The 128,895-nt window shown below is 37.8% G+C and overlaps 11 protein-coding genes, 2 long non-coding RNA genes and 2 pseudogenes across 26 annotated transcripts; 8 read left to right on the top strand and 7 right to left on the bottom strand.

The window, feature by feature from the left end:
* Window positions 1–13,176: 13,176 nt before the first annotated feature.
* Window positions 13,177–13,875, top strand: LOC112165882 (VQ motif-containing protein 10). Its single transcript, XM_024302578.2, has one exon. The coding sequence runs from the start codon at window positions 13,386–13,388 to the stop codon at window positions 13,761–13,763; it is 378 nt and encodes a 125-aa protein (XP_024158346.1). The 5' UTR covers window positions 13,177–13,385; the 3' UTR covers window positions 13,764–13,875.
* An 8,357-nt stretch (window positions 13,876–22,232) lies between these two features.
* On the top strand, window positions 22,233–28,632 carry LOC112164883 (E3 ubiquitin-protein ligase DA2L). 2 transcript variants are annotated; one of them, XM_024301227.2, is made up of 10 exons: window positions 22,233–22,764; window positions 23,562–23,619; window positions 23,708–23,989; window positions 24,184–24,235; window positions 24,317–24,362; window positions 24,453–24,534; window positions 24,645–24,786; window positions 24,854–24,965; window positions 25,976–26,042; window positions 27,461–28,632. In XM_024301227.2, the coding sequence occupies exons 3-10, from the start codon at window positions 23,798–23,800 to the stop codon at window positions 28,034–28,036; spliced, it is 1,269 nt and encodes a 422-aa protein (XP_024156995.1). In that variant the 5' UTR covers window positions 22,233–22,764; window positions 23,562–23,619; window positions 23,708–23,797; the 3' UTR covers window positions 28,037–28,632. The 2 variants fall into 2 exon arrangements, with proteins under 2 accessions (XP_024156995.1, XP_040362414.1); XM_040506480.1 differs by having other exon boundaries at window positions 22,238–22,764; window positions 24,866–24,965.
* Window positions 28,633–31,655: 3,023 nt separating this feature from the next.
* On the top strand, window positions 31,656–34,975 carry LOC112202227 (interactor of constitutive active ROPs 4). 3 transcript variants are annotated; one of them, XM_040505547.1, is made up of 4 exons: window positions 31,656–31,999; window positions 32,485–32,824; window positions 33,162–33,242; window positions 33,570–34,975. In XM_040505547.1, the coding sequence occupies exons 3-4, from the start codon at window positions 33,229–33,231 to the stop codon at window positions 34,693–34,695; spliced, it is 1,140 nt and encodes a 379-aa protein (XP_040361481.1). In that variant the 5' UTR covers window positions 31,656–31,999; window positions 32,485–32,824; window positions 33,162–33,228; the 3' UTR covers window positions 34,696–34,975. The 3 variants fall into 3 exon arrangements, with proteins under 3 accessions (XP_040361481.1, XP_040361480.1, XP_024198941.1); XM_040505546.1 differs by having other exon boundaries at window positions 32,485–33,022; XM_024343173.2 differs by lacking the exon at window positions 32,485–32,824.
* Window positions 34,976–36,152: 1,177 nt separating this feature from the next.
* Window positions 36,153–37,919, bottom strand: LOC112202226 (pentatricopeptide repeat-containing protein At1g12300, mitochondrial). Its single transcript, XM_024343172.2, has one exon. The coding sequence runs from the start codon at window positions 37,917–37,919 to the stop codon at window positions 36,153–36,155; it is 1,767 nt and encodes a 588-aa protein (XP_024198940.2).
* Window positions 37,920–44,276: 6,357 nt separating this feature from the next.
* Window positions 44,277–52,291, bottom strand: LOC112202228. 11 transcript variants are annotated; one of them, XR_005799257.1, is made up of 12 exons: window positions 52,167–52,291; window positions 51,613–51,807; window positions 51,088–51,190; window positions 50,791–50,933; window positions 50,206–50,349; window positions 49,594–49,664; window positions 49,477–49,514; window positions 48,699–48,764; window positions 48,488–48,611; window positions 48,314–48,409; window positions 47,842–48,205; window positions 44,277–44,287 (listed from the first exon to the last, which is right to left on the bottom strand). It is a non-coding gene; the product is annotated as an uncharacterized LOC112202228 (long non-coding RNA). The 11 variants fall into 11 exon arrangements; XR_002937179.2 differs by lacking the exon at window positions 44,277–44,287 and adding an exon at window positions 49,222–49,264 and having other exon boundaries at window positions 47,833–48,205; window positions 48,699–48,811; XR_002937184.2 differs by lacking the exon at window positions 44,277–44,287 and adding an exon at window positions 49,222–49,264 and having other exon boundaries at window positions 47,833–48,205.
* LOC121049074 lies at window positions 45,855–46,986 on the bottom strand. The gene is made up of 2 exons (XR_005799263.1): window positions 46,570–46,986; window positions 45,855–46,219 (listed from the first exon to the last, which is right to left on the bottom strand). It is a non-coding gene; the product is annotated as an uncharacterized LOC121049074 (long non-coding RNA).
* A 1,966-nt stretch (window positions 52,292–54,257) lies between the features above and the next one.
* On the bottom strand, window positions 54,258–55,460 carry LOC112203420 (pentatricopeptide repeat-containing protein At3g22470, mitochondrial). The gene has a single exon (XM_024344389.1). It carries the CDS (start codon window positions 55,458–55,460, stop codon window positions 54,258–54,260), a length of 1,203 nt encoding a protein of 400 aa, XP_024200157.1.
* A 9,093-nt stretch (window positions 55,461–64,553) lies between these two features.
* On the top strand, window positions 64,554–67,325 carry LOC112203419 (disease resistance protein RPM1). Its single transcript, XM_024344388.1, has one exon. It carries the CDS (start codon window positions 64,554–64,556, stop codon window positions 67,323–67,325), a length of 2,772 nt encoding a protein of 923 aa, XP_024200156.1.
* A 12,980-nt stretch (window positions 67,326–80,305) lies between these two features.
* LOC112165095 (splicing factor YJU2) lies at window positions 80,306–84,039 on the bottom strand. The gene is made up of 8 exons (XM_024301504.2): window positions 83,684–84,039; window positions 83,395–83,544; window positions 83,148–83,282; window positions 82,994–83,059; window positions 82,496–82,549; window positions 82,235–82,342; window positions 80,869–80,950; window positions 80,306–80,774 (listed from the first exon to the last, which is right to left on the bottom strand). The coding sequence occupies exons 1-8, from the start codon at window positions 83,879–83,881 to the stop codon at window positions 80,524–80,526; spliced, it is 1,044 nt and encodes a 347-aa protein (XP_024157272.1). The 5' UTR covers window positions 83,882–84,039; the 3' UTR covers window positions 80,306–80,523.
* Window positions 84,040–85,754: 1,715 nt separating this feature from the next.
* LOC112165094 (bystin) lies at window positions 85,755–89,572 on the bottom strand. Its single transcript, XM_024301503.2, has 11 exons — window positions 89,122–89,572; window positions 88,857–89,031; window positions 88,704–88,755; window positions 88,152–88,479; window positions 87,695–87,774; window positions 87,322–87,369; window positions 86,788–86,934; window positions 86,611–86,683; window positions 86,446–86,521; window positions 86,196–86,286; window positions 85,755–86,069 (listed from the first exon to the last, which is right to left on the bottom strand). Exons 1-10 carry the CDS (start codon window positions 89,476–89,478, stop codon window positions 86,207–86,209), a joined length of 1,416 nt encoding a protein of 471 aa, XP_024157271.1. The 5' UTR covers window positions 89,479–89,572; the 3' UTR covers window positions 85,755–86,069; window positions 86,196–86,206.
* Window positions 89,573–91,800: 2,228 nt separating this feature from the next.
* Window positions 91,801–101,368, top strand: LOC112203418 (annotated as a pseudogene).
* Window positions 101,369–101,611: 243 nt separating this feature from the next.
* On the top strand, window positions 101,612–106,662 carry LOC112201388 (annotated as a pseudogene).
* On the top strand, window positions 106,545–107,413 carry LOC112203416 (ribosomal protein S2, mitochondrial). The gene is made up of 2 exons (XM_024344386.2): window positions 106,545–107,234; window positions 107,313–107,413. Exons 1-2 carry the CDS (start codon window positions 106,738–106,740, stop codon window positions 107,317–107,319), a joined length of 504 nt encoding a protein of 167 aa, XP_024200154.2. The 5' UTR covers window positions 106,545–106,737; the 3' UTR covers window positions 107,320–107,413.
* Window positions 107,414–116,554: 9,141 nt separating this feature from the next.
* On the bottom strand, window positions 116,555–122,582 carry LOC112165329 (UDP-glycosyltransferase TURAN). Its single transcript, XM_024301824.2, has 17 exons — window positions 122,422–122,582; window positions 122,221–122,312; window positions 122,071–122,104; window positions 121,865–121,920; window positions 121,633–121,773; window positions 121,194–121,342; window positions 121,020–121,109; window positions 120,846–120,912; window positions 120,704–120,767; window positions 120,489–120,603; window positions 119,147–119,313; window positions 118,937–119,047; window positions 118,766–118,827; window positions 118,608–118,660; window positions 118,391–118,466; window positions 117,168–117,296; window positions 116,555–116,838 (listed from the first exon to the last, which is right to left on the bottom strand). Exons 1-17 carry the CDS (start codon window positions 122,432–122,434, stop codon window positions 116,815–116,817), a joined length of 1,443 nt encoding a protein of 480 aa, XP_024157592.1. The 5' UTR covers window positions 122,435–122,582; the 3' UTR covers window positions 116,555–116,814.
* Window positions 122,583–122,602: 20 nt separating this feature from the next.
* LOC112165330 (protein TRIGALACTOSYLDIACYLGLYCEROL 1, chloroplastic) lies at window positions 122,603–124,689 on the top strand. Its single transcript, XM_024301825.2, has 3 exons — window positions 122,603–122,749; window positions 123,225–123,476; window positions 123,556–124,689. Exons 2-3 carry the CDS (start codon window positions 123,430–123,432, stop codon window positions 124,565–124,567), a joined length of 1,059 nt encoding a protein of 352 aa, XP_024157593.1. The 5' UTR covers window positions 122,603–122,749; window positions 123,225–123,429; the 3' UTR covers window positions 124,568–124,689.
* The last annotated feature ends 4,206 nt before the right edge of the window (window positions 124,690–128,895 follow it).

Genomic DNA, 128,895 nt, shown 5'->3' with positions numbered 1-128,895 from the left:
TTGTTTGGATTAGTTCCCTTATAAATTATATTTTGCCTTAGAAATTCCTATGAGTGCCTAACTCTTAACAGTATAGTAGTATTGAACAATTTCATGTAATTGAATTATAAATTAGCTAAACAAAGCGAGCAATATGCTTAAAAAAAAATTAAAAAAATTGAATAATTAAAGAAGTACCTGGAGCTTGTTCAGTTGTATTACTAGGGCCAGTTTCCACCACCGGTCACTTTCTTTTATTTTAGTTATCATTCTAGGTAGATAAAAAATCTCCAATTTTTATGGGTCAAAAAAGACTAAACAGTAAATAGTACCCAAAAAAAAAATTTCTTCTCAAAAAAAGAAAAAAAAAAGCTAAATTGCTAAATCATTCCCATCCCCGGATGGCAAGACTTTTTTACTTTCTTTTTATGTTGTTGCTTGTACTGTTTTCCTTTTTCTCAACATTTGCCTCGAGTCCTCTACGTTTTTTTTTTTTTTTTGGTGCACAACAGATATTTTTATGGGAGACTCTAGATTTGATCTTTGGACCTCTATCTTTTTTTAATTATCAATAGATTTTGTCAACTCATATGAAAAGACAAATTAGGACAAAGAGAGAAAAGAGGAAGAAAAAACAAATACTCTTCTTACCTTTCCAATTAATATAACATTCAAATTTTTTTTTGAAATTCATTATATAACCTATATAACTTTATAATTTAACTAAAACAATTAAGCAAAGATAATTAATTTCTATACATGGCATCATCATTTAATACAAAAGTAAATTTAAAACAATCTAAATTTGAAATTTCCTTAAACTAAATTTATTGAATGTTTTGGTGTAGTTATTACTAATTAAGATTCAAGTTTTTAATTAGATTTAATCGATGTAAAAGGATCGAGCATGCACTAATTAGTTTTTAATTAGATTTAATCAATAGCTAATTGTTTAAGGGTGTTTTGGCTCCTTTAGTTTTTTAAGTATTCAAAAAAGTTAATTGGAGTTTTAATAAGTAGGAGATGTCCAAATATCAAATTTAGAGATCCAACTATAACCTCCCTATTTTTATATTAAAAAGAAGATATTTTTATGTTGGGGCAATGTTGGGCCTGGGTCCTCAGCCCAGAACTTGTTTATGAGCCCAACTTTTACTCTAGAAACCCAAGCCACTCTTTCATTTTTATCACCAGCCACGTACTTTTTCCCAAACCAATGGCCCAATGTATTCGACTGTCTCCTCGACCACTTCAGATTTCCCTTCTTCATTTTTATGAGCAATACTGAATTTGGCAGAAGTACTGAAGCTTTCCATATTCTAATTTTCATTCTGATTATTCAAAATCAGAAAGCCAGCGGTTCAGTCACCTATGTCAAAATTCATGGTAAGGTTGATGAAAGCTGAAGAAATCTAGAAGAAAAGCTATGGAGGCTATTGAGAATGAAGAAGAAGAAGAAGAAGAACGATAGAGTGAAAAGGGAAAAACTGATATTGATATTTTTCAAGGTAGTTTTACAAAGATGACTCACTCACATACAATAAAGCTTAAGTCCCTATTTATACTAACTTGATATTGACCATTTCTGTTGATTTTGACCCCATACTCTTAACAACCTACAGCAAGACACCTTCGAGAGAATCCGTATCCAAAAAAGTAAGATTGAGAAAATTCAAAGAGAAGCTAACCTTTGTTCAGAATTGGCATTGCTTGTTTTGTTTTTTCAATGTTACCTGCCATAAAAATTGAATTTGAACAGTTGTGATTCTCCTCTAGAACCCGTTGGAAGCCAAAGCCAATTATTCATTCAAAAAATCAGTGTACAAAGAACAGTATATGGTCAGTAGCCGAGAGAGAAAAAAGAAGTAGACATACTCTGGGATAAGGAATGAGAAAATTCAAAGAGAAGCTGACCTTATGCTCAGAATTGGCATTGCTTGTTTCGTTTTTTCAATATGGTGTATCTAAGGTTTGACAATGTTAAAGTTAACCTGCGTACAAAAAACTGGTCAGCTATGGAAATTTACGTATATTTCTATTTAATTGCTGAAGGTGTGCAACAAAGCCACAGGAGGCGTGCAACAAAGCCGCAAAAGGGTGTGCAACAAAGCCGCAAAAAGGGTGTGCAACACGTAAAAAAGAAGGGCTGGGCATTAGTGGAGAGATTACCAGAAGATGGAAGCTTCAAAATTGGCCTGGTCGTTTCCTTTGTGACTCACCTCCAAAATCAGTGAAGAATCTTTGTAAAAAGAACAATATAGTTAGTAGCAAAAACAAATAAATACGTGGTAGCTGCGGTGAAAAAGGTCTTCGTCGATGCTACCTTCAAATGGTTGTGTCTGCACAGCAGTGGCGGAGTAAAAAATTTAAGTGTACTGGGGCATAAAATGAAAATAATAATATCAAAATAACACTAATAAGCAACTTATATCCGACAATTTCTACAACATAATTTAATTTTAATTTTCTTTTCAAGTATTTTAACATCTCTGTTAAAAAAAAAAAAGGGTTTATAATTGAGAAAAGAATTGACTGATAATCGTCATTAATGTTAATAAAATAATTTTTTAATAATTTTTGTATTAAACTTGAAAATCTGTAAATAAAAAAAATTATAAATGATTAACTAAAATTAATTATATGATCCATGTCAAAAGAGTTCAGGAATCGAAGTTCAAAACTTGGGTGCAAGACAAAACTGCTCTGCCTTCTTTCTTTGGTTTTGCCCAATGCGGGAATCGAAATCACAAAAATGAAGTTGAGAGCCTTGTGATCTACCAACTGAAGTACTGAACAAAACCATCTTTCATTCACTCATCCCCTACTATATGATATATATATATATATATATAAATCTAAAAATCATAATTGGGGCACGTGACCCAGTGTGCCTTTACCTCCCTCCGCCCCTGCTGCAGAGAGGAGGAGTATGAACTTAATTGCTTAAGCAAATGTACTGTGGCAGGCAGTTAATTGTGGATATTTGCGGTCCATTTGTACTTGCAGTTGGAACTTGGACGTGGTCATCAAATGTGCATTTGATGTTTCAGTTTGTTTTTTTTGTTTGTGGGCATCCCTCGTTGATTTTCTTCCCCTGAGACTTATTCTATTCTAATAGAATAAACGTGGGCTTTGACCTATTCTGTAACATGTCTGATCTATTCGCTCAGTGCGTATTTTACTTGTATGCCCTTGAAACAATAATATTGAAAGTTTAAGTAGTTTAATACACGGAGGACAATTGCAGGGATTACGATAAATTTAACCATAAGCCTTATTGGCTTAAATATTACTGATAAAATTTCTAATTTATTTTTTTTTCGTTTTATTTTTTTATTGAGATGACAAATTTATCCTTACACATGACTTGCACATGCGAACGTTTTTGTCAAAATTAGCTTTTCGACCAACTTTGATCAATTTAGCAAATCACAAGGGTAAAATTAGACATTTTAAAATCACAAGATTAATATTGAGTATCACTCCAAATCACATGGAATATTGTGGATATTTGCGGTTCATTTGTACTTGCAGTTTTGTTTTTTTTATGACAAAAAAAGAAAGAAAGCAAACAACTACAAAACAAACCCACGATCTACGCCCCTTCCCAGCTAATCAAAATGGAATGTCGGGGACACTGAGAGGGGCAAGCAAAAAAACCAAACGGCAGGATTGGAGGATTGATGAGCTAATGCAGCAAGACGATTAGCCGAAATTGGCTTCGCGATATATATGTCTAAAGATGATGGACTGCAATTGTTAAACCAACAGCTTAATATCCTCCACTAGGGTTTGATTTTCCATGGCACTATAGATTTTCCACGAAGGCACTCAATTAATAACTTTGAATCGCCTTCAACTAAGATATGTTGATGCTGGTGTAGAAGAGCCGTATACAGACCTTCTCTGAGGGCAGTGGCTTCAGCTACAAGTACTCCAGTATGACCTAGCTTCTTATTTGCCCCAAACAATGGATTCCCATCAGAATTTTCTAAAATCCAATGGTGGCTGTACCATTCTGGACAGAACCATCAAAGTTCAATTTGACTTGGTTCAAATCCGGAGGTTGCCATTTAATGTGAAGAGACTTAAAAATGTGATGAGGTCTAAAGTGTGGGTTAGCTTTGCAGTAATTAGATCCCAAGATAGCAGGCCCAAACGCAGTTTTAATTAGGGAAGGATCTACCTGCTTAAAGACAACCCTATTCCGGGTAAACTGCAACTTGTAGTTGGAACTTGGACGTGGTCATCAAACGTGCATTTGCTGCTTCAGTTTGTTTTTTTTTTTTTTCTCGTGGGCATCCCTCGTTGATTTTCTCCCCCTGAGACTTATCTATGCTAAACGTGCGCCAAGCTTTGGCCTATTATGTAGCGTGTCTAATCTATTCGCTCAGCGCGTATTTTACTTGTATGTCGTTGAAACAATAGTATTGAAATAAGCAGTTTAATACACGGAGGACAATTGCAGGGATTACGATAAATTTAACCATAAGCCTTATTGGCTTAAATAATACTGATAAAATTTCTAATTTATTTTGTTTTTCGTTTTATTTTTTCATTAAGATGACAAACTTATCCTTACACAGTTACACTTAACTTGCACATGGGAAACTTTTTTGTCAAAATTAACTTTTGGACCAACTTTGATCAAATTAGCAAATCACATGGGTAAAATTAGACATTTTAAAATCACAAGGTTAGTATCACTCCAAATTACAGGGAGTATTTATAACTTCTACCCAAAAATTTATTGAAAATAAATTTCATTAAATGAATTGGTCAATCCATGAAATTGTGACCAACCAAGCTTAGCTGGCAAGTGAGCCGTCCCACAAACGGTACATGTACCTCATGCGTCATCAAATTTAAATACACTCGGAGAGTGACACATGTCGAGATATGAAAAGATTGGTCGAGTAGATGAAGTGGAGATTAGGCCTGGGCATTTTAGCCCGAAAACTCGGACTGGACCGATCCGGACCGTCAGGTTCGGGTCGGGCTTTGAGAAAAAAAATACACAAAAATATAAAGCCCGGACCGTTTTAGTTTTAACGGGCCGGTCCCGGGCCCTGATATTTATAAGCTTGAAAGCCCGAAAAGCCCGATTCATTAGTTTTCCTATTATTTTTTAATATATTTTTTCCGGTAGTACTACCCTAGACCTAAAGAAAAAAGTCAAACACCTCTTTATCACTCTCTCCCTTTTTTTTTATATTTCTCTTTCTTCTCTCCTCCTGCCTCGACTCTTTCTTTCTTCTTCTTTTCTCTCTTCTGCAACTCATGGCCGCCATATAATTATGGTAATTGATACTACTTCTTCTTCCCCATAAGTATATGGCTAATTGAAATAACTTCTCTTTGTCATCTTCTTCTTCTCTCTCTTTTTCTTCTTCTTTCTTCTTCTTCTCTTTCTGTAGCCTCTTCCTTTCCCTCTTCTGCAACTCATGGCCGCCTTAATTATATGATTAATGGACCCCATTTCTCATATATTCAATGGCTTCTGAGTTGGATTAGTGGAAGATTGAATTTTTTGTATAGTTTTTGGTAGATGATTTCGAAAGCAGTTGACAGTTGGTGACTTGGTGTGCTAAAGTCGTTCAGATCTACCATGTCGTCGGCATCTTGGCAGGTGAGTTGCTGAACCAAAGTCCTAAATTCGGAGGGGCTCGTTGTAACCTTCAACGGGTTTGATATGTGAAGTATTGTGAACCACCTTCATTGGCCACTTCTTCGATTTGCCGCCGAAGCTTCTCATCTTTGCTTTCTCTCTCTGGCTACCGAAAAGCCCGAAAAGCCTGAAGGACCGGCCCGTTTATTAACGGTCCGGGCCTTGTCGGTCCTTGAAAATGAAAAACATATTTTGAGCCCGACCCGAGAATTTCGGTCCCGGTCCCTGTCAAATCCATGCCGGGCTGGGACCGTGCCCAGGCACTGGAGATATCAATTTATTGCTAATTGATATTTATTCTTGATTATTATCTTGACGGGCAAATCAAATTACATAAGTTGATTTCAATTAAAATCAAACGTTAAATGCAAATATCAATCGAATCAAATTTGATTGATGTCAAGCATTCAATAAAATCATAACTAAGCGATATTTTTTTTTTTTTTTTGAAAGGAAAGCGATATTTCTTTAAACAAATATAATTAAATCAGTCAATTAAAACTGATTTTTTTTATTTTTTTTAATTCAAAGGGTGACTCATAAACTCTCGCAAGCGTATGAATCGTTGTCAAGTAAGGCAAGTATTAGAACCTTGATTATCTTATCTCGGGGATCAGGTGTTAGACCTAACCGAGTTAATTGGCACTAGAATAACTTAAAAGCACAAAATGAAATGAAAATAAAAATAAAAATAAAATATTCACAAGGCACCAAGCCTCGGCAATGCTCGGCTTAGCTCACACTAATCCTAATCAAAGCCACTAACTTGTAGCCCAAATGAGTTATGCACAGTGGAAGGTAGAATTTTGTTTGGGAGTTTTAAATTGGGAATTAAGTAAATTAAATGCAAACTAAAATAAAATCAAACAACTAATTATCAAGCAAGAAATTAAATGTGGATTTTCAAATTAATGGGAACATGGGAGTGTCGGGTGATTCACACTAACTATCTTGTAAACATCGATGTCAATTTCACACATGCATGCATTTCCTATATGTGTCAAGTCCCATATCTAGTACCGGTTAAGGCTACTAAACCAATTATCATTTCGGTGTATTGACTATGTCGGTTAATGCCACAATCAACTCTCTAATTTGGACATTACGCCTGTTAAGGCCGTAATATCCAAAATTAGAGGCCTAGAGAGCAAGATAATAGAGACCCAAGCAAGTTTAGCTACAATTAAGCTAGCTAATGGTTACCACACTTAAATCCTAGATGCCACAAGATTAATGAGTTGTCAATTTATCAATCTATTCATCACAATTGCCCACAACATAATTTCAAAGGGTGACAAAGCCTAGAAACATGTTTCTAAGGACCAATAAATTCGGATTTAAAGCATACACAATGGAAATTGCATTTATTAAAAGTAAATCATCAATATTTATACAAGATGAGTTATGGCTTCACAACCCTAACTCCCAATTTGAACTACTCACTACGCATTATCAAATACATCACCAAAAGTATAGAAAAATTATGAAAGAGATAATAAGGAAGAGAGAGGAGAGTAAGTTTGATCACTTCTAGCTATGGGTTAGACCTAATATGAACCAAGTAATTTCTTCACTCAACTACCCAAAAATAGATGTGTGCTCTTGATGATGATTTCCTTGAAGCCTTGAGTGTCCAATCCCAAAAGATTGAAATTAAAAATGAACAAGGGAAGAGGAGAGAATGTGAGGTGATGGGTGAGAGAAAATGATAAAAATGGAGGTGGGTGTGTGTTTCGGCTGTAGAGAAGAAGGAAGAGAGAAAATGGGTTCTAGCGGAGTGTGCAGCCGTTTTGGGGGTGAGGTGAGAGAGAACAGGGTTTGATGGGAGAATATTTGAATATATATATATATATATATATATATATATATATATATATGGAGTGCTAGCGGTGAGAAGGACAATTATGGGTGATAGGTCGTGAAGGAAGAGAGATGGAATGGGACAGGTGAATAGTAAGGTGAGGTGGCAATGTTTGTTTGTTTGTTTGTTTTTTTTTTTTTTTTTTTTTTTTTTTGAAATTGAAGTTGATTGCATTAGATCAACAACCATGAATAGGCTAGAGACTAACAACACTTAAAGGTAAACGATATTGGCGGGGAAACAACCAAACCTTCACCCAAGTATCGCAGCTCATTACAAACCATTCCGCTCGCTTAAAGTAAGCCTAGTACATGCTATAATAACCTCGCCTCCTAAGGAAAAATCAATCATCTACGCCTCGCTTGCCAGGCACGCAATTGTGGTACAAGCGACACATAGAAACATCTCAGAAAGCTCCTAGAAGCTACCATCTCATAAGCTAGACTTGAAAAAATTCAAAGAAAAACTTAAACTAGACCCAACTCCTTCCCCTTAGGGTCGGAGTCGCCAGCAGTTGCCAAGTCCCTATTTAAGTTCTTTCAGGCCTTGGCGCCTTTCTTCTTCTCACTACTTGCCTCGGAGTTTTTTTTTTCCTTACCAGCAGTACCATATGGCATCTTGTTAAGACTACCAGCAGATCGACCACGCTTCTTCTTGTTTGGCTTACTCATAGCATGTGCAATTAAACCCATAGTGGCAGCATCAATATTGTGCTTACCAATTGCCAAACGCAGCCTTGGCTTCTTCGGAGACACCGAAACATCACTTGTTCTTTTCCTCCTCTTCCCCGTAATTGGAGATGCATGCTCATTGTTTTCTTCAATTTTTCGGATGGTGACTTGACGTCGAGGCCTCTGAGGAAGGAAAGAGCATGCAGACATAGACAACAAGGTTTCAGCTATCCCAGAAGGATGTGCCTTGAAGACCAAAGTAGGTCCACTGGGGTTTGCCCTAACCTCTGATGCTCTAACCGCCAATGTTGTTGCAGCAGCACCACTACACTGCTCCACTGGACGAGGCCTGTCATGTCCAACCCCATCTTCCAGCACCGGGCCAAAGCACGGTAACCCCACATGGATTACAAACCCACAACTGTTGCATCTGCCAAATATTTTGTCAAAACGGAACCTCACCAGCACCTCCACTCGATCCTCCAACCGAAAGAGACGTTGAGTAAGTATGGGCTGTGAAAACTCGATCTCCACCCTGACCCGCAGTACACCTCGCCGGAAAGCCGGTCGGTCCCACTCCTTCAGATCACCAATGGTGCTACCAATCATGCGCATCACTCTTTCAGATCGGAACGCCGGCGACACATCCAACAACGTAACCCAATAGGAAGAATGTTGCAGCAGCACTTGTTCGACTGGTTTGATCCCATCATATTCTGCTAGTGCTACAGGGGCTCGGTTGAAACCCCACAGACCGCCACGCCACACACGAGTGCGGTCCACCGGATCCGAGAATGAGAAAAGAACTCGGTCCCCTGCTGCCGGTTCCACCCGCAGATCTCCACCAACATGCCATGCAGATCGAAACATCCCCAAAAAAGAACGTTTCCTATACTCCCTTGCCGTGAGTAACTTGCCAACCATATACACCTCCGGTTGGCGTAGACCCTTGCCCTTGGATGGCCTCAGATCCACTGCTCTTTTCCCCTCCGCCAGTGCCAAAGACGACGCCAGTCGGGCTGCGATAGCGTCAATGTCCTCCATGGTACGAAGACGCTTGAAATCTCGCTAAAACTCTCTCACACAAAGAAACCCTAACCCTAGAGCGTTGAAACCCTAGAGAAGTGAGAGAGAAGCGGCGCTAGTTTTTGTGGCAATGTTTGATTGGTGTGCTGAAGAAAGAAAGAAATATTGGCTGATGATGGATGGCTGATAATTAAACTTTAGTTTAATTAAATCAAAGTTTAATTAAGGGCTAAATACTAGTTAGCACCATGTGATTTAGGTTCAAATCAATTCAGTCCCTGGACTTCTAATTTCATCAAAAACACCTCTGCACTTTCAATTTTGATCTAATAGGTCAAATTTGTTAATATTATGTTATGGGTTCAACTTATAGTTGGATTATTTGTTGAAGAACTATTTATTTTTAATAGTAGGACTCACTCCTAAATTGACTATGCAGACCACCTCGACATCACATCCAAAAATATAGGCCCTATATGAGCCACATTAACAAGTTAAATATCTCAATTGTCGGAAAACTAACAAATTAGACCTAATAGATCAAAATTGAAAGTGCAGGGGTGTTTTTGATGAAATTAGAAGTTTTGGACCTAAACCACATGGTAGTAATTTGTATTTAGCCCTTTAATTAAACAAAGCTTAACTGCAACTTCTTTCTGCATCATTTTTTTTAATTATTTTGTTTTTCTTTCTTTCTTCATAATCTTCTTCCCATCAGGACATAATTGCATACACTATTTTTGGGTCATCGGGTTTCGCTTGCTCGTTGACGTTGACTAAGGTTGACCGTGTCGACAATTTTCATCCTTTTGTCGAAATCTCCTAATTGCTCCAATTTCGCTCCATTTTCTTTCGAAATCGACAACTCCATAAATTTCCTACAAAATGGATAAAAATAGATTAATTACATTATAATTAACTTGGGGATTCACTTATTTCTAGTGTTTTAGATACAATTACATGCATAGAAATGCGTGTAATCAAAGGGGATCAAAGAATTTCACTCCTACCCCATGGTGATTGATTTAGTTACACAATTAAGAAATATTTTGATTGACATCAACTATTAATTGTGATTTTATTTGATTGCACATTCCTTAGACAAATATAATTAAATCAATTAATCAAAACTGATTGATTTAATTACACAATTAAGGAATGCAATTAATATTGTGCTATCAACGCATTACAAATTGGGGGAGATGCTGACACTATAAAATCTCTTTCTCAAATCAACAAAAGACACGACAGACAGACAGAATGAATCTCTCCAAAAGCTTAGAGGTCTCTGAAGCTCATGAAGAACCATCAAGCTGCCAAATAACCTGTACTTTCACCTCACCGACTTCATAAAAACATGGGAAATCACCTACCAGCTCAGAAGTCGTCAAACTCGCTGAGAATCAACAAGCACCAAGCACACATGCCGATTCATCCACCATCAAAGTCGTACTCGCCACGTGACACCAATAGTGGCCCAAATCTGATCAAGATCAAGCATTTGCAACTCTTGATCAACCGTCGTCTTCAAGTCCTCAACAAAGTGAACCCTCTCGTGGAGAATCAACATGCACCAAAGACACATGTCGATTCATCTACCTTCAAAGCCGAAAAACACTCACCACGTGACACCACTACTCGTGGCCCAAATTTGATCAAGATCAAGTCTCTGCGACCCTTGATCAACTGTCGTCGTCAAGTCGTTAAAGAAAATCCTCCGCAAGGTTCTTCATTAAGCTCATGGAGATTTAACAAGCACCAAACATACATGCCGATTTCATCTGCTACAAAAGCCGAAGAACGCTCACCATGTGAAACCACTTGTGGCCAAATTAGATCGAGGTCAAGCCTTTACGGTTCTTGATCAACTGTCATCTTCAAATCTCCAACACGACAAGAAGTTCAAATTACAACATTCGATTCAAGATCAAGTGTTCACCACCCTTAGATCAAATCAACGTCGGAGATTAAATCAAAGGAAATTCTTTTGAAAGAATAACTACAGAGATTGTAACCCTTAAATTTAATAATAAGAATTATATTATTTTGTACACGTATCCTTCTTTCATTTGTTACAGGACTTTCGTGTTTACAATTGTGTGGTCCATATTTTTCTGCGATGTCTTATCATTTGAATGATCATATAATTGTGATAATTTTTTTTTTCATTTTATGTCTTCTTATAAAAATAAAAGTTTAATCTAATCTTTAAGTAATTTGATGCCATGTCATTTGTTCAGTCATCTTCTAATTTGTTGACATCATTCACAAAATTAATCTGAGCCACTCAATGTTTTTAATCTTAAGGGTTTAGAAGAAGTGTCAAAAATTGTGTAAAATTGTATGTCCCAAGATCCGGACGCTATAATTTGATGCCTGCCTAGTGATTGGTCATCTTGTTTGGTCTATTGGCTTGCATCATGTGTTACATGGGAACTCACTAATCTAATAATTAAATTAGACTTGAAATTATGAAACCATCAAACTACATACTCGATCGTTGATACTTGATAGCAATATAGGAAAATCAGGAAACGTTCAAGTCTGAACACATAGAATTTGATGTTACTTGGTCAATTGTTTTTACAAATATAACAGATATGGACTCAATTTCTCAGGTGTGCTTATTATTCCCAGTTTAAATATATAAACTATATAAAGCCTCAAACAGACCGTTATAGATGAAAATAGAAAGCAAAGGCTAGCTAATACAATGTCAATGCCCGAAGCTTACAAGAAGGTACTAGGTTGAAACCCAAAAGAACCTTTAGAATACTTGTAGCTAAATACAATATTTTTATCAAATATATATTCAAATATCAGTCCAACGACACATTGATATATGTGGTATTTTACATAGTAAGACAAGCCTAGACTTTTCATGACAGTTGGAGAATGATATAATCATATACGCACGTAATTTTTTCCTCATGTGAGTTTTCTAGCAGATAAAATTCCGATTGACATTGTGAACAACATTGAACCTTTGAACCTTAACCCTCACGCAAACTATCAAAGCAAACGTGTGTTTTGACCCCTGGTCCCCTTCATGTATGTGCATATAATTTCCACATACATGACAAAAATCACCACGCTCACTTGTCTACCCAATGGAAGTTATACACGATTGCATATAACTTGTGGCAAACCATTAAAGAATTCAAATAATTTTTAAGACTCTGAATATTGAAATTTAGGAAGTCAAAATTTACATACGGCTTCATGCTCACTATTCTCTCACTAGAACTAGGCCATCATTTAAGGTTTTTAAGTTCAAAGATTACTTCTTAGTCATCAGATTAACACAATGTCTTATGTTTAACAAAAATTGAGTTACATTATTGATTATTCAATGTTGATCGCATATAAGGTAAACTCAATTACTTTTTCATACGTTTTGAGAGTACCTCACCTTTTTGTTTTACAATTACCCTTTGTTTTTCGTTTATTACCCACTTTTATTGTGTTAGTGATTTTTTTTTATAAAACATTTTTATCGTATTAGCGTTCATTTTAATTAAAATGTACTTACGTGTCTATAAATTTTTACCAAAATGAACAATCCAATTAAGATTGTCAAACTCCATCATGCTAAACTTCATTTACAAACCAATCACTTTGACATTCTATTTCAGTTACGTTAACCTTTTTGATTGTCTTATTATTCCCGCAAAATTCAATCCATCTTTATCCTCTAGCCACTAGTTGGTAACTATTACCATGCTGGTCCATGCATGGCCCAACAATGAAAAATCACAGACATCACATCCTTCGCATCAAATGCATGACTCTTATGACTTTCCCAATTCCGTGGTTTGACCCAAATTACCCAGTCACACACTACGTCATGCACCCAGTCCTTCTAGACTGCTTCCGTTCCTCTCTTCCCTTCCCCGCTTCCTCTCAACACACAAACAACGGTCAACTTATGCATATCAAAACCCTACCCCGATCATTTATTTGCCGTACAAGAAGCATCCATGCACCACAATTTCCTTTCCAACCTACTTGCCTCCCTACCTAAGCTTATAAAACCTGCCCCAGCTCAGACTGAATCTCCCAACAAACCCAATCATCTCTTATCACTTTTCGCACACCGCACCAATAACCACTGCCGGTTTCTGCTCCGATCTAGCTTATTCTTCTTCGAATATATCAACGTGCGTGCATATCTTGTTTCATGTCGGGCCAGGGCAGAGGAGACCGGACTGTGAAGGTTGTGATCATCAACACCAAGTACGTGGAGACGGACGCCATGAGTTTCAAAGACGTGGTGCAGAAGCTGACCGGAAAAGACTCAAGGGTGGCGTATGAAGTGCAGGAGCCGCCGCCGCCGCCGCCGGTTACGAATAACAAGTGTACGTCCCAGTTCAGTAATTTCAGAGATCAACGACTGATCAATGGGATTAGGTCTTCGATGACGAACAGTAACTCAAATCCTGCTGGATTAATGCCTCGCAGTAATTCATCAGTTATGATGAGGAACATCTCCTTCAAAGAGTTTGATAGATTGTTCAGAGAGATGCCGCCGATGGAGGAGTACTTTTGGGCTGATTAATTAATTTTTTGTGTATAATTATTATTTGTTCAATATTAATATCTACGTTGCTTACCTGCTAGTAGCTCCTGTATGGACATAATTAATTAAGTTTTATTTTTTGATTTCTGGATTTCGGACTTCTGGACGTGGCTCTCTGTTTGCCAGGGAAATGTGTATGGCTGGTCCATCGTTATCCATTCCCATCATTGTCTGCAAGCTAGTTCAAGACTTCAAGTAAAGGAACCCAAAACCCAAGCTTGGGGCAACGGTTCGGAGCGCCATATGCTCATAAATATCCGACACTGACCATGGTCAAGAGTCTCAAAAACCCTAAGCCATGAACAAAATTTAGTCCCGACTGATAGACAGGGGCTGAGGTCCCAATTAATGCTCATCTGATTCGAACCGATGACTTACCCCTATTTCTTAGGGAGATTGATCGAGCTCAAACATTTGGATGATCTGATATATCCTAAGCTAGCATGGCCTCAGAAAGCAGCCACGAACCCATAGCCCCAATCTAACACCAAGCTTCACTTTGTGCTTCGAAACAAGTCCCTTAGTCTTGAATCTCTTGATACGTGGGATAGTTTATGCCTTACGGCTTCAACACTTGAGGTCTTGAACCTTAAAATACGCATGTGATACACAAAGTAACCATAAAAGCAGTACTTTCACTAAAAGTATCAATTCATGCAATGCTCTAAGAGTACTCGTAAATTGAATTATTACTAATACGAATAATATTTTGCATTCAATAAGGTATCAATTTTTGCTACAAATCAAGGTATCAACGCATTGCACAAAAAAAACAAATGCATTGTATCAAAATCTCAATGGCTATAGATTGCACTAAAAATACTCATTTTTTCTTTGTCGTAAAAAATATCCGGGATAGATTTTGACAGTGCTTCATGATCTTTAAAAATGTTGAATTACTTAGGTAATGACTCTTTTGACATTATGTATAATTTTGCTGATCAATGCAACAAGTTGACAATTCTCTCAAAAAAAAAAAAACCTAATTTTTTTTCTGTAGATTTAAGTATATATGTTTTACACCAATTACCAGGAACAACACATTGTTTCTGTATCAAATATTTTCTTAACTTTTCTAAGTCAAATTATTACATTTTGATATCAATATAAAGAAGAAGATCCAATTTGGAGTCTATAATAATGTCTACAAATGTGTTAGGCAATATTTGATTGAAGGATACATTTAGTATATATATATTCATCTCTCTCCCCTTAGAATAAGATTTTTTATTTATTTTTTGTTTCCTTGTTTCTTGTTTTTCTTAGACTTCAAGAACTCTCCGGTCCAAATTCAGCAAATCCCTTATGATTTTTTTTTTTTTTTGAGAAATAGATAACTTCATTAATTTATCCATGGCCAGAAGGAACATATATCACATGTTGTTTCATACCAACCGTACTAGATGGCATAAACCACCAAACAAATGACAAGTGACCCTTATTGTAAAATACGCACACTTATTAGAGTGCCTAACTAAATGAGAAAAAAACCCAAGACTATCTAAGCTCTTGCTTTAGCAACCCTACTCGCGTAAAGACCTCAATTGGTGTACGAGTAGAGAAGCTAACTTACATAGCATCAGACTCTAAATCAAAGGTAGGCACATAAACAGGAAACCTAGAGTTTCCCCTTGCCCTTAGCTTTAGGGCCAACCTCCTGAGCAGTAGTAGTAGAAGGATAGGTAAGACTCAAAGGAGTCAAACCAACCTTCTTTTGAGACCTGGGACCCTTGTTCTTGCTTCCCAGCGGTCTTCCCGACCTCTTCTTCAATGTCACCAGGGTGACATTATCCTCAACTTCAACCAAACCAAGAGCTTCCGCATGGAGAGTGAGAAGCTTACCACCTAAAATAGTTTTGAATTTCTTAGGGGAAGGGACAATTACCTCTTCTCACCTCTTTTCTTGTAAATCAAGGTTTGCTTCTGACCAGTTTGCATGGCAGAAGTAATAGCTAGATCTTGAGAACTCGGGTCAGAAGGTTCCACCAAGGACAACCCACTAACCTTGTTCGGCTCCGAAACCTCTTGAGCCATACCTTCCATCTCCGCCGTGATGTGCACGGTATCCTGAGAAGCAGTTTCAGAAGATGATCGCTCTAGCCTACGAATAACTGGCTTCTTCTTTTTCAGCAGTGAAGAAGAAGGCGTAGGTAGATCTCGAGTAGTTTGAGCAGAGAAAGAGAAGACGCCACCAAAGGTAAAGGGGCCACCACCAAACTTCAAAACCCTAGGAGCAGAAACAACCGTATTTGGCTCCTCACATTTAGCCCCATAATGTGTAATCAATCCACACTGAGGACATCTCCCTTTGAGATGTTCAAATTGGAACTGTTAAATAGGCTCAATACCAGGGGCCAAGAAAATCCTTCGCTCAAGAATAACCGGTTTAGAGATGTCATGGGAGAAGAGAATGCTAACAATACATTTTCGAAACTCTCTCTTATCGTAGTCCAGATAACCACTCAGCAAGTTTCCAATGAGGATGAAATTGTCGGGTTCCTCGTAGAGAGGAGGGATGTCAGAAACCCTAACCCACATCCGAAAATGCTTCATAGAGACTTCAGCGATGGGAAGAACACCATCATACTCCTCCAGACAGATGGGGGCTCTGTCAAAAACCACACACCACCTATGAGTACCTTGTTTCGATCTCGGACCGCATCAAAGGAGAAGAGAAACTGATTGTCAGTCTTCTCTTGAATCCTAAAATGCTTCTCTACCATCCATGTCCGGAAGAGATGTGATTTGAAGGCATTAGAGTCAATATGTTTACGGGTGAGAGGTTTCCCTAGAAGAAAAGAGTGAGAAGATCGACGAACAGGACCTCCTTCAATCTTCCCCAGATCCGGGGCGTGACCTCCCTTAGCGAGAGCCAGAGAGGCGGCAAAGCTAGCAGTGACAGCGTCGATTGAAGCCATTGGCATAGCAAGGACGTAGAGACAGCAAAGGATGCATGCCGACGGGAAAGCTAGGGTTTGGGGGAGCCGCTAGCTAGGGTTTGGGGGAAAGCTAGGGTTTGGGGGAGCCGGTAAATGATGTAAAGGAAATGTATTCAAATTGTTTGGTTTCTATGATTCGGAAAGCAGGAGAATACTATGACCCTAATAAAACTTAGCTGTGCTAGCCGAAAATAATCTCTATTTCAAATCCTTTATGATTCATGAGTACACATATCGTCTAGATATATAATTTTCCTCATGAAAACTTTCATTTTTTGTCTTTTAGGGAAACTTCCATTTGCAAATGGAAGTTTCCCTAAAAAAAAGATGATCTATTATTTTCCGACAATATTCAGTGTGGTCGGAAAAGTAATTAGCGAGTAATTAGCGGGAAGTTTTCCCGCCAAATAATAATTATTTCCAACCAAAATGTATACTTTTTTTCGAGAGATTGGTGATCGTTGGAAATAATGGCCATAAAAAAAGTGTATTTCCGACGGAGAATTTTTTGTTGTCGGAAAAAATGATATTTCCGACCAAAGTAGGATCCGTTGGAAAGACGTGGTCAGAAAAGACTGTTTCTCTTGTTCCTAGGAGTTCTTCCAAAGTTCGAACGACCGAATCCATTCATGACCGAATCCAGAAATAAAGGCCGGAAGTCTGCAAACAAAATAATCTTCAGCAGCTTTCAATAATGAAGTAGATGGCATGGACTGAGGTCAACTCGAATTTATATCTGCATCTTTTTCATTTGAAGAAAAATAGTGACTATATTACGAATAATGAAGTCATTCTTGTAATAGTGCAGATTTGCAACTATAGTTAGTTATCTTTTGGTCGTCAACTATGGTTAAGGTAGGTATGTAAGTTCATATTGGAAAAAGAGGACAAATTAAGAGTAGGACATAAATAGACACGTACAGTTGCACCCTCCATAACCAATTTGTAGATAAACCAACGCCACCCATCGAGTTTTTAAATGGATGAGACCAAAGTTTAAACCCAGAAAATAGAAATCTTGCGACTTTTTTGCAGGCATGGTTATTATTATTATTATCCATTTGTTGCATGTTAGATAGTACGTGTATGATTAAAATGCATTAGCTTAAGCCTCTATATGAGTTTTATTATTATCAAGATCCAACCTAGCTTGTATATGGATTTTTATGTTGAATGATACAAAGGTCGGCCAATATTTAACCAATCATCGTCTAAATCACAAAGATCTCGACAAAAAACAACCATTTCATGGGCCATATATATATATAACCTTTTCTATACAAATGTAAAAAGTAAAAGTAAGTGTAAGAACTATATCATGCAGCATTTGAATATTCAGACCAAGTTACGATCTTATACTCATACTTGAATGTATATATCTAGCTACTTTATTATATATATTTTCTTTTTTATTAATTATTTTTTAATCTTTAGATCTTATGTTTAACAAAGTCGGACCTTCATTAACAATTAATGACCAAATATTTATAGTCAGTAACTAAATCACCAAAACATACGTTGGAAAAGATTACCAAATGCGGAAGCATTCCAATTTCTAGCAAGTGCCTGGAAAGCATTGACCTTCGAAAGAAAATCCTCTGTAGCATTTCCCACAGGTTGAGACAGCCAAGCAGTTGCAACAATATTTGGGAAGTCTTGACTCGATCTTGATGGTGGAGCCACATAGCCTTTAATCTAAAGGCTCGACGTTTCTTAGTAATTGGGGGATGGAAGGACAACAAGATGGGACCATGATCGGATTCCACAACTGGCAAATTGTCGGGTGCCATATGAGGAAATAAAGACAAGCTAGGCTGAACCGTTCGCTAGGGCTCGATCTAACCTCTCACAAATACAGTCATCATCTTGTTGTTTATTAGTCCAAGTGAAAGCATTGCCCGTATAAGGAAGAGAAACTAACCTAGTTTTGTTAAGAAACTCTCTAAATTGTATCATGTATTTATTTGTTCTTCTAACTCCACCAGATTTTTCATTCAAGTTTAATATACAATTGAAATCTCCAAGAAGAATCCACGGATCATTGTCAGTAGGATGCAACAAAGACAATTCATTCTACAAACCTAGTTGTTTATGCTTCTGGGGATACATATAAACAAACGTGATATCACATTTGGTACTTGATGAAGAAAACGTGGGTGAGGAACCAACACATTGATATTATATACCGAACCATTCCAAAGCAAAAGCAAGCCACCAGATTGCCCTACAGTTTCATGATATTAAGGAGATTATTACACTACAGTTTCGTTCAATTATCTTTAGACATGAGTATTGAGAGGCTAATTTTGTTGCGGATCATCTAGCATCGGCAACGCATTCTTCTCATAATCCGTCTGTCTAGTTTTTTTGTTTGCCCCTTTATGTATTCCCAGCGTTCCAGTTGGATCAGTCGGGAGGGGGTGTGGCGCGTGGGTTTGTTTTCTAGTTTCTGTTTTCTTTTTCAATCATCAAAAAAAAAAAAAAAAAAGCGCTAATAGGTGGGATTAACATTCTTATATCCACTAGAAGTTGAGAGGTCACAACTAATCCGTTGGGAAACGTTGCGATTCTACATTAGTGGAATAGTGGTCATAGCTAGGTTGTGATTTTTTTGTTGTTGCAAGCAAAATGGAGAATACAAGTAGGAGTCACTAAATACCCTACTTGTAACATGACATCGGACCAGTGGGCATGAACCTAACTTTTTAAGTCCAAAAGAACGATATAGGAACTACACACCTTCTTGTACGTCATTGGGCTAGAAAAACAGTCAATCCAACTGCGGAGACTCTACATTCGACAAAGTGCCAACTCTGTGATTTTGAGGTCAAAACGAGGTCGACATAAAGACATGGCATGACGGCACATGCTTTAATTTTGGTACGTTAGGGTTAATCTTATTAGGCCCCGATTTTATATATACATTGATTGTGGGTTGGGAAGCATTGCCACTCTGCACCGGTGGTTCCGCTATATATAGATAATGGTTTTGAAGAAGAAACGTCATTGACATGGAAAATACTTGCATCCATACCAACAAGTGTGTCTAAACTCTCTTTTATTTACATACAATCGATAATCTAAATTCATGATTTAATTGGTTAAAAGTTATATCAATTATTAAAGATCATCTTTGCAAAAATTCAATGTAAACAAACATCGTTTACTCATTCAATGTAAACAACACTTTCTTTGACATCGGTGTATACATGATAATCCTTATTTGGCTCAAATTTTTCTATATAAGTTGTATTAGGACAAAAAAGAGGTTGTAGATCAATAGTACAACCATTGGAGCTAGATTGTATTGCATTACGGTAGTAAGTATATCAATTGTAAGGCAATTGGTCAGTGAGAAACTTGATACATTGTGTTTCAAGACTAATTCTTAGTTAAGATAATTCGATCCGAATTCATAAATTTAGACGCATGCGTTCAAACACTCCTTCATAAGTTCTATCATGTAATTCATATATTAATCCGTTCTTCAAAGATAGTGTATGTAAAAGTTCAATCAAAATAGACAGACCATTTAGTCACCCAATATCGTCAAAATCACAAAAAGTTTGTCACATGAAAGTCGACTTTATTCGAAATCATCACTCTGTTCAATGCAGCTGGAGACGTTAATGATCTCAGATTCAGTCAGTTTTTTTTTTTTTCAGAGATCCTCAATAAATAGAAAATCTGAAAATGTAGAAGTCCAATAATTATCCCACGATGCAGAATGCATGCACGCAAAAGTGAATTTGAACAGACGCGACAGAATTAATTACGCGGAAATAAAAGGAAGGGAAAATTTCACAAACAGTACACCAAGTAAATGCCACTAATAAAATTTTGGAAATTATTCTATGCACCGACGGTCTAAGTGACCCAACTCTTATAAAATAATCTCAACCCTTGATATTTATTATCAACTTTATTTTTAATAAACAAAAAGTGTAGTTAATGCAATCTAACCATTCATTTATGTTGGTGCAAGTGCACGGCGGTGCTCTGAATAATCTCTGATAAAATTTATACATGATTTTCTAAACCGATCATTTTGGTACACGAAATCTAAATCTCGACCCACTATCTATACATGACGTTAATGACGTCGTTAACTTTGTGTCATTTTTCATTTGTCAAGGGGTAGTTTAGTACTCTCTCACTCTGACTCTTCTTTTTGGTCAAAAAAAAAAAACAAAAAAAAAGGTTCTCTCTTTGACTCTCTCTCTCTCTCTCTCTCTCTCTCTCTTTCCACACACCAAAACCCAGAAAACTCTATGACTCCGGCGATCACTGCATCTCCTCCACCATCCAAATCCACACCCATCAAACTCAATCCCACTTCTAATTCCACCACAACCCTAATTCTAACTTTAACCACCTCGCAGTACACTCCCAATTTACTCTCACACAGTCAACACCACAACCAATTTATGATTTCTGCACTTTCATTTCTTAATTCACCATAGACACAACTCCACCCTAACAGCTCAATGCAATTAACCCAAACATCACCAGTCATCCATTTCAACAATTTAATCAATCTCCCAAGCCAAACAAACATGAACATTCCCATCAAAAATCTCGATAACAAGTCTTTAACTTCACCATACCGACCAAACTCAATTCCCCAGTTTTCGATCACTAACACAAGAACAAAATAGGACTCAAGTTCGAGATTATACCTTCAAATTCAGAAATAGACTTTGATCAACCCACTCTCAATTCCTAGAACAAGCTTGATAATCCAAACCCAGTTCCCTAGCTCCACTGCCGAAGATGAACTGGTACGCAGGTCTCACTTTTGTTTAGTTGAGCACTAAAGCACAGTCCTCAGATCCTCCGCGGCCAGCTTCAACCTCATATCCTGCACCCCTTCATTCTCCTTGTTTATGTAAAGCCACATCTCATCATCGGTCCCTTTCGTGCTGTCGCCGCCGACGAAGATGCGGTTCAAGTCGGCGTACTCGTTTAGCCATTGATCCGGCCTGGTTCAGTTCGTGTGGGTGGCGACCCATTGGAGAGAGGCCCTGGAGTCCTCGAAGCAAGCGGGGCCGGGTCAGGAAGAGGCCGTACTTGACGGAGACCGCAATGATGCCGACGGCAGAGCAGATGGTGGAGACGTAGTCGTGGTAGGTGGAGGAGAATGAGGACACGGTTAGATATGGGTGAGAGAGAGAGGGGTGGCCAGAGTAAGAGAGAAATAGATGGGTGGCCATATCAAGACAGAGAGAGACCAATTTACCCCTTAAATTATGCCAGGTGGCAGAGGTCTCCACGGCGTTAGTGACGATGTGTCTACAAAGTGGGTCGGGCTCGAGAGTCCGCGTACCAAAATGATTGGTTTGAAAAATTATGTATAAGTTTTATTAGTGGCCTTTACTTGGTGTACTGTTTGTGAAATTTTCCCTAAAAAGAAACACACCTTTTATCTTTTGCTTCCCTATAAAAGAAAACAAGCAGAGGCCATAGGATGGCAGAGTGAAAGACAAGGCGAGTGGGGAGGGGAAACTGAAGGCTGAAGCAATTGTGGACTCCTTCCAGCCTTTAATTTTTCACAGATTCTTTCCTCGTCGATCACTCCACCGTCGGGCGTCACTCTCTCTCTCTCTCTTTCATTTCATCAAACAGACAAAAAAAAGAGAGACACAAAACAATGCCTTCCTTGCTTTGCTTCTGCACTCTTCATTTCGTCTAAGAATTTCCGTCACAGACCGAAAGAAACAACCACTATAGCCTATAAAATAAATTAACAGTAAACAAATTGAAACAAGAAAAAAAGAAAAAAAGAAAAAAAGAAAAAAGAAATTAGAAACCCCCATTATTATAGAAAAGAAAAGAAAGAAAAACCCAAAAGAGGAAAAATTTCAGTCTTCTAAGAAAGAAAGTTTCTCATCGTGTTCCTCTTGTTGACGACAAATCACTTCCATAGAGATAGATAGAGATTCGTTCTCTCCAAACTCCTTCATCTGCTTTTACAGCAATTCGAGGTTGCTTTTGCTCTTCTGGGCTCTCTGCAATCTCTGAGCTCAACCTCAACCAAAAGAGTACGTTTTTTTGTTGTTGCTCTGTTAATTGTCTTGTTGTTGTTGTTGTTGGGTTTCTGTGTAATTTTTGTGGGGTTTGTAAAGTTGAAATCTTTATGTGGTAGCTGAATTCTGTGGTGAATTTGGGGTTTAGGGTCGATTTGCTGTGCTTGTGTTTGTTTGTGGTTTTGTAGTGGTGGTGAATTGTGTTTGATTGGTGCCAATTGAGGCTCGGGAGGTGTTGAAGTGGCTTAAATTAGGGTTCTTTAGGCTGTGTAATGAAGGAGGAGCTGTTTTTGAGTGGAATTGTGTTTTGTTTTGTTCATTTTTTCGCTGGTTTTGGTTTGCTTGGAATGAAATTTTGAACCTTTGTGTTAAGATTTTTTGGGTTTTGCTTTGGTGTTTTTATCATTATCGTTGTTTTCAAAGCGGATTGATGCTAAATCGAATCAAGCTCAGTGTATTGGAGTGAAGATGATAGGGCTGTGGTGCACTCTCTGTTTGTTGCGGTTTTAGGTTTAGTGTACGGGTTTGATTGAAGTGTGTGATAAAAAAAATTGTTTGCGTGTTTTTGCAAGATTTTGGTTGATTGTATTCGTGGCTTCTTTTGTTGGCTTAAAGGTCAATGCTTGATTTTTGGTTTTGTGTGCTCATTTGAATGTTATTGGGAAAGGATTATCACCCAATTGAGGTAAAATGATTGAATTATATGAGGTCTAATATGGTGAATCATTGTTGTACATAGAAGTAGAATTTTTCAGATATGTTGATTAAGGATTTAAATTGAATGTTGCTGCTTTTGTTTTGATCAATTGCAGGATTGCGAGGTTTTTTCTGTTTAGTTGGAAATGGTGGCTATTCAATTGGAAACATGTTGTGAGTGTTAGTAGTCATGTTAAAAAGAACAGTTTATGAGGATTCCTGAATAAATTTGGGTGTGTAACAATGCTTTTGTTGTTTATAGAAGTTGGTAACTGTGAGAAAGTGGTCTCGTGTTCTTGTTATTGTGGTTGATTTGTTTAAGAAAGTGAAGAGAAGAAGAGAACCATATTGGATGGGTAATAAACTCGGAAAAAGGAGACAGGTGATTGATGAGAAGTATACAAGGCCTCAGGGTCTATACCACCATAAAGATGTGGATCATAAGAAACTCAGGAAGCTCATACTTGAATCTAAGCTTGCTCCATGCTATCCTGGACTTGAAGACTGCATTCGGGATCTTGAAGAATGCCCAATTTGCTTTCTGGTTTGACTTTTGTTATGACTCCCTTTTAAGTTTTATTGATAATATTTATCTTCTGCTTTTGTTTTTTTCCTCTCAAAATGAATGGAGTGGGAGGGAAAAATAGGGGGAAGATTACACATTACCTTCTATAGTTCTATGTAATACTTCTAACTATGTTATTATATGTTTTTCTTTTTTCTTTTCTTTTGTTTCAGTTTTATCCAAGTCTCAACAGATCAAGATGTTGCATGAAAGGCATTTGTACAGGTGATTCTTCTGCAAACTTTTACACATGATGTTTTTCCTATAATATTTCCATGTGTTCTGATTGGTCTTCATTGCGCCCAGAGTGTTTTTTGCAGATGAAAGTGCCCAATTCAACTCGTCCTACGCAGTATCCTTTATTATTGATGTTATGCCTTACAATTTTAAAGTTTGTATTCAATTGATGTTTATCTGTGTTTGTATCACTTAACAAAATGAGGTGCCCTTTCTGCAAAACCACCAATTATGCTGTGGAGTTTCGGGGTGTAAAATCTAAGGAGGAGAAGGGCCAGGAACAAATTGTAAGAATCTTTTTATCATAAATCATATTAAGATTGATGTGATACTTTTATTGGAAATGTGGGATTGCAAGACATGCTTATACATTGTTTACATTTCTGAAATTATTCAGGAAGAACAACGAGTCATTGAAGCAAAAATTAGAATGCGACAGCAAGAACTTCAGGATGAAGAGGAAAGAATGCAAAATAGACAACTAAATTCTTCTAGCAGAAACATGGCACCAATCGGGGATGAATACAGCTCTGTAACTGGTATACTCTCAGTAAAATTGTGATTTCTAGTAGTGTACAAGTATCCATATATTTAAATATTGAAAAGAACTTCTGGCAGTTCCATCTTCCACTTATCCTGCGGAAGGAGAGGAAGTCATTTCTTCTCAGGATTCATGTGCTACAGTGTTTAGACCAACTCCACCTCCAGGAGCATACAGGTATACAATTTTCTTTTTGGCTCTAGTTATTATTAGTAGTTAGTTGGTGTATGTGTATGTGTAGTCTAATCCCGTAAAGTTACAATAACCATATAGTTGGGGCTTGACATATGCTGTGAAAATCATTTTTACTACCCCTTCCCCTAAAGGGTCTTGTTCCCTTTGTAATAGCTTTTAGCCAAGTAAGAATTGCAGAGCATTTTAAATGGAAATACAAATGAATTAGTAGACTAGTGATCTAGTAGATATATTTGAAGCAATTAGGAATTGTATTCTGGTCTTAGAATGATAGAACTTGGACACTCTTTCCTGGATATGCTTTGCAGCCTTCTCTAGAGATGTGCACTTGTGGCCTGTGTCTGGTAATAATATGTGAAGGCTACTACTCAAGTAGTAAAGAGTAGTTCATGCTTTTAATAAAACACTAAGTGTTGAGCCATGCGTTAAATATTCAATCTATTGGAATATATGTTTCCCTTACACTGAGTTGGGATTATTGAACGAGATATTGTTTAGAGCTGTCATCTTAACTAGTGGTGGATATTTCCAATTTGCCATGAACATAACAAAAAACTGATGGATTAGATGGACAATTATTTGGCATGAACCTGGAAATAATACAATCTATCAACACAAATAATAAACAGGCGGGGCTGCTGTTACATACCGGTAACTACTTGTTCTCATGAAAAGAAATTTTTTGACTGGTATTTTATGGGGAAAAAAAAACTGTTATTTATGTATATCGCATTGCATGATTCCTTCAGGATTAGAGGATTTGTTTTCCTTGGTCATGTAGGTTTGATTTATGAGTAATAGATTTTATTTTATTTGATTTTTTTATTTTTTTGAGATAAAACACATATAATGTTGAATTCTGTTGTATGAGATATCTGTCAATCTGAATATTACACGATAAATAAGTAGGTCAGGTGGGATCTAACAGGTTTAAATTGATAGACAGAACTTGATTGCCATGCTATTTGCTTATTTAAATTCTGAAACTGCAGGGAGGATGAACTTGATCTGGATCTTGACGATATAATGCTCATGGAAGCAATTTGGCTTTCTATTCAGGTAACATGCATACAATTGCTCCAGTCATGAATTGCATTTGATATAAAATCTGCTAGAAAACTTCTATCTATTTGAAGATTAAAGCACATTTGACTTGTAATAGATGATCTGTCTGCAAAGGGATTTTTAGAAAATATTTTCACATGAAATTTAAAAACCATGTGTAATAGCTGTTCAAAGTGAAACCATATATTCAATTGTGAGTCCTTTTCTTTTCTTAATTTTAGTGGCTAATAAACTATTGAAATTTTAGGCTTCCTGTAGATATCAACACCTACTGTTTCTTTGGGAATCTCCTCTACTTTACTTCCTGCTTACCAGGATTCACCCTAATTATACTTTTGAGGGTAAAAATTTATAATGATATGGTGCTCTACATAAGCATATTGGGTGAGTGTGGTTTGTTAACTACTTGGAAACTACCAAACCAATACTTAATCCAACATTTTTCTGCTCTTGTGTCGGAAAGTTCCTTCAGGATCACTGTTGTATGTTTCCTTCTATTAAGCCTTTTCGGTTCTAGGGGTTCATTTACTCTTTTTAAGCATGCGTTTTGAGGATTGTTTTGATAAGCTTTGCTTCAATGTGGAGGTATCATTTGGACTTGGCCCTTTTTGTATTAGATTTCCATTTCAGCTATTAAATTCTCACTGTATTAGTTTCTTGGAGGTTTTGGGTGGTGTGTGAGTTAAATGTTGAATATTGGTCAAGAAGAAAATTTGCTAGTGATGTGTAAGATGAATGAGCTTTGGATGTTATTTATCATGAGGAATATTTCATCTTTTGGGGAAGTGTGTTGGAAATTTCCGTTGGAGAGAGAATTTTTATGCTGTCTTTAATCAGAAGCAAGTATGGTTACGATTCGATTGATTTCAAACACTTCAGCCTTTTTTTCATTCTGTTTGATTGAAAGGCAGTTGTAGTCTAAGGTTACAGAAATAGTTACAGTGCTTTAGATGTAGCTTTTCGATAGAGTAAAGTTTTTCTCAGCTTTATGGGTATCTTTTTCAGTAGGTTTGAAAGACTACAGCCTTCCTTATATTCTGCTTGATGAGGAGGTAGCTGTAGTATAAGGTTATGACATAAATAGGGTGGTTAATCTGCAGCTAGCTAATAGCTGTTAATGTTGCGCTGGTTTTGCTGTGCTTTCTCTGAAGTGGACCTCTTGTCCAATTTTTTTGTATCATTAGTTGTGAACTTGAGATCAATAAAATTAGCTTCTTCTTTTTCTTTTTTTTCCCAAACAGTCATTATTTTTTTTTTACATGAAAAAAAAAAGGTCATCTTTTTGCAGGATTATTAACTCTTGTTATTTGTGGAATTTTGTAAATGAATCACTCTACTTACCTGTTGGAATTTTTTTATGTGAACCTAGTTGGTTATCAACTCTGCTCAATTGAGGAAGAATGTATTTGCAGGAGAATGGGAGACATAAGGCTCCAACTTATGTTGATGCTGCTCGATCTGAACAATTTGTCACAAGACAAAGCTATGACTCATCAGCCATTATACCTTCAGTTTCCGGGTCATCATCATCCCCATCTGGGGGTCTTGCTTGTGCAATAGCTGCCCTTGCGGAACGGCAACAAACGAGTGGGGAATCCTCCATTGATCCTGGTGGCAATAATGTATCAACTTTTAATATGGTTCCAGGCACTAGCAGGTTTTACAACAGGGTGGATGGAGAATCTGAGAATTATCAGCCTGCAGTTAGCCTTTCTGAATTGTCAATCGATCACGGGACATCATCGACTCAAGATGAGAGAGAATGGAATGGTGAGACAACGCGGTCAAGTTATGCAAGCTCTGACACAACCGAAGATGCTGGCACTACTTCTGCATTACCGACCTCGGATGAGATTGAGGGTGACCTTCAAAATGCCCCAGGCCACATCGTTCCTGAGAGTTTTGAGGAGCAGATGATGCTGGCCATGGCCGTTTCTCTGGCTGAGGCGAGAGCTGTGACTAGTGGACCTGGAGTTTCGTGGCAGTAGGTAGTTTAAGTTGTGCTATACTGAGCGCAGCAGTTTGCTAGCTGAATCTCGAGCAAGCAAATGTGCAAGCATCTGCCAGTAACTAGTTGAACGGTCAAGGTAGTGATGATTCTCTGTCACTTTGTCAGTGCCAAGCTGCCTATCTATATAGATGTCAAAGGAAAACTGATTATTTCAGTGAATGAAAGGCCTCTAGTTTTGCAGTTTCTTAATCATTTCTTCACTTTCACTCCTCTATCCTTAATGGTTCACAGCTTGATTGGTGAGTCGCAAGGCTTGATATCGTATTTGATTAGTGTATGCCTCATATTTCTCATGTCAACAATGAAATGCAGTCGTCCCATGATATTACAGTGAATAGTGTTTCAGTCTCTTATCCAGAACAATGCCCATCCGAGATACCAATCCTGGTTGTACACTAGCATTCCATAGTGTGGAGAACAGCTTGCCTACAGATAAAGTTATAGAAATGGAGGGGATGAGAATTGTATATAGAATTTCTTATGTGCTTGGTTATGTTGCAGAGGGTTGTATGTTTTGTTTTACTTTTGTGACCATTGCAAGATTGCATAATGTAGAACTGATTTGCCTACAAATTAGTTAGATCCTAGAGCTGCAGTCTAAGTGGCCCTTCCCCTAAATCTTTGAAAAGGATTGGCTATGAGGGTGAGCGCAGGGTCTGAGTCTTGAACCCGTAGGCTGTTGGTGAACTGCTCCTGCAGCGTGAGTGGGTTGCCACATGCCGGTTGGATTGACTGAGAACGCTCTTTACGAGAGTTTTCTCAGTTTTTCGAGAGACTCAACAGTTGACTCAGAACTTGTACGGACAAGAAAATTTTGACTGTTCAATTAGAACAAAGCATTGCGGTCATCTGTGCCGGTGTTGGCACTGTGAGATTCCATGCCGGCCAGATTATGGTTCTTAACTTTAGAGCATCAGAGTGATGGAGAAAACATGTTGCAGAATTCTTAATCGAAATATTATCACCAGACAAGAAAATCAAACACTAGGCAATAATGGAAAGCTTTTAAATAAATACAACTGGTAACGGCAGCTGAAACCACCACCACGTGTGAGTAAAGGCTCGCTGAGTCATTATGGCTGGTTCCCATACTAGTGGGGTATGCTTCGGTGTTGCAAACTGAAGCTGTAGGGGATGAGCTTGGACCAACTAGGGCAACCGGCAACCTGACTTGATATTTCTCTTTTTGTGGGTCAAGACTTGAAGGTGACTCCAAGCAATCAAATAAATTAAGAAATAACAAGTTCAGCCAACTTTGCTAAGTAGCCAACTAAAACTTCATACCCTAGTCCAACGCATATCTTTGCGACATTCTGCATGTAGTAATTGGATTAAAACTGTTTATTTTTAAATTATTTTTCATTGATCATTCATGTAAAAATTCAATCAAATGAACGGTTTTGAAAGTATTACATTGCAACATATGCATGAAGGAGAATGTTTTTTTGGACTATGGACAAGAGTATCATCCATGTTAACCAAATTTATATAGACTCCAACGGTCCAATTCTAGTATTTCTTACGTATACGTTTGCTCTATTCCCATGTTTGTTTATCTCTCTCGACTCTCACCATATCAAGCATTGGGATATATAAGCATGTACGTAATGTATCCAATTCGTGATAGAGATCTAACAAAATATATTCGACTCCAGCAAGGCAACAAGAGGTACTTTCCAAGCAGCCAAATGAAATGTATTATCATTGATTGCCACCACAATACAATTCAAATGCCCCAGGCCAAATCTCTCAAGACCTAAATCTTAACTAACAAAGGGAGGCGGTGCTGGATTTAAAGAGCTTGGGGCCTTAGAGTAGGTGAGGAGATATCATAAACATTTAAGTTCCACATGCAGGGTGTCTCTTGGTTTCTTTTACAGGCTTTTCCATGAACTAAACCTTTCAAGCTTTACAGTTTTTTTGAGCAAGCTAGGACCACATGATAGGAGATCACACAATGACCTGCATTGATTCCTCACTGTTCCATTTACATGATTTCCAGATCCTCCCTATATACATTATAGAGAGGCAAAAGGGACCAGTACTTGGTATTCCTATTGATTTGAACTTGCTAAATATGACTACAGACCAAACAAGGCCTTCACAGCCATTGACATTTGTCTTGAGTAAAGGGAATCCCCAGTTATTACATCAAGACCTCGAATTAATGGACTAGGAAGGCAGCCAATTAGTCAATTGATTCCATACCTCGAAATGAACCATTTTTCACGGCTAATAGTAATTGATCTCATTCCACTTGAGATCTTGTGAGTATAAGAAGAAATTGTGAGTGTGATTATGATTTTTAGATCACCTAGTTATTGAAAAGAAAAATCATATTTCGGAATAAGTGAGAAAAATTTAAATTGCAAGACATATCAAACTTAAAGGGTACTACACCAATAGAGTAACATCAAATAGGATCAGTCATTTTGAGAAAACATGCATTTGTTATGTGGATAGTGGACATACTGTTGCATATGTTTGTTTTATAACTACAACTTACTCCATAATGCTTCTTTATTTGAAAATTTATTTTATTTTATGAACTATGAAGTACTATGTAGTATACATGATTACTGGAATTATGATTACTGATAAACAATACTACTATTATTTGAAGAGAAGATTCTGATACCTTTCCTGACAAATTATATATGTAGGATGTAATGTACTTGGCACATTCTACTAACAATAATGTACAAATTGCAATATTCAACCACCAAATCATATTAGTATGATTAGTTCGATAATTAGCGATATGATACACTATAATTGATAGCTTACCAATACTATATAATTTAGAGTTCTCTTAAATTAATTGGAAATCGAAGGCGTAAATGATCAAACATTTATAAGATGATCTCAACCCTTAATATTTATAATTAATATTTTTATTAATAACCTAAGAGTGTATTTAATATAATTTAACCATCCATTTATGTCGGTACACTGAATCCTCCTCCTAAATTAATAACTCTGGTAGGGGGTTGTTTATGGTTTTGGGTTTGGAGTCGTTAAATTAATACCTCATCTAATAAATAATTTACTATATAACTATTTTCAGTTATGAATATTCAATACTTTGAAATAGTGTAAAATTTTAAAACTCCATTCGTATTTTGGAAATAACTCAATATGTATAACTACTGCTTACTAGCAAATCCCCACCTTTATTAAGTATTCAGAGTATTTGGTTTTGGATTTGCATAAACAGAATAAGAACAAGGGAGGTGATTCCAACTTGAAGACATCAAGAAAAAGAGAAAAAGAAAATTACAAGATCTCTAAGAGAGAGAGAGAGAGCTGTCTATTATTTTGCATGCCCTGTGTATATTAATTTATAAGCAACTACTGACAGTGAAGAGATTTATATGGTCAAAACGCACGCATGGTCATTAAAGAAGAAGAGCAAAATTGGTTTTGAAACTTAAAAAAGGTTTGAACTTTGAAAAGAGACAAAAGGACAAGGGTTAGAGAGTAAGATACACAGGTTGGATTTTCCAAGATCCTTGTGTACCCATTACATTGAATGATTTATCATTCCAAAATTACCCTCTTGTCCTCTTCTTCTTGCCCCTTCTTGAAAAGCTGAAAACCACTACCATTCTCTCACCACCTTTAATTCAAACTTCCAACTTCTTTCTCTGTCCAGACTCTCTTCCTTATAAAACACACACTCTCTCTCTAGCTTCTGGGCACAGTTCTTACCGCCTATGCTTTATGTTTTCAAAAAAAGGCTCAGTTTTTAACACCTCCCCATTTTTTCAAAAGCCATTTTGTACCACTCTATAGCAAATGGGTGAGTCTCTTTCATCACCATTGTATTACCAGGAAGGTCTTTCATAGAGATGTTTCAGTTCAGATGGTAATTAGATCACAGAAGAGAGAGCCAGCTTAGATATCACTGATCATATTCTGCATTTAAATAGTTTTCAAGGTGAGAGCTTTATGTTTCCCTTTTTTTTTTTTAACTGTTTCCTCTGCTTTTATTGCCTTTTTAGCCACATTTTGTGCTTGCTAATCATGATTTTGGATGTTGAGAAAGAGTAAAAGTTGATATGCTTTAAGATCTAAAATAATTAAACTTTTATTTCATTCTTTGCAATCATAAACAAAGACCTAGAGAGAAAGGGGTCTAATTTTGAAGGATCTTAGTTCTGCACTTTTCTTGGGACTTTTTTTCACTTTGGGTCTGTGATTTGATCAAAACATGCAGTGTCATTATGTTTCTGAACTCTTTCTCTTTGGTTTAGCCTGAATTTTATGTCTTCAAGAAATTGAAAAACCTGAGCATTAAAGAGGGTTTATTTATGAATATGATTTTTGGAAACTTGATGGGATCATGAGCAAAAATTTGGGTGCAGAAAGAAACACCCAATTAATGAAAGAACTTGAACATGACACAACATCCTCTCTGTCCAGACTCCAGACAGAGCATTCACTTTTTCAGCCTTCCAGCACTTGTCAGGGTAAACAGAAGAGTAGATGTAATTTTGCAGCCAAATGACAAGAGTACCCCTGTCAAAATCCAAGCCCAACAAGCAGTATCAGCTTTTAGATTGAAAGGATGCCTGGATTTGATAGTTTGGTACTATATAGAATGCATTGTGGGGAAGGTGCCAAGAGGGGGTTGCACTGTCCCAGAAGCACGCTAGGTGCTGTTTATGAGGGACATAGCAAAAGTGAGAATAAGCCTCGAGGCTTCTGAGTTTCTGAAAAGCATTATAAAGTTCTGAAGACTCGTGGCTTTATTCATTGCTAGGTTTTCTTCTAGCTTTTAGTTATATTCTGCACTCCACATGACTGGAATTGAATATCATGTTGTCAATGTGCTCACCAAACTGTTTATGGACATTCAAGTATTTATATAGTTCTTCCATGGTGTTGTTTTTTCTGTTCTTAAAAGAATTGAAATCCAAGCATAGTTTAGTCTTCAAATTTATAGGAAAAGTGGATTAAGGTCAGCTTTCCTTTCCTGTTTCTGGCATGCTTACTTTCTAAGGAGCATGAAATCCTTGTAATTTTCAAGTACTGGTACATGAGTATATGTTCATTCTAACTATATTCATATCCTATGATCTCAACTTTAAACGGTGCAGAACAGAAGTTTTCAACCCAGTAGTCTCTATTGCACTTCTGCAACGAATATTCATCTAAGCGCAACAAATGCCGCGATCAAGGTTAGAGGAACCTACTTACCATAAAAAGTTTTATTTGAGTCTGCTTTTTCTCTGAAGTCATCCTGCTCTTAAATGTGTATGATTTACTGCCATCCCTAGTGAATGTCAATTCTAGTTACCAGATACTGGAAATGAAGCATGGTTATGTAAGTTAGTACTTTAAAGAATGACAAATCTTCAAGTGCTTGTGTTCTGGTTTGTTAAGTGCTTAATAAGTAGAGAGTATGTCCTGATCTGTTATGCACCACCTGTCATGGAGCATATTGCTTGGGAGGTATGTGATTATATTGTATCTGATGGAAATTTCTAATGACTTATGTGGAATAGGGGATCTGAAGTGGTTCAAAAGCCAACTCTTCGAGGTTCACATAAGCTGAGGACTTCAAGCTCTGATTCAGATCCACTGCATCATCGACCAATCACTGACCGAAGTCCAAAGCTAGGAGATCGACGTTCCCCAAGAGGTTCACAATCGGATCCACTAAGCCAAAAAAAACTTGGAACCCGCCTTGCTGATTTAGAATCTCAACTTGGCCAAGCACAAGATGAGCTAAAGAGTCTAAAAGAACAATTGGCTTCAGCTGAAGCTGCAAAGAAAGAAGCCCAAGAAAAGCTGGACAAGAAAGCTAAGAAACCAGTTGTGACTTCAGGGCCAGTGAAAGTCCGCGAAACACATCCTCCATCGGAAAGTGAAGAATCTAACAAAACAGATAGCTGTCCCTCAGATGACAACAGCCAAAGGGAAACTGATGTCTTTGAAGTCCCTGCAGAAAAAGTTAAAGCTGAGACAAAGGTTGAGCCTAGCAAGACTGATCAGGTGGAAGAAGAAACCAAACCAATAGCTATTTCAGCTGAACCACCATTGGTTTTGGAGCCAGAGAAGTCAGCCTTCCATGACTTGGCTTTGAAAAATGAAGAGATAGACATGCTAAAAGCCAAGTTGGAAGAGAAGGAAAAAGAGGTAGAGGTGTTTGGTCAAGAAAATCAGAGTTTAAAGAATCAAGTACAGGAAGCAGCTGCAAACATCTCAACTGCTGAAGCAAAGGAAAAGGAAATGGCCTTGAAGTCGAGCAAGTTTGAAGAAGAGCTGGAAGCAAGTAAAGCTAATGCAGCACAGTTGAGTGAGAAGCTGAAAGCAACAGAAGATGCAAAGGAAGCACTGGAAGCTGAGATGAAGAAGATGAGAGTGCAGACAGAGCAGTGGAAAAAGGCTGCAGATGCTGCTGCAGCAATTCTTGCTGGGGGTGTGGAGATGAATGGGAGGATTTCCGAGAGGTGTGGCTCCATGGACAAGCACTTTAATGGAGTATTTGAGCCCCCGGGTGGTGGCTATGCTGGTTTTGTGGGATCACCTGTTGCTGATGATTTGGATGATGGTTTTGGTAGTGGAAAACGAAAGGGTTCAGGGATAAAAATGTTTGGTGACTTGTGGAGAAAGAAGGGCCAGAAATGAGAGGTCTTCAAAAATCTGTTTGCTGGTGATGTGTTTGATGGAGGTGGCAGAGCAGTTTCTTACTGCTTCAAATTTAATATACAGTGTGTTTTAGATCTACCATCTTCGCCATTATTGTTTTCCTAGTAGTTTCGAAGGTTTGTAGGATTGTTAAAAATGGGATATCTTTGTTGTATTAGTAAAACCGTAGTAAACCTTCTCAAATAATTGGGATATTTTGTTGTTGCCTTGCCTGAATACTGCGTTCTCGATATTTTCCTATGCTAAATCATTTTATTTTCTTGTGAGACCACACTCAGCCATTGCCATTAACTTTGCTTTTGGAGGAGACCAAGTATAAGATCCAGAGACTTGTTCCAATGCAATGCAATCCCATTCTATCTTGGCTCCTATTTCGGCATGGACAAGTGCTTAGGAAGCTTGATCCTTTTCTTGCACCAGCTGTTGCTTCCGGTCTAATCTGTGGCGACTCCTTTGTGGGGAGTTCCAGCTGCGATTTCATCCCTTGCCAATGTTTATATTTGTGAAGTTCCTCTCTGCTTCTTCCAACGAAAGAGTTGATTTGTTTTTGTCGCATCATTGATGTAGTAGCTTTATTGCAATGCATTTTTTTTTTTAGCTTGTAAAACAATAGTTGTTTTGTTGATGATCAAGTTATTTCGTTTTAATTCTTCGACCTATCAATAATAACATGTAGATAAAGCAATTCGATCATGTTATTCTGAAATAATGCTAAACAACAGAAACAAAGACAAAGTTTTTGCGATTACAAAAACTTGGTTCTATAGGCTTTGCTGGAATGAAATCAAGGCCTCCAGAAAATGCAGCTTTCCCGAAATAAGGCCAAAGGAATTGTTCAAAGAAAAGTTTGGTGCAGGCCAACATCCACAACAAGAAGTTGCTGACTCCATCTGAGTTCACTTCTAGTTATATTGGTAGCTCGGTACACATGGTTTCCTCCTGTTCAAATGAGTGATGGATAATAATCGACTTGATCATAGATTCATAGGTACAGGCAACTATTTTACAATCGAACGAGAATCACTCAAGTTTTATTTACATGGAAATTACCTGGAATCCGGACCAAAGTTTCAAACACAAACTAACTAGAAAATAATAATAATTACAGAGCCATTTTCATTTGCCTTTGCCAGAATGAGAATCAAAGATACTGCCACAGATGTGCTTATTATCCCTGCACTTATCGATGCAGTCTTCATTTATATAAATAAGGATTGAGTATTGCATCAAAACTCTGACAGCTTGCCGTTTTCGTTTCGAACACTGTAATTGCTTGGAAATTCAAATAAGGATATAACAATACTAAAATTTAGAGCACAACGGGGAAATAACATCAAGTTTTCAAATGGAGGATTAATACACATGCAAGGTTGCCAAAGGTGCAGCAGTCTTAAATCATCCTGTCATACCAAGAAATTTCTGCTTCAAATCCTTTATCATGAATTTTTCAACAATGGCAACAAAGAGGGATCTACTCTATCCTTAGACAATAAATTAACTATTAACTCCGTAGTTGATGCATCTGCAGAGAAACCCCTCTCGACCATTTCTTGAATAAGTCCCATAGCCCTTGATGCTTCATTATTATTGATAAACCCCCGGATAATTGAGTTATAGGTCCAGCCGTCAGCAGAACAGCCCTTTTGTTCCATTTCTCTAAACAACTTTTCCGCTTCAACTAAGAGGCCACCGTTACAAAGTCCCGTAATCATGACATTGTATGTCCACACATTAGGCTGAACTACTTTTGATGACAAACTAGAGAAGACCTCTGTTGCAGATTCAACTTTCCCAGCTTTCAGCAAACCTTCAATGATAATAGTGTAAACTACAATATTTAGTTCCAACTTCTTGTCCTTCATCTCTCTAAGCAATTCTATTGCCTTTGAAAGTTGCTGGTTGCTACATAGGGCGTCAAGTAAAACAGCATAAGTTCGAATATTTGGATGTTGGCCACAACCTTGCATCTCGGAGAACAACTTTTCTGCTTCTTGTAGTCTCCTCGCTTTACAAAAGCCATCAATAAGAGTGGTATAAGTAATGATATCAGGAACAAGACCCCTAAGAGGCATTTCCCTGAAAATATTGTAAGCCTTATCGATCATTTTACCCTTGCAATATCCGTTAATCAATATGTTACAACTCTGAACCTCAACCATGGAGCCCTTGCTAATCATAAGATCAAAAACTTGTTTCGCCTCGTCCATTTCTCCTCGCAAACAGTAACCGTCCATAAGGGAATTGTATGTAATCATGTTAGGTTCAATTCCTCTTTGAATCATCATCTCAATGACACTATTGGTTTCCGCGACCATTCTCTGCTTACAAAGTGCATCAACCAAGACATTGAAGGTGAGGAGATTCGGAAAGATATTTTGACTCACCATTTCATTCAACAACCTTGTAGCTTCTTTCCACCGGCCTATATTGCAAACTCCTTGAATCAAACAAGTGTAAGTAACAACGTCTGGAGCAATACCTGCAGCAATCATTTCTGATAAGAGGTTCCACGCTTCATCAACTAGTGTATCCTTACAAAGACTGTCGATGATGGTGCTATAGGCAACTATGTTAGGCTTGCATCCTCTTTCTTCCATCTTTCCAAGTAACTGAATAGCTTCCCTGTTGTTTCCCATCAAGCAAAAGCCCTTTATTAGTGTGTTGAAAGTAACTACATCCGGCGGACAGTTACCTTGCTCCACCATTTTGCTGAAAAGTCGTGCTGCCTCAGCCACTTGATTCTCGAGAACAAATCCGTTGATTAGGGTGTTGAAGGTGAAGACACTTGGTTGAAGACCCAATTTAAAGAATTGTCCCAAGATAGACAAACTAAACCCCATTTGGTTCAAATGGCAGTAGCAATTGATGACAACGGTTAGAGTGTAAGCATCAGAAGAGATTCCGATGAGACCCATTTGCCTATTCAAAGAGAGGACTGCAGAATAGTGTTTCTGTTTGGCAAGTTGGCCCAAGAGTTGATTGAAGCGGACAACAGACGGCAGAGGACGCCTGTGAAGCATTTCATCGAACACCTTCAAGACGTCCTCAACACTACTCACTCTGGGCTTTGAGGGCCCATTTCCTAGCTGGGTTTCTCTACATTTGCTTGGGTTTGAGGATTGAGAATGAAGCAAAGCAACAAGACTGGTAGAGTTAAGAAATAGCATACCTCTTGTGGTACAATACGAATAAGAACAAGGCATTGGGCGCATCATCATCTTCAGCATATCACTGAGAGACACAGATTCAACAACTGGCTTCCTCTACAAAGCTTTCTTGTTAATTCGACAAAAAAAAGTTGCGAGCTTTGTTCTGGGAAAAATTTCTTTTCGTCCCTGTATTTTTGCCTCAAAGTCAATACCAGTTCTGTCCATTTCTAAATTGCTACTTTAGAGTATCTCCGACTGTAAACAGTTCTTTTTTCTTAAAAATTAAATTTGACTAACTAATTTTTTACTTTTATGTCAGCCGGAGTGGAAGGTCAATATAATGAGACTAGTTGAGAGATTTTAGTTAAATTGGTCGCATTGTTAATTTTTAAATGAGCCATTTTGTCTAACACGACACGACCTATTTGTTAAATGGGTTAAGCGGGTTGGAAACGGGTAACCCGTTTAATAAATAGGTTGAGTTTTGGTTTAAATTTTTGACACGATTATTAAATGGGTTGAGTTTGGTCTGTATCTTGCGACACGACAAATATCTTAACCCAACACGACCCATAGACAGCCCTAATCACATTTATGCAAATCAACCGTTAGATGTTTAGATATTTATGTGTAGATTATTTATGCAATTTTTCAACCAAATTGAAAATAGTTAAGTCATTCATAATTGGAGGAGGTTTGGTACACACCTAATGCACCTGAGGGAAAGAAAAGAGTTTCCTCCCTATACGGCGGCAAGCCCTTTCGCACTGTTGTCGGACGGGCCATTGTTGACCCCTTGAGGGCTGGTGAAACGCGGTGTGTGTCTGTGAGGCTCAGAAGGAGGAGATTGCGGTTGTAGGCAGGTTTTGGTTCGTCCCTCGCTGGCTCAATTGGCAGATTGGATTGCGGGTTCGAAGGCGGCTAGGTAGTGACGTGAATGTGGTGGAGCGGCTGGGGTCTGATCGGATTGAATCAATCTGGTTTGGATCTCAGGGATTCGATCTAGTATGGTATTTTTCCATGGCGATTCTGCTTCGATGAGATACGATCTAGGATATTTGGGATGTCGCATCTCAATGGTGTGAAGGGGTTGGAAGATCGATGTCAGGGGATGTCTGACGAAGGTGGCGGAGCGGCGCGGTGGAGGGTACGCCGGCGATGGGATCAGGTGATAGGAGAATAAAATGCTATGAATTTATAGTTCAAACCTCTATACTTTTGCTTAGTTTATTCCCTAAAAAGATCAATTTAACTTTGTTATTTTCTTAGGTACTTTGAGAAGCAGTTAAGGAGAAAAGAGAGCTACAATGGGGAAATCAAGGCACTTCACATGAAGTAGTGATGCAAAGGATGGATTCTGATGATTCATTTGGTCATAAAACTCAAGAGAAGATGGAGAAAGTTGCAGTGCAAAACAGTTGCAGAGAAGCAGAAAACAGAGTACAAGAGTTTGCCTTATTTTCTTCTGTTTTGGGAAGCTGTTTTGAAGAACCTTCGAGTGGAATTATGAAAAAAGGCCTAGCAATATTTGAAGATCACATGTTCTACTATAACTGAAGGCAAATACTTGGTCCAGAATGATAAGGAGGAAGCCGAAGGCTGTGCTCAAAGTTGGTTCCTCGAGAAGACTGTTTCCATCAGCTTTTCAGGAAGCTTTTTCAAGGACTTTTATACTGGACTTAAGGGATGAAAATCATGAAGTTCTCTGCCCAGAATTTAAGAATATATGTTTTAGAGCAGTATAGAATCAAGAATCATCCAGAAAGGTGGTGTAATGAAGAAGTTACGATGCTGCAAAAATGATCAGAGGATAAGGAAAATCTGGAATTTCTGACAAGTCTTTATGCGAAGCATTTTCAAGACCGTTGTTGGGCCACGTTTCAAGAAGCTTTCTAGAAGGTTTTTTCACGGTTTTGAAGGGTGACATCAGAAGTATTATGTGGCAGAATATCACCTTCGAATCTGCTGGGAACCCTTGTCAAACATGGAGAGGGAAATCAGTCCTAGTTGAGAAAGGAAAGTGAATTAAAGGCTATATTTTCTGAAGATATTCTTGGCAGATTTTGGGACGAATTTTATTGGATTTTTGCTGCATTATACTTATCAAGAGACTACTAGAAAGACTTAAGGAAGGTTCAGAAGATTGTGTGGCAGCCAAGCAAGTGGAGTTGGAGAAGAATAAGGAGAACTCAACCCGGTTTTGAAGAGAAAAGTTAGGGGTTTGTAAACAATAAAATAGGAGACTTCTTGGCGTCATTTGGAGACCATATCATACAGATTTCACACATCAAAATAACCCTAGCTCTCTGGTTTTCGAAGCTCCATACAAGCATAAGGAAAAGAAGCCACCAAAGTCGCCATCTGCCACCACCGTGACCATCCATCTTCAAGCAACATCCACCGTGCCTCTTCACTCTCTTTTTCTGCGACTTTGCCCTTTTATTTTCAATATGTTACTGTGTGTTTACCTTAGAACAATGAGTAGCTAAATACTTTTGTGTTAGGGGCTAGTTTGAAGCCCTAAACTATGGTTCAAGTTTCTTAATAAATTTCTATGTTTTAGTTACTTTGTCAATGAGATTGTTCTTTGGTTCTGGATTAGATGAGTCTTTTATATGTATGTTTTATGTGGTTGCAAACATATAGGATATGCATGTAATTGGTGCTAGGTTAAATAGCAATTCACCTAATAGTTTTGTGATTTTAACCGAAGTAGTAAAACCTCTCGCCTAGGTGTGTACCGAAGATGAGGAATGCAACTAGACACGCTTGTTGTACTAGTTTGTACACTTAGATTGACATCCTTCCAATGTTTTAAAAGGCTAAGGCGTAGCCGGGAGAGCCTCAGCAAGGCGCTCGCCTTGAGGCGTAAGGCGTAAGCCTTACGTATAAACTAGCTGTATTTACGTATAGAACTAGTCTTATATATAGAACATGTATTGTAACAAAAAAAACATTATAAATTGTCATCCTTACATAACAATTACATAGGCCCAACAAACATAACAATTACATGTACGTTTACATTACAGAAACTTTCCTAAAGCTAGGACTGTGATACAAATCAGCTAAACCTTCCCGTAGCAATTTCTGCAGATTCAATAATCAATAGTTCAATACCCATGCCATCTTAGCGAGACCGAACGAGGCAATGAATATGAGATAAAGAACTTGAATGCAAATGCAGAACAAAGAAAGAAAAACTCCTAGATTCATGTTCCTGTAAATTATGACCTTCGCCTGGAATTTGAGCAAATATCTTCAAACCCCCAATGCACACAGGGTGGAGAGAGGATTACCCTATAGGTTCTCCAGCAATGAGAGAGATGACACAGTATCAAACCGAAATAAGATCTCAGATTACCATCTTGATACACTGATTTACCATAATATAAATAGAGTCAATGGTGACAGAGGACGAACTTGAATGCAAATGCAGAAAATTCAAGCCATATCTACAAACAACCAGGTATGCCATAATAGATACTACTCAAGCCTCTATGTGTTGAACATGATAGTTACTGTAAGAGGAAGTGTAGAGCAGGTTCATCAAAAGTGACTATATTCAATTATTCAGTAAGAAATTAAGAATACATAGATGATAGATTGATGTCCAAATTCCAATTCCAATTGCACATAACAATGAAAAACAAAACCATCCAAAGAAAACAAGGAAAATTGATCGAACCATGATCATACCTTGAACTCCTTTTCTTCAAATCGAAGTATCGAACTGCAACTCTCCAACTCTCTTCAAATCTTGCTCCACTTCTGCAAATAGCCTCCTTTAGAACTAAATTCTTGAGAAAACTTATGGGCTCTTTGAGATTTTATCAACTTTTCAAGTAAGGGATTGGGATTGGGATTGAGAGTGAAGATTCGGGGAGGACTGAGGAGGCACGTAGAGTGATTTAGGGATCGGCTGGTATACAAAACACGACCTAAATGAATAAAACTCTCAAAAAAACACCAAAACGACGTCGTTTTGGTTTGTAAAAAAAAAAAAAAACTCTCAGGCGTTCGCCTTTGACGCCTTAAGGCGCGTCTTCTACGCCTTTTGCGCCTTCCTCAGCGCCTTGGCCGCCTCTGCGCCTCAGCTGCAAAACAGAAGCTTTTTCCAGCACGCTTCACGCCTTTTAAGCCTTAAGGCGCGCCTGACGCGCGCCTTTTAATTCATTGCATCCTTCCATATATGCTTAATGCTTTAGAACTTGCTAAATGTAGGAGCTGCTTGTGATCTCTATGTTGCATGTTTTCAAAAGGTTCTAATAACGGCGCTTGATCTTGTTAGAACATTATAGGGAAGTAATATAAGGTACTTAGCTTGCTTCTAGCTTTGTAACTTGGTCAATCTCTCTCTCATGACTTAGTAATAAACATAGGAAGAAAACTTGGAACTTGGATTGTGTTTAGTGGTGGATAACGAACTCCTAACTGCTCATCATCATATTCACAAACTTTACTTTAGTTTCATCTTTTGTTCTTACTTTACTTTCAGCAAAATTAATCAACAATCCCCCCAATTGTGTTTTTAAATTTGTTTTATTATAGTTTCTAGTTTTCTTTGTTTTCTAGGTTACATAAATTGAAGGTGAACCCTTGATCCTTGGCGTAGAACGATCCCTTACTTTCACTACTACAACTTGACAACAAAAAGGGTTTTAAATTGCGTGTTATTTTTAGCAGAGCATCAGGCCAGGCTTGGCTTGCGGCTGGTATACCTCCTGCTTCCTAGATTGGGCCATGGGTTTGGGCCCTTTTTTGGGCCCAAGTCTAGGCTGGTTGTTTAATTTCTGGTTTTAGTATTGTTTATTTTAGTTGCTTAGTATTGTCTTGCCTTTGACGAGTAATAAGTCTCTGCATGTATCTTGTAGGGCTAGTCGAGTTATGTGCCTATGTGTGCACTTAAGGTGCCTCGTCTGCTCTAGGTAAGTAGCGAGTTCCTTGCTTCGTCAAATGGTCGCTACCGCCTATTAGTAGAGTGAAGCTAAGTGTTGTCAGATTTATCCTCCAGCGGCAACATAGTAGAAAAGTTGTGCGTATGATAATTATGCTACATTGTAATTGGGTTACATATCGAGTTATCTTTCTATTATGTCACCACTATGTCAAAGCAAATAGCGTCGCCAATAGTGCACTCTTTGCTAGTTGGTGCCTGTTTTTAATACAGTTATTTAGTAGAGACTCGTGACAGTATTTCAGGACATTCTCTATATGCTTATTGTAACTAGGGGTTTAGGCTCAATGTCGCCCTTTGTATTCGACAGTTTCATTAATCAACGCTTAAAGGGCAGCCGCACCAGCTCTTTGTTAAAAAAAGAAAAAGAAACAAAAAGTCATCCATAATTGTCATTTATCAATAATGAACATGAAAGGTTCATGCTTGACATATTTGATCGATCCATTAATTTGATGTAATTGGGTACCTTAAAGATTATCAATTTGGAAGAAATTTTTCAGGAGTGATCTACTCATGCATACATAAACATCTAACGTTGATTTGCCGTAATGTGATCGAAAAGTGGATCTCTTAAACCAGTTGATTAGAAAGTCCTCTAACTAGTCCTCATTATAGTGGTCATCATTAGAAGGGCTCTCATATGTTATATTTTTAAGTTAAAATTGAGAAAACGAAGGTGAAATCAAATCGATGCATCAGAGTATCTATGTCAGCAGTTTTTTATTGCTAGTCTAGTAGCTTTGTATATGTGTTATAGTAGTTTTCTGTAACTATGTCAGTAGCTTTTTACTATTGATCCAGCAGCTTTGTGCATATGTTATAGTAGCTTTATATACCTATGTCAGTAGTTTTTTATTATTGGTCCAATAGCTTTGTACATATGTTATAGTAGCTTTAGCTTTTTATTATTGGTCTAGTAGCTTTGTACATGTTTTACAGTAGCTTTCTGTACCTATGTCAGTAGATTTTTATTACTAGTACACAAGGTTCAAAAAATCGCTAGGTGCTAGTCGGGCGGTTTCCGGGGGCCTAGTGCCTAGACGCCTAGACGGTGCCTAGGCGGTTTTATTTATTTAATGATTAATTTATTTTTATAACATATAAAAAATATAAATAAGAGTAACTTAAAAAATATACAAGTACTTACTATAATTTTAAAGTAAAGAGTAATAAGAATATAACTCTTATAAGGGTACTTGAGGGCAAAACGCCAAAACCAAAACCAAAGTAGCTGGTGGCAGATCAACAAAACTACAAAAGCGTCTAACCTCGTCTCACTTAGTGTGTGGATTCAACGGTGGAGATAAGACCTCACCGTTTCATCCAATGGCTCAAGCCCATGCCCTACTTTCTTTTACCTTTTCTCTCTCTAAACCCCCAGATTTGCAAAATCATCTCTCTCTCTCTCTCTCTCTCTCTCTCTCTCTCTCTCTCTCTCTCTCTCTCTCTCTTCTTCCGATCTCTCTGCAACTCCCAACTCTCTCAAATTTAATGAATCTTTAGTTTGAAGAAGAAGGCTTTTGTGGAAGGAGAAAGAGATGCAACTCCCAACGGGTCAGATTCCACGCTGTAGCAACAGAAGCAATTGACTGAGCTGCATCAGTAGTCCCAGCTGCCGTCGTCGCAGCTGTGTACACGATGAGTTTCGAATTTTTGACTTTGTCAACCCGCCTAGCGCCTAACCGGCCAACCGCCCAAGCGACTAGTCGCCCGCCTAGGCCACCTAGGTCGCCGCCTAAGCCCAGCCCGCCCAACCTAGCCGATTTGGCATAATCGAGTCGGAGAGCTGCCGCCCAGCGCCTAGGTAGGCGCCGCCTAGGCGGCCTGGGCGGCTGATTTTTAGAACACTGCTAGTACAGTAGTTTTGTAGATATGTTATAGTAGCTTTTCGTACCTTTGTTAGTAGCTTTTTAGATTGTTTGTTTTTGATTATCTAGCTGATAAAGAGTGCCACATTTGCGGTACGTGCAGAGTACATTGTTGTTTTTCAGTTTTCATTTCAAATACTAATATTTTATTGTATCTTTTTTTTGCAGAACTATTCGCCTTTGCATTTGTACTAGTAGATTTCAATAATCATGTGAATTTGGATATTGAAGCCTCCATGGACCAAGAGATCATTTAGCGAATCAAGAAATGTTGAAATGAAGTCTCGTGATGAAGGTGGCAAAATTATGCCTATGGGTTTAGTGTTGGGTTTGGTGCCTATCCCTCCTTGGTGGAGATATTTTGCATGGCATGAATGCATGATATTAATTGTTTGTGCATTCAAGGTGACAACTTATGCATGGAAAATTGGTGCATGGCCAAGTGCATGCATTGGGAATACATGCATGGTTAAATTCATGTATTGATCTTTTTTTTAGTCTTCCTAGGGAGTTAATGTGGGAGATAGGTGGTTGATTCATGGAGCATTGATGAAGTGAGTCTAGAGACTTCTATCAATGGTATAAATATATGAAGCTTGTGTGGAGGCAAGCAGAGGAGAGGTCTAGGGCAACTCTAAGGGTCTTTGTGTATAGAAGCAAAGTGAGTTGTGTTCAAGAGTGTGAATACCTCTTGGGGTAGAGTGATCTTCTAGGTTGAGAGAGGGTGTACAAGGGGTATCCTATTGGATACAAGGGCTTGGGTTGGGCATAAACTTGAGCGGTGTAATCTTGTACTTGTGTAATTCTCTTATTAGTGAAGGTGAAACTCTCCGAGGACGTAGGCAAGGATATTGGCCGAACCTCGTTAACTCTTGTTGTCTTCTTGGCTTGGTTATTTCTTCTTTCTATCTCTACTTCTAGTACTTGCGTGGCGGAGGGATTAATTTCCCTAACATTTAGAGCATCACCATTGAAAAATGTAGTAGCATTACAACTTTGATAGTAACTTTATATAACTATTGTAATAGACTAGCATACATGCCCGCGCGTTGCTGCGGGATTTGGATCATTTGTGGCTCTTTTGTGATCTCTAGCAAAGATACCCGTGCATGCTGCGGGATCATAGTGCCTTTTCCTACTGCCTAAACTTGGGAGAGAATATAAAAGACATAATTGTTTTCAATATCATCACTACAGAACATCTAAAACAAAAGATAAATTAGATCATGCCCAATCTTTGAGATCTTATCAAAGTTTCCAATATCGATAGCAGCTGGCAGCATTTTCCATTATAGTAGCGTTCAAGAAATAGGCTATCCAAGTTTAAGTTTAACTTGGTTACAGTTGCTGTTGGAACATTTTCCAAAAAATAGTCGTTCTAGTTGCTCCCATATCTATAGTCTGATCATTCTTCATTTCTCCCATATCTCCCTTACTTGATAAGCTTTTCATTATATTTGCTGAGCTATGATCACTTTCTCGAGCCTTCATTTTTCTTGTCATCCTTTAGCCTTTAGGTGCCATAACTGTATTCAAAAGCCAAGCTCACATTAAATTGGAAAACATCAGAATACATTCTTCTTAAAAAAGCAATCAAGAAGAGCAGATGAGTAATGTTAACCAATAGATTTTGAAATCAAGGCTCTCAATTAATCACAGACGACAAAACTAACAGGTTTTTTTTTTTTTTTTTTTTTTTTTTTTTTTTCTGTAATCGTAAATCCACTTTCTCAGCAACAAAACAACGGAAAATAAAGTTCATAAACTATATAAGTAAATAATTTGAATCGAACAAAGGTATGAATCTTCAATGCTCTGCCTGACTACAATTCAACCAACTAACTAAAAAGCAATTGAAATAAATGCTAAGACTTACCAAGAAACCAAAAAGCAGCAATCCAAAACATAGAAAGTTTAATGAAACGTGGAAGCAAAATCAATGTAATTAGAAAACTTATCTTGTTAGTAGCACTGAGAAAACTAACAGTGTCAATTAGTGCTTCCTCTCAATAAAATATGCAGTGTAAAAGGGTCATTGATATAGCATAGGCTGCACAATAATTTGGTAGAAATCAATATATGCATATATCAGTCATAGACTCATAGTTGCTAAGTAATCTGGACCCTTACTTTGTTAAAGGGAACAGATTTGAAATAGCAATATGTTAGAAATTGCAGGGATCTTAATGTGAATTGCATTTGTTATTGCCAGAAGGTTGTTGTCGACAATTACCAATTTGTTGAGAAAAACTGGAACATCTTATTATGGGCTGCCATGGAATAGCAGGGATAATCTTTTATTGTTACGTCTTGAGGTCCTGATCACTATATATCATTGATTAATTAATCTCTGTTTATACTGACTCTAATGAAGAGGTTCAGTATTAGTTTCTACTTAATCTCATGTTTAGCTCCTAATAAGAGCTACCTAGGCATCTTAAATTGTAGCAGGCACACAAACTCAAAGAAATAAAATGATCTTCTCAATCCAGAACATCCAATCTTCTTCCTCTAGCTTAATTTCATCAAGAAATAAGGAAACTAATGATCAACAAACTTATCTATATCAACAACCAAATTTAGCATGTCAACTTGCTTTTTCAAAACTCTAATGAACCTTTGCAAAAATTGCAAATAGCACGAAGATGGAAGCTGAAGAAAGGGTATGAGACTTGAAAGGAAAAAAGCATAAGGAAACGTAATATTGCTTGAGAAAATGTAGTACCAAACTTCTAAAGTCTAAACCCCTCTTGAAAGGCACCATTTGGCTGCCTACAATTCAATAGGATGGAAAGGCTAAGTTTCAAAAGCAGCAGCACTCAAGCCAAAGTCTTGGGCACTTTAGTATCAATTTCAGGTGCATTAGTAGTGGTTTTCTTTATGGGTCCAATTATTACATCCACTACTGCAGGAAAAAAATGGGTAAAAGGTGGCCTATTACTCACTATTGGGTTCCTTATGTTGTCGACCTGGTCTATCCTTCAACTTCTTTCTACCTGCCCATTTCTTAAACTCAAGTATACATATGCAGAAAATACCATGCATGAAGATGTCATCATGTGCGTGCATTATGTTGCTCTCAATAAAGACTAATGTATTTACATGTATTTATACTGAAGCAACAAACAGTTAACATATCTATGTAAACAGCACCATCAAAAATGATCCCAACACCCAGGAAAATTACAAACCTTCACTCTAGACATCCAACTCTCCACACTGTTCCATTTAGTTCCAAGCAATAAAGCATTAAATTCTTCAATACCCAATTCAAGCTTCAAAATTTCACTCTACTCCTCTGTTCTATTAGCAACAAAACACATCCAATATCCAAATAACACATCCTCTCTCTTATAACATTACATATCAAAATATTTATATTGTTTTTGTCAGATACATTAATTTTTTGGCTACATGATTAAAACACGTTACACGAATTTCTCCACCAAAATCATTAACTTGAAATCAAACCTACTGAGAAGATAATGTTGATCCAGATTGTTGTTCAGGTCCTGCAAGGTGAAATAGTTGATCGTCAAATTCTAGATACTGATATTTGAAAAATTTTGTTGAATGTATGTAATTAAGAGAAAAATATGTATAGGATATATTATACTCACACTGATAGTCCATAGAAAGCAACTTGCATGAAGTGTATTGAAGTTGTAGTTATCTGAAACTCTGTCAAATGCTGTTGCTTGAGACTCTGCAGAATACTGCGATGATTTCTATGAGATATGGCAATTCTTTCAGTGATGAAGGTCAAAAGGGAAGAGAAGATGATTGATGATTACCTTTTATGGATAGATTGAACATTGGAAAGAGCTCTGATCCTCGAGATTGAATAGAATCTTAATTCCTCAAGTGTAGAATTCCTCTTTCAGTTGGTGATCCATAAACCTCTACGTCAGTACCATTCTGAAAAGAGTACCAACAGAAAATTACTACCACATCAACCCTTGACTTACCATTTAAATATCTGCTAAACAGTTTTTAAGGATGTACCTGTATCTCAGCCGTAGACACTGCGATTTGTTTGTGCAATGCTTTCAATAATTAAGGACCATAGCACTGGAGGCAATCATGACTTATTGTCAGAAGGATAGATTTTCTTCCCACTAACAGCATAAATAATTATTCACAAATCAGCACCACACAAAAAATTATCTACAGGCATGCAAGCACACTTGTTTTATTTGCAATATCTGGAATACTATCAGTACTTTTGATTCAAATAGATCACTATTAGTACTTCTATTCAGAGCTATTAATTGATCAGAGATGCACAGATTGATTTTAATCAATCAAAAAACAAAGAGAAGTTAAACGATCTACCTCCTGGTTCAAAGTTTTGTTCCAGTCCACGAGATTATAACAGTAATTCACTTAGTTCAAAGTTTAGTTCCATTAGGCACCGTTAAGTATTCTTAAATCCCAATGAACTGATATCTACTTTGCATTTAAGATTCCACTGAGGCTCTAAAAGTATAAACATGAGATGTATAAAAATAAAATCAAGTAGACGTACTAAGATCTTATGTGCCATCATTTTGGTCATGGAATAGGCAAGACTGTCATAAAGAACAGAGAAATAAGAAGTATATAAAGATGAATATATGATGAAATCATGTGGTTTCTGATATGTATTTTGTATTAACTAAAAACTGATACATTACAGAAACCAAAACCTGAGTCTTGGTTTATGCGTTCACAGAAATATTGTCAAGTAGATACTACTGCAATAAGAAAGAGTGATTATTTGGTTGTATAAATCGAATCATACCTTTCTATTCTCTACCTCTTCTTATGATAACTTGGAACCTGTTGCAGAATTCAAACTAAGTAGGTACTTGTAACAATGTGATCAGTGAGATTTATTCCAAATATGAAAGTGGAGTACCTTCCAGTTGCTGCATCTGTTCTTGTACCATAAGATGGAAGGGGTTTAAGCACAGACCACTCATTCAGGTCCTAAAACCCAGTTGATTGGTTGAGTTGATATGAGCAAGCAAAGCACATGGTAAATATAAGCAAATCAATCAAGCATATCATAAGAGACCAAAATTCAAATTTACCAAATTACTGTTCAAATCTATATTAATTCTTCTCGGAATACCTTTACAATAAAATCTATATGATAGTGCAACAATCTTTCATGTGCTGATATCGAGGCTACTTTGAGTTCATGCATAATGTTCAATTTAACCATATATGAACAGTAACATTCTATTACATCATTTCGGATCTAAAGTCTTCGAACTGATTTTCATGAGGATTAATTCATTCTCACATCCTACCGACACACATAACCACTTTATCACAGACAATTAAAACATTGCCTCTCAAAGCATATTCTTTTCCTATATATGCACCTCATCCCATAAAAACAATTACAAAAGCATTAATCTGAATCATTGTATAATCCAAAAAATTTTGATCTCATAAACTTTGGAAATGAGGCTGAAAATAATATGATCAAAATTTAGCAGATTTGATTTTTACATAATCTTACCCTTCTTGACATTGTAAAGCTGACTGTGGTTGTTTCCATCCAGGTGCTTCATTACCTGTTGATGCAATCTAGGAGCAGAAATGTCTATGATGCTTAATAGAACCGAACTCCATCGAACTGGTGATGCATGCCTTAGATCTTTCCCTAGAAGAATAGAAAAAGCAAATCATTTAGACCCATTTATAATGAAATACCAAAATCAATGAGGGAGTATAGAGGGATTATGTCAGCCATTAATCGACTCATATAAAAAAGCCATGCTTCTAAATATCATGAGGTATGTCCAAACAGAACAAAAACTTGGACAGTAACATGCTATGCATGATCTTATAAGATTTCATTATTTTACAAATAACAAATGAGATAGATAATAAAGCAAAGCTGATTGAGAATACACAGTTCAAAAGATATGCATGCAGTTTCTTGTTTTGGACCATAACATACCAATCAAACCAAACTAAATCAAATAAAATGATTCTTTTTTTATTATTTCAATTTTATTTCAAAAGTGTCTAAGTATAAACCATGTTTGTAATGAATGGATTGAATAGCTACTTTGTGTCAAGTATGCTGCGATCTTCTTACAGGTTTGTGAGTCATCATGGTACCTCTGGCGGTAAGTACATCTAGGTATGGTGCTCCAAGTAAAAGACTGAACCACCGATAGCTCCAGCTAGATACAACTTGAGCAAAAATCACCGATAGCTCCACCCAAAAATTCTTCCAATCTGATATATACACAAAAACCAGAGAAGTATGATGTAAATTTGTTGCAAATTGATTTTAATTCTCAACCTTTATTTACACATTCCATACCATACTTTGAACAAATAATCCATTGTACTATCAAAAGTTGCTTAACATGCATTCTCTTCCATTTACCTTGATTGATAGATTCAAGCTTCTCCTTTTTTTCAGACCTTGCAGACCAATTTTTTACAACAGATAAATCAATTGCAGCAACAATGATAGTAGCAGGTGAAACCTACATACAAAACCAATTACAGTTTGACATTAAAAACACAGATCAAAACCATAAATCCCTTAAAAAAAATATATAATATAAAAAAAATTTAAACAAACAGAATCAGATCCAAATAAAACCCAAATTCATACAGATTACAAATTATGAACACAACTCCAAAATCCATAGCAACCTACAATCACAGATTAAGAATATAATCAACACAACTCCAAAAATACTAAAAAATCCCGTGGTTTTCAATCTTATCAAGCAAAGCTACAAATTTATAAAAGGGCTTCACAAAAATAGATGCTTCATCCAGAAAACCGAGGTGAGCATCTCTTAAATTGGAATTTCATCCCTACCATTTTACTCAATTGAAAACTCTAATGGGGACAATTTACAATTACAATAGAGAAATTCAGAGAGGGGAATTAAGGAACCTTGAACGTAGAAGCAACTATGTCTACATGCATGAACAATGACTCGGGAATCGGATGTTTCAGGCCACAACTCAAATACCAGAAGCTGCAGCTCTCCTGCTTTCCTCAACGCACCTCCACCTCAAGGTTGAGCCAATAACCCAGAATCACCTTTCTTCTTGTTGATGACAAACCCAATACGACAACCCTAAACCCCTGCATCACCAGAACCCCAAATCAGAATTCTTTCAAAAAAAACCACAAATTCTTTCATTCTCCATTTTTCTTGATTATTTCTCTTATCAGAGAACACAAAAACACACACACAGAGAACATGCAGAACCTATTCTCTGTAATTCTCTCCCTCTCTTTCACTCTATCAACAATAGAAACACAAAGCTCAGCCAAGGACGAAAAGAGAGAAAGAAAAGATCATGTCTGTCAGCTTGAGAAAACAGATTACGTGAAATCCAGAAATTTAACTCATCACCAAAACCCAATCTTTCAACCCGAATCGTATTTAACGAACTGTAAATCCAAAGAAAACCCAACAAAGAAATCCTTTCACTATCTACCTCTTTGTGGAGTGAAGTAGCAAAGACACGATAGCACTGACCAGCACCCAGGTGTCGAAGGAAGAAACAGCACACACTGAGCAGGTGTAGAAGCAAGAAACAGAACGGAGGGGCAAAATCGTCTTTCATCCATACTGGCTCGGCTTGAGCCGTCACTGTTCATAAGCCGATGAACAGTTAACTGAGAATTAGAATATAGTAAATTTTTACAACTGTAGAAGTAGCTATTTACAGAGTTATATCAATAATGAATGCTGCATACTTTTTATATCATTGAATAAGTTTTTTTTTTTTTTCTCTTGAGTGCATTATCATTTTTATTTTGGTTGTATCCTCTACATTTTCCTAGCTTTGTTAGTTTTTGAGAATAGTTTTCTCATTCTCTGAGAGTAGCTTTTGTTCTGCTTGGTTGTTGCTTTTGGCGTTGATGAGAGTAACTTTTGGTGATAGTGAGAGTAGCTTTTGTTACTTGCTGACAGTAGCGTTTGTTGCTGCTGAGAGTAGCTTTTGGTTTTGGAGAGCGTAGCTTTTGTTGGTAGGGATAATAGTTTTTGGTTTTGGGGAGCGTAGCTTTTGTTAATGACAATAACCTTTGTTGTTGGTGGCAGTAACTTTTGTGATCTCGCCAGAGGTTGCTAGAAATCTCATAATAGTAGCTTTTATTGTTAGTGACAGTAACTTTTGTGAGGTCGTTGAAAATCTCACAAGAGTAGCTTTTGTTGTCGGTGACAGTAGTTTTTGCGACCTCACCGGAGGTTGTCGGAAATCTTACTAGAGTAACTTTTGTTGCTAGTGATAATAGGTTTTGGTGTCAGTGACAATAGCTTTGTGGTTGCCGGAGGTCGGCCGGAGTTGGCTAGAGACCTCATCGGAGAGGAGAGAGATAATGATTGTTGACTTTTTACTCTAGTGACATTTATGTAAATATGTTAGTTTTTATATCCAAAATTTAACACCTTTTTTAATCTAGTGGTCTTATGATGGAAAAAAATAGTTTATGGCCTTATGACTAAAAAACAATTCAAAAATGCGCTTATATGTAATTAATAATAATAATAATAATAAAATAAATAAAAGGGTTAAGTGGGTGATTAGTGAAATGTTGGGTAACAGGCTGACATTAAATCCACACATTTATAGACGTTTTTTAGCAGGTTGAACTGATAACAGATTTTGGTTCAAGCCATCTATTTAAGACTTCAAGTGCACGGCTAGAATCGTGCTATCAGGTTGTGTCAAACTTTACACTCTTATTTTTAAGTCATTCCATGTTGTAGTCTTTGTCGTTGCCCAACCCCCCCCCCCCCCCCCCCCCCCCCCCAAAACCAAAGACAAGACAAATTAGTCCATTATCTCGTTTCGATAAAGAAAATAAAAATAAAAGTCATACACTCACACAGAAGAAATTGTGCCACTAAATCAAATGATCATGGACATTATGGATATACACGGTTTCTTGTAAACTAATTTATCCTGGCCAATAATTCAATTGTTAATTAGGTTGGCTTTTCTATTGGATTGTTTTGAAGACTAAGAGCATCTTTAACAATGCTAGCCATTTTTGAATAATGGCTTCAAAAATGATCATCAAATGATCATGATCGAATTGCTTCATCTTTAAAATAGATGAAGCAATTCGATCATGTTATTCTGAAATAATGCTAAACAACAGAAACAAAGACACCTATTTTACAATCGAACGAGAATCACTCAAGTTTATTTACATGGAAATTACCTGTAATCCGGACCAAAGTTTCAAACACAAACTAACTAGAAAATAATAATAATTACATAGCCATTTTCATTTGCCTTGCCAGAATGAGAATAAAAGATACTGCCACAGATGTGCTTATTATCCCTGCACTTATCGATGCAGTCCTCAGTTATATAAATAAAAATCGAGTATTGCACCAAATGCAGCTTGCGGTTTTCATTTCGAACACAACAATAGCAATGGGATTTGAAATAAGGATATAACAACCAGCGAATGACATGGGGTTATCAAATGGAGAGTTAATACATGCAAGGTTGTCGAAGGTGCAGCAGTCTTAAATCTTCAAAGTTCTGCTTCAAATCTTCAAATTAACTTTATCATGAATTTTTCAACAATGGCAACATAGTGGGATCTACTCTATCCTTTGACAATAAATTAACTATCAATTCCATAGTTGATGCATCTGCAGAGAAACCCCTCTCGACCATTTCGTGCATAAGTCCCATAGCCCTTGATGCAGCTTCATTATTAATGATAAACCCCCGAATAATTGTGTTATAGGTACAGCCATCAGCAGAACAGCCCTTTTGTTCCATTTCTCTAAACAACTTTTCTGCTTCAACTAAGAGGCCACCGTTACAAAGTCCCTTAATCATTATATTGTATTTCCACACATTAGGCTGAACTACTGTTGATGACAAACCAGAGAACACCTCTGTTGCAGATTCAATTTTCCCGGCTTTCAACAAACCTTTAATGATAATAGTGTAAAGTACAATATCCAGTTCCAACTTCTTGTCCTTCATCTCTCTAAGCAATTCTATTGCCTTTGAAAGTTGCTGGTTGCTACATAGGGCATCAAGTAAAACAGCATAAGTTTGAATATTTGGATGTTGGCCACAACCTTGCATCTCGGAGAACAACTTTTCTGCTTCTTGTAGTCTCCTCGCTTTACGAAAACCATCAATAAAAGTGTTATAAGTAACAATATCAGGAACAAGTCCCCGAAGAGGCATTTCCTTGAAAATATTGTGAGCCTTATCGATCATTTTACCCTTGCAATATCCGTTAATCAATATGTCACAACTCTGAACATCAACCATGGAGCCCTTGCTAATCATAAGATCAAAAACTTGTTTCGCCTCGTTCATATCTCCTCGCAAACAGTAACCGTCCATAAGGGAAATGTATGTTATCATGTTAGGTTCAATTCCTCTTTGACTCATCATCTCAACAACACTTTCAGCTTCCGCAACCATCCCCTGCTTACAAAGCGCATTAACCAAGACATTGAAGGTGAATACATTTGGAAAGATATTACAACTCACCATTACAGTCAACAACCTTGTAGCCTCTTTCCACCTGCCTATATTGCAATCTCCTTGAATCAAAGAGTTGTAAGTAACAACATCTGGAGCAATACCTCTGGTAATCATTTCTGAGAAGAGGTTCAATGCTTCATCAACTAGTGTATCCTTACAAAGACTGTCGATGATGGTGTTATAGGCAACTATGTGAGGCTTGCATCCTCTTTCTTCCATCTTCTCAAGTAATTGAATAGCTGCACTGTTGTTTCCCATCATGCAAAAGCCCTTTATTAATGTGCCGAAGGTAACCGCATCCGGCTGACAATGACCACCCCCACCATTTTGCTGAAAGTCCTGCTGCCTCAGCCACTCTCTTTCGGAGAACAAAGCCGTGTATAAGAGTGTTGAAGGTGGAGACCACTGGCGGATCCATTCACAGACTAGGAGCCCGTCCGAGATTTTGAAGCCAAAAAAAAAAATTAGATGTATGTTTTTTTTAATTGGGGTTTGTCCGGACAATAGAAGCCCAGTGACTCTCTCGGTCTCTCCTGGGTCCTGACTCCACTCATCAAGACATCGACTACGGACTCTCACTCAGTCACTCTCTCCCACTTCCTCCTCCTCTCGCCGCCTGCGGCTCAGCCGGCTCTCCCGACTCCACTAGTCCACTCATCGACTACGGATCTACGGTCTATTGGAAGTTTCGAACTGGTCAACTGGAGAATCGATCGTCTCTCATAGTCTCACTCTCTCCCACTTCCTCCTCCTCTCGCCGCCTGCGGCTCAGCTGGCTCTCCCGACTCCACTAGTCCACTCATCAACTACGGATCTACGGCCTATTTGAAGTTTCGAACTGGTCAACTGGAGAATCGATCGTCTCTCACAGTCTCACTCTCTCCCACTTCCTCATCCTCTCGCCGCCAGTGGCTCAGCCGGTTCTCCCTTCTCCACTTCTCTCAGAGTCAGAGAGTCAGAGATCAACTGATGAACTGATCAAGGAGCTGCTTTGTTTAATTTTGTAAGTTCAATTTTGTTTAATACTTTAATTGAATCAATCCAATTTGGGGCAATTTATAGAGTTAAGGATTGGCTGGATTGATGTGAAATTCAATTTCGTAGGTTGTATTGGATATTTGGATTGAAGTTTTCGTGGATTGAAGAATGAAGGTTGCACACTGGAAATGAGGAAATCAGGTAGGCTGTGGGCTGATTCGGTGACTTGAAGATTTGCACCTTTTCTACTTCAAGATTCACTGCTTTCTTGGGGTTTCTTTGTTTTAATTTCTTGTTCATGTGTGCATCTATGTATGATCTTGTGCTGTTGTGTAGGATGGAAGTACTTCTGGACTCCATTATTAGAGTAGCTACAATCTAATGCTTATTGCTTTCCAAGATACTTTTTTCTTATCTTTTCATTGTGCATATAAAATTGTGGCTTTTGTTTTTGTTAAGAAATCCAACCCGTCCAAGGTTCCAATCCTGGTCCGCCACTGGTGGAGACACTTGGTTGAAGACCCAATTTAAAGAATTGTCCTAAGATGGACAAACTAAACCCCATTTGGTTCAAATGGCAGTAGCAATTGATGATAATATTTAGAGTACAAAAATCCTGAGCGATTCCGATCAGACCCATTTGCCTAATCAAAGAGAGGACTCCAGAATAGTGTTTCAGTTTGGCAAGTTGGCCCAAGAGTTGATTGAAGCAGACAACAGACGGCAGAGGACGCCTTTGAAGCATTTCATCGAACACCTTCAAGGCATCCTCAACATTACTCACTCTGGGCTTTGAGGGTCCATTTCCTAGCTGGGTTTCTCTGCATTTGCTTGGGTTTGAGGATTGAGAATGAAGCAAAGCAACAAGACTGGTAGAGTTAAGAAATATCATACCTCTATACTAGAGTAACTTTTGTTGCTAGTGATAATAGGTAACTTTTGTGACCTCACCGGAGGTTGTCGGAAATCTTATTAGTGTAACTTTTGTTGCTAGTGATAATAGGTTTTGGTGTTAGTGACAGTAGCTTTGTGGTTACCGGAGGTCGGCCGGAGTTGACCGGAGACCTCATCGGAGAGGAGAGAGATAATGATTGTTGACTTTTTACTCTAGTGACATTTATGTAAATATGTTAGTTTTTATATCCAAAATTTAACACCCTTTTTAATCTAGTGGTCTTATGATGGAAAAAATAGTTTATGGCCTTATGACTAAAAAACCATTCAAAAATGCACTTATATGTAATTAATAATAATAATAAAAAAAATAAATAAAAGGGTTAGGTGGGTGATTAGTGAAATGTTGGGTAACGGGCTGACATTAAATCCACACATTTATAGACGTTTTTTTCGCAGGTTGAACTGATAACATATTTTGGTTCAAGCCATCTATTTAAGACTTCAAGTGCATGGCTAGAATCGTGTTATCAGGTCGTGTCAAACTTTACATTCTTATTTTTAAGTCATTCATGTTGTAGTCTTTGTCGTTGCCAACACGCCACCGCCCCCCCCCCCCCCCCCCCCCCCCCCAAAGACAAGACAAATTAGTCCATTATCTCGTTTCGGTAAAGAAAATAAAAATAAAAGTCATACACTCACACAGAAGAAATTGTGCCACTAAATCAAATGATCATGGACATTATGGATATACACGGTTTCTTGTAAACTAATTTATCCTGGCCAATAATTCAATTGTTAATTAGGTTGGCTTTTCTATTGGATTGTTTTGAAGACTAAAAGCATCTTCAGCAATGCTAGCCATTTTCGAGTCAAATTTTAGTTAAAGTAGCTAAAAAGTTATTTTGACCAGCCATTTTAGAAATACGTCTGTATCAGTGCTTTCTATTTTAGTGAACTTTGAATTTATATTATTTTTTAAATGAAGTTTAAATAGTTTAAATGTATTTATAAATTACATAAAATAACTCGAAAGAAATGTTTTAAATTATAGAAATCTTCATCTCGCTCTTTATATTTAGGGGCGAGATAGAGCTAAAAGTTATAATGGAGAGCCACTTAGGAGTCTGGTGCAGCTGCTAAAATAGATAAAAAGCTGAACATGCTCTAAGGATGCTATATGCTTTGGCATCAAAATTAAAAAATAAAGAAAGAGAGAAAGAAAACTAATATTCTCTTTGCAGATATCTATCTATCTATACTACACTATAAAGCCATGCATGCTTCCTTTTTGGGTGTCGCATGAAGTATGAAATATAAATAGAAACCAACAAAGACCGTTACCCACTTACTTCACAAATCCGCGAAAAACATGGGCACAATTGCTCATTCCATATAGTTGAAGCTCTTCCAGGAAAATGTTTAGGGTAAGAGACCAAATCCATGCATATGCATCAAATTCAAATGGAAGCATCTTTTTAGGATGAATATAACGAACAAGAAAAGAAAAGGAAAATGATTTGTGGCCTCAATTTTAGGTATCACGCTATGTCATCTACACACATAACCTATTTGTCAAATCATGTCATGTAATTCTTGAGAAAAATACTATTTTATTCTTTCAAAATCTAATGACTCTAAATTATTTTGGCTTTCTTCCTTAAAAAAAAAAAAAAAAAAAAATTTCATTACACTCATGCTTAGATTTAAACAACAAATTTTTTTTCTTCAATCAAGAGTAGAAAAAATTTCATGTAATTCAGTCAATAGATTTGCACATACATTCGATTAATAGATTTGTACAACACATGTATATAATTCAACATTTGTTGGGTTCCTGCAAATTTTGAAAATATAATGTGAAAAATACATATTCATATGATTGTATATATTCTTTTGTTCATTGTTTTCTCTTTGAGTTTTTCTATTGGAACCTCCAAATTTACTCACTTGACCACCTTACTTTTTACAACTTCTGTCAAATTTTCAAATACTAAATTTACTCACTAAACCTCACTCTCAAGTTCCTGAAATAACCTTTCTCATATAATTTGCAAACAAACTATTAATTACATATTTGTTCCTTAATCAGATTACATAAATCTCTTATCTAATAAAAAAGAAACGGTCGCTTCAAAAAAAAAAAAAAAAACGGGTGCGGCTATTGCCACCCTACGAACCACTTTATTCACCCTACAACTTTTTGATTTATTGAAAAACTAAAATACCCTAAAATAAAATTACAATAAAGGATAATATCTTATTAAAAAGAGAATAATGCACCATCAGTGCCTCAACTCTTGTGCACCGACCAATTTGATACCCACACTCTCAATGGTATCAATGTGATACCTGAACCCATATTTCGCTATCGACGAGGTACTTCCGTCAGATTTCGCTGACAGCTGCGTTAAAAATGTCACGTGCATAGCACGTGGGCCCAAAAAAAAGGGTAAACACGTCTTTTTACCCACACTCTGAAGCTGTTGAAGTACGAACTCTCTCTCTCTCTCTCTCTCTCTCTCTCTCTCTCTCTCTCTCTCTCTCTCTCTCTCTCCCCGATCAAAACCTCCACTTTTCCTCCATTCTCAGAATCATCCAAAGCAACCAATTCTCGGCATAGGCTCTCTCGTCAACTCCTCCTCCACTGTTGGCGACACACCCGCCTACGCCCATACCCGAATCGACTGGAAGGAGACCCCGGCTGCCTATATCTTGAACCCATGACCCTGCCTTTTTTCTCCAGTCGGCTACACCTGCAAATCCACTACACAGGTGCAACCAAGTCTCCATCAAATCCAATACCCAAGGGGAAACAAAATGGATCTCAGGACCTCTCCTCCCTCCGACGCCGTTAAAAAACCGTCTTTCCTTCGACCCAATCGCTTCTGCAAAACCCACCAATTCTTCTGGGTTCGTGTATGGAAGAGAGAGAGAGAGAGAGAGAGAAAGAGAGAGAGAGAGAGAGAGAGAGAGAGAGAGAGAGAGAGCAGAGTTAATATTTCTCTCTGATCATCAAATCCCGGCTGTGCATCCTGGTAGTCAACACAGAAGCTTTTCTCGATGACCAACGCCCAATCTCCTCTCGGTATCGGAACCCAGCGAGGGTATTAGTCATGTCAACCTCTTGGTCTCGGCATTGGCACCAAACTCGGCCTTGGTGCCCCATCCCTCTTCGCACCTCCTGATCTCGGATTTAATTTCAAGCGGCACCCTCGGCACCTCTGGATCTCGGTTTGTTCGGTTGTTCCTCTACTCTTATGTTAAAGCTTGAAGCTTTTAATGTGGGTTTGGATCAATGGGTTTCTCTCAAATTGGAAAATATTCTTCCGTAAGTGATTTCTGGGCAAGCATTGATTAATGGGTTTTTGATCTAGCTCGTAAGGAAAGAAAGCATAAAGCTTGAGTCTATGTTTACAAATGGTTTTTTGATTTTGAATGATGTCAAATGCCAATTGATTGGAAAATATATTGTTTTCCAGATTTGGTTTTGGTTTGGTTCAGTTAGGGTTGGGATCATTGAGCTGTATGTGACTTGTGGGAGGGTGGGTGATGCACAGAAGGTGTTCGATGAAATGTCTAAAAGAGATGTGATTGTTTGGAATTTGATGATTCGTGGGTTTTGCAAGAGTGGCAATGTCGATACTGGGTTGTGTTTGTTTAGGAAGATGGGTGAGAGGAATGTTGTTTTGTGGAACTCGATGATTTCGTGCTTAGCGCAGTGTGGGAGGGACAGTGAAGCTTTGGGGTTTTTTAATGAGACATGGGAGCAGGGTTTTGAACCGGATAAGGCTAATGTGGTGTCGGTTTTGCCTGCGTGCGTTCGGTTTGGGGATGTTGATGATGGGAAATGGATACACTCTTATGCAGATTCTAAAGGGTTCTGCAACAAGTTGTGTCTGTGGGGAACTCACTTGTGAGTTTTTACTGTAAATGTGGAGATTTGGATGTTGCATCTAGTGTTTTTGAACGAATGGCCCGAAAGGATGTTGTTTCCTAGAACTCTTTCATTTCGGGGTATGCATTTAATGGGAGAGGTGTACTTGGGATCAACTTGTTCAAGTAGATGATGCAGGTACTTAACCCATTTGATCAAGTTCCAAAGAAAATGGACTGATGTGATATTATGTTACTAAAGTTAATTTGGAGGGAAAGTTGTATGGCAAATGAATTTTGGAGGGAATCAGTTGTTGGGAGAAGCAAAGGGTCATTCAGGTCATTTGCCCTTTTTTTAGGCCCACGTGCTTGGCATGTGACTTTTTTAACTGAGCCGTCAGTGAAATCTGACGGAAGTACCTCTTTTATAGCAAAATATGGGTTCAGGTATCACATTGGTAGCACTGAGAGTCTGGGTATCAACTTGGCCGGTGCACAAGAGTTGAGGCCCTGATGATGCATTTTTCTCTATTAAAAATTACAATTTGTTTTCTTATTCCCTATAGGACACGTATTTAAACTTGAAGCTTAATCATTTCAATTATCATTAAACCCTAACACTTTCTTTTTTAACACTCATCATCTTCAATCATTCTCATGTTATGTTAACGCTAATGGAGTTTGAAAACACCTACTTGGAGCCTAAAAATGATGTAATCACGTTTTTGTTTTCTTTTCTTCAAGTTGGATTCTCTTGCTATATGAAAACAAGCATATGCATACAGCATACCTATTAGAATTCTTCTCCAGGTCATTATCATAGAATTGAGTATTGATTTCTTGAAGAACATATGCCTAAGATCGAGTTGGAATGCCCTCGTCTTTGCTTCTTGTATAATGGGTTTTGCCGAGCTCCCTGAGGAGGTCGATCCTTTAAGCTTGATTATGAGGATTTCTTGCATTCTAAAAAAAGGGAAGAGCATGTAGGGTGAACAAAGCAAACTTAAAACTAAAAAAATATATGTAGGGTAAGAAAAGCATGTAGGGAAAATGATATTTTGGGTACTATAAATGGGTGAACAAAGTAAATTTGAAACTAAAAAAATACATGTAGGGTGAGAAGAGCATGTAGGGTGAACAAAGTGGTTCGTAGGGTGGCAATAGCCGCACCCAAAAGAAATTCAAACACAAGATATTGGCCTGGGCTTTAAAAATTAATTTCTAATAAAAAGAATTTTTTTTTTATACTTTTTTTTTTCTCTTGTAGATGTGCAAAAAAAAAAAATGAAGAGTAATTTTTCTTAATGTTTAATTATTTTCTCTATTTTTTTGTACCTCACGATTAATTATTTTATAGTTTTTTAGATTTTTTTTACTGCTAGCTCTTTTTTTTTTTTTTTTTGTAAATATAATGAATAGATTGGGATTTAGGTCATAATATGATTTCTTTTGTTATCCCTCACCAATATGCCTTCAACATATATGATATAGGAATTTTTATGTCACATCATCTTGATTATAGTTTTAATTCTTATTAAATAAATATAAATACTTTATTGAGTATGTAGTGAAATTGGAAAATGAAAATAGATAAGGAAAATTACAAAGAATGCAATATAATATTATTGAATTGGAAAGTCTAGAGAAATTAAATATAATATTTTTTTGGTATAATTGTTGTCTTTAATAGTTATTTTATAAGAGGTTATATATGTCATTTAATAATTCATAATAAAGTGAGGTCAACTGAGCAGATTTAGAGGTCCTAATAGAAACACTCTTTCTCTTTATCTAGCTAGGGTTTAAACGTTAGATCTGAATTTATTATTTTTTGTTTGTCTTTCCCTTATATTTAGATATATTGTAGATGTTAATCAATGACTGCTAACGTGTAATTTTTTCTTACCTCTTAATTTAGACATAAGTATTTCCCAAATTCAATTTATTAATGCTATTTCTTTTGGATGAAATTAATCAATATTTGGAAAGAAAAGTTAACGTCTATTTCTTGACACATAATTCAATATATTAATGCCATTTGGGAAGAAAAATTAAAGGAAAAAATTACTTAAATGAAGAAAAATATTGATCAAAGAATTTGTATACATATCTCTTAAATTAATACATAATTAATAGCTGATATTTTTTTTTGTCACCAAATTAAATTCATTAATGTAATTGATTCACCCCCTAACATCTAAAAGGAAATGTAAAAGGGTAAAGTTGGTGTTGAAATAGTATGATGTGGCAATATATATTATATTGAATTGAAAATAAAATTTTATATTTACTTACATGACATAATATTTAGGATTTGATGCCACAAATCTTAGGCCTCATTGAGGCCCCATATCATTGCCCAAAAGAAAATCAATAACTCAATGTTTACTGTTTAGTTATATTAATCGGAGGTTAGCTTTCTTTATATAGATTTATACATGTTCTAGAAATTTCTTTTTATACGTATGCAATTTCTCAGCAAATGCTTTAGGCTGCTTTCCGAAAATGGAAGGAACTTCCCATAATTAACTTGCAAGTAGGTCTAAGCAAATGCATCCAACTTTCTCAGCAAATGCTTTAGTCTGCTCTCTGAAAATGCGAGGAACTTCCCATAATTAACTTGCATCGACTAAAGATATCACCCTTAGCTACTTTGCTTTCCTTTATTTGTATTTATTTGTTATGCATATATAATCGGACTCTTGAAACCGACCATCAATTAGGACTATTCATAGATTATCCAGACGTTTAAATGTATAAATCCTTCTTGATTAACGCACTTTCACTTTGGATTTTCATAGCCATAACACGTCAAATATTTCTCCTTTCGCGATAACTCGTTTATGACGGATCGCAAATACCTCCTTTCATAGCCATAACACGTCAATTTCTCCTTTCGTGTCAATTTCTTCTTCTTGATTAACGCACTTTCACTTTGGATTTTCATTTCCCTAAACCTAATGGCCGAAGGTTAACTAGATATTGGTCTAGCAATATTTTTCAACTACAATGTTGAGTAATTTTTTTTTTTTTTTTTTTAAAAAAAAACCCCACCCCATTCCCACCATTGATGGGGTTCGAACTCTTGACCTCTTATAAATGAGACCAAAGCCTTACCACCCCACCAAACACACACACCCAATGTTGAGTAATTTAAAAAACCAAAGTCTAGATATAAGTTTTTTTGCATCCACCAATCTGTACATACATTATATAGTACTGTTTGTAACGAGGTCATTTCATATATGGCCACCGAACTGCGTATAATGACTTGATTCAGTCTTATGCAATTAGCTGACTTGTACCATCAAAAGAAGACTTTTTCCGGTCAAAAAAGGACGATATAGAAAATTTGCAACTAGCTAGAACCATTTAATGGCATGCCAGGCCATCTAGGGAATTTAATGGCAGAATGGACCTCATCATCGCCATGAAATGATTCTAGAGGTCATGTATGCATGAATTCCACCAAATATTTTTCATTAACCTCGATCTGCTTCTCCAAACCTTTCATCTACCGCAAGTTCGGTTTATAAACAGATCGACTTGTGTTTCTTTTTTGTGCACCCCTACCATAGAAAGCTGAATTGATTTGTGCGAACTATGGCCGCGGATATTGCCGTTTCAGCAGCATTGGCATTAGTTGAGAAGGTCGCAAGCTTCGTCGACAAAATACGCAAAAGTCCGAGCCATGTCCGTGAAGCTCTTGATAAGGCAAGAACTTGTTTGGAGAGGATGGATGCCTATCTAACGACGTCCCAAGCACGGATTGATCAAGGCAATCAAGTGCAGCTTCAAGCTCGTGTTAAACAGGTCCGAGATGTAGTTCATTACATTGAGGATGCACTTGACGAGTTCACAATTCAGGTTCCCCATCATTCCCAGTATACCCATTGGTATTCTGGGATGACACGCTGCGCTGCTCATTCCACGTCTTATTGGTTAGCAAGTAACAGATTGTCCTCCGAAATTGAAGTTATTATTACAAATAAGATCGGTTTTCTTAGAGAACTCGATGGACTCACACAAGAAGGCCAACCAACTTGTAGCACAAGCCAGCAGCATGGAGGTACTTTGACCCCGCAAGTTCTTGAAGACGATGAAATAGTGGGCTTTGACGTGCCTAAACAAAAACTCATTGAACAGTTGATGAAAGGAGATCCAAAGCGTCTGACGATTTCCATTGTAGGTCCTGGCGGCTCCGGCAAAACCACTATCATGAGGAATGTTTACGACACTAAAAAGGTTCAAAGGAATTTTAATTGCCGAGCTTGGATCGATGTGTTGCGTCCTCTAAATCTCGAAAATGTGTTGCGCACCATGTTGAGCAGTTTTGATCCAAAAGGAAAACGGCAGGAACCAGAAGGAACAATTAATTGTCTAAAAGAAAAATTGAAACTACTTCTGCAGAAAAAGAAGTTTCTGGTTGTCTTGGATAATGTTTGGCGTAACGAGGATTTGGAGTCCATTGTAAATGCACTGCCCAATGGTTCCCCTGGGAGTAAAATACTCGTATCAACTCGTACGTCTGATGTTGCTTCTCATTCCTCCAATAACTACATCCATGACTTGAGTCGTGGCTTATCAAAGCAACATGCCCGGTATCTGTTCTGCAAGAAGGCTTTTCCAAATAATAATAATAATAATAACTGTCCACAGGAGCTTGAGGAGTGGGTTGAAAAATTCCTGAAGAGGTGTGACGGTTTGCCTTCTGCAATTTCAGCTGTTGGTGCCGATCTAGCAAACAAGCGGCATTCTCCAGTTGAGTGGAAGAAGGCATATGAAAGCTTTGAAAGTTGGGGGTTGAGCTACAGGGATCTTCCAAGCCCGCTTAGAAGTTGGGAGTTGAGCTACAGGGATCTTCCAAGCCAGCTTAAAAGTTGTTTCTTGTACTTCAGCGTGTTTCCAGAAGACTACTCTATCAAACGTGAGAAGCTAATTCGCTTGTGGATAGCCGAAGGATTTGTGAAGCCAGAGGGTAGAAAAACAATGGAGGACGTTGCAGAATGGTATCTAAATGAACTGGTTGGTAGAAACTTGGTTAGCGTCAGCAGCAAGGAAACTGATGGACAAGTAAGGAGGTGTCGTGTTTCGAATCTTGTTCACCACTTCATCATTTCTAAACCTGAGAATTTTCTCTGTGTTTTGAAAGCGAACCACAGTACTACTGATTCAGGTACAAAAATTCGACGCCTTTCTGTTCAAGATGACAACATCACTATATCAGGGTCTGCATATGATTTGAATGGTATTCGTACCTTGCTAGTATTTGGCCAGGGGAGTTCTAATAATTTCCGCCAGTTTGGAAATGTACTTAAAAACTTCAAGTTTTTAAAGGTTTTAGATTTGCAAGGTGCGCCTTTGAAGAAGTTTCCAAAAGGTGTTGTCGGTCTCACCCTCTTAAGGTATTTGAGCCTAAGGGAAACTAAGATTAAAAGAGTTCCAAGGTCCATTATCAAGCTTGGATTCTTGGAAACCTTAGATCTTAAACACACCCAGATAACCCATTTGCCAAAAGAGATATGTAAACTCTCCAATCTGCGCCACCTCTTAGTCCATCACTGGGATGCTACATCTAAAAATATCCAAGCGGTAGTGGTTTCTTCAGGAAATATTAAAGCCCTACGGTCCATACAAAAGTTGTCACTAATTGAGGTGAAAAAGAGAAACAATAGAAAGCTCATAAAAGCCTTGGGAGAGTTGGTAGATCTAAGGAAGTTGGGGCTGCAAGTAGATCTTGCAAGTCAAGAAGATAGAAGACAATTATGTTCATCCATTCAGAAAATGAAACATCTTTCCATGCTTGATCTAAGATCAAAGAGCTTGGAAGTGTATCTAGATTTGGATCATATGGAATCCCCACCTAAGTATGTACAACGTCTACATTTGGAAGGGCTCCTAGACACGCTGCCGCGGTGGATCCCCAAGCTTGAAAGTCTGTCCAAGATAGCTCTAAAGTGCTCAAAACTGAATGATAGGGTGGAACCCCTTGAGGCCCTTGAGTCTTTGCCTAATCTGATGGAGCTCGACTTGGTTGATTATTCCGAAGGGGAAGTGTTGAAATTCAAAGCTGGAACGTTTAAAGAACTAATTCTAGTAAGTATAGAACAATTTGATCAGCTAAGAAAGATGGTCATCGAGAATGGGGCGATGCCTAAGCTTAAGAAGCTAACCATATCCAAATGTCGCAATCTGGAGTTAGTTCCAAAGGGCATCGACGGTCTCACATCCCTCGACCAACTGTGTGTAAATGACATGCACACGAAATTCATTGCTCACTTGAAAGGCATAGCGAAGAGAAGCAGCTGGGATATTTTTCGACGCAAGATTTCAGGAGGTTGCAAGATTGTTATTGATGGCACTGAGCAACCTTGACCTGAAAGAAACACATGCAATGTATAATTGAGCATTCCATTTTTACATCAATCTTTATTTTTGTTTGTTGAACTAGTTCTTCTCAAGATCAAGGATTTTAATAAGTGTCACTTCTTTATAATTGGTGTTACCATTTCGATCCTTTTTCTATCTTGGGGATGTGAAAAACTGGACTGTTTGTCCTACATTGAATAAATGAGACATTGCATAAATTTTATAGGGATTTAAGACTCCAACTATTGTCAAATTCGTTTTGTAGACTTATTTGGTAGAAATTATGAAAAATTATTTTTCTTATCATACCTGCAAGCTGATGAGTGCCACTAAAAAGTCTAAAACCTTGTTTTTAGACGGTGAAAAAAAAAAATCTCATGCTTATGCACACATTACTTAATCGGATTGACGTCAAAGAATTTTCCACTCAAAGGTACAAGCGTCTCCGTGATTCTTTACGTGGGGTGCAATAGGGCGGAAATAGAGGCCATGAGAGCGTCGGTTACCTAATTAGAATATTGGTTCTTCAAATGTTTACTGTACTTTATAATCATCACTAACTACTCTCAAACAGGTTAAAGAATTCATGAACTTGATGGGGGCTATGGAAGCCCTAGTCAAGATTTGTGGGTATATTTAGCTAGTATTGTTCTTTTAAATTTATTGGTGCGAAAGTTGGTTCTCTTGTTTATCATGTTTTCATGAGTGCACACTGAGATGCATGATCTAGAGATTAACTAATGTGGTGAGCTCTTTAGTGGTTATTGTTAAAGGAAATGAGCTTTGTGTGCCTAATCAAACTAGTAGTAGCTCCATGATTGTAATAGGAGAGAAGGTTCTAGAATTCCTATTCCTACTCGGATTAGTTTTCCTTGTATCATTAGAACATGTACTTTGTAATCCCTATATATAGGGTTCATATTCTCAATAATGAAACACAATTCTCTCATCAATCTCTCTCAATTCTATTATTCTTAAACACGTTATCAGCACGAGCTCTAACCACGAGAATAAAAATCCAAACCAGAAAAAACCTTCAAAACCACCGCTGCCACCTTCAAGCCTCACTGCCGCAGCTTCTAGCCCACGCTAGCGTCACCTGCACGCCTTCCCCTGCAGCATCTATGAGCCCCTGCGCAAGCATCCCTGCTGTTTCTGCAGCACCGCTGCACGTCTGCTGCCCCTGCAGCTCCAAACTGCATCGTTCTCCCTTCCTGTGTACATCTGTCTGCTTGAAATCCTCGAAACGTCTAGTTTGGAACCTCAGATCAAAATCTTTTCTTCATCAAAGTTGTTTGTCTCTGTCTCTTCTATCTGTCCTCCAAATTTCAGCCATACTGGAGTTATTTTGAGACCTTTACACTAATCGAAGTAGAAGCTCTTCAGAAGAGAATCTGCTCTGAATTCAACAAGTAAGTTTTAAATTAAAGTTCCTGCTTTCCGAAATTTAAATTTCTCCTTTCTTTTTCTTCTGGGATTTTCAACCTCCCTTCTTCTACATCCCACCTTTCTGATAACGTGGGATCGATTCTTTGAAAAGCTGAATCGTGGAGATTCACGCTATACGAACTAAGAGCGTTCGTAAACCACAAACTAAGAGCATTCGTAAACCACGAACTAAGAGCGTTCATGAGCATCGAAATATTACGAACTAAGAGTGTTCGTAAGCTTCGGACTAAAAGCATCCGTAAGCATCGATTTATGACCATATAAACATCATTGTTTCGGTCTAATACAAAATTTCTTGGAAATTGATTTCTTGGTAGCATAGCTCAGAAATCGTATTTATATTAGTTTTCGTGGAAGCATTGACTCCGAAACTAACTTGTTCTTGTTTCATCTTTTAGGATGTCAAACATGAACAAACTCGATTTTGTTCCATTGGATTATGCAGGCCAAAGGTACTTAATATGGGTCATTGATGTCGAGATCCACCTTATTGCCCGTGATTTATTGCATACTATCCAAGAGCTTTGTCCTATAAAAACAGCTCCAGACCCTCAAACTGAGAAAGATAATTCCAGGGCACTTGCCTTCATGAAACGTCACATGGATAGTGACCTTTAGTTTGAGTTCATAAATGAGGATAGCGCTATAAAGCTTTGGCAAGCGCTTCGCGAACGATATGGCAATGTTCGTGACTCCATTCTTCCGAATACAGAAGCAGAATGGAAAGATCTTTGCTTATTTGAATTTGACACAGTCATGCAATTTTATTCGAAAGCCCTCCGCATCAGAGCAATGATGTGTCTCTGTGGAAAGACGATCACAGAAGTCTAATTGATTGAGAAAACCCTCAATATCTTCCCCGTCTATGTTATGAGGTCCTCTGATTTATTCCGGACTCATGTTAATGCAAGACAGATCACAAGTTTTTGACAGCTTATTGAAGCTATGGCCATTGCTGAAATACATGGCAACGAGCTTGTGAAAAGAGAAATTGATAGGCTTCAAGATAGCCATCAAGAGCATCGTCCTATGGCTAGAGAAAGTCGTCATCGATGTCATGATCCATACGATCGAAATGCTCAAGAAGGTAATTGCTCAAGGCGACAATCACATGACCGTAGGAGGTGTGATTTTGAGGGACGAAGGGTTAGAAACCATGGAGCCAACGTTGGCCAGAGTCATCACTTTCCAACTCCCTCAGTCCTAGGGACTATGTATATTGCGCCAATGCGCCTCAATCAAGGGATCAGAATCCTCTTTATGGTGTCTATTTCTGATATGGAACGTCTTATCAATGGACCTGAATTTGCAATGTACCTAAGAAGGTAGTCGCATCATGGTGATCAAGACATTGAGTTCACAAAGACTTTAAATCTAGCAATGAAGACAAAATGCCGCAGTTTTTTATTTAGAATAGTCTTTTATTTTCCAAGAATTATGTAATGGTAATATGTCTTAGTCAATAAATGACATTTTGTATTAACTCTTTCTCATGTGGCGCATCCAATGAAGTATGATGTCTAGGAAAGTAATTGAAATTAGTGGTACTTAAGAGAGCTTCGCTCCACCGACATCTCTCTCTACTTCCCTGGTCATATTTGATTGGAGTTACCAAACGGATAGAGTGACTACGATTTGATTTTTATTTTGGATTAGATAATGGCCACGAAACATTGATGTAAACATTGGCTATTATTAATAAAGTAGCAATTTATTTTATCTCATATCGTAGACATATTTTTCGAACTTTATTACTTCAAAGATATAAGAGCCAATGGTTTTGATGTGGAAACACATTGTGAGAATGGACAAGAGTTTATTTGCATCACCTCTAACGATCGACTATGGACATAAAAGAGTCTTAGAGAAACTTATGTGTCGATCTAGTGGGTTGTATGCAACCACTATTTGAATAATTGAATCCAATCATGTTATGAGAGATGATTTATGGGATTCCAACACATATAGGCTTTGGCATGACCATTTGGGACATCCAGGTCGTGATATGATGATCCGTATATTAAAGACTTCACACGAACATCCATTTTTCAGAACAAAAAGAAGTAAAAATCGGATTTTGGACACCGAAAGAGCCCCTGCGCCTCACGGCGCCGTTCACCCCCAAAACCGACCATCCTTGGCCAGCGCCGCCGTCCCCCTGTGGCCTTAGGGTGGCATTGATGAAACCAATGCTCTTTTGTCTCCAACTTTTGCTTCTGAAGTCAATTCTGATTTTGTGGCTCAACCAAAATTCTCATTGGTTGTTTCTAAAGCCCATCATTCATTCTGCAAAGCCTGCTCTTTAGCAAAATTAGGATCGAGACCATCCTATGCAAAGGACACTAAAGAAACTATACCATTCTTGCAAAGAATCCAAGGTGATATTTGTGGACCTATTCAACCACCATGCGGACCATTTAGATATTTTATGGTATTGGTTGATGCATCAACACGCTGGTCACATGTTATGCTTTTGTCCACAAGGAACGCTGCATTTGCTAAACTCCTAGCCCAAATTATTAAGTTAAGGGCTCACCACCCTAATCATCCCATTAAGTCTATAAGATTAGACAACGCTGGGGAGTTTACATCAAAAACTTTTGATGATTATTGCATGTCCATTGGGATTGAAGTTAAACATCCAGTTCGTCATGTTCACACCCAAAATGGTTCGCAGAAGCCGCCATTAAACGACTACAAATGGTCGCTATGACATTGGTAATGCGCACCAATATCCCTATTTCTGCTTGGGGCTATGCAATATTGCATGCAGCTGTGCTTATTCGTCTAAGGCCTACTGCCGTTCAACCCTTTTCTACGTCCCAGATGGTGACTGGTTATAAGCGTGATGTCTCACACTTACGCATATTTGGGTGTGCAGTTTATGTGCCAATTGCGCTGCCACAGCGCACCAAAATGGCCCCTCAACGACGATTAGGCATTTATGTTGAATATGATTCTCCAACGATTGTCCGCTACTTAGAACCCTTGATAGGCGATCTCTTTACCGCTAGATTTGCGGATTGTCACGTCGATGAGACAGTCTTCCCGTCGTTAGGGGGAGATAAGAACATAAATGTTCAACAGGAATGACATGAATTGTCGTGGTCTGTCCCCACTCTGTCTCATCTTGATCCCCTAACCGCACAGTCCGAAATTGAAGTGCGAAGAATTCTCGATCTTCAGAACGTAGCAGAATCGATGCCTGATGCGTTTTCTGATATCGCTAAGTGACGAGATCATATATACTTGCTGTAAACATGCCTGCAAGGATTGATGTCCCTAAAATTAGAGGACATGACGCCATCTCAAGGGCAACTGAGCATGGCGCCAACGTCCCCTCTCACAATGATGGTGACGTTGTGGCTAGGCCCACGGCTCCTACCAGGAAGCGTGGGAGGCCCATAGGTTCAATGGATTCTAGCTCAAGAAAGAAAGCGAGTTTGGCACAAAATAATCCATTAATCATCGATGTAAATAATCCATCTCATGAGAATATTCCAGATTATGGTTATGTCCAAGAGACATCATTGGGGGACGCTCCAATGTCAGAACCGATTCCAGAGAATAGAGAGATCTCCATGAATTACACTAGTGTACATGAGATAATGGATAGAAATTCTATGGCTATTGATGATGCATTTGCATATCATGTTGCAAAAGGAATCATAGAATATGATGATATCGAACCTCGCTCTGTTGAAGAATGTCAACGAAGAGCGGATTGGCCTAAATGGAAAGATGCGATGTAGGCTGAATAGGATTCACTAGCAAAGAGACAGGTATTTGGGCCTATAACGCAGACACCCCCAGATGTAAAACCTGTTGGCCATAAATGGGTCTTTGTTAGAAAGCGTAATGAGAAAAATGAGGTAGTTAGGTATAAAGCCCTCCTCATGGCGCAAGGTTTCTCACAACGCCCTGGAATCGACTACGAGGAGACATATTCTCCCGTAATTGACATTATAACGTTCCGCTACCTTGTCAGTTTGGTAGTTTTTGAAAAACTTGACATGCAGCTTATGGATGTGGTTACAGCATATCTCTATGGGGATCTAGATTCAGAGATATATATATATATGAAGGTTCCAAATGGACTTCAATTACCCAAATCAAGTGGCTCTAAACCACGGAGCGCGTTTTCAATAAGATTAAAACGCTCACTATATGGATTAAAACAATCCGGACGGATGTGGTATAACTGTCTAAGTGACTATTTGATTGGGAAGGGATATATTAATAAAGAAATATGCCCATGCTTGTTTATTAAAAAGAACAAGTTCCAGATTTGCAATCGTAGCAGTTTATGTCGATGACATGAACCTAATTGGGACTTTAGATGAGTTAAAGGAAACTGCTAAATACTTGAAATCCGAATTTGAGATGAAAGATCTTGGGAAAACACGGTTTTGTCTTTGTTTAGAACTCGAGCACCATAGTGATGGGATTTTGATCCATCAGTCTGCATATACTCAGAAAATTCTAAAGGCCCTTCAATGAAGATAAAGCAAAGCTTGTGAGTACTGCCATGATCGGCCGTAGTCTTGAGCCCAGAAAAGATCCGTTTCGTCCAAAGGATGAGGATGAAGAATCATTAGAGGCCGAAGTGCCCTATTTAAGTGCAATAGGCGCATTATTGTACTTAGCTCAATGCACAAGACCGTACATCTGCATCGCAGTAAACTTGTTAGCTCGACATAGCTCTGCGCCGCCGCCATTGGATTGGTGTAAAGACAATATCTCGATACTTAAGAGGTATGATTGATATGGGCCTATTCTATCCCTACAGAGAGAAGAGGAATGACGGAATTTGGGATCAGACCCTAAGAGGCAAAATGCCACCGTCCAAGGGTTAGCCGTCGGCCATGTTGCCGCTGCCACCGTCCATGGTAGCAGGCGTCTCCCTACTCCTCTCCGTCAAAACGACAATGATATTTTGATGGGTTTTGCTGATGCAATGTACCTCTCTGACCCTCACAAAGGTCGCTCCCAAATGGGTTATGTCTTTACCTTGGGAAGCACTGCGATATCTTGGAGGTTTACAAAACAGACCCTTGTTACTACTTCCTCAAATCATGCAGAGATTATTGCTCTATATGAAGCCATACATGAATGTATATGGCTAAGGTCTGTAATTAGACATATTCAAGGAAGTTGTGGTTTGAAGTCTACCACGGATGAATCTACATGCATTTATGAGGATAATGCAGCTTGTATTGAGCAAATGAAGTTAGGTTTCATCAAGGGCGACAACACCAAGCATATATCGCCTAAGTTCTTTTATAATCAGCAACAACAATCACTTCTAAAGATTGAAGTGAGTTAAATCCGATCAAAGGATAATATAGCGGACTTATTCACTAAGTCGGTACCTAAATCCACATTCGAGAAACATGTGAAGAGCATCGGATTGAGAAAGTTATCCGAAATCCCATGATTGTAGTAATCAGGGGGAGATATCTACATCAGGGGGAGTTATGATGTCTACATGTTCGATCTCGAAGAGTGAAGGACGTTTTGTACTCTTTTTCTCCTCCTCAAGCTTATTTTTGTCCCACTGGGTTTTTCACTCGAGCAAGGTTTTTAATGAGGCAACGGATGAAGCGTCACCACCAAGTTTGAGCGGCACAAGGTAGGGGGAGTGTTGAAGGAAATCAGCTTTGTGTGTCTAATCAAACTAGTAGTAGTTCCATGATTGTAATAGGAGAGAAGGTTCTAGAATTCCTAGTCCTACTCGGATTAGTTTTCCTTTATCATTAGAACATGTACTTTATAATCCCTATATATAGGGCTCATATTCTCAATAATGAAACACAATTCTCTCATCAATCTCTCTCAATTCTATTATTCTTAAACAGTTATAACATAGAGTTAGAGGGGTTAAAGGTTCTAGGGTTTCGTTTTTTTTTTTTTGGTGGTATCTAAATTAAAGGCAAACGGCATAGAAAATGGAAACTGGTTAGACCAAGTCTATGGAAACTATTATGTTGTGGCCACAAGACGTAACTACATCCGCGACAAAGTTCGGAAAATGAATCAATTAGAAGTTAGGACTGCATTTTGAATTGCTGTGGAAAAGGTCGTTCCTATGGAAAATTCTTTCCATGTACATTAATTCCACATTGTCATGCATGATCGATTTGGATTCACTTTGAAATTGAAAAACATAAACCTAATTCGATCAACTGACCCTAGTGCTTGAAAATTGTACGTTTGTGTGTGCGTGTCTATATATGTGTGTATCCTTTTACTAAGGGATCTCTTGTGGGACCCACTTTCGATCACATTTCGGCTTCTCGACCATTCAGTTTCTAGGTCTTAATTTATAGATTACTCGGCAAATTTTCAGCCAAATTGATGATTGTTAAGTAAGCAAACTAGATTAAATCAATAGACGACTGAATCTGTCCAACCTGAACCGTTCATATTTATAACTGTAAATTGTAGTTATGAATGCCTGAACAATTATCAATTTGGCTGAAAATTTGCAGACATGATATACTCATAAAGATCTAAAAACTGAATGATTGAGATGTAAATATGTAATCGAAAATAAGCAATCTATATAACACTTTTGAATAGATCACTATATGAGTAGATCTCTATTTGAGTGGATCACTTATACAAATTTTCAGCTAAATTGATGATCGGTAAGGTCCCAAACTAAATCAAATCAACGGACGAACTGAATCTGATCAATTTGAACCGTTCATATTCATAATTATAAATCACCGTTATGAACGCCTTAACGATCATCAATTTGCATAAGTGATATACTCATATAGACCTAAAAACTGAATTGTGAAGACGTCAATATGTGATCGAAAAGTTGGTCTAATAATCGATCCCTTAAAATGGCCAAAAGAAAGAATCTCTCACTAGAAATACCCTACACACACCATATAATTATGTATGTATGTATGTATGTCATATCAATTCGATGGTTAATTGTTTATGGGAGGGTTTTGCTCTTTCTTTATCACTTATTAGATTAAGTATAGCGTTCGGCCAATAAGTTACATGCAACAACCTTCCTAACTCGATCAGTAATTAATAAACTAGTAAAGTAGTAATATTAAGGAGATCTTAATTGACAATTTGCTCTCTGCAACTGCGTCATTTGTAATACGGTCTTAATCTTGTGTTTGAAGCTAGCTCTAGAAATTAAATAAACAAGAAAAACTTTCTAGCCATCTACATAACACAGTCCTCCACTTACAGATCGACCATAAACCAGCACTGTGTCCTGACTTGTTTAAATCGAGTACGTGTTAGGTAACTAGCTGACTTCTTCCCAGTCGGCGGGTCGGTTTCTGAACTGGTCCTCATACGTAGTAATGTAGAGATGGAAAGAACTCTGTCATCTCGCATATATCACCATCTTTTCTATGATTCTATCAAGAGGAGACTCTTCCTTTCATAAAAATATGTGGACATAGTCATTAGTCATAATCATATAGCTTTGGATCGGAGCGCTCTTCATGGAAATAATTTTCATTCAACGGCCTGCGGGATATTCGATCTTAGGATTGACTGACTTTGTAATCTGGTTTTTTCCTTGCGAGTTGCTAATTTGTATACTAATGCAACTTGCACAGAAGATTCTTTTGATACATCTGCATGCATATCCAATATTTTTTCCACATTCATTGAATCCTACATGTTCTGCAAGCCAATTGTCTTTTAAAGAACCAATACACAGACTCAAAATTAAAAAGTAAAAAAAAATTAAATTAAATTAAATTCAACCTAAAAATATGAGACAAGTTATGGTACATACCAATATCTCATACACTCATTTTACATCTATTTGAACAAAAAATTACAATTATTTGAATCAAAATTACAACATTGAGAACAAAAGTTACCATATTCATTTACACTATTTACATATAGTTAAACAAAAATTACAACATTGACAACGAATTTGTTCAAAAGCTTGTAACAATGTCGTAAGAGGTGTAATTACCATTATTAGAACTAAGATTACACAAAATAGGACTAAACATTACCACTCTGACAACAAATTTGTTGTCACATTTGTAAATGTGTGTATGAGATACTGGTATGTACTATAGAATTTTCCTAAAAATATTTCACTAATTTAAAACTAAACAAATTGAACCAGAACTAGAAGAAATTTACAAGAAATTGAATGAAACAGTAGATGACGAAAATTTAAGAAGGCATGAAATTGGCACAGAAGCATGAATTTAAAGCATGAAGACATGAAGAATCCTAAAACTAACTTGGAAATTCGATCACCTTCAATAGGAAAAGAGAAATCAAAAAGCTTCCATGGCGGCTTCGTAGAGAGAGAGAGAGAGCGTTTGAATTGAAGAAGATCTAGACGGTGTTCTCTCTCTTCGTCACTCTTTCTCTCTCTTAGCAAAGTAACAAAAAGAGATTTTTTTTTTTTTTTTTTTAATTGTTGAGAAGTAATAGATTCCTTTAAGAATTGGATTAGAAGTTAAAATGGGCAAAAAAGTAAATTAACTCATAACAGGTGGCAAGTAGAGAGCATGTTGTCCTTATTTATTTGTTAATAACTTATATGTGTTCAAGTAAATCCATAACTTATATGTGTTCAAGTAAATCCATAATATGTGTCTGGCCCAAACTCTAAGTTACTTGTGCAAGTTGTAATAGGGTTACTCTTAGAGATAATCTCGGAGAATCTTAGTAGATATCCATTCATTGTACAATTATGTTTCCATGTACAACTTTGATTCTATGATTGGTAATCCTCTATATAAACAGACCCCTATTATCAATGAAAGCATAGCAAATTCTCTCCTAAATATCGATTTTCTAAAACACGTTATCAGCACGACGCCTTAACCCCGAAACCCTAATTTTGTAGCCCTCAAATCTGAGCAATCACAGCCGCACACCTTGAAGTCCCCAATCGCAGGAGCCAAGAACAGGCGGCAAACCCCTAGAATAGGCAAGAATTGCCCTGAACCAGCCATCAGAAGTCACTAAACCGGAAGAGTTAGCCTCGCCAACCCCTGCCAAGACTTGCTGAGACCTGCTAAGTCTTGCTGAGACTTTGCCAAGTCTTGCCGAGACACTGCTGAGAGCCCTGCGCTCATCTGCCGAGTGCCTGCACATACTTGCCAAGAGCCTGCGCGCCTGCTAAACCGGAAGAGTTAGCCTCGCCAACCCCTGCCAAGACCTGCTGAGACCTGCTAAGTCCTGCTGAGACTCTGCCAAGTCTTGCCGAGACACTGCTGAGAGCCCTGCGCTCATCTGCGGAGTGACTGCGCGCCTGCTAACCTCCTGCCAACATCTGTGAACCCCGCCTCACCCCTTAGCGACCCCTGCATACGACACTCGCCAGCGAGCCTCGCTAGCATTCGACATCTACCGACAGCTTGCACGTCAGCCTCGCAAGCCCATGCACATGCCTGCATAGCAACCCCACAGCAGCCTTGTCGACCCACCACCACCGGCCACCAGTTTCCGGCGACATTTCCAATGATTTTTCCGGCAATTTTTTGACACTTTTCGAGGTATGGTTTAAAGGTTCTATAAGTTCCCCTTTTTGAAGTTTTTATTCTTTTCTCTCTTTTTTCTCGGGGACTTGTAACCTCCCTTCTTCTACCCCCATTTCTTCTTCATAGGGGAGACCAAAAGCTGAACTGTGGGGGTTCATGCTCACTCCAAGCTTAGAGTTTGTAGAGTCCTCCAACCTTAGAGTTTCTTGAGAAGTTATAATCGACCACAAACACATCATTGTTTCGATCTAATCCAATACCTCTTGGGATCGAATTTCTTGGAAGCGATTACGCTCAGAAATTCCTAATTTCTTGGGAGCGATTATGCTTAGAACTTTTATATGTGGTAACCTTTTTTTCTCCGAAACTGACCCTAATTTCTTGTCATTTTTCAGGATGAGTAACCTGAACAAGTTGAACTTTGCTCCACTAGAGACAACAGGCGCAGGACACCACAAATAGGTATGTGATGTGCACCACAATCTTAAGGCTGAATGAATCCTCGATACTATCTAAGAGCCAATTCAGAACATACTTACTCCTCAACAAGCTGCCACTTTATAAGCAAATGGAGCTACTACTGAGGCAAACCAAGCTAAAGCCATCATTCTCATGACAAGACACATGAATGACGTGCTCCAGAATGAGTACCTCAATGAAGAGGACCCTAGAAAGCTATTGGTAAAACTCAAGCAGCGATGTGGCAATGTTCGTGACTCCTGGCTTCCTGATTTAGAAGTGAGATAGCATAGCCTTAGCTTCTGTGATTTCAAGTCTGTACTTGACTACAGTTCGGAAGCCCTTCGTATCAAGTCTTTGATGAAGTTTTATGGAAAAAACATCACTGATACGATGTTGATCGAGAAGACTCTCTCTGCTTTCCTCATGTATGCACTGATAATTTCTAAGAATTATCGGATCGATGTAAATACATGATGCATCACAAGGTGTCATGAGCTTATTGGTGCCATGAAAGTAGCTGAAAGGCACGACAATATCCTTGTGAAGAACTATAACTCTAGACTCGTGGGAACCAAGTCTATTTCGGAGTCTAACTATAGTCGCACCCCTAAGGGAGGACGCAAGGAATGAAACCCTAAAACTAGGGATAATTATGGACGTTAACTCTAGACTCGTGGGAACCAAGTCTATTTCGGAGTCTAACTATAGTCGCGCCCCTAAGGGAGGACGCAAGGAGTCAAACCCTAAAACTAGGGATAATTCTGGACGTTCTGGTCCATATTCTCGCCCCAAAAAGGAAGGTAACCACCAAGATAGGCATGCACAGAACCATGGAGGTCAACATGTGAAGAGAGAGAGGCAGAGCCTCCGGCTATGGTGGTGATGCCACCAAGGACAATGGCTGTCCAAATTGCGCCCGAAAGGCACCTCGATCAAGGGAGCCTGACCATGATGATGCTTATCTTTCTTCATGGAGCAAGGGAATCAAATTACATGGAGCAAGAAGATCAAGGTGACGATCTCTCTCTGAGGGTGGAAGAATTCAAAGGCCAAGAGACTGGCGATTTTGATTAAGTCTTTTATATTTTCCAAGATATGTAGGCAAATGCCATATTATTTTTGTAGTAAATGCCAATGGTTTAGTTTTTCTTCAAACTAGGCTCATCCAAAGTAAGTGTGATGTCTAGGAAGATTTTGAGATTAGTGGTACTTAAGCGAGCCTCGCTCCACCTACATCTCTCTACTCACCTGGTCACATTTGCTTTGGAGTTACTGAAAATAGTTAGACGATTGTCATTGTTTTGCATTAGTTAGTTCATTGAATTAGATTTTCTCTGGTTAAAGAGACAATGATGTAATTCTAATTGGCTTATTAATAAAAGTTGAGTTCTTTTCATTATGACTTTGTTTTAATTACGAGCTTTTTCTGTTAGGAACGGATTCTAAAGAACTGCAATGTCTTGCGAATAGTGTGACTACGCACTCTATTCTTCACCATAAACAATTATTCTTAGAGATGTTGCCTACATATTCCTCTGTGACCAACTCACTTGAAAAGCCAAAACCGGTTTACTCTTAATCACATACATTTCCTTGTATTATGAATTACCAAAAGGCAAACAAGCTTGACACTGTTTGATTAAAACAGCATGTACAATGTTAATGATACACCGAGTCTTTTTTGTGAACAATCAGTACCAGAGAAGCCTTTGATTTAAATATCTTTGGTCTGGAAGGAAAATCTGTCTACAGACATTCACCGATTCAGTATTGTATAACAAAACATTCACAAACTACTCATCACTATCATCACTGTTGTAGTTTTGGAACAGCGATTGTAATACGTTGCTTCCACCGTCGGTCTTATTCTCGCCGTCCACTTCTTTCTCATCTTTAGTCAAACTTTTGGACTCCTCTCCAACTTCTTTCTCGTCCACTTTCGCCAAATTGTTAACTTTAGCCACCACTGGTTTCTTAACTACTGAAAGCCTAACAGTTGGAGACTTAAAAATGATTTTAGAATCTTCTGAACCATTCTTTTTTCCTGTCAAATAAAAACATGTTTAGTACTGGCAAATGAAAAGCAAATAGAAAGACACAAATAGTCCAATAATAAACAGTTTCTGTGTCTGACATACCTCTGCTGCTTGAGCTATCAGAAATACTGGTTTTTGTCAACAAATCTGTTGGTTTGCTTTTATCTTGACTAAGCTTTCGTTTCTGCATGGCAAATATGTATACATATTCATTAGATAACTATGTCCATCACAGAAACATGGATAATATGCTGGAACTAACAATGATTTTGTTACTAAGTTGAGGAAAATAATTAACAGAAAGCTGAGTTTTGAATGCAGACTGGATACTTAAAAATGCATCATGGGAACATACAAGATAATTGCTTGGGGTTGGGAAGAGATGAGTGGAAGAACACACCATATTACTGATTATATTAATATGGTATAAGATTCATCAACTTTCTAGAATTTATAAGTAAAAGTTTCCATTTTCATCCCACAGCTCTCTCTTCTTTCCATTCTTATCATTCACCCTCAAACACAAGCACATTCACCACCAAGCATGCACCACCACACACACATTCAGTAGTATATACCACAAGATTTGGCATCAACAAAGTTTAGTTATGACTTGGATAAGAATGCGATTTCAAATCCTGTAAATGCCCTATTCTTCAGAACTTCAAATTTAGTCCTCCTTAATCAGATGAAACGGCTTATGCTTGCTCAATATTATCTGCCTCCGAGAGTGACATCATGAGTTTTAGCTGAACTGAATTTAATCAATTTATAATCCCACTCATTTTTCTGTGCATTCATGTTAACTACTTAATGTAAGAATTGGAGTCATGGTAAAACTTTTGAAGTCGTGCGACTTACCTTCTATTTGCATATGCTAAAGCTAAACCATTCTCTACAGTATTACAACCTAAAAACTATTCTTCTACCACAGTCCCCAGGGTAACATTGTACAAATAATATGTAGATTTGAAACTGTACTGTGTATACTTGAATAGATTTTACTAACCAGTGAGCATCATACAAACCTCAAAGTGCATGGAATGCAGATTTCTGAATAAGTTAAACTAAATATGCAAAGGAAGCAACAACCATAAGACATATCCTTTAATCTTTGTAAGGGATAACAGCAGACTTTTGATGATGACTGGAAACTATATCTAACTAGAACACAAGGCAATAGACCGTCTATAAAAGCCATTTACAACAAGGGAAGTGCTATATCTAGAGGAATAACAGTTACTTGATGGTAATGACCCCTATTTAAATCCTTCATACAGTCTACGTAGGAACACTATCTTGTAAAGATAAAAAAAAAAAAAAAAAAAAAAAAAAAAAACGACATATGAGATAATCATAAGACATCTAAGAAAGTAGAGCGGGATTAATCTAGAAGTTATCTTTCAACTAAGAGGTTATGCAAGTTCATCAATATATATATACCTATCTAACAGTAAAAATGTCATACCTTTGACAGATGATTAGACGTTTCACCATTGCCACTTAACGGCTCTAATAAATCTTCATCATCATCTAAATCATCATCATCAATCCTTCGAACATAATCTTTTGAGTTCTGCATATATTGTAGTAGAAAAAAGAAAGACATCAGAAACAAACATCCCGCAAAAAAGAATAGGGAAAGTAAAACAAAGACAACTCTAGATCAAAGATATTCAAGTTGGAGTAAAAAAAGAAAAACGAAAAGAGAGAGAATGTAAGTACTAACATGGAATACGATCGATTTTATGACTGCTTCATCCTCCTCTTCCAGCCTTTTCTCCTGTCAACACAACAATTTTCAGTACTCTCAAATGTGGGATTAAAGCAACAGTTGTTGAAATCATAATGCATAGAATATATGGCTCTTCACTCCAGTGGCAGCTTCCCTAGTTGAATGTGTCTTGTTTGAAAGAGTTGGTAATATCATGTGGTTGGTTGATCAGTTGATCAGACTCAGGCTCTGTACGTTCCCTAACACAGTGTGGCTATTCTATGATTGTAACAAATTTACAGGCAGTTGTAACAAATTCACGGAGACCATGATGCCGGAGCTGCAACTATTGCCTGTTTCAGGAACCAGGCTCCTATATGTTTGCATATAAAGAACTACACGAGTATACACATACATGGATAACATTCATGACAATGGATATATACATCAGTCAGTACACTTGTGTCTATTTGGTTTAAACTGGACTAAATATAAGAAGGCACATTTTCATACCTTGTGTGCAACCGTATGTTGCAAAGCCTCCAACATCTCATCCACACTCACAGTTGCATGCCTGGACTGAAAGTAGAAAACAATGTATCAGTATTAAAGGATATAGACAAAATCAGAAATGTCACTCATATTTAGCAACCAGTGAGGCATCTACCTTCATGGACTTCATCTCATCCAATGCGGCAAGGATATCCATTTCTCTTTTCGAATCCAAGGTTCTGTTCTCCAAAGATTTCATGGCATCTCCCATTTCTTCGGCCTCCCTCTTCTGCTTCTCCTTATCCACTTCCTGAAAACAAACACACACACAAATCAGAGTCATCAAACATTGTCCACAACAGCATAACAAACTCCGAAAACAAAAAACACATCTAAATAAGCACTATGCTTCCTTCCTTTACCTCATCCTCATTACGCCAAGGTTCGAAATTTCGTGTAGCCCCGGCCTCCACCACATAGTCTGAGTTCTGCGGGTCCGTCTTCATCGCAAGCTCCGCTGAGCACTTGGTGCACTTGAAGTAAAATCTAAAGATTTGAATTCCCAAGTACGTCTGCAAACAATAGTAACATCAGTAATCCAGTCCACAACGCAATGCTAGGCAGTTATAAACCCTAAGATTCAAGAAACCCTAGAATCAACTGCGCTGGGCAATTAGAAACCCTAAGATTCAAGATTGGTGATCCACGTACCTCGCCGACGACATCTTCTTTCCGGGAGTTGAATTTGGTGCCCTTGTAGATGTAGTTGCCGCAGGTGTTGCATCTGATGCTCATCGGAAGCATCATACGGACCTTAATCTGCTGGTTCTTGGGCCGCCGGACTCGGGGCAGCTTGGACGGGTCGAAGTCCGGCGGGTAGTACTTGTTGAGAACCTTACGCTCTCCCATGCTTGGTGCTCTTCAAACGCCGGAAAGAGAAGGGCTTTGATTGGATTTGGGTGGAGAGTAGAGGAGAGAGGGCGGGAACTGAGAAAAGGGGGTTAGGGATCTTGGAGAATCGGAAATTGGGAGGGATTTTATGGTTTAGGGATTTTGCAGAAAGAGCTGTTTGTCCTTTTATACATAAAAGTAAAAATAGATAATAAAAATAGTAAAAGTAAATAAAAACATAGTAATGTGACTTCATATTGGTTTCTTATAGGGTTTTTACTTTCTAATCTTTTTTTATTTTTATTTTTTGGAATAGGAGTTTGAAACTTAGCCTGAGAGGTTCAGTCTCACACATGTATATATTATTAATAGTTAAAATAAAATATGTTAGGGAAGACATTAAACCAAAGCCTTGTATAGTAACAGCAATATCCTCGTAGAGCACATCCCAAATAATAACGGGTGACTCATCTAACCATAAATCGTTTACATAACTAAAGCTAGCAAGATGTACCAAACAATTGGCCACACTATTTGCTTCTCGAAAGACATGACGGAAGTGAACATAAGAAAAACTAGAACCATATCTTTTACAATCATCCACTATCCGACCAATAGATGAGAAATCATTAGCATCCTGTGACATGAGGCTAATAAGCATAGCACAATCACTCTCTAACTCAATGTCATGAGGCTAATGAGCATAGCACAGTCACTCTCTAACTCAATGTCAGTATAACCTTCATGAATAGCAAGCAATAATAGTCATGTACTCATGTCTCATTTTTAACGTGAACAAATTTGCTGCTCACCCGCCCTCTGAGGTTTATGATCCACACTCCGACACCTGGAAGGCTGGAAGAGATGCTCTCCATTTCCTCGCTATCAGAAGGACTGGTCTTTCACTAGAATAACTGGTTATGCTATTTGGTACGGCTGTATTTTGGTTTCTATGCAGCCTCATGAGAAATGTGAGATGTGGGTATATCAGGTGACTTTGGATAAATGGAGAGAGGACATATTTCTTGAACTTCTACCTTCTGCAAACTATCATGAAATATGTCAACAGACAACGTGTGTGGATCACCACATTTGATATTATCTACAAAGAAGGAAAGAGGCGTATCCGTACTCTAGATACTACTATGCGTGAAGTAGATATTGTCTTGGTCGATTCGAACTTGAATCAGGCTTCACGCTAGAATGTGAAGAAGGAAAAGAGATTGTTAGCACCAGCAGTATGATGCAGCCAACTGATGATCCTCGATTGTGCAAGCTTCAACAGGCTGCACGCGATAAGATCCTAGCAGATTCGGAAACGGAGAGGGATGACGTCGAAGTTGACGGAAGTCAACCTTGTTGGCCAATCTGTTCAGGCCCTGTCGAGAACCAAAGTCCGGTGTTTTCTGAAACCATAAATCGAGGTCAACTTCTAGTGCTACTGAATAGGAGTACTGATGTTGTGCATTTGTTCGATTGGGATTGGTATGACTGGCTACCTCTTAATCTTGGATGTGTAATCTCAGATAATTTTTATATGTTTCGGTGTTTGGCACAATGTTATGTAAATTATGGGAGTATGCATGCTGCTGTGAGAGTGTTAGAATATTGTGGGCGACTTATGATGATCTGAACAAGCTGATATTGAGATTCTACTCGAGCTTCAATCGAAAGGTACAGCTTCAGGAGTGGCACTTTTTTACCCTTCGAAAAGTGCTGTAGCTTTACTAATCATACGGTACCTGCATCATACAAATTTGAGCTTTGAAGCATGTATCGACCAGTTCAGTATAAAACCAGAGACGGCAACCCTGCAACTGAAAAAGTTCACTAACACTACTAGTGCATTCCCTATTGACACTACAACATCACATAACATAATAAATATAAATCAACAGAGAACTGTCAAAACTTTTTGCACCTTCAAATTGAGGTCTCAATTCCAATGTAAACTCAATAACTATATATATCAGTACATCAAAGAATCTTCAGTAAGAAATACTTAAAAAGATGTTTTGATAAACATCAGTAGTTCAAATTGCCACTGCAAGGAGAGTGTCTCTGAACGCGAATTTGAATATGCACAAACTAGATTATGAAGCCTTTAGATAACTGTGATTTGGTCAAAAAAATGTATCACTTCTGAAAGAACAGAATTGCATCTTCTTCCAGGAGAAATATTTCATTGGAGAACTCTGCCAACCATCTGCAATACAACCATGGATTGGCTAAATGAGCAAATATACCTAAACAGAACACTACAGTGCAAAATGAAACTTATAAAAATGACAAAAGAATTAAGAGAAAAGAAACAGATCAACAGATATCTTACTGAGAACTAAATTAGTCATCCTCCATAGGCACCTCTGGAATATCAAACATATCTTCTTCAACAGGTTTAATCATCACAGAATCTGGAGAAGGTTTGTGAAGTCAAGGGAACAAAGTGCCTTTGTTTTATTTTTTTCCACTACTTGAAATTCGATTTAAAACTCTATAGTGACAGATTCAAAAACTAAAAGAACAAATTTAAGTGAAACAATTGAAACACGAAGCAAACAAAAAAGAAAATAAAAGGATATCAATTGACATAAGGTCATCCTCCTTCTCACCACGACTGCGGCTATTATCTAGCTCCTTTCTTATTTCACGAGTTACCTACAATTGAATAGCCGGATCAAGATTACAAAGTTCCACAAAGTTATGCAATTCAAATATCGAGGCTCCTGTAGAGAAAATGCTATTACCAGATCGTGCTTTTGAGTTTGAAGAAGAACTCTAAGATTATCTTTATCCTCGTTCAGTATATCATTTTTGTACCTGCCCAGAATTATGCACACAACTGTATATGAGGGACAACCACAAATCAATAAAACTACTGCTCATCCCTTACATAAGCAAGGAAATATTAAAACTATGCCCACCTTTCCACAAATGCAAGAAGTGATTGGTGCCATATCACTGGCATTACCCTTGTTTCATTCATAAATCTCATAAAATGTCCAACAAGAGCATCAATTACACGATATGGCAAAGCATACTTTTTCTCCAAAAGAAGCTTTATAAAATAACTGCAACAATTTAAAAACCAAAAGTCAGTAACTCCAAATGTCAAGGGATCTTCATCACTCCCTAATTAAGAGTTTTTCTAGACTGGTGGATCCTCAAATACAATAATGAATATTCATAAAATTATATACATTGGACAAAACAGATAAGAACATTGGTCACCATTATGCAATATACAGGGGAAGTTGATTGAATGGGATATTCAACATCTTTGCAGTGCATCAGGGACAGAGGCATCCAATGCAATAATTGGGGGGAAAAGAAATTTTCTTACAAACCAAATTTTGCAATATCTTCCTTTCAGAATTTTATGGGCACCAAAAGCACAGTTACACTTGAGACAACATATCCTTTATATCATTCAAATTATGCATTATAGAGTCAAATACCTCGTTGTACCACAGTATTCCATGTCTGCTAGCTTCATTACTGCAACACTGCAAATACATCAGAAGCATGTATGAGAGATCTACAAGATGAATAACTATTCTAATAAGACAATAGGACACTAAGTCATAGTCAATAATTCAATTGGTATCTCAAAACATCTAAAGATTTAATAATATGCAACTGTCGTGGCTTTATTTATGGAATGCTTAGATAACTATCAAGCACAATGCGGAGAAGAAAAACAATGTAGTAGCAAGTTTGGGTACTACAAGTCCCAAAAAAAAAAAAAAAAAACTCTTAATCTTAAAACGGTCTGTTTGTTTGGTAGCATTATGTTGTTACAAAGTCCCATTTGATCGGCAGATCACATACCTTGAATGAAGTGGCGGAATGGAAACCTTTTGTAAGACGCTCCCAACTATGACAGCTTCTCTTAGATTGCACGTCCCTGACTGTTCAGGAAGAGAGGCGGGGGAGGGTGTTAGAATTACCAAAACATTCCCAGGCAGAAAGGAAAATTTCAATAAAGTATGTTAGCCTGGCATGAAGCACCAAAAAACAATATACACTTCACATGTATATTTATAACTATTGCACAATAGTGTGCTATAAAAACCATGGTGGCATGGTTCCATAATTGTGAGCATTCTTGCTTTTATTCTTCACCTCAAGGTGGAATAGTACCTTGAGGTGGACATACCAAAGTACTTACCCTCAGTATTGACAGAAAGAGAAAGAAGAATTATGTATATACAAACAAATAACACCTTAAGTTTCAGAAATACTAAAATTATTTGGACAAGTATGATATGCTTTAATAATCTTATACCTCGCACAAAGGTAGCAATATTCCTTTGAAAAAGGCAGCAGGCTTGTAAAGAGACTTTTTCAAAGCCTGATAAAGGGCAAAATGCAAACGCTTGTTCTTCCGAATGTCTTCTCTCACACGTGGAAGCAAGACAAGCTTGTAGAAACGTTCTACCTTCTTCGCAGTCAAATTGGAAGCAAAAATTCTTGTAGCTTGATACATCGCATTGGGAGACCAATTCTCAGGCTCAGTTAAATATAGGACATCTTCCCATTGATTCATTGAAGGGATGTGTTTAAAGGGTTTGGGAACCTTTCCAGCCGTGTACTTTTTAAGAAACTGGCCAACCCTATAGACAATGTAAACCAACCATAAACAACTCGTCTAACACACGAACATCTCAATTCAGAATTAACTAAAACACAATACAAATTTGCAGATTTCATCTCTGCTGTACCCAACAGCTGATTAAATAACGGATACAGATACATTTGGACTTCAATTAAACAGAAAAGAGAGACTTTACATGAAAGCATCAATCCCATCAAGTAATAAAAGCAATGCATTGCTTACCCCTTGAAGATTTCTATGGTGTCTGCATCCAATTTAGGCAAAGGTCTCATATCTGCGACGAAATCCAATTACAATAATTAGCATATAAGCGAAAAAAAAAAACATACATTAATGAAAAAGCCTAGTAATCCATTCAAGTACCGATATCTTCACCTGAATTGGCATTTGATGGAGTGATATTAGAATCATTCTCTTTAATCCTTGCAACAATCAGGTCTGCAAGAGTAAGCTGCCGCCCCGCATCCTTCGAAAGAAATGCATCCAGTAATTTCTCATCCTCTTCCACCGCCGCCTTACCCAATACTTTCTCATACTCCTTCCCAATCTCCTGCAATTCAAACACCCAATTTCAATTTCAATATTTAATTTCACCAACTAAGATTATACACATTACCAATGTCCAAAAAAACACCTTTACCTTTGTCATCCTGTTCGTCACTTTAAACGCTTCATCCTCGCCGCGATTGTCAAGAAACCCACCGAACTCATCGGGGTCGTCCTCATCGTCGTCATCAGATTCAACCCCGTGCGGCTCTTCGGTGATGTCCGATAACGCGTTGGGGTTTTGGGTTCGATTCTCGTCGTCCTCGACCTCCCTCTGCTGAAGCTGAGCCTGCTTGAGAATCTTGGCGCTCATGCCCGACGAAATCAGAGTCTCGTCGGTCTGGTGCTGCTTGGACTTGGTCCGCTTCTTGGAGGCCACAGAGGCGCCATCGTCGTCGCCCAGAAATGGCTCCGGGTTGTGATGCCTCTCTCTCCCTCTCTTCTTCGGCATTGATACAGAGACGAAGGTGTTGCGATTTTGGACCAAGCTCAAAAACCCTGAGATGACTCTAAAACCCTAGTGGCGGATTCCAGTAGGTTTATATATTACTTTTTTTCTTTTTCTTTTTTTGAGAAGAAGGTTGTGGTGCAGTGTTCATCACGTGATGGGCACGTGATGCAGAATAACTGAAGAGGATTGATGATATCAGCACGATCATGGTTAACCGGAGTTTTTTTTTTTCACAACTTCATTTATTCCCTATAAATAAAATAAGGGTGCGGCTATTGTCACTCTATCATTTTCTTTGTTCACTCTACAAATATTTAAATTATTGAAAGATCATATTATCCAAATGCAAAATAACTAATAAGTACACTAATTTTCTAAAATTTAAATATTTAAGGAAAACTAATTAAATACAAAACTACTTAATTTCTCTTCTGATAACATTAATCTTCATCTTCTCTATCCAAATTTCAATTTATTACAATTTTCTTTTTTATCTTTTTGTTGCTTCCTCATCGTTAATTCGATATTCAATTCACAAAACCATTAGTGTTAACTTCATCAAAATCTTTATAATACCTTTATAAACACCAAAAGTAAAAAATTTAAAACACGGAAAAAAAAAATCAATCTTTGTTTTGATTGCTCATAATAGCACTTACTAATTTTTTAATATGGTTTGAAATAAATGAACATTGAAACTGAATGGAAAAAATAAAAAAAATGGAAGTAAATCAAATTATGATTTTATTAAGAAACTTTAATATAATTTAGGACGTCTTTTTAATTGATATAAATTAAATGAGAAATTTTCGTTAAATAAAATTTCTTTTTTAATTTGATATGTCATATGATAGAGGATATTCCTGGAAAGAGAAATGGGTTGGATTTACTTATAACTGAAATTAAATGTAAGGTGTAATGAGCCAGTATGGTGAATAAAAAAAATTTATAGGGTGGCAATAGCCTCACCCATAAAATAAATGGTTACATATTAATTGACTTAAAAATTAATTTAGTTTAGATCTTAACTAAAAGAAGTACTGATCAAGACCTAACATTATGCAGGTGTCCTTCAGCTCCTTCCTTTATTTTTCAAGCCATGCTTGATGGCATTGCTCGGCCAAGAGTGTTAGCAACTTCGCATTAGCTATTGGTTTTTTCTTGGTCCGGGTCTTGGACCCCCATTGTATCAATTTGATGACTCATCTTGATTATCAATTTAAATAAATTAACATCCAATCAGTAGACGAAATTTAATACTTGATTTGACTTGAAATCAATTGATTTAATTTGATTGATCCGCTTTAATATCAATTGATTTAGCTGGAACAAATTCATTTATTGCCGTCGGGCCTTTTATGTGTCGCCAAGTGTCGCTCTCTGAGTCTGCGTGATTTTGCTTACTCACCAGCCACACGCACATTTTGTAGGACTCACATGCTGACTATGTTTGTTCGGTCATAATTCCAAGTGTTGACCGAATTATTTAATGAATTTTATTTTCATTAAATTTTTGGTGTCTACAGCTATATTAACTCTCACGAACCTATTTATTTGTGCACCACCCCTATTTAAAGTACGACCATATCATGTGGTATATATGTGAAATATTATTAAGTATGACCATATTTTGGGGAATGTGAAACATTATGGAACTGAAGATTTACTTTCTTTCAAAGAAGACAAAAAAAAAAAGGACTATGATCTCACGTTTATGAAGCATAACCAGATCATATTTGTCTCAATTGTCCTTGCCTTGCACTCTGTGGATTCCTGATTCTTATGAATATCTTCTACCCTCACTTGGTCCACCTAATATGTTCTCATATAATGTGGTCTTTTAGCAGGACAAATATCAATCTCATGTACTACATGTGGTGCAAGGTGTGTGCTCTACAAACTGCTAATACCACATAGAATAGAGGAAGAAAATTATACTCATGCCTGTCGCAGGTGTGCAACTTCTTTGTGTATGTTCATCACATCAACTTTAAAATTTATTTTACCATAACTACAACAGAGACATGTGTTTCTACATACTATATTTCCTTGCAAAACAAATCTAGAAAGAACCTGAGATTAGATCTCAGATGACCATTTAAAACAAATTAAACAAATTGGGGGAAAATGCCTCCATTCAAACGAACGTTTCTCCTATTATAATAGAATTTTTGATTCTGATATCTAATACTTTAGACGGACTTGCCTTACATTTAGTGTTGCAAAATGGGTATGAAATTATTCATTTCAATTTTCGAAGCTGCATTTTCACATAAAGCTATATTCGTTTGCTGGTGTGTGGATGGGAGGATAACATCAACAATGGGAATGGCGGAAGAGGTTTTCAACTTGCCAATGTTAACAGGTACTTTAGTATCTTTTTCTGATCCACCAGACAACTTATTTCTTCCATATTTTCTTGCTGATATTTGCTTAAACGATGGTGAGTAGATGGTAGATTTATGAAGAGGTTGAAGCTACCAATTGGGGTCGCAACAAGTGCACAGATAATATATTAACAAATTACATATAGCAAAGATGGTTGTGCAGATGTGACAACCAGGTAAAATGGGCAAATCCGCGGAATTATGTTGGCAGTATGTGCCTGAAATCAAGGGTCTTGCTGAAGTAGGCAATTCACTTGGTAATCCAATTATAACAGACTTGCAAGTAATCAATCATGGGGTGCTTCCCGTTTATATCTGATATCGCTTTTGTCCATGTAGTTTCAAACTTTCAATTTAGCGATCACATCCTGCAGTTTATTAAATGTAGCACTAAGATCAAAAGCCACATTCAATTACGAAATATGATTTGAGATCCAATTGCATAATGCCTTCCAAGTTGTTAGTTGGGTGGTTGGCTCATTGAGTATCTTTCATCTGAGCAGGGTTAAGCTCAGGCTCAGCGATATGAACAATAAAATAAAAGGTTAAAAACATAACACATCCGTAGAATCGCGCAGGATTTCATATCTAGCAAGATAAGAAAGTGAACACATACATTTGTGGAATTGGGACGGATAAGTTAGTTGCATTAATAGGATGACACATTTAAAGGACCGTTGAGAACAACACCGCAAATAACAGACTCAAAAAGCTTTGGACTATGAACAGTCTAATCTCTAACGGCCTTTACTCTTTCCTTAGCTACAACATCGTCTTCTACAACTCTTTACTGTCTCACAAAAAGACCACTTCCATTTCCAACCTCAAATCCCATCGAAGCCCCTTAGCATCTTCTCTATTGGGCACAAAAGTTCTCCTTATAGCTAAACACAGAGACCAATAATAAGAAAATGTCATTCTCAGGTCTTCCACTCTCCCATCGGCTCTTCTATTTGACTGTGATGGCTTTCTTGTCGATACGGAGAAAGATGGGCACCGCATTTCTTTCAATGATACTTTCAAAGAGATAACGGTTGGAACTCTGAGAAATTCATTCAATTCTACAATTGGGTTTCCTTGTTTTGCTTGGTAAGCTCATTAAGATGTGAAATTTCAAGCGAAGATGGAATTTTCAATCTGGGTTTTTCATTGTTTAGAGGATCTTGTGAGAAACTAGCTATAGTGTTTTGATTGAAATTATTTGTACAACTCAGTGACTTGGACTAATTGATTGATGAACAGAAAGAATTGGGTGTAACTTGGGATGTAGATTTGTATGGCGAATTGCTCAAGATTGGAGGTGGAAAACAAAGGTAAGTTGCTTAGTTATGTCACATTTCTGTCACTGATTGGGTTTAGATTATATGTCAGCCAAAATCTAATTTGTGGAAGAAGTATGATTTGGACTTGTATACAAATGGTTCTGGTATATGTAGGATGACTGCCTATTTTAACAGGACGGGTTGGCCGGAAAAAGCTCCGAAGGGTGCGGAAGAGAGAAAAGCATTCATAGCTACTGCACAAGCGAAAGACGGACTTGTTCATGACCCTCATTGAGAAAAAGTTGCTGCCTCTTCGTCCAGGCGTTGCAAAGTTGGTTACCATCTAATCTTCAAAATCCTTTATGCAAAATTTACTTCTTAATGTCTCGTGTGTTATGTTTCTGTTGCATTTTCTTCTTCTAAGATTTGGATTTGATGAACAAGTTAGAGCAACTCCACCTATTTTCTTTGTAATTCTGATCATGCATTATGGAATCCTAGGGGTTATACATACTTCTTCTTTCCTAAGTCAGCCATACAAGTGAATGGTATTGATGGTTAAGACTTGAGCAAAACGGCTTTTAGACAACCAACTATTTAAGACTACTTGGTATTTGAGTTCATTCTTATGAGGACAATAATAAGATAATGGTTCTGGTAGGCTCAGTATCTCTCATAAAGTTTCTGACTTTCAGATGTTGGATTGATAAGTTTCTGTTATCAACTTGTACAGGTTGATAGATCAGGCTTTAGCAGCAGGAGTTAAAGTTGCTGTGTGCAGTACTTCCAATGAGAAGGCGGTATGCTTAATCAGGTTCCACTACTTAATGTTTTGCATAATTGGGTTTCTGTGACTGCTGATAATATCCTGCACTTGGGGTGTGTATATTCAGTACATGTAGTATGCAAGTATACAAGAAATAATAATTGTTGGGTTGGTCACTTTCATAATATAGCTCTTACATGTTTGAAAACCTATCAGTGTGGATTGAAAATATGAGATATTGTTTTGTCCTTCATACGTCTCTCTTATCAGCTTGCACTTTATTTAGACCATGAGGGTAACAGTTAAAGCCTTTATCATTATCTTGTTCATGTTTGTTTAGCATATCTTCTTAGATTCACATTTATTCATCTTTGCACTTTGTTTTCATTGTTTGAATCATAATCCGCAATAGTTTCTTTCTTGCTGGGACCAGAACGGGCAGAGAAAATCCAGATATTTGCAGGAGATGTGGTTCCCAGAAAGAAGCCTGATCCAGTAATCTTTCAACCCTCATGTTGATCTAACGTAAAATTCTATTTAACTTTACATGACACAGCACTGATGTAGTTCTATAGTGACATGTTTCTAGCTAATTACTTTGATTTCACTGTTAAAACAGATAAGGGCACTATTAGCTACTGAACTATATTCATTCTTCTGAGCAGGCCATCTATGTATAAAATATTGACTAGTTGTTTTGTATACATATTTTAGTTAACTTTACAAGGCAAAAATACAGTACTGTTGTTCTCTTAGTTCCCTATATCTTGCCAGCTACTTTTGGTTCACTCAAACGCTCTCAATCTACATTGTTAACCACTAAACTATGTCCATTCCTCTTGACAGGCCATCTATGATTTGGCGGCTAACATGCTCAGTGTTGATCCTTCAAGGTACTGCAGGAAAAGAAGGCCTGTCTAGTTTTGGTGCTACAACAGCCTACACAATGAGAATTCTTTTGAACTGTATACTTTCTATATGAAGATCTATGTGATCTTCCCATTTTGCTTATTAGGATACCTACAGGCTGGAATATGCCATAAACAAGCTTCTAACTTTTTGTACTTCGTACTTGAAGAACAGAGCGATGCCATGTTCATTAAAAGTAGTTTTTTTTTTTCTTTTTCTTTTTCTTTTTTCCAACAGTTGTGTTGTGGTAGATGTTGGAATTTAATTAGAAGATTTCAAAATACCAGCTATATTTGAAACCCCTTTAATTGCATATGGTAATAGTCATTAACTCTGATTGACACCAAGATTTCATCAGTTTACTCATATCCCATTATTTGGTCAAAATCTGCAATTATGGTGGTTCATTCCTTATTTGCCTTATTCCGTTTTGATTTACTCATCAATGTCAAGATATATATTGCCTTTCTGTTATATAAGTTACAGAGTATAAATGTCATTCCTAATTAGACGTTTTGATTCTTCCTAATCAGTGTCACAATATTCCTTTTGGTTACATGAGTTACATAGCTTAATTGCTATTATTAAATTGTCATTGCATTGATCATTCCTGCCATATATATAATCCCTAGCTTTCCAAATCGAAACATACAAGAAAACTCAATCCTTTGTTTCTTTTCCGAGCTAAAATTTCTCATGTGTTTCCTTTAATTATTCTACTCCACCAAAAGAAAGTTTTCAAGTTGTTCGATACGATCCAAGTATTGTGAGTGTACACCTACAAGGATCGAGGTTGTTGTACCCTGGAGGGTAGGCCGTCAACACTTGCTACACCGAGATATAATCTCCGAAGGGCGGACATCTACTCTTAAGGGCAGTGTACCACACGCCTCAACCTACAAATCTTACTCAAAGCATCATCCATCTCCATAATTTCCAACAATCTTAAGAGTAGATCACATGGATGCTGCTATGACCAACACCAAGATCCCAGATGTTTCCAAGATCGATGTTTTCAATGGCTCGTTCTTCAAAAGATGGCAAGAAAGAGTCTTCTCTGCTCTTGATGTCATGAACCTGGCACATTATCTCACGAAGGCCAAGCCCAAGGAAGGTAGCGAGAATTATAACAAAGAGTTGGCTGAATGGGAGAAAGGTAACAAAATTTGTAGGCATACTATTCTGAGCACACTTTCAAATGAGCTTTTTGATATATATTGTGCCTACAAGACTACTGCTGAAATTTGGGAGATTCTCACAAAAAAGTACATGACTGAACATGCTGGGACCAAAAATATGCAATTGGGAATTTTCTTAAATTTCAAATGATGGAGGACAAGAATGTTTCACTTCAAATTCATGAGTTTCACAAGGTCGTCAATGATTTGAAGACTGAAGGCATTGAATTACCTGAAGCATTTCTATCTGGAAGTCTCATTGAAAAGCTACCTGAATCATGGAAGGACTACAAGAACAACATGAAGCACAAAAAAGAAACAAATGAGTCTTGAAGATGTGGTTGTCCATATCCGAATTGAGGAAACAAACCGCCTACGAGACGAAGCCAATCAAACCAAGGAAATGGAAGTCAAAGCTAATGTCATCGAGGAAGGTAAGTCTCTCAAAGGTAAAAATTTCAATTATGGTCATAAACCTCACACCAAGCAGAACAAACCTCACCACAAGCTTGCTAAGAATCTGAAGCCTTTCAACACAAATTTTAAAAAGAAAGGAAGTTGCTTTGTTTGTGGAAAACCTGGACACCATGCAAATAAGTGCAATAGAAGGAAGGGAAACAACCTTCCTGCTCGTGCTAACCTTGCAGAAACAGATGATATCATTGCTGCGGTCATTTCTGAAATCAATGTGGTGACCAACGCCAAAGATTGGGTGGTAGACTCTGGTGCTACAAGGCACATCTGTGCAACTAGGAGTGCGTTCATTTCATTTACTCCAATAAAAGAAGGTGAAGACTTTGTCCTTATGGGTGATTCAAGGCCCTCTGCAGTTATGGGTAAAGGAAAAGTGCTCCTTAAACTAACCTCTGGTAAAACCCTTTCACTTAGTGATGTGCTTTATGTTCCAGAGATTCGCCATAATCTTGTGTGTGTTGCTTTACTTGGAAAAGTGGGGGTGAGGGTAGTTTTTGAATCTGACAAGATTGTTTTAACTAAAAATGGTCAATTTGTGGGGAAAGGGTATTGCAATCAGGGTTTGTTTGTATTGAATGTCTCTGAGACTATTATGGAAATGCATCTACTTCTTCTGCTTATATGGTTGATTCTTTTGATATATGGCATGGTAGGCTTGGTCATGTGAATTCCTCTTATATTAAGAAAATGAAAGATATTGGCATGCTTTCTTTCTCTATGTACTCAAATGGTAAATGTGATGTTTGTGTAGAATCTAAGTCAACCAAAAAGGTTTGCAATTCTGTAGAAAGAGAAACTGAATTACTTAGTTTAATTCACAGTGACCTTGGGGACTTGAAACAAACCATGACTAGAGGAGGCAAAAGGTACTACATTACTTTTATAGATGATTACTCTAGGTACACTAGGGTTTATCTACTTAGTAATAAAGATGAGGCTGGAGAAATGTTTCTAAAATACAAAGCTGAAGTAGAAAACCAACTCAACAAGAAAATAAAACGATTGAGAACCGATAGAGGTGGGGAGTACGTTTCAAATCCCTTTATCTCTTTTTGTGAAGAACATGGCATAATTCATGAGGTTACTCCACCGTATTCTCCGGAATCAAATGGAGTAGCCGAAAGAAAAAATAGAACACTAAAAGAAATGATGAATGCCATGTTAGTAAGTTTGGGAGCATCACTGAATTTGTGGGGGGAAGCTATTTTATCGGCATGTCACTTACAAAATAGAATAGCCTACAAGAAAACGGGAATAACTCCTTATGAGTTATGGAGAGGTCATGCACCTAGCTTAAAATACCTTAAAGTGTGGGGGTGTTCAGCAAAAGTCCTTTTACCTGAGCCGAAAAAGAGAAAATTAGGACCAAAAACTTTTGATGCAATGTTCATAGGATATGCTCAACATAGTGCAGCCTATAGGTTCTTAGTTATCAGTAGTGACCATAATTTAATGGAGGTCAATACCATAGTTGAAACTAAGAATGCAACATTCTTTGAAAATGTTTTTCCTATGAAACATGGTAGAGACAAATCTGTTGTTCCATCTAGTTCTACACTAGTACCTAGAGAGAATCTTGAAATAGAACCAAGAAGGAGCAAACGAGTTAGAAAAGAAACTAGCTTTGGAGATGACTTTTACACCTTCTTAGTTGAAAATGACCCACAAACCTATAGTGAAGCCATTAAGTCAATTGATGCACCTTTCTGGAAGGAAGCCATCAATAATGAATTAGAGTCAATTCTCTCTAATCATGTTTGGGAACTTGTAGATTTACCTCCAGGGGCTAAAACTTTAGGGTGTAAATGAGTTTTTAAGAAGAAACTCAAATCAGATGGGTCAATTGATAAGTATAAGGCACGCTTAGTTGCTAAGGGTTACAAACAAAAGAAGGATGTGGATTATTTTGATACTTTTGCTCCTGTGACTCGAATTTCTTCTATTAGAGTCTTGGTTGCATTAGCATCTATTCATAATCTTGTTATTCATCAAATGGATGTTAAAACCGCTTTTTTGAATGGTGAATTGAATGAGGAAATATACATGGATCAACCTGAGGGTTATGTTGTCAAAGGGAAAGAACATAAAGTTTGTAAGCTTGTTAGATCTTTGTATGGTTTGAAACAAGCTCCTAAGCAATGGCATGATAAATTTGATAAAGTTATGCTTTCAAATGGTTTTGTCATTAACAATGCTGATAAATGTTTATATTGCAAGTCTGATGGTGATTCACATGTGATTATATGCTTGTATGTTGATGACATGCTTATCTTTGGAACTAACCTTGAGATAGTTAATGAAACTAAATCTTTTCTAGCATCTAGCTTTGATATGAAAGACATGAGTGTTGCTGACATGATTCTTGGAACTAAAATTACTAGAACCAAAGGTGGCATTTCACTTTCTCAAGAACACTATGTGGAAAAGGTATTGAGAAAATTTGGTCATTTTGATTATAATTCTGTTGCAACACCTTATGATGCTAGTATTCAATTAAAGAAAAATAGAGGTGAGTGTTTTTCTCAATCTGAATATGCACAAATCATTGGTAGTTTAATGTATCTAACAAATTGCACAAGACCAGATATATCTTATGCAGTTGGAAGATTGAGCAGATACACTCAAAGTCCAAACAAGGACCACTGGAATGGTATCTCAAGAGTACTAAAATATTTAAAAGGTACTATTAATTATGAATTAAAATATGGTGGATTTCCTGCTGTATTAGAAGGGTACTGTGATGCCAACTGGATCTCAGATTCAGATGAAACAAAATCCACTAGTGGGTATGTATTTACTCTTGGTGGAGGTGCGGTGTCTTGGAAATCCTCCAAGCAAACAGTGATAACTCGGTCCACTATGGAATCTGAGTTTGTAGCCTTAGAGAAGGCAAGTTCAGAGGCTGAGTGGCTTAGAAACCTCTTGGCAGATATCCCATTATGGAAAAGACCAACTTCATCTGTGTTTATGCATTGTGATAGCTAAGCTGCTATAGCTAGAGCTAAAAATAAAACATATAATGGGAAAAATAGGTATATATGCCTAAGACATAATATTGTGAAGCAATTGCTTGAGAATGGAGTCATATCTATTGACTATGTAAAATCAGAGTTGAATTTAGCAGATCCTCTAACAAAACCACTAGGCCGAAAACTAGTGAGTGATACATCGAGGGGGATGGGGCTTATGCCTATAGACAAAAATCAAGAGTGATGGTAACCCAACCTATGATCTCATGAAGTAGGTTCATATGGGTAATAACAAGCCACTTGTTGTTCAGTGGTGCACTATCAAATGAACTATTGATAGTCCCTCCCTATGGTGTAAATAGATAGTGCTTGAACTGCAATGTGCAAGGTTGAACAAATATTCTTAATGAGTTCCATAGCCCAAACATTTGGGTGGTGCGTTTATTTGCAGTACACACTTGATGGATTCACCTATATGAATGTGGAAGTGGGGCCGCTTCTTATGAGAGTAAGACATACTCTCTAGAGCATTCATGAATATCCAGGTAGGGCGCATGGCCTATTCGCGCCAACCCGCTTCGAATAACTTGATCTGAGAGTTAATGTGGATGGTTAGTTGACTGATTCACAATTAGAAATTTTGGTTCATAGAAAATTTTATTTTCACCAAGGTTTCGTGGGTCACGACTAATTTGTCCTATGGCTGGTTCATAGTCCAAAAGACACCAGTTCTGATGCATTGATTCTCACTTTCTTTTGGTATTCCTTATCTTACAGATTTACACTTTCCTTAAAACTTTGGTATTTTGAAATAGTGGGGGATTGTTGGAATTTAATTAGAAGATTTCAAAATACCAGCTATATTTGAATCAAAATACCAGCTATATTTGAAACCTCCATTGGACCTTTAATTGCAGATGGTAATAGTCATTGATTGTGATTGACACCAAGATTTCATCAGTTTACTCATATCCCATTATTTGGTCAAAATCTGCAATTATGGTGGTTCATTCCTTATTTGCCTTATTCCGTTTTGATTTACTCATCAATGTCAAAATATATTTTCTGTTATATAAGTTACAGAGTATAAATGTCATTCCTAATTAGACGTTTTGATTCTTCCTAATCAGTGTCACAATATTCCTTTTGGTTACATGAGTTACATAGCTTAATTGCTATTAATAAATTGTCATTGCATTGATCATTCCTGCCATATATATAATCCCTAGCTTTCCAAATCGAAACATACAAGAAAACTCAATCCTTTGTTTCTTTTCCGAGCTAAAATTTCTCATGTGTTTCCTTTAATTATTCTACTCCACCAAAAGAAAGTTTTCAAGTTGTTCGATACGATCCAAGTATTGTGAGTGTACACCTACAAGGATCGAGGTTGTTGTACCCTGGAGGGTAGGCCGTCAACACTTGCTACACCGAGATATAATCTCCGAAGGGCGGACATCTACTCTTAAGGGCAGTGTACCACACACCTCAACCTACAAATCTTACTCAAAGCATCATCCATCTCCATAATTTCCAACAGTAGAAGACAGCAGTATAGGCCTTGCAGCTGCCAAAGCCGCTGGAATGAAGTGCATAGTAACCAAAAGAGGGTTTGTACTCATAAGAATGCAGTACGTTACTACCCACCACTTTCCTAATCAGGATGTTACATTGTGCAATGTGCAGTATCATATCGGATCATATTTCACACTTACTGGAATGATGCTTGGCTCGGCTGAGTTATGTTAGCTAGTCAAACTCGTCAAATTTCTGGGCCATCCAATGTGTTAACATTTTTGCTTCTCCTCTGAAACTCTGGTTCCAGATACATGGTCGATGAAGACTTTAGAATGAAGACGTTGTCTTTGAATTCATAGGAGATCCCCCAGAAAAGCGGTTCGACTTGGCATTCTGCAGAAGCCTTCTCAAGCAATATGTGAGCTAGCCCATATTGTTCGCAGTAATCATCTGTTATGGGCTAAACTTCACGACTCCTCCCTTCGTTCTTAAATTGCTTGAGATGGTGACTAGGCTTAGATATATAAGAATGCCAGTATGTGCTCAATCATAAAGCATAGACTGCCTTTTTCTCAAGCAGCTTTATTATACGGAAGATTTATACTTGATCAATATATCTATTCCCACATCTCAAGAACTTTAAACAATTTCTTTCATGTCTCGTACTAAACCCCACTATCGCCGAGCCTTGTAGTGAGGAGTTTGTAACCAAACAGGGTGAGGCAATCTTCCTCTCTTCATTACTATCTACCATTTAGACTAGGATTTGAAGTCTCATTAAGCACACCCGGAGTCCTTAAGTTACCACTACAGGTCCTCAAAAGTAGAGGCTGTTCAAGTACACAATGATGATAGAACCCAGCCCCACAACTAGCTAACCACCCTAAGGCCACCGACGCCACCGTCCCATCCAAGTGTCCGCCCCCGAGCGACTCCGACACCGCCGAAGGCGAAGCTAAAAGATTGACCAAGTTGGGAAAAAGTCGATCCAGAAATTTCAAGGGGGAGTGCTCTATGGATTATGGACCTGACAGAGATGGCTGCTTGCCTGGTCAACCCGTCTCTTCTTCTCATGAAGAAAAAGTCAACAGTCTCACAACTGTAAGAGAGCTTCTTCAATATGGTGATTGTATTGCTTCCCTTTTAGCATTTAAATGTGGTTTTAACACTGTTAGTGGCATTGCTTATAGGAATCCACGTTGCGAGGAGGATGCCGAAAAATACGCATTCCCATTTCATACTGGGACTAATGTATCAGAGGCTTCAAAGGTAGATTCTTGAGAGTCCTTGAATTGATTTTATAAAGTGTCATGATTTTTTTGTTTTCTTATGAGTATTGGGTTTTAGGCAGTCTTGGCATATGAGAAGGCAGAAGAGATTTTGCGCCGGAGTTTGACATTGATAGGACAGAGTTGCTTACATTTGGTTCAAATTCATCATGCACAGGTAGATTAGTCTTTCATAGTACAATGTGGCTTTGGATTGAAGTTCGACTTGTTTGTGCTCAAGGATGATGTGTTTTGTCAACTGTATAGTGTGTTATGCTAGAGAGTTCGGTGGATGGTAGTTTGGATAAAGAACTTGAACCTCAGGGAGATACTTTGGAAATTAAAAGAATCAATGCAGTCAGATGTAAGACAAGCAGCTGTGTGGAATACTCTTGGTTTGATACTACTTAAAACCGGTACATTGTCTATATTGACACTCTTGATAATAGTTGCTTCTTCTTATTCAGCTTTCTGAAAATTTCTGATATGTACTTCGTTATTTTCAGAGTGCCATTTCGGTATTGTCATCTTTGTTAGCAGTTGCCCATACCAACTATGATTGCCTTGCAAACCTTGAAATTGCTTACCTTCAAAGGTAATAGTGATTCACCCTTTTGTTTTTCAAGTGTTTTGATCCTTTGAATTTTTTGTTCCTTAACATTCGCAATGGCTACTGGAGTGACTAAGAAACAGGGGAAACAATAATTGTGGGTAGGCAGACACGTGTTTATTGTGTCTGAGCATGAATCTCATTACCAGTATGAGCAACGGTTAACTCAAACATTGCTAACATTTCAAAATCATGCGGAGGGATAGTATTTAATTTTATGTTCTGCAATGGAACTGCAACAATCTTTCTGCCTGCACGCATGTCTGTATTGTGTGCTTATTATGTTACGGTCATATCTCAGGGTTATTCTCATGCTAAATGTTGGATGAAATTACCACTTTTCAACAACATGGTGTTTCTTTTATAGGTTTTGACCTCCTATAGTTCTCTAACCTGAAACTGTTGCATGTTCTATTTTCAGTGGATATTTGGCGATTTTCAGTGGATATTTGGAACTGTCAAAAAATTGTTTCCAGGAGTTGATCCTCAAAGATCAAAATCATCCCACCGCCTTGATCAATTATGCTGCCCTTCTTTTATGTAGATATGGTTGTTGCAGGTATGGTTTTAATGAGTTTGGTTCCAAGTTTCATATACCCTTCCATTGCTTTCTAACGGTATACTATTTAAGCTTTTAGAATGGTGACCCAAACAGTCAATTTTTTGTAGAGTGCTGCTTTATCATCATAATGCGCTGGTCAAAGAACCTGCATCATTATAGCGTGCCCTTGGTTAATTCTCAGGTGCTGGTGGAGGTGCTTCTGCAGATCACGTTTCTGCTATCAATGTTGCAAAGGAATGTTTGTTAACATCCTTGAATGAAGATCCTAAAGCAGGACATATATGGGCTAATCTTGCAAGTGCCTATTATATGAATGGTGATCATAGAAGTTCCAGCAAGTGCTTGGAGAAGGTGCTCATGGCTCATTGCTTCGTTCATTTATTGCTTTTTTACTGAGGTTGTCCATTTGGTGTCTTATTCTTCATGGAGGGTTTTATTTTTTTACAACCATAATTTTTTATATTTGGTTTCTGGAAAACAGTGATGCATAACTTCTCTGTGTCTAACTCAATTCATAATGGCAAAATGGCATAGTCATTACTTTAGTACTCATGCTTGTGTTGCATGTTGATTTGTATTAGAAGGATTAGACTTTGATGCTCTTTTTTCCAAAATGACTGTTGAAAAGACAAGGAAAAATTGATATTGACTAGGTGGCCAAGTTAGAGCTCAATTGTATGTCCACACGATATGCTGTTGCAATACACCGAACCAAGGATGCAGAACGGTATCAAGATCCCAGCGCCTTGGCAGGAAGTGAAATGGCTTCAGTTACAAGAGATGGAGAGACTGTTTCTGTTGAACTTCACATAGCATGGGCAGGGCTTGCAATGGTCCACAAAGCCCAACATGAGATTTCAGCAGCATTTGACACTGAACATAATGCACTGATAGAGACTGAGAACACACTGATTACAGCTTAAAACAGGTAATCACTAAAGAGCTATTAAGATGTCATTTACTTCTATTGGCATGATATGACAAAATGGAGCTCCCCCTTGATAATGGATGACGTGACAGGGAACTCCTTGTATATCCTAGCATGTAAACTTGTTCTAATATCATATCATTTGGTACACATATGTTATGTAAAAGCATATTGTGAACACTGTGTTATAGTAGAGACTATAACTAATTAAAACAACAAGCTTTTCACAAAGGTATATTTCCATTTTTCTGTTCTACTACCAAGTAGGCAGTAGCTGAGGATCCAGATGATGCGGTGCAGTGGCACCAGCTTGGTCTTCACAGCCTTTTTGCACAAGATTTTAGACGTTGGGTCATGAACACCGTACACAGGTCAATGAAGATCATGAACACCGTACGCAGGTCAATGAAGATCATTCCAAGGCTTTTCGTTTTTTGTAAGTACTCATACATTACAATTTAATCTTATATGAATCAAAGTGGTTAGCTGCTGTGTTGTTTATTGATATCTAGTCTGCTTTACATAATTTCTTTGAAGATGATCCTTGTCTGCATGGTTTGTCAACATGTTTTTTAATGATTGTTATATTCTAATGCTGCTTGTGTTTCTCTTTTAAGCTATGAAAATGCCCATCACATCTTCACGGGGCTTCAAGTTCTTGTTACAAGGAGACCACCTAAAGCTTCTCGAACCATGCCTCCTCTTGATAGCCCTTTACCGCGACAGCAACCCTATACTGGGCCATTTATTTCTCCCCCCAAAACTGTTAAGTATGTTAGCCCAGATTTACTAGTCAAACAATTTATTTTGATGCTAGCAATGAAATTTGAAGCACACCCTCGCTCCTCGTATTTGCTATATGTACTTAGAGGCTCGATTCTGCTTTATCTCCTTTCTTTTTTCATACTACCCGATGCACCTCCCGATGCTCCTTCTGGTGGACCTCCTGGTGGACCTTTGGGTGGGCCTCATGGTGGAGCTCCTAGTGAACCTGCTGATGGTCATGCTGATGATGGTCCTCCCAATGGAGGTAAAAATTCCGTCATTGGCTGTTTCTTCTTACTTGAAATAAAGTATTTACACTGCACTGCAATACTTGTTGAATTGTTACTTACAGATGCTTCTTAAAAGTGATAATATGTATGGCATGATCTAATTAATGAACTGACTGCATATGTACGTGTGAATCTGAAATTTTATTTCTGTTTTACTTGTCTGACTATTAAGAACTCAACGGAATCCTTCTCAAATCAGATGAGGAAAGAGGGTGTTGGTCCAGTTGAGTGTTTGAAACAGCCAATGACAGAATTTTTACCTTCATTGGGAGGACCATCATCAGCATGACCATCAGCAGGTCCACTAGGAGCTCCACCATGAGGCCCACCAGGAGGTCCACCAGCAGGAGCATCGGGAGGTGCATCAGGTAGTATGAAAAAAGAAAGGAGATAAAGCAGAATCGAGCCTCCAAGTACATATAGCAAATACGAGGAGCGAGGGTGTGCTTCAAATTTCATTGCTAGCATCAAAATAAATTGTTTGACTAGTAAATCTGGGCTAACATACTTAACAGTTTTGGGGGGAGAAATAAGTGGCCCATTATAGGGTTGGTATCGCGGTAAAGGGCTATCAAGAGGAGGCATGGTTCGAGAAGCTTTAGGTGGTCTCCTTGTAACAAGAACTTGAAGCCCCGTGAAGATGTGATGGGCATTTTCATAACTTAAAAAGAAACACAAGTAGCATTAGAATATAACAATCATTAAAAAACATGTTGACAAACCATGCAGACAAGGATCATCTTCAAAGAAATTATGTAAAGCAGATTAGATATCAATAAGGGGAAATTACTGGTCACTCCCTGTACTTTTAGGGCGTCGACAGTTCAGTCCCTGCTATCCTAATTTCGACAAGTTACTCCTCAGACTTTCAAATCTCACACAATTTGGTCCAAAATGACTATTTTGCCCCTCCCTTCCTCTTTTTGTTTTTTATTTTTCTCTCCTCTCCTCTCCCCTCCTTTCTTCTAAAATTTATAAGGGTCTATGACCACTAGCACCAAAATGGGTTAATTTTAGCCCATTTACACCACCAACAGAATTCTATTCCCACTAACCCAACTACAGATTCAAAAGACGATTCTACCCTAAAAAAATTAAAAAACTACAAATAGCACACCAACTCTATCTCGCTCTCTCTCTCTCTCTGCACATCAAAAACGTGAACCTAAACCCGCCTGACTGCCGGTGCCTTCTTCTGCAGGCGGACGACAGGGAGCAACGGAGGACTGCCGGAGAAGACCAAAGATAGGCACGCGACGGTAGAGATCAAGACGTCGTCACCTGGATCTAAAGCCATCGTCGCGTATCACGGTCAAATCTTTTGCGCCGGTTTGAATTGGTACCAGTCACCGGAGGCGTCATCGCTATCGAGGATGCGGAGCTTGCCGGCGAGTTTGGGGAAGGGGTTGGTCGGATCTGACGGCAATCCCGAACGGCAGACTCGATATGAGGCCACCGTCGCCGGAGTTTTCCACAGGTGGACCAATTACGACATTCAATTTTGGTCACCGTCTCCCTCCATGAACACTCTCTGGCGCACCGGCGGCTTCCTCACCAATAGTCACAGCCCTAAGAAGTTCAGGTCTCGTCGGAAGAAGATCGTCTTCGGACCGACTCAGCCGCCGGACTGCCTCGTGGTTTTCGACTCCGAGAGGAAGTCGTCGGTGATTCTCGAGGCGCATAGGTTGCAGGTTCCGATTGTTTCGCTTGTGGACTCGAACATGCCTATCGAGTACTACAACAAGATCACGTATCCGATTCCGTGTAATTCCTCGGTGCAATTTGTGTACCTGTTCTGCAATTTGATCACCAAGACGTTCATGCTTCAGCAAAAGAAAAGCGGCGCCGATTCTGTCGAAATTGAGACTAGGTGTGTTGGTGTTTTTGGTGCGCACCAGGTGTTTGATGTTTTGATTGAGTGAGATTGATGTGTGTGTTTTTGTTGCAGTGAGTGAGTGGGGGTTATAGAGGAGGCTAAGAGCGCAAAGAAGGATGAGGTGCTTATGGTTCAATCAATTAAAGGATGAGATCCTTTAAGTTCTATTGGGGGCAATAGACGGCTATTGGGGGGCAATAGACGTTTTGAATTGATGTAATCTCCTTGTTTTTTTTCTGTAATCAAAGTTTTATTTGTCTAAATTTAGGGAGATTAGTTCCCATTCTGGCAACTGAAAGTCCTATTGAGGGGCAATAGGAGTCTATTGGGGGGCAATACATGGTTGATAGTCGTCTATTGGGGGCAATACATAGCTGATAGTCATCTATTGGGGGGCAATACATGGCTGATAGTCGTCTATTGGGGGGCAATAGACGTCTATTGGGGGGCAATAGACGTCTATTGGGGGGCAATAGACGTCTATTGGGGGGCAATAGACGTCTATTGGGGGGCAATAGACGTCTATTGGGGGGCAATAGACGTCTATTGGGGGGCAATAGACGTCTATTGGGGGCAATAGACGTCTATTGGGGGGCAATAGATGTCTATTGGGTGACCGAAATCCGGCGACAGGATTCCGGCAAGGTTGGCCGGAATCCGGCGAGGTTGGCCGGAATCCGGCGAAGTTGGCCGGAATCCGGCGGCCGGTGACCGGATTCCGGCAGCCGGTGACCGGCTCCGGCGAAGTCTCCCATGGTTTCTCTCTCTTCTATTTTTTTTTCTCTCTCTCTCTAAGTAACAAGGGGGTGAGGGTAAAATGGTATTAAAAAAAAATTAAAAACAAAAAAAAGGTATTAGGGAAGACTCCCTTAGAGTGTATTGGGTAAGAGAGAATTAAAAAAACTTAATGGGGTAAGTGGGAAAAAAATCCCTAAAAATGGGGTAAGTGGACAAAATCCCAATTTATAATTAATTCATACGAACTCCGATATTTGCGTTCCATATATGTACGAGATCATATCGATGAGCTCCACAACTTTTATGAAGAAAGTTTTTCCAAATTTTGTATGTATAAAAAGTCAATTTTCACGACCGCTCCAAATAACATTCGTTTCGAAAATCCACTTTCTTCTAAAATTCATAATTAATTCATACAAACTCTGATTTTTGCGTTCCATATATGCACAAGATTGTATCAACGAGCTCTACAACTTTCATGAAGAAAGTTGTTCCAAATTTTGTACGTATAAAAAGTCATTTTCACTACCCCCCTAAATAACGTTCGTTTCGAAAATCTCCTTTCTTCTAAAATTCATAATTAATTCATACGAACTCCGATATTTGCGTTCCATATATGTACAAGATCGTATCGAGGATCTCTATAATTTTTATGAAGAAAGTTTTTCCAAATTTTGTATGTATAAAAAGTCAATTTTCAGGACCCCCCCCCTAAATAACATTCATTTCAAAAATCTCCTTTCTTCTAAAATTCATAATTAATTCATACGAACTCCGATATTTGCGTTCCATATATGTACGAGATCGTATCTATGATCTCTACAATTTTTATGAAGAAATTTTTTCCAAATTTTGTATGTATAAAAAGTCAATTTTCACGACCCCCCCCTAAATAACGTTCATTTCGAAACTAAAATTGATACGAAACCGAATTTCTCGTACAACTACTTATGAAATAGTCTCAATATTCATAATTCAAATATTGTGTGTGTGTTATTTTGTGGTTGGGGGGGGGGGGGGGGGGGGGGGGGGGGGGGGGTCGTGAAAATTGACTGTTTATACATACAAAATTTGAAAAAACTTCCTTCATAAAAGTTGTAGAGCTCATCGATACAATCTCGTACATATATGGAACGCAAAAATCGGAGTTTGTATGAATTAATTATGAATTTTAGAAGAAAGGAGATTTTCGAAACGAACGTTATTTAGGGGGGTAGTGAAAATGACTTTTTATACGTACAAAATTTGGAACAACTTTCTTCATGAAAGTTGTAGAGCTCGTTGATACAATCTTGTGCATATATGGAACGCAAAAATTAGAGTTTGTATGAATTAATTATGAATTTTAGAAGAAAGTGGATTTTCGAAACGAATGTTATTTGGAGCGGTTGTGAAAATTGACTTTTTATACATACAAAATTTGGAAAAACTTTCTTCATAAAAGTTGTGGAGCTCATCGATACGATCTCGTACATATATGGAACGCAAATATCGGAGTTCGTATGAATTAATTATGAATTTTAGAAGAAAGGAGGGGAGAGGAGAGAAAAATAAAAAACAAAAAGAGGAAGGGAGGGGCAAAATAGTCATTTTGGACCAAATTGTGTGAGATTTGAAAGTCTGAGGAGTAACTTGTCGAAATTAGGATAGCAGGGACTGAACTGTCGACTCCCTAAAAGTACAGGGAGTGACCAATAATTTCCCCTATCAATAAACAACACAGCAGCTAACCACTTTGATTCATATAAGATTAAATTGTAATGTATGAGTACTTACAAAAAAACGAAAAGCCTTGGAATGATCTTCATTGACCTGCGTACGGTGTTCATGATCTTCAGTGACCTATGTACGGTGTTCATGACCCAACGTCCAAAATCTTGTGCTGGTCCTGTCAGAAGCAGCTACCGCAACAGGATGCAGAGATCATAATAGCACATCGACAATAGGAATTGAAGGCTCGGAAGTTTTCGAATTCTAGGAAAAAAAAAAAGTAAAATTAAAAAAATATAGATACATAAATTGTGCAATGACAGAAACTTTACATTTATATAGACCAATAGATTAAGACACAAAATGATGAACTGTGTACGAATCTAGAAGTAACAACGATCTCAATTATTTTAAATTCCCAGAAATCCCTCAGAACAACTTAAAAATTATTGTTCCAGGACCACAAGACATGCATTTCACTCACACTTCACATTCACATTGACCAATAGATTAAGAAACAAAATGATGAACAGTCACACTTCACATTCACATTGACCAGTGGCGGAACCAAGATCTGAAAATGGGGTGGGCTAATTTTAAGTACATAAAAATTTTGAGAACATGATGGAATATCACTTGTAAACTTGTAAACCTTAACAGCAAGCTTGCATAACAGAAAGTTCAGAAATAGAAATCGAGGATACTAAATACCAAAATTGGCAGCATACCAAAAATCCAAAACTGGCAGCATACTCCGACATTGCATTACCAAAGGTCCAAAACAGATGCTTGATTCATATTATTTTCATACCAAAACAGATGCTAATTTCATCTCAATTATATAATTTCTCATCTCAATTCTCGTATACAAATTGCATGTCATATATTGATATACAAATGTCTCATACTCTCATCTCAATTTAACGAATTTATACACTGGCAAAAGGCAAAACAGATGCAAATCATGCAATTCGAACCCAGAAATCGAACAAAGTAACCGAACTTGAAGAATCACAACCAACCTTGAAGAATCCGAAATCGAACCCAAAAATCGAACCAAGCTTCAGAACGTCTATGCTTTGCGCCGTCGCTACTTTGCTGCTTGAGTTCGACCCAGAAATCCGAAGACTTGAAGACTGAAAACTGAAAACCCAGAAAGTAAGGGCTTGTCCGGTAACGTTTTTAAAAATGATTTTTCAAAAACTGATTTTGAAAATAAAAAAGAGAAAACAAGATTGGATTTTTGAGATTCGAAAATGTGTCCGGTAGCTTATTCCGAAAACAATTTTCAAAAACGAGAGAAGATTGCGACTAGAGATGAGAGACAAACCTGAGAAGAAGATAGCGACGTGAGAATATGGAAGAAGAGAGCACATTCTTTTTTTTCTTTGTTTTGGAAAATATATCTCCGTGTTTTCTAAAATATGAGAATGAAAAGGTGAAAACGTCTATTTGTCGTTTTCCTGTTTTAGGAGTAAAATAAAAAATTATTTTCAAAAATTATTTTCTGCATTTTTGAAAACAGACCAACGAACGCATTTTCAAGTCATTTTCATTTTATAAAATGAAAAAGATGACTTGAAAACGTTACCGAACGCCACCTAAGAGACTTGAATGATTGATTGAATGAAAATAGAAACCCAGAAAGGCAAAAACCCAGACTTATCAATGCGGTCGTGCCGGGGAGAGAGAGAGAGAGCAGAGAGGAGAGACGACGGCTTGCTGAGTTGCTGCAGCCGCCCTTTAGCTTAGGTTTGAGTCGATTTGAGTTTAGGTTTCGACTGTTTGTGTTTTTTTTTTTTTGGGCTACTCTGGGCTCAGGGGTAAGATATACTCATACTTCAAGGTTTTTCAGCCCAAATCTCGGTTGGGCTATAGCCCATATAGCCTCCTACACAGTTCCGCCCCGACATTGACCAATAGATTTAAGAAACAAAATGATGAACAATATACAAGTCTAGAAGTAACAATGATGTCAATTATTTTAAATTCCCAGAAATCCCTCGGACCAACTTAAAAAATATTGTTCCAGGACCACAAGACATGCATTCCACTCACACACAGATTGAGAGCTACAAACGTGAAAACGAACAAAGTAAAGCACTAAATCTAATTTTCAAACCCTAAATTCGCAAAACACATTTACCCAAAATGCATTTCACTCACCCACAGATTGAGAGCTACAGACGTGAAAACGAACTCACACACAGATTGAGAGCTACAGACGTGAAAACGAACAAAGTAAAGCACTAAATCTAATTTTCAAACCCTAAATTCGCAAAACACATTTACCCAAAATGCATTTCACTCACCCACAGATCGAGAGCTACAGACCTGAAAACGAGCAAAGTAAAGCACAGAATCTAATTTCCAAACCCTAAATTCGCGAAACCTATTCAACCGAAACAAATCAAACAAAAAAATTAATATTAGAAGAGAAAACAATTACCAGATGTAGTGAATCAACCATTCGAATCGGCCCCCATGGGGTTCGAACAATCGGCTCGTCGGAACCGCCGCGCGTACCCATCAGTCGAACTCCCAGAGGCGAGTGCAGAAAATTGAAGAGACGAAGAAAAAAGAAAAGCGGTACACATATATAGAAAAAAATTTCCAACCTATTTGGATTCTAATTTGTTTGGAGCCCATGACCCGTTGCTCTTCATCTGCAAAGATTCCAAAATTTCTGAAAACCCAGAAACCCCAGGCTAAAAACCACAGAGAGGTAGTTGGGACAGAAGAACACGGGGTTTGTAGGCTGGTATGAGGTGGTTAGGCTGAGGAGACGTCAAATGCCACGTGTCGAAATTTAATAGGGAAATGGGGACAGAAGATTTGAAGCCACCCAAAATGGTTGTCTATCTATCCTCGACCGTCAATTTACTGTAATACATCGTGAATCGAGCTTTTTGTAAGCTTTTGTTGAGCGATTAAGGGTGAGACTTTCTATGTTCTTTGTGTTTATAAATCAAATAAATAACATTTATTAGTCGTTGGAAAATATACAAAAATCGCATTGAAATTCATGAACGACTGTTTTTTTTTTTTTTTTTTTTGATGTTTATTCATGAACGACTTTATTATTAATACATTGCTTCATTTTCCTTTAATATATGAACTTGGAGAGACTACGAGATGACGACTTGGTTATATTCTATGGTTGTCTGGTTGAAAAATGTTAAGAAATATGGACCCTTTATTCATTGAAATTACTGCAGCAAGTTAGTTACATGTTTACATTTGACATGATTTGCGTTTTTTTTTTTATGACATACATTATTTGCGTTGATTTGGGTTCGTGAATGTTTTGCTTTTTTTTTTTTGATACAAGGTTCGTGAATGTTGAATGGAATGGCATTTGTGCTCATATACATGGTTGTGGACTTGTGGTAGGTTACATGAAGTATTCCTTGTCATTTATTGTGATAGTATATGTTAGTAAACGTGATAGTATACGTTAGTAAAATATTTAAATTGGGTAAACAAAATTACGACACGTGAACCAATCATCAACATCTTCTAAAAAATAATAATAATAATAATAATAAATAAATAAATAAAATAAAAACTCATCAGCTAGCTTTTAGCTATATAAACTTATGACCTTCGATGGCTCTGACTCTGTTCAAAATGGTCTAGCTACTATTGGTTTTGTTCTTCGCAATGAGGATGGTAATCTTTTATTTGCAGCAAATAGACAGCTTGGGATTACTTTAGTGCTTGTTGCTGAGGCAATGGCGTTAAGAGATGGATTGTAAACGTGGAGTGCACGGCGAGGCCGAGAGGTGGCCGTGGTATGCTGGATCGGCCGACGCTGCTTGGTTGAACGTGGTCGGAGCGGCAAGGTATGGCGGACAGGTGGTGGAAGCAGACGGCGCTGCACGAACGCGCGAGAAGTTTGGGCCGGTTCTAAATCCTGCTGGGCCTTGTGCTGTTGAGCTTTTCATTTTGGGCTACCCTACTGAGCCTTTAATTGGGCTAAGGCTTTGGCCCTTGGCCCAACTCTATTTTTTTGGCTTTTTAGTCTATTTACAATAATTTCCTTGTATTAGGAACCTACATCTCTAGCGCCTCCGACGTAGTACCAAAGGAGAATCTCCGCTATCTCTACGGTCTGAAATGTATAACGAGTGGGTCTATTTCTACGTACCATTGTGGGTACTACCACTACCTCCTTTGTCTGTCTATGTCCTTAAATGACAGCGGCATAGTTATTCTGGCTTGTGATGAATATACTATTTCGCTCCGTGAGCTTGATTCAAAAAGAACATTTTTTGCGAAATAAGAGGGAAGGAAGACTCCATTTTTTGCTCAAGCTAGATAAATTTTCTTTCCTTTTCATTTAGTAGAGTTAAGTCAACCCACCAAATTTTTTTTGTCTATAGCGCATATCCAGTGTCCCAGCTGCTCACCTAAATTTTCAACCTTAGCTCCGCCTCTACGGGCACCAATTCCTTCCCTTGGTTGCAATTCACATTTTTTTTTTCCTCTGTGGCTGAATTGAGTCCATTCACCATTAATCAATTTTTGTCTGTAATGCCAATTTACTGTCGAACCAACTTTTGTGAGTTAGATCCTTACAGCTCCTGAGATACTGCAGGTCGTTGTAGTGGTGGATGTCTAGCCTCATTGACAACTCAGGTGCACAATTTATTGCATCTTAATTAGACTTTTCAGGTTAAATTTGCAGGGAGATTGAAGAAAGCGAAACCTTACATCTTACTTTTCTTAGGTTTATTTTAATGTTCTTAGCGCATATAGATGCAATAGAAATTCTCATGCGATATGATCATATGATCCATATATATTAGGGGGTAATTGTTTATGATACTGTTTTATACTGATAAAATTTTAGCACGCCCAAAAATTTGCTAAAAAGAAAGGTTATATGTACCTTTTTATTTTTATTTTTTATTTTTTAAAAGAAGTTAGCTACAAGTTTTTGGTTACATTGGAGGGAAATTGAACCCTTGACCTAGCATAGTCCTAAGTTCGATCCCAAGCCAATTCTCAACAACCCCTCCCCCTCCTCACCACTAAGGTACGTATGTGCATCAATGGTTTTAACCAAGAGTACTGAGTTCAAGATAGAAATCATTTACATCAGAACTACTCCCAGCTTCGCTTAGCCTAGCCTGAATCTATGATGATCAAGGTTCTGAGGTCCCTTGATCATCATTGTTTTCCTGTAGAAGTCATGTGCACACATATATGGAATGTTCACTATACATTTAGAGCCAGCAATAGAAGATAGTAAAGAGAGATCGACTTGTACTTGAGTATTATTGGTTAATCTCGGAAATAGATCTGAAAAGATGAGGTAAGGTTTCGTTTTCTTCTCATCTTTCCTGCAAAATATACGTGCCCAGCTAGCAAAGTCAGAAAACATTGCAGATTGTTATTCTCGAAGGTAAATCATACAGTTCATACTTACTCAACAATGCTACCTATGAAAGAAATGAAATAGTTGCTCTCTGAATCATTTGCTGTACTGTTCCTTCACTAATGTTGATCGTAGAAAGAACAAATTACAAGCCACTTAACCAATTACAAAGCCCTTCAAAGTAGCAACTATTTCTATTGCTTATATAGGGTGCATTATTGTACATGATTTTCATGGCTCTATCACTATTTTAGCAATACCAGTTTTTTATTTTTTATTTTTATTATTATTATTATTATTTTGAGAAGGAAGATTGGCAATACCAGGGTGGAGTGGTGGAGGCGTGGAGCTATCGACGGATTCAGGTGATCGCTCTCTCACATTCTCGTTTGCTCTTGCAGCTGCTTCTGCAACAAATTAAAGTTATAAATTAATTACTAGGCTTTGTCATTGCTAGGCTTGATGTTTTTCTTTCTGATCATGGGACTTCTAAAATTAAATATATTTAAAGCCATATATAACATGATTAACCCCGGTTACCCTAGCTACTAGTCATGCATCCTACAAAATAGATGTAATAATCATTTCATTGAAACGATCAAATTGTCACTAGTCCAACAATGAAAATATTGGTCAAGGAAATTAAGGTGTGAATTGAAGCATGCATGAACAAATGATGTTATTGTTTACCTTGTATGCGTTCTTCGATCATGTTTCATGCTCCTATACATCTGTACATATAGAAATCTCAACCGTGAGAAAATAACACTCTGAAAAATTCCAAGGATTATGTATTCAACACAATTGAATCCCTCCAGCTAGCCACAAAGGAAGGGCCGGGGTTATGCACACACATTTCTTTACCAAAGAAGGGACAGGGTATTTTAGTATCTGCTTGGAAGACTTCAAGGTGGGATGTGAAGCTAAAGTGATGCCCTGTAAGCATAGGTTTCATCATCCTTGTATTGCAGCTGAGTGGGTCGTCAAGCGTGCATCATGTCCGCTCTGTAGACTCGATTTGAGAGATCAACTAGAATGTCTCATCCCTAACCAGCCTGACGAGCCTGATCAGCATGCGTCCTCCTGGCCTTACGGATACACTTGGATGACAGATAGTCTGTACTTTAAGGCTCGGATGGAATACTGTGAAGGATGGTATGCTCGCCAAGAACCAAACTAAAGAGCTTATCTAACTGATCCACTAGAAGAAATCCATTTTGTCATGTAATGATGATAATAATGCAAATTCTTCTATATTTTGAGAATTGATAATTTAAATTGTGACAGAGTACATCATGCATTGTATATCTCTTTTTTTACTAAAGATATTTCGCTTGATCCACTGAATAGTAATGATATAATAAGGACAAATTGTTCTAAATGGGGATTCTGAGAAAGTAACTTGATCGATAAAGTAACCTGTTAGTTTTGTCCGGAAAAAAAGTTTAACCTGTTAGTATCAAAAATAAATTAGAAAACTTGGTTCACATCAAAGTATGCCCGCTTCTTTCTATCCACTTGAAATACTAGATGTGCACAGTTCTCATCAAATCAATGGAGCAATAATAAACGGGGGAAGCAAATTTGTGATTTACTCAAACTTTTAACTGGTACATCTCATAAACGTTTTCATAGTCATGTACAAAATTGAAATTCCCCCTAGATGAAGGTGGTATAATGTATTTTACTCGAACATCAATTGGTTCCCTCATTCATCAAACGTGTGTCAACAGGGACCAGCGATCAGTCTAAGTTTCCAGAGATAACCTGAAATATCAGACCCTCTCAATCAGATTCATAACCATGCACAGTGACCAAATAATTATCTAGGTCCTGCGGGAAGAAGAGAAGAAGAATACTAAAGGACATTTAAGTAACAATTGTTAGTGACGTCATTAGGCTAAACCTCCCAGAAAATGAAAAAATAAATTCTAGGAAATTTTACATGTTCGGCGACTGGGGATTGAACACAAGATCCCACCCCAGACCACCTTGTCCCGGGGGACAGGCAGTGTCAATGTCACAAATCCCCAAAGCATGTATTATTACATATAGATGATAAGCAGGACTGATTTGGATGCAGAAAGTAAACTTGCCTCTAAGATTAACCCTTTAGCATGCTCTTCCCACTCAGTGGCCCACTTCACAGACGAAGACATGTCCAGTGCACCATTCCTCAGAACCTTCAATGAATCACAAGCATCTGGAAAACCCTTAAACAGCATCTGTGCAGGTTATCACACCAACATTACACTAAGCGATAGTTGAAATTAGAAAGCCATTAAGTAACAAATTGAGTTAATTGCAGTTGTTGGTCCATGCATATTTGTTCTATCTATTAACCACTATGAAATGAGAAGAACAGACCGTCAAGGTTGATGTAAATATATGAAAGCTTATAAGATGCCTAGGGTATATTATTGATTACCATTGATTGAAGGGAATAAAACCAAAGACTAAAGATAATGCCTAAGGATACCTGCCTACTAAATCAAGGAGAAATCTTACAAGACATTATAAGGGTGAAGGCAATACAGAAAAAGAAGAAACGAAAATTTCTATTATAAAAAAACCAAATTATTAGGCTAAAGTTTCTAATATAGTGCGCATAAGCTAATCAAAAACATATTAAGAATTCTACTATAGTAACTTCAGCTTAATGCACCATCTGTGCAAGTTGGAGATGGCACAAGTATCAAGGTACAACGGAAAGCTGATCTATTTCACATTTAGAGCAGACCCAGTCGCAACAGGTCTGCTTAACACTACTCTTGTGCTCTTTTATCAGTACTACATGAAATACACAGATGATGCATGAATGCAATTACAACAGAAGTTTAAAGAATATAATGTGTTAAAAAGATTGGGGTAGGTGATATGGGTGAAATATAAGAAATTATCACACCACCCTTGATTTTCACAAATCACAATTGTTGTTGTAACTGTTACACAGAAGGGTATATGTGGACTTTTTGTAAGACGTTTGACAAGGACGGTCCTTCTATTTATAGGATAGAATCGATGAGACGTAAATTAGCTAGACACACAAGGTAAAACTGTCATACAACCCACTATCTCAAAGTCTCAAGCTATATCTGAAGCAACCACAATGCAAACAAGATACATCTCGGTCAAATGTTAAAAAAAAATAAAAAGGGCATCCCAAACAGTTAGATTCATCGTCTTAGTAATTGTTTTGAAATTTTTAGTGCATTGGTCAAGTTATCCTGAGAGACAAACAAGCAAAACTTTCCTGCAATCACTACCTGTTTAAAATATTCATAACTGTAAAGCATCCAGACAAGTTGACTAAACTTACCAAAAGTTCATCAGCTAGCTCTGAAGATGATGAAAATAGAAGACCATTTTTCTCCACTTGCACTAGTTCCTTGATGCTTTGAACCAAGAATACCAAAACCAAGAACATCATTTTACAATGGACAGAATCACAAAAAGTATTATTCATATCAAGGGACAGAAAAAATAAAGTACACCTATTAAAAGAAATAAATAAATTAATAAAAACAAGAGTTTACCATGAGTAGGAAACAGCACAAACCGGCAGTCCACAACCAAACATGTCCACCACCTAATAAAAAATTTGTAAAAATTCCAAGAAAAAGCTCTGTTGAAGTTAGAGATTATTTATGTTACTGGAGATCATATCTACTATGGCATTCAGTTTTGGATTTACCTTCATGGGAAGATCCAACCCTGATGAGGAAGTGTGTAAGCACACACCAAGATCTGCTGATCCTGTACATAGAAACATATAGCATGGACAATGTCAAAAGACGCATGAGTATGCAATGGAGAAGAACAGGAACAACTCAACAAAGCACTAGCAATTGGAACAATAACCTACCAAGAAGCAGTGGATAGTCTTCAGCTGATAGCCACGCAGTACGAAATGCCACCCGTTTGAGTTTTAATCTTCTAATCTTTTCTTCATATTTTTCTTTTTCAGGCCCTTTACCTGGAGATATAAGTCTCATTCCAAAAGTTTTTTGGTTAACACCACAAGCCACACCCAGAGCTACAATGAACCTGCCATACCAGTTATAGGGGATCTCACCTGTAATGACAAATAACAGTCTTGGATACAAGTATCGCTTCCCACTTTGCATTTCCTTCCAAAGAACCTCTTCTTTCTTAGAATCGTCTTCATTTAAAATAGCAGCAACGCGCCTGTCATACATGACAGCTGCTTCCAGGAGAATGCCAAAATCTTCATCAGGAGTCCTAAAAAGAAGCATCCCCAAAAGTATGAGAGGTATTCTACATTAAACAATAACTGGGTATAATAAGAAATGAGAAAGAAAATAGTATCTCTAAAGCTTGGGTTTATCTTTTTTTTATCTTTACCTATGTGACATAACAGTGTTAGCTCTATGGAGTATTCCTATGCCAGTCAAAGTAGCTTTCAAAGATCTCAATTCTCCTCTTGTTGGTCAAAGCTGATCGATATACATTTTCCAACTACATCATGGTTTATTGGTTCCACCACAAGATATTACATGCCTACAATACTTTATGATATGCTCAATACGTTTGTTCCAAAACAATGAACCCGATGACATAATTTTTTTTTTCTCTTAAAGCAAAACAAAAACATCAAATACCTCTAATTTTCCTTCTGAAAATTTGATATATATTATAACCAACTTTCTTCAAGCCAACAAGTTCAACTTTTTAAATGTGTTATAAGACCAATGCACCGTAAAATTTCGGTCTTTTGTTTAAATTATGGAATTATTTTCGCCATCAACAACAGTGGAACCCATCCTAATTACATGCATTGTTCTTCTGCATGTCACGTCAATTGAAATTGAACAACAAGTAAAGTAGAAAACAGAACTTCTCAAAATTTTTGGTCACTTCATTATACAGATTTTACCAATATCTTCAATTATACATTTATCGATGACATTACTTTTGGAAACTTATCAATACCCTGAATTATCTTAATGCTGATGATCCATATAATTGATTCATGAAACTAAGCAAGAGCTAATAGCTATGAACACAAACAAGCCCTTCTGCTGATGACATTACTTTTTAAGTTTTAAATGTGTTTGGGGCAGGGGGAATTAACTGGAGGGAAGTTAGAATCAAAACACATTCTTATTGGGCTAAATTTCAAATGGAAATAAAAGATCTGAAGTGAAAAAAGAAAAACAAACCCTGTTGAAATCTTAAAAAACCTGTGTTTCTCAGATATCAGATAGCCAAGTAAGAAACTACAGGATAGATTATTGTATACTATAAGAAGCAAAAACTAATATTCACCATATGTCCATATCAGATGTCCACAGAAAAGACCAGCCCGAGTTCTCATACCATGTTGCAGATTGGCAGATTTGTAGCACATACACTCAGATATTGCAAAATCAGTATTTCACTAAATATTAACTCACCAGCTTGTACTGCTCACTATCAGTGCCGGCCGGTTTGGCTTCGAAGCAATGTCAGCGCCAACCAGGGTGGTAAACAGAGTCTCCTGCATGTCCTTATTCACCACTTCCCCTATTCCTGTTAGAATTACATTAACAAATTGAAAAAGAAAACATTAATTATCTATGAAGATCAACTGAAGATACGAACTATAGATTAACAGAGATGACTAAGTTACCAGTGCTTGTGCAATCTTCAACACCGAGTGGCTGCCTCAGATTTTTATCTAATCTATAGAACAACTGCAAATAACTCACATGTTATTATATTCTCCAAATATAAAATGTTTTAAACGAAGGTCAGCATTAACTTTGAACCACCTTATGCTGTTCTTCAAGTGAAGCGGGATGGAAAAACTCAGGAGGCTGATCATATAGAACTGTTGCTCTATTAATTTGAAATAAAAGAGAAGAGAAGTATATAAGGATTACTACAAAATGAAATTTCTAACAAATAATGCAGTAAAATTGTGAATATTGAGCTGACCCTCTTACTTAATTCCCCAATTTTGAGCCAATTCATGTTGCATAGCCCTCGTTACACATAGTGAACCATCTGCCATCCTCCCAAATTGCCACTCTACCCTAAACAGGCAAGAGAAACTCAGATGTAGTGTACAACAAAGAATGGCCCTCAAAAGAAAAGTTTAAAAAGTAATTCATAGATACCAACGGTATATTGCCACAAATCGACTACTTCTTCCAAGAGACAATGCCAGTAAAGTATATCCAAAATTATGCCAATCAACTATAAATGCAGATTGCCTAAGCCAGCTTGCCCATTTTACAGCGACTAAGGTTGGAACAGAAGGTGGATTCTGTACAAGAAAAAAGGATCAAAGGCTTTTGATTTTGACATGTAAAAGGATAAACAAAAGGGAAGTTGACATTCTATTCTTTTACTGTATATATAAAAATTAAAACACATGACAACTGAGGCTTAAATTTTTGTAATAGCCAACTATTGATAAAAACCATAACATGGTGACGCAAAGCAATAATTTCCAGGTTATAAAGGGTTCCTTTCTGTCTCATCAGTTTATAAGGGTTTTGCAAGCTTTTTAGCAATACAGCCTTCAGCTTTCCCCTTTCAAAAATGCAAGCTCACCTGAACTAGAAAAACATCAGGAGCAGATATCTTAACGCAAAGATACCAAAGGAGCACAATAAATTGAACCACTGGCTTCAGCAGAAGCACAAAGGGTTTAAGTATGCTGGGTAGACCACGGGGGAATGCTGGCCACTGCGGCTGCAAATCAAAATCGGAACAACTTTAATCCAGAGCACGACGAAAAAGGAAGAAGACTAGAAGAAACCAAAAAGAACATTATCGAAAATACCATTTTGTGTATGTGAATAGATTGATGCTCCAACACAGCAGAATGCGGTTCGGAACCTGTCAAAGCATTTCAAAATTCCAATCAAACAGCACCACTAAAATTCATCAAACAATAAAAGCAGACATCTCTTGTGAAGTCACATTCAGAAACAAAATTTCTCAGCAATGCCTTGTATTTTCTAACCATCAAAGAAAAACAAAGGGTACCTCCATATGCAACAATATCTACTTCCAAAGATGCCTGCAATGCATATTCAATAGTACAAGTCACAAAAAAACACCCCAAATTTTCATGAACAAGAACTGGGTTGTTGCTAAACTAATCAAGCTTATTCATAGTAAAGCAGAACTAGTTACCTGACGGGCAAGCGAAAGAGCATGGTATTGCATACGAGGGCTGCGCCCAATGTCACCTAACACCACCACACAAGCCCTCCCTCTCTTCTCTCCTGTAATCCACCATATTCCAAACCCAATTTCATAATCCTTATTACTATGAAAAACAAATAAAACCAAGGACAAATTTTTATATATAAAGAAGAAAGAACAGAACTTTACCTTTTCTGGCCATCTATCTGAGTTTTGGGTCTGATTTCCGACGAGTAATGTTGCTAAAGGAGCAGACTTGCAGTGCAGTTGAAGTCTTGAAGGGAAAGAGAGAGTTGGGATGTTGAGTTGGGCCGGCTTTGTGGGCTTGGGTGACCCGATTTGTCCCAGAACATAATAAAACGGGTCAACTCACAGCTAGTCTTTTAAAAAAGACTCGAACTTTTTCTCTGCTGCCTCTGATTTTACCACTCAAAAGTTTCTCCATTGTTAGGGTTCTGAAATTTGCTGGGTTCTAATTGGGTTGGTGAATTTGAATCTTTGAGCTGACCATCGAAAGGTAATTCTTCTGAATTTGAATGTTGACACCTGTGTTTTTGATACTCTTGGTTTGTTCTGCTTCAATTGAATTCAGTGCTGTTTAATCAACTGATATGCTGTGCTATTCATTTTGGTACAAAATTGGAGTTGGAATTGGGTTTTCTGTACTGCTATGTTATGTAAGAAGTTCCATGGATTAGCTTAATGAAGAAATGTATGTATTTTTGTGTAGAAGCTTGGCTTGGTTGGTTTGATTTGATGATTTTGTAGGGTTGCTTAGGATTTGAATTTGTGCCGGTTTTCGCCGAAAGCTCCATTCTTTGATAGAATGGAGTTGGTTTACTTTGATATGGTTTCTTACTTCCTTTCATTTGTGCAATTTGATTCAGGTAGAAGTTCCATATTATCATTCACTTTCGTCTGCGTCAGTTTATCAGATGTTTGCATTTTATGTGTTCACTCTCTATATCTAATTTATTTTGTGATTAAATCAGGTAGGGCACGGTTTAACTGATCTTCACTGTTAAACCACCATGGTTATTTGGGGACAGATGATCGCACGTGATTGTATTGGGTTCTCTGATTTTTGAAGCTACTTTTCGCACAAATTTTCTGACTATCCACTGCTGATGGTGCTCCTGTTCCTTTGCGTAAAAATCTGAATTCAAACCAACTTTGGAAATTTGATCAGAAACAACCATGCAAACTGCTTCATATCTCCACCCATTCTCTTATTGCTCTTACAGGTATTTGTCTCTAAATTTGTACGTATACGTTTCACTTGTGTCTGTTGAAATGCAATTAACATTTTCGAACATATTTCAGAAGAGGCTCTGTAAAACCAGATGGGTGGAATAAATTACAAATCCCGTATTCGAGTCAGCGTGCTGAGAAAGTTGTGCTCATTGGCAGGCCTCAGACATGTAAGCTTCTCAGGCCCTTGAAAGAGACCAGATTGTGTGCAGTTCCCAACACAGATGATGGCCACCCTCCTGTCCCTGTGTTGGAAGATTCCAATACGAATCACGCACCTACTTCGGAAGGGGAGACATTGTTCAGCAAATGGTCACCTCCCAGGCATCTGTGGAGGGGATTGTCAGCTTTTATCTTGGCAGGTCAGGTCATCATTAGAACTTTAAAGGGTAAAGTGCACTGGAAAAATACACTCCAACAGTTGAGGAGAGTTGGACCAAATTCTGCTGGGGTCTGCCTCTTAACTGCAGCATTTGTTGGCATGGCCTTCACCATCCAATTTGTTAGGGAATTTACTAGATTAGGGTTAAGCAGAGCTGTTGGTGGGGTATTGGCCCTGGCTTTCGCAAGGGAGTTGAGTCCTGTAGTTACATCAATTGTGGTTGCAGGGCGTATTGGAAGTGCATTTGCTGCAGAGTTAGGAACAATGCAGGTTTCTGAGCAAACTGACACATTAAGAGTTCTTGGAGCAAACCCTGTTGATTATCTTGTGACACCAAGGGTAATTGCTACCTGTATTGCTCTACCATTTCTGACCCTGATGTGTTTCACAGTAGGGATGGCATCCAGCGCCCTCCTTGCTGATGGTATTTATGGTGTTAGCATTAACATTATTTTGGAGTCAGCTCGCAGAGCTCTTAAACCTTGGGATATAATTAGTGCAATGATCAAGTCACAGGCTTTTGGTGCTATCATATCAATTGTTAGTTGTGCTTGGGGAGTTACCACCATGGGAGGAGCCAAAGGTGTTGGGGAGTCAACGACTTCGGCTGTGGTTATCTCTCTTGTTGGGATCTTTATTGCAGATTTTGTACTCTCTTATTTTTTCTTCCAAGGAGTTGGAGATTCACTGAAGAATCTATAGTGGTTTTTGATTGAATATCTAGTGCTTGGTTTCTCCATGATTGTTAGTTCTATGAGTAGAACATGATAAGCATGTAATGAATTGAAGTTGATAAATATAAGCGTACTTGATTGCATACTGTCTTCCTGCTTTGTTTTTTGAGTTTTTTTTTTCTTTTTTTTTCTGGGAGGAGGGGACGTTAGTACTTGTGGCAGTAGCAATGGATTCCAAAGCATGAAGTACCTTCTGGGTAGAATTGATTATGAAGACAGAAGACCATCTTCAAGCTTTGACTACTCAAGATGGTAGAGGCATTATTGGTACAAAAATATGTTATTACTCTGTCATTGTTTGTTAATGTTGAATAATGTGGTGAGGAGAAAGCTGATCTTGAAGCATCTCAGTGCTAAGCAAGTGGCTGGTTATGATTTTGCTGCGTTCAGTGTTCATTAGCAGCATTTGGGATATTGAGATGCAGGATTTTGGTGCCTCTTTCGCCATTGGTTGTCACCACAGTGAAAGCTATGTAATGCTCAGTTCCACCATGACTGATGTAAGCCATTCCCCATCAGATCCTCTGATTTCCTGCACTTGAAAATGCAATGCAATCCTATGTATACTTGCATAATGGCATTGCAATATTCTTTATAAATTGAAAATCTATTCACATCAAGCGCTTTTCCACATAGATACAATAGTTCAGTTTGGATTATCAATTTATCATACTTAATTATTAGTTTAGCTAACCGTGTGCTTATATATTCTTGCCTACCTTAGTAATTCATATTCCTTCCTCTTATGTATGGAAGTAATGCTAACGCTACAATTGGTATTACATACATGTATTGTACTTTCTTGTATATAAACCCCCTTGCAGCCGAACCCCAACTTCCATTGGAGATATTATAGTGAGAAAGTGATGGAGGCAATGGCAACATAATGTGCCCCATATGTTTTTTATTTATTTATTTTTTTTTTATCATCAAAATCTCTACTTGCATTGGCACCCACCTAGCAAGCTGCACAACTCGAGCCAACTACCATGGCCATCTTAGACCGCCCTCTATTTGCTGTTGAAGTTGATTTTGGTAACGGTTTTTCTCCTTGCTTGAGCCTTGAGGAATTGGGATAACGCTGCATTCCATTAGCGTTCAGTAGAAACAAACAACTCATGTGAGAGAACCAGCAAAAGTGGACGTTATGAAGGCCAAATTGCTCAGGGTGGTTATGAAAGCAGGCCATGCAGGGAGGGTAGAGTTGGATATTTAGGTGGAAATTTCTGAGTCACTGCAAAGGAGAAACAGCCAAAAGGGCTCAAAACTAGATTGTTTAGATGGCGGGAACGTGGCCTCCATGCCGATGCTTTTCATAGAGATTGAAGCAGCTGGAGAAGGCTGAGGAGGCAGTTGCGACTGTTGCGTACAGTCAGGAATGCCAAGCAACAGTTTCGTTCGTCATCGCTTGTGGGTCATTTCTTAGAAATTAATAGGGAAAATGATCATTTACCCAATTTTAGCTTAAAAATTGACTACTTACCCAAACAGTCTAAGAGTTCATTTCCCTAATACACAATTATGTATTTATTTATTTATTTTTGGGACAATTTTGCCCTCTCCTTCTTTGTCACTTAGAGAGAGAAGTGATCCAAGACCTTGCCGAACTCCGGTGACCAATGGTCGGCCGTAGTCTCCGGCGACCAGTGACCGGAATCCCGAATCCAGCTACCGGACTGGTGACCGGATTCCGGCGTCAGATTTTATTGCCCCCCAATAAATATATGGACCCTAATTTTTTCTTTCTTTCTCTAATTAGAGGTGAAAAGACTCAAAGAGAAAGGGAAAATTAAGGAATTGGGCAAAAGTCCATTTGACTTGGGGTAAGTGTCAATGTTCAATTTTGTAACAACATCTCTGCACTAAATAAATTGAGATAAAATAAATAAATAAATTGAGATCAATCATATGGTACTTCTACATCTTGCACCATTTTGATTGCAGACTTATTGGTACTGTTTACATGAACATAGCATACTCTATTTGTCACATGCTGATCAATCACTTGGGATGTACATTTCAACTGTTAGATTTTGAGTTCAACCTCTTTAAACACTATATATATATATATATATATATATATATATATATATATATTTTTTTTTTAAAGGGCCGGTGCGGCTGCTCTCAAGCCTTAATTAATGAAATTACAGAATACATTGGGGGACATAGTGCCTGAACCCCAAATTACAAGAAGCATTGAGAGAACTTCCTGAGATAATAACAAGAGTCTCAACTAAAACAATGTATTCTAACAAGCACCGATTAGCTAAGAGTGCTCTACTGGCTACTCTATTCGCTTTACAATTATAGTGATATACCAGAAATATAACTCTATTACAAAGAAACATTATTATATATAGCACAGCTTTCTCACTATATTGCCACTAGAAAACACTATTTCAACAAAGAAGAATGTTTGTATTCATCTATATTTCAATAGAAAATGAATGTTTGGCATTCTAGTGTTTTTAAATCTTTTATATATGTCCTCTTAGGTTGTGTTTGTTTCACAGGACTCTGATGCCCAACCTTAATTTCTATATGAGTCCAGGACTACCATAACTTGGCTTAAGCTAGATTAGTACCTGACTCATGTTTGGTGCTGACAGGGACTAAGGAGCAGACCAGCACCACCCCGAACGGTGGCCTCCAACTCCAAATAGCCACCGTGGACCCAGCGTCGAGTCCTGGGTCTCCCCTAGCAACACCACCTGCCCAGTCACTCGAACCCAACTCGCCGACTTCACCCTCATCCCCAACCACACTCTCCGCCGGCTCATTCAGGTCTGAGGCTGCCTGTGGTCACGAGCTTATGTCGGTGTTGGCAGGAATGAGATCGATTGTACTCGGATCTGATCGAAATGATCCGACCTGGTTTGGTCTAATGGATCTGATCTGGGAGGGGGTTGATTGGGATGGGTGATGTTTGTCAATGGCGTGACGAGGATGGTGGCGGTCCCGCGGAAGTGACTGTGCAGTGCAGCGGGTAGTCTTCAGGAGATGGGTTTCGGCCAGGCTTGATTGTTGGTCTGTGATATTCTTTCTTCCTCGGCCGGAGCGCCGGAGATGCTAATCAACACTCTCGCCGACTTCAAGAAATGCGACTCGGAGAGAGTCCTGGCCACCATAGAGAGCTCTTCTGCGAAGAGTAGAAGGAGGCTTGCACAATCCCATGGTTTTTGGTGGGTTTGTGGTAGAAGGTGTTGGGGCTACTATTGGGACTGTGGAGTTTCATTAAAAATAGTCCTCCTTGCTGCCAAACATGGGATAACTGGGATTAGACTACATAAGGATGTCCAATCCCATGTAACAAACACGGCCTTAGTTTATGGGTTTATCTATTTTGTGGTTTTAGCTAGTACTTTCTATGTCTGAAACATATATGGTTATTTAAGTGATGAATCGTCATGCTGCATTTCTAGGATTCTAGGAATCTAGGATGTAGGTCGTTATATGTAATTTCACTTCTATTATTAATAAATATTGAAATCGGTAATCAAGTTCAGAAAATTATTCACAACTTTTCGAATTTGATTACCTCAATTAGGTCCATAGGTTACTTTAGTAATTTTAATAAGCATCCATTTCTTTAAAAACGGTGTTCAATTGTCTTCATTCTAAAAAAAAATTCCGCTCATTCAAAACTCAAAAGACTTCATTTTTTTGGTAGAAAATTCTCGTCCTCTAGTCTTTTTCCTTTGAGTGCTGGTGGCGCTACCCCTACCCTCGACGGGTTTCCCTTGTCGAATCTAAGTTCAGATATGAGGCTTTTTCTTTTCAATTTATTTTTCTTTGTCCCTAGATCCATACATGGACCTATTTATCAAAAAATCTTTTTGGCTAGTTAAGGAAAAAAAAAAAAAACACTGATTTTGTTTATAGTTTGCGGTGCCTTGGTCTCTTCTTGTTGAGAGTTGATGGCGATATTCACACCCTTTATAAGTTTTCTTTATCAAGTTTAAGCTCGGATCTAAGGTCGCCGCTTCCCTGTCTACTTTATTTTATTGCCTCTAAGATTCGTACTTGGATTTTATTTATTGAAACTAAAATTCTTAAGAAAAATTATTTCTATATCTGAGTCTCTTCTCGTTGTGATTGGTGGCGCTGCTCACCCTTATTATGTTTTCTTTATCAAGCTTAAGCTCAGATCTCTTACATGTCTTCTGTCTTTTTCCGTCTCTTCTATATCTAAACACAGATCTATTTATGGATACCGGAAATTTTAAAGAAAAATTCTCTATATAAAATCTCTGTGATATACATGTTCTCTTCCAGTTTAGAGTCAACAACGTT

Source organism: Rosa chinensis, chromosome 5, assembly GCF_002994745.2.
Source record: "Rosa chinensis cultivar Old Blush chromosome 5, RchiOBHm-V2, whole genome shotgun sequence".
NCBI classification, from domain to species: domain Eukaryota; kingdom Viridiplantae; phylum Streptophyta; class Magnoliopsida; order Rosales; family Rosaceae; genus Rosa; species Rosa chinensis.
This window is presented reverse-complemented; position numbering and strand designations above follow the sequence as displayed.

Coding starts and splice junctions, on each gene's coding strand:
- LOC112203419 (XM_024344388.1), top strand. CDS start 64,554: ATGGCCGCGGATATTGCCGTTTCAGCAGCATTGGCATTAGTTGAGAAG.
- LOC112165329 (XM_024301824.2), bottom strand. Junction 121,774..121,864: donor CTATTCACATACACAAAATG/GTATTTTCGATA, acceptor TTTGATTTGCAG/CCGCAGTGGCCAGCATTCCC. Junction 119,314..120,488: donor ATAGTGAGCAGTACAAGCTG/GTGAGTTAATAT, acceptor GCTTCTTTTTAG/GACTCCTGATGAAGATTTTG.
- LOC112165095 (XM_024301504.2), bottom strand. CDS start 83,881: ATGGGAGAGCGTAAGGTTCTCAACAAGTACTACCCGCCGGACTTCGAC. Junction 83,545..83,683: donor AAGAAGATGTCGTCGGCGAG/GTACGTGGATCA, acceptor TATTGTTTGCAG/ACGTACTTGGGAATTCAAAT. Junction 82,343..82,495: donor TAAAATCGATCGTATTCCAT/GTTAGTACTTAC, acceptor CAATATATGCAG/AACTCAAAAGATTATGTTCG.
- LOC112203416 (XM_024344386.2), top strand. CDS start 106,738: ATGCGGAGCTTGCCGGCGAGTTTGGGGAAGGGGTTGGTCGGATCTGAC.
- LOC112165094 (XM_024301503.2), bottom strand. CDS start 89,478: ATGCCGAAGAAGAGAGGGAGAGAGAGGCATCACAACCCGGAGCCATTT. Junction 87,370..87,694: donor ATTCCGCCACTTCATTCAAG/GTATGTGATCTG, acceptor ATGTATTTGCAG/TGTTGCAGTAATGAAGCTAG. Junction 86,935..87,321: donor GAATACTGTGGTACAACGAG/GTATTTGACTCT, acceptor AAATTGTTGCAG/TTATTTTATAAAGCTTCTTT.
- LOC112165330 (XM_024301825.2), top strand. CDS start 123,430: ATGCAAACTGCTTCATATCTCCACCCATTCTCTTATTGCTCTTACAG. Junction 123,477..123,555: donor TTCTCTTATTGCTCTTACAG/GTATTTGTCTCT, acceptor AACATATTTCAG/AAGAGGCTCTGTAAAACCAG.
- LOC112164883 (XM_024301227.2), top strand. CDS start 23,798: ATGGGTAATAAACTCGGAAAAAGGAGACAGGTGATTGATGAGAAGTAT. Junction 24,535..24,644: donor AGAAGGGCCAGGAACAAATT/GTAAGAATCTTT, acceptor GAAATTATTCAG/GAAGAACAACGAGTCATTGA. Junction 26,043..27,460: donor CAATTTGGCTTTCTATTCAG/GTAACATGCATA, acceptor ATGTATTTGCAG/GAGAATGGGAGACATAAGGC.
- LOC112203420 (XM_024344389.1), bottom strand. CDS start 55,460: ATGGGAAACAACAGTGCAGCTATTCAATTACTTGAGAAGATGGAAGAA.
- LOC112165882 (XM_024302578.2), top strand. CDS start 13,386: ATGTCGGGCCAGGGCAGAGGAGACCGGACTGTGAAGGTTGTGATCATC.
- LOC112202226 (XM_024343172.2), bottom strand. CDS start 37,919: ATGCCTTGTTCTTATTCGTATTGTACCACAAGAGGTATGCTATTTCTT.